Consider the following 141,185-nt stretch of genomic DNA (forward strand, 5'->3'; position numbering starts at 1 on the left):
CAATAAAATCACTTTAATTTTTAGTGTGGTGAAAAAATGAAAACTCCATAAATTTAAGAGTCTTTTACAAAATAACCAAGGATACAAATGGAGAACACAATATATGGAAAAAAAATCGGAGTTCCAAAGTAGGACTCTTAATATGAGACAGAGGGAGTATATATTTCTATTATATAAAATTGCAATTCTGGTTTAGCTTCTTGTGAGAAAATTCGTTGAAGAAAAAGGTCAGATCTTCTTCTAATGATGATGAAGATGGTCCCCATTTAAGGTTCGGATTCATTTAGATGTTCTAATTGTTGATGAGTTTTTTGATGATTCAATGTCACTTTCTCTATCATGAATTAATGATGCACAATTAGCAACATTCTAATAGAGGGGAAGATGACAAAAAAAAAAATCTTGGAAATGATTTAAAAAAGTTTTGAGGTGAGAGCTTGAAAATCCGTGTCAAGGCTTATTTTCAAATAGAAAATTTGACTTTAACGACCTGTCACGATAACGGCAGAAAGGGACTTCTTCATGAGAAGATTAAAAACAATGTGGCACCACGAGGTTCACATCTTCAAAAAACAAGTTAGCGGACATTTTCATAAAGCCCTAGGGAGCGGATCCGTTCAAGAAAATTATTGACGATTTGATAATTACTTCCATCCCGACTCCAACTTGAGGAGAAGGATCCGCCGGCGCAACCCCACTCGGCCAATACACCTATGTATTCCTATATATAGAAACTCATGTACTTTACAATCAATATACAACAAAGAGAATTAATTAATAATTGTCTCTATCTCCCTACTTCTTTAAACTCTCACTCTGACTCTCATCCTCTCTTTCTCTTTTTCTCTCTCTCCCTCCCTCCCTCCCTCCCTCTCCATTCTATCAAGAGGTTCGCCCCTCTTCACACTTTGGAAAGAGTCTTTCGTTTCAATGTCATTTTACCGTCGATTATTGTTTCCCGAGAAGCTGTCTGGTAAAAGGGAGAGAAAAGGGAACACTAAAGGCGCAAAAACCTTTATTTATACAAGTTTCCATTTATTTTCTATCCCTATCTTTTTGAAAATTTAAGATTGATGTTACGGAGAAATAAAGAAATTTTTCGGGGGCAAAGTTTCAAGTGGAAACAAAAGTAATTTTGAACTTTTTGTTTCCTCCAAACACCCAAATCCTTATTCTTTACAGCTTCTTCCTTCTTCTTCCTTTCCCATTACCACCATCAACTCCGATAGCCTCCACCTCAAATTCTGGCGACACTTATTATTCTCTTATCTTCCCTCTTTTTTTCTTCCTTTCTTTCTTTCTTTCTTTCTCTCTCTTCTCTCCCTCTTCTCTCTATCTCTCGCGAATGAGAGGAGCCCCTTCGCCGGAGCAAACATATGGTCTCGTCTGGTTTCAAAACCAATCGAATCTGATTTTGATTCGTTTGCTTTTGAACTAGATCTCTTCTGATTTCAAACCCAAACGAGCTCCAACGAAAGGAGGAACCCCTTCGTCGGAGATAGAGAAGTCAGAGAGTAGAGAGGAGAGAGAGAGAGAGAGATAGAGAGAGAGTGGTAGTGGTCGAAGGAGGAAGATAGTGAAAATTTAAAGGTCGTCTACATAACAATTTGCCAGTAATTATTATTGCATGGAGAAGGAATGGTGGCAGGAGTTGGGGCAAAAAGGAAGTTTTCTCAAAACATTTCGAAGATTAATATATACACACAATAATTATGATAATACATACATTTCAAAGCTAGGGGTGAAAGACCTCATTGAAACGGTAGTAGCACATGATGACATTGGTCATTTGATGACAGATAGAGAGATGGTGGTCAAAGATGGAAAAGATGATGAAGAAGTTTTGTTGGCAATTTTTATAAAATTCAGAAATTTACACTTGAAATTTTATACTCCACACTTCTTTTTATTTTCCCAAAACAACGGCCCCTGGCCCAATTACAATAAACTTCTAAAACAGGCTTCATTCGGCAGGATTTTTGTGTATACAGTTATGAAAAACCCGTCTGAGTCCGCCCAACTATCTTAATAGGGAGAGAGATATTTTGATGTAGAACGCAGCGGAATTAAAAAAAGATAATAAAATAGAACGAAGAACGATAAAATAACTCTAAATAACTGTAAACTTTATTAAACTTCAATGGGTTTTCTCTACAACATGTGAATAAAAGACAGACTGGACCTCTTTTTATAGGATATTAGACTTTCCTAGATTGACTCAAACTAAGATTCCTAAATATTAAAGATACTCAAACATAGAAACTTCCTAACTAATAGAAATACTAACATAAGGTAATTTCCTAAACCTGGATTCATTATGAATCTTGCTAAACTATGACTCTTTCTAAACTACTAGCTTGGCCGATTAGGCCATGGGCGGTGTGTTTGCGGGTCCGACCCGGATGCGCCTGCATCATATTTGTACTCCTCTTTCACCCCTCTTCCCTTTTCCATCCACTTTATAGTTGTAGTTGTAAAGACTCCAAAAGGAGTGGCTATGAAAGAAGAAGAAGAGCAATAAATCAAGAGTTACCTGCTGCTACCAAAAGTATAACTAAATGTGGCATTCAAGTGTTTAATACATCTAATTGCAATAAAACATCAATTAAATTTATACCACAATTAAAATTTCACACATTTTAAATTTGGTGGGTCTAAACATTTGTCAGAGTGCTTATATTAGGATAAATTTCTACAATGAAGTTAGAAGGTAAAGATGATAAGACACCAGTTCTCAAATCGGGTTCCCAAAGAAATGTCCGCTTTCCACGTTTGGAGCCGATTCCCAAATTTATAACCAATCTGTCACCATCGAAAAACATGGGTAGGATACAAGCTATGCGATGTCTCGATGGGTTTATCAATACTTTTCTCTTAATTTTCCAATTGATGTTTTCATAATCATAGAGTATCCAAACTACTATTTCATGTTTTGGAGTAATCACTAAAAGATTAACTACATCTTCTACAAGTCCAAACCAAGTAAAATTCCGATACCTTTTCTTTGCACTTATCATCATTTCAGATACGCTTTTAGGTATTTCAATCAATCTACTTTCTTCTTTATCTAAATTGAAAGCAATAATATCTCCATTCCCATTTAACCAATGTATAATCCCTCGATAGCAAACAGGACTAGATACTTTAGCTGCGAAGTAATAGTTAGAGCCATTACTATAGGGTATCCTCGAACTCTTCTTAGAATCTCTCCATCGCCCTTTCTTCGGATCGAAAATCTTGAATTTAATCATCTTATATCCTACGACCAAGCAAACTACATTGTGGTGATTATAATAATATGGAGAAGAGGAAGTTGGCCCAAAGACCAATCCATAACAACACCTTAGTTGTTTGTAAGGAAGACAAGGAATAAATCGTTTTTTCTTGGTTAAAGGGTTTAAAATGCAAATGCAATTCTCAAGCTTAACCAAAAGAAGGCCATGACAACTAGCTATAATGAATGCTCTACTATTCACAAACTCTTCAGGTACGTCTAGAGGAATGGTGATTCTAGGGACACCGGGTAAAGAGCGATAGCAAGACAACCGGATGATACTTGCAGGAGAAGAAGAGTTTGAAAAGTAACTATAAGCATCTCGATTGGTTTGAAGATTAGTATGTGCATTCACAAAGGAAGGATCAGAGATCAAGGAATACCATCTTTTGTTGATTACTTTCAATCCAGCTACTGTTTTTGCGGGAAGTCGTACTAGAATTTCACTCAGGAGATTGTCGTCAAGGTTGTCCACGACCATTGCTGGCATACATAAGGAATCTGCAGGCAAGAAGGATAGAGAAAGCGGTAAATTCAGAAACCATATAACCAAATACAATAGCGTTAGGAAACAAGAAATTCCTGGCAGACTCTGGGCATAAATAAGATGTGGGTTCCCATGATTAGAGCTTCCAATAATTCGTATCAACTTTTGCTCCAATCACGGATAGTCTAGGGATATTGTTGTTATATATATGTAAAATTAAGAGGCCGAAAACTTAATCACAACAATGGTCTAAATCAACAATCTTAGTGGTTAGAAAGATTGAAGATGGCCATTGGTTTGAGTTTTTCAAATCAGTGTAAACAAACAGACTGACAGATGAAGGTTTTAAGAAACCTATAAAACAACAGTATTAATCATCTTTTTTTTTTTGTTAAAAACAGTATTAATCATCATTATTCAGAAACTAAAAAGAAACCTAATCGGAAGTTCATAATCAAACTACCTAGGGAGAGAGAGAGAGAGAGGATGATTTACCTATTTTGGTTTTTAAAGTCCTGCTGCTTTGGGAATCAGTAATCTTGCGTTTTAAGGTCATTGTTCCGTCCATGGGATTGACTGGTGCCGGTGTTTGCCTCTCGGATATGCGAATGGACTTGTCTTATTTATAAGAGTTTCTGTCCATATTTCTCTCATTGGTCACAAAATATGTCAACTTCTATTTTTTTGTGAATCTCACTACCTTAAAATTCTCAAAAAGTCTATTTGGGCCAAGTGGCATACAAAAAATCGAATTTTAATTAGATTTTGATCTCGGCACAAATTGAAAAAGCTGATTGAATTTTCTTAGAAGTGTGAAGAAAACAACAACAAGAACAAGAAGTTGTCAGTCTGCTTTAGCCTATAAATACAACTACCCATCCATTAAGTTTTCTACATCTTGTTTCTATATTCTCTACATTTTCTTTCTACATTCTTTACATCTTCTCTCTCCCTTCAATGTATGATACTTGCGTTAGCAAATATGATCATTCAACAAGAGTTAGAAGATAGGGAAGATGATGAAATTTTATTTGGATTGTATGTAGAAGAGTTACTGGAAAGGGATCAACGACCACGTTCCCGTCATGTTGGTTCTGTTCAATGGATGATACTTATGAGTTAGCAAATATGATCATTCAACAAGAGTTAGAAGATAGGGAAGATACGAAATTATTATCGTTATTTTACTTTGTTTTCTGTATTTCGATTATGTATTTGTAGGGAGTTATTATGTATTTGGTTTTCAATCAATGAAGTGCTATTTAAAAAAAATCATACGTTTATTGGTTTTTCAATTTTTTAAAAGATTATAAAAAAAAAAACAAGGAACAAAAACAAAAAGGTAATTGGTTGGGAGTTCCAAACTAGCCAACGGCTACAAAAATGGGGCTGGGAGCCCGGGAGCATGGGGCTCCCAGCCCCACCGGGAGCCCAACCCCGGGGCTCCCGGGTTGGACGTGTGGGGATGGGGCTCCCAAATTCAAATTGGGAGCCCCAAGCTCCCCCACATTGGAGTCGCCCTAAGGCTCTTGTTTAGTCTGACGGTACTGCAGCAGATCTTGGTCAGATGTATGAACTCTTCATCCGATTGAGTGTCAATCTCCCTCTTGAATCTCATCGGGGTACTCTACTTTTTTCTCTCACTAAAAGTTTTTTTGGTCTTTTAAAAATTTGAAAATAAAAAGTTTTTTTTTGTTTGCCAACTGGTCTGATTTGATGAGGTGTCATAACACATCATCAAATCGGACCAAAGTCGGATGTAATTCTCGGCCCAAAACCACAACCTCCATTTATCTTTCTTCTCTCTACTCCTTCTCTCTCTTCTGTCTCTACTCTTCCCTCTTCTGTCTCTATTCTCCTCTCTTTATCTAATCCGGCTAAGGGGAAGATTCTTTCGCCGACAAACTGGTTTGGGGATTCTTCCTTTCGCCGGAAAATCTAGACCCCAAAACTAGTTACTAGTTTAGGAAAATCCCAACCAGTTCATACTGGTTGGGATTTCTCTGAACCAATTCAACAACGATTTTTTACGACAGAAAAAACTAGAGAGAGCAGAGAAGAGAGAGAGGAAAATATAGAGAAAGAAAAGAAGATGGGGGAAAAATAATGGTAATAATGGTGGATGGAGAAAAAAATATTATACGCTTTTTAAACTTGAGACGACCCATGCATTGCCAATGAAACAATGCCCACCCCAAAGAACAAACAAGACATCAATATCCATGTACTAGTTCCACCACCAAAAGGCTATTCTGGTGCTTTAGTAAGTAATGATATTGCGTATTAAGGTCCCTGTTCCGTCCATGGGATTGGCCAGTGCCGGTGTTTGCCTCTCGGATAAGCAAATCCACCAGTCTTGTTTATAAGAGTTTCTGTCTAGTTTTTTCTCCCTCTCGGATAAGCATATATCCAAGTTAATCTCCACTAGCAATTAGTCAAGTCAATTATCAGTATAACTACAAAAGCTTCTTAGCATCTAAGTGTTTAATACATCAAACTGCAATAAAACATCAATTAAATTCTTACCAAAATTAAGTTTCATAAATTTCGAATTTGGAGGGTCTAAACCATGGTTAGAGTGCTTATATTAGGATAAATTGTTCTAGGGGAGTTGGAACGTAAAGGTCCTGAAGCACCAGTTCCTATATCGTACTCTTGCATAGTAGAATTCCAAAATCCGTCTTCCTTGCCGTTCATTTTTACATGTAAAACCAATCTCTCACCATCAAAGAACATGGGTCGAAAATTAATCATACTATCAGTCTTCGTTTTTATCACTTCTTTTCTCTTAATTTTCCATTTGTTGTTTTCATAATCATAGAGTACCCAAACTACTATTTCATGTTTTGGAGTAATCACTACAAGATTAATTTCATCTTCTAAAAATCCAAGCCAAGTAAAAATCCCTAAGAATTTGTGTGCAGTACTTATCACCACTTCAGATACGCTTTTAGGTATTTCGATCAATCTACTCTCTTCTTTATGCAAATTGAAAGCAATAATATCTCCATTCCCATTTAACCAATGTATAATCCCTCGAAAGCAAACGGGACTAGATATTTTACCTGCCAACCGATAATTAGAGCCATTACTATAGGGTATCATCGTACTCTTATCGGAATCTCTCCATCGTCCCTTCTTCGAATCGAAAATCTTGAATTTAACCATCTTATATCCTACGACCAAGCAAACTACATTGTAGTGGTTATAGTAATATGGAGAGGAGGAAGTTGGCCCAAAGACCAATCCATAACAACAAGGTAGTTTTGTGTAAGGAAGAAAAGGAATAAGTCGTTTTTTCTTGGTTAAAGGGTTGAAAATGCAAATGCAGTTTTCAAGCTTAATCAAAAGAAGGCCATGACAACTAGCGCAAATGGATGCTCTACTATTCCAAAATTCTTTAGGTAAGCCTAGAGAAATGGTGATGTTAGGGAAGAGATTGAGTGAAAAGCGATCGGAAGATACCCGAAGGATACTTGCAGGAGAAGGAGAGTTTGAGAAGTAACTATAAACATCTTGATTGGTCTGAAGACTAGTATGTGCATTCACAAAGGAAGGATTGGAGATCAAGGAACACCATCTTTTGTTGATTACTATCAATCCAGCTACGGTTTTCCCCGGCAGTCGTATTAGAATTTCACTGAGGAGATTGTCGTCGAGGTCGTCCATGACCGTGGTTGGTATACATGAAGAATCTGCACACAATAAAAGATAGGAAAAGGGAGAAACTCAGAAACCATATAACCAAATACAATAGCGTTAGGGAACAAGAAATTCCAGGCAGACTCGGGCATAAATCAGATGTGGCTTCCCATGATTAGAGCTTCCAATAATTCGTATCAACTTTTGCTCCAATCACCGAAAGCCACATGAAAATTAAGAGGATAGAAAATTAATCACAACAAACCAACAATCTTAGACGCTAGAAAGATTGACGATGGCCATTGGTTTGTGGTTTCTCAAAACAGTTTAGTAACAGAAAGAAAGATGAAGTTTTTAAGAAATCTATAAAACAACAGGATTGATTGACTGACTACTCAGAAACTAGAAAGAAACCCTAATTGGAAGATGATTTACCTATTTTGGTTTTTACAGTCCTGCTGCTTTGGGAAGTAATAATATTGCGTTTTAAGGGCATTGTTCCGTCCATGGCTGGTGCTGGTGTTTGCCTATCCGATGAACAAACAAATCGACCATTCTTATTTATAAGAGTTTCTCTCCAAACTTCTCTCCTTATCCCTCTCATAGTTCAGAACTAAACTTGACCATCCACATGGATCAAAAGGCTTATCAGATAAAAACAAGGCCCAAACCCTATTAAGTATCCCCGGATCGAAAGGTTGGTCTAAGGAGACATGCCCAACCACAAAAGGCAGCTCTGGGCCAGCATACCACCCCCCAAGCCCACTAGAAAGACCAACCCATCTACTGGAGTAGAAAATACACAGGTGTGGTGTAGTCCCCTAAGGCTGAAACTACTTCGCAAATGATCCGTTCTCGGTTATCTACCTCCGACCGGTGTTTGATGTTGACGTCAGAACTGTTTATCTCGACGGCCATCAAGTAATTTTAGTGATAATCAAACATGTAGAGGACATAGGGTTGTTCCATTTTGTATTTCCTAAGAGTCCAGGTAAGAAACAAAAACTAATTGACAAGTTGGATTAACAACAAAATTAGTTAAAGTGAGAGATTAAGAATTTACAAAGGTTAACGGTACATCAATTAAGATTTAGATTAGGAAGTGCAAGAGATTTAGGAGAGTCAGATTTGGACACAGTGGAAAGAAGATACTAAACTAGATTAATATTTATTACAACATACATTACAATGCTTGTGGTGAAAGACCTGCTTGAAACTTGGTAGAACATGATGAGAGAGAGAGAGAGATGGTGCTCCAAGAATTTTTTTATTAAATTTACAAATTTTCATTTAAAATTTTGTACTCCAAACTTATTTTTATTTCCCCCACAAACAACAGCCGATAGCCCAATTACCATAAGCTCAACTTCTGAAACGGGCTTGATTCGACGGTATTTTTGTGTATACAGTTACGAAAAAACCGACCGAGTCCGCGCAACCATTGTAATAGGCAGATAGATATGGCCGCGGCTTTGGGGAATAAAAAAAATTCTCCGGGGAATAAATTCTCGAGGGAATCTAGATTTTTTTGAAAATTCTCCAGGGAATAAATTTTTATGGGGAATACAGAATACATTTTTTTTGAAAGTTCTCCTCCATCTCATCACCTCTCTCTGCCACTTCATCGACACCTCATCATCTTCTCCGGCGAAAGTCGCCGGCCGGCCAAGTTTCCGGCCGGCGACCTTGAAACATAATATTTTTTTTAAAAAAAATTTCTCTCTCCTCTCCCTCTCTCTAATTTTTTTTTCCTTTTTTTCTTTAACTCTCTCTCTCTAGAACTGTTCTAGAGAGAGAGAGGCCTGTTCGTGATGGAACACGAACAGATTCAGTTCGTGATGACACGAACAGACCTCTCTCTCTAGATCTGTTCTAGAGAGAGAGAGAGAGGTAAAAAAAAAAAAAAAAAAGAAGGGAGAGGAGAGAGAAAAACAAAATTATGTTTTGAAGGTCGCCGGCCGGAAAAATTGGCCGGCCGGCGACTTTCGCGGGAGAAGATGATGAGGTGTCGATGAAGTGGCAGAGAGAGGTGATGAGATGGAGGAGCTTTTTTTATAGCATCTTTTAAAATTAGAAGCCCCTTAGCAATAAAAAAAAACATAAAAAGTCAATCTTATTTGACTAGTTTTAAGAAAAGTCTTTATTCCCCGGAGAATTTTCTTTATTCCCCAAAGCCGCGGCCATAGATATTTGTACTACTCTTTCACCCCTCTTACCTGTTTCACTCCAAAAGGAGTACCCATGACAAAAGAAAGAAGAACAATAATTCAAGAGTTACCTGCTGTTAATAAAAGTAAAACTAAAAGCCTCTGATGGATCTAAGTGTTTAATACATCTAATTGCAACAAAACATCAATTACCACAATTACATTTCACATATTTTGAATTTGGTAGGTCTAAACATCTGTCAGAGTGCTTATATTAGGATAAATCTGTAGAATGGAGTTAGAAGGTAAAGATGATGCAAAACCATATCTTATATCGGTTTCTTGCCAAATATATTTCCAATCTCCATATTTGTAGTCGGTTGCAGCGTTTAAAACCAATCTGTCACCATCAAAAAACATGGTTTGGATATAGGCTATGCTATTAGTCCATGTTTTTAACACAACCTCTCTCTTAATTTTCCATTTGTTGTTTTCATAATCATGGAGTACCCAAACTACTACTTCATGTTTTTGAGTAATCACTACAAGATTAACTTCATCTTCTACAAGTCCAAGCCAAGTAAAAGTCTTACGCCTTTTGTCTGCACTTCTCACCATTTCAGATACACTTTTAGGTATTTCAAAAATTCTGCTCTCTTCTTTATCCAAATTGAAAGCAATAATATCTCCATTCTTGTTTAACCAATGTATAATCCCTTGACAACATAAAGGACTAGATACTTCACCATGCAAGTAATAGTTAAAGCCATTACCATAGATTATCCTCGAAGTCTTCTTGGAATCTCTCCATCGTCCTTTCTTCTGATCGAAAATCTTGAATTTAATCATCTTATGTCCCATGACCAAGCAAACTACATTGTAGTGGTTATAGTAATATGGAGAGGTAGAAGTTGGCCCAAAGACCAATCCATAACAACACCTTAGTTGTTTGTAAGGAAGAGAAGGAATAAGTCTTATTTTCTTGGTTAAAGGGTTTAAAATGCAAATGTATATTTGCAGCTCAAGCTTAACCAAAAGAAGGCCATGACAACTAGCTATGATGAATGCTCTACTATTCACAAACTCTTCAGGTAAGCCTAGAGGAATGGTGATTCTAGATGGGTTATCGGGTGAAAAGGGATAGGGAGATAGGCGGATAATACTTGCAGGAGCAGAAGAGTTTGAGAAATAACTATGAACATTTCGATTGGTTTGAAGACTAGTATGTGCATTCACAAAGGAAGGATGGGAGATCAAGGAATACCATCTTTTGTTCATTACTTTCAATCCAGCTACGGCTTTTGCAGGCAGTCGTATTAGAATTTCACTGAGAATATTGTCATCAAGGTCGTCCACGACTGTGGTTGGCATACATGAGGAATCTACACACAAAAAGGATAGAAAAAGCTATAAACTCAAAACCCAATAACCAAATACAATAGTTCTAGGGAACAAGAAATTCTCAAATTCGGCAGAAATCAGATGCAACTTCCCATAATTATTATATGCATAATTAAGAGGCCGAAAAGTAATACACAAGAATGGATTAAACCAAGAATATATCTTAGGCGCGCCTAGAAAGATTGAAGATGGCAATTGGTTTGTGGTTTTCAGATCAGTATATACAAACATAAAGAAAGACAAAGGGTTTCTAAAAACAACTTTTGCTCCAATCACAGAAAGCCACATGAAAATTTTGTCTGGAGTATGCTCAAATTCCTTGTTCCCTAGCGTTTTTCAACAGGATAGTCTAGGGACATACGATATTGTTATATATGTAAAATTAAGAAGCCAAAAAGTTAATCACAACAATGGGCTAAACCAACAATGTTAGGCGCTAGAATGATTGAAGATGGCCATTGGTTTGTGGTTTTCAGAACAGTTTAGTAACAGAAGGAAAGATGAAGTTTTTAAGAATTCTCTAAAACAGCAGGATTGGTTGATTATTCAGAAACCAGAAAGAAACCTAATCGGAAGTTAATCATAATCAAACTACCTAAGGAGAGAGAGAGAGGATGATGATTTACCTAATTTAGCTTTTACAGTCCTGCTGCTTTGGGAAGTAATAATATTGCGTTTTAAGGTCATTGTTCCGTCCATGGCTGGTGCCGGTGTTTGTCTCTCCAATAAGCAAATCAACCAGCCTTATTTATAAGCAGATCTGAACCCCCTCCAACATAACCTGCCCTAAATCCAGTATATTCCGGATAAGTAGCCAACTCCAGACAACTTGTGAATATGGTAATTTGAATTTGTTTAACAACAACGACCAACACAAGATCTCCCAAGTAGGATGAAAAAGGAAATCAAAATTTTCCTCGAACGCTCTGAACTTCCAAAAAAACGAAACCAAAAGGATCCAAAGTTACCCTCCGAACTTCTCTTAGCAGAGAAATAATATCTGACCATTTTCCAGAAGAAAAACAGTCTAATACCTAGTACCTAGGGTTGTCAGCCAAGGCCGAGTTGGAAAACCCAACCGAGTCAGTAATAAGAAGCAGTGAAACTGCAAAAGGCAAAAGGCGGGGGGAGAGATACGTGGTCGGTGCTATTAAAAAACAAGTAAAGAAGTAAGCCCCATTTGTATCATAACGTCACCAGGGAGGAAGGATATTCCACAATTAGTTCAGAACTAAACCTTGACAGATACCTGGATCAAACGGCTTATCAAACAAAAAGAATGCCAAACCCTATTAAGTATCCCGGATCGAAAGGTGGCCCTAAAGAGTCATAGAAACAAGCCCAACCACAAAAGGCAGCTCTGGGCCAGCATACCAACACCAAGCCCACTAGAAAGACCAACCCATCTGCTGGAGCAGAAAATACACACGTGTAGTCCCCTAAGGCTGAAACTACTTCGCAAATGACCCGTTCTCTGTCATCTACCTCCAACCGGTGTTTGGTGTTGACGTCATAACTGTTTATCTTGACGACCATCAAGTAATTGTAGTGATAATCAAACATGTAGAGGACATAGGGTTGTTCCATTTTGTATTTTCTAAGAGTCCAGATACGAAACAAAAACTATTTGACAAGTTGGATTAACAACAAAATTAGTTAAAGTGAGGAATCAATTAAGATTTAGATTAGGAAGTGCAAAAGATTTAGGAGAGTGAGATTTGGACAAACAGTGTAAAGAAGATCTTAAACTAGATTTTGTACTCCAAACTTATTTTTATTTCCCCACAAACAACGGCCCGCAGCCCAATTACAATAAGCCCAACTTCTGAAACGGGCTTGGTTCGACAGGCATTTTTCTGTATACAGTTATGAAAATACTGTCGGAGTCCGCCTATTACTATCCTAATAGGCAGAGAGATACTTGTGCTACTCTTTCACCCCTCTTCTCTGTTTCACTCCAAAAGGACTGCCTATGACAAAAGAAAGAAGGACAATAATTCAAGAGTTACCTGCTGTTAATAAAAGTATAACTACAAAAGCCTCTGATGGATCTAAGTGTTTAATACATCTAATTGCAACAAAACATCAATTACCACAATTACATTCACATATTTCGAATTTGGTGGGTCTAAACATCTGTCAGAGTGCTTATATTAGGATAAATTTGTGCAGTAGTAGAGTTAGAAGGAAAAGATGATGCAAAACCATATCTTATATCGGTTTCTTGCCAAATATATTCCCACTTTCCATCTACGTAGCCAGTTGAGACGTTTAAAACCAATCTGTCACCATCAAAAGACATGGCTTGGATATAGGCTATGCTATTAGTAGTCCATGTTCTTAACACAACCTCTCTCTTAATTTTCCATTTGATGTTTTCATAATCATAGAGTACCCAAACTACTACTTCATGTTTTTGAGTAATCACTACAAGATTAATTTCATCTTCTACAAGTTCCAGCCAAGTAAAAGTCTTATGCCTTTTGTCTGCACTTCTCACCATTTCAGATACGCTTTTAGGTAATTCAAAAATTCTGCTCTCTTCTTTATTCAAATTGAAAGCAATAATATCTCCATTCCCATTTAACCAATGTATAATCCCTTGACAACAAACAGGAGTAGATACTCTACCTGCCTGGTAATATTTATGCCCATTACCATAGATTATCATCGAAGTCTTCTTGGAATCTCTCCATTGTCCTTTCTTCTGATCGAAAATCTTGAATTTAAACATCTTATGTCCTACGACCAAGCAAACTACATTGTAGTTGTTATAGTAATGTGGGGAGGAGGAAGTTGGCCCAAAGACCAATCCATACCAACACCTCAGATTTTTGTAAGAAAGAGAAGGAATAAGTCTTGTTTTCTTGGTTAAAGGGTTTAAAACACAAATGTGCTTTTGAAACTCAAGCTTAACCAAAAGAAGGCCATGACAACTAGCTAAAATGAATGCTCTACCATACTCTTCAGGTAAGCCTAGAGGAATGGTGATTTTAGATGGGATATCGAGTGAAAAGGGATAGGGAGATAGCCGGATGACACTTGCAGCAGGAGCATAAGAGTCTAAGAAATAAGTATAAGCATTTCGATTGGTTTGAAGACTAGTATGTTTGTTTAGAAAGAAAGGGTCAGAGATTAAGGAATACCATCTTTTGTTGATAACTTTCAATCTCCCTAGGGTTTTAGCAGGCAGTCGTATTAGAATTTCACTGAGGATATTGTCATCAAGGTTGTTGTTGTTCACTACGGTCGTCGGCATACATGAGGAATCTACGCACAAAAAGGATAGAAAAAGCGAGAAACTCACAAACCCAATTACCAAATACAATAATGCTAGGGAACAAGAAAATTCTCAAATTCAGCATAATTCGTAGTATCAATTTTTGCTCCAATACCGAAAACCACATGCAAATATATATATGTACAATTAAGATGCCGAAAAATAATACACAAGAATTGATTAAACCAAGATTATATCTTAGACGCGCCAAGAAAGATTGAAGATGGGCATTGGTTTGAGGGTTTTCAGATCAGTATAATATACAAACATAGAGAAAGACCAAGGTTTTCTAAAAACAACAGGATTGATTGATTGATTATTCAAAAACAAGAAAGAGTTCTAACAGGAAGTTCATTATCAAACTACCTAGAGAGAGAGAGAATGATGATGAGTAAGTACCTGTTTTCGTTGTTACAGTCGTGCTGCTTTGGGAAGTAATAATCTTACGTTTTGAGGTCATTTTTCCGGCGAATGCCCCGGTTCCCGTGTATGCCTGTCTGGTGTTCTTGGAGAAGCCCTAAAATTCTCTCCCTCTCCGATTGCTGAAAAGCTTTCAACTTCTTTTTTTTGGAGCCTAAGTGGGGGTTATTCGATCGGAGCTTTCGTGAGATCTTAAGATCTTTGAAGTTTGGTGTTATTGATTTAGACTTTTTTTTTAAGATCTTTGGAGATCGGTGTTATTGGTTCAAGTCTTTTTTTAAGAATTTTGAAGTTTAGCGTTATTGGTTTAGACCTTATTTTGGGAACTTCGAAGTTTAGTGTTATTGGTTTGGATTTTTTTTTAAGAACTTTAAAATTCCGCGTTATTCATTTTTTAGAAAAAAATTTAGAACTTTTAGCAAAAGATCCGACCCAAGCACTTTTGGAGACAAATTTATAGTAATTTTGTCAAATCCAAAGTTTCACCAGTTTAGGTGGATCTTTGAAATTCTTTCTACTTGGGTGTACATGAAAATATTGGGTTAAAATAGACAAAAATAAAAAACTTCTTTCTAATAATTTATATAAATAACGAATAGACCATGTGAAACCCTACTTTTTCTTCTCCTACGGTTGTATTTCCACCACTTTTTCCTTCTTGTCTCCTTCTTGTCTCTCTCCTTGCTAATCTTAAGGTAAGAATTTATTGCTAGAAACTTTTACTATTGAACAACCTTAACTAGTTGTACATTGATTTAAAAACAGAGCAATATTCAATGTGTATGTACGTGTCAAAGCAAAACAAAGAAGAATGATTAGGGTTTATAGGGTTTATAGGCAAAGACCAATGATTAGGGTTATAGGGTTTATAGGGAATTGATTTGACTAGTAACAACATAAGGATACTGTTGAGCAAAAAAAAAAATGTACCCGATGATGTCATCAGCTACTAACTATGATTTTATGGATTTTTTTATAAGACTATTGTTGTAGGGTTAGAAAACAACTACTAGTACATTAATGTTATTAGGCTTGTAGGGTTAGAAAATTATGATGGTTATCTTTAATGTAGTAAGTCTCTTCACTGCATGTACTTTCTTCATGTATACTTAATCAATTAATATTTTTTTTTGTGCCAAAACAAAAAACTACTAGGCTTCCTCAACAGATTCAACAGTTTAGGTTGGTAACTATTAAGCTTCCTCAACAAAAAAACTATTAGGCTAGGTTTTTGTGCCAAAATAAAACTACTAGACTAGCATAGTTAAATAAATCAGAACTCAAGAAAAAAAGTAAGATTTAATCATGAAAACTTCAAGTATAGATCATCCTGAGATTTGGTTGAAAAAATAAGTTAAAAAAAAATATGTAAATCATTATTTGAATTGTAGTATTATCTAGTATTTCGTTGAGTAAGATAATTTAATTTAAATTATTATTTATTTTTGTTAGATGAGTTCACAGACAACAAAAAAGTATATGAAATGGGCTCCAACTGAAAATGAAGTGTTACTTCAACTTATTGTTGAAGCCATGAATAGCGGTAAATACGGAAAAGATGGTGCACTTTCAAAGACGTACTATGACCAAGTAATTATTCCAGCTCTAAATCAAAAGTGTAACGGTAATAAAACATCAGAACATGTAAGTAGTAAAATTAAGAAGTGGAGAGGTAAGTATAAACAAATTAAAGAGTTAATGGCTTCATGCTCTGGATTTGGTTGGGATGCAACCACCTGTAAGATCACCGCTCCGCAAGAAGTTTGAGAAGAATATTTTAAGGTAATTAAACATAAAATTTAATTTAAGTAACTGTAATAAAATTCTTAGTAAAATATTTGATCCAAGTAGTTTATTGCAGAAACACCCTAATGCTAAGGATTACCGGAGTGACAGATATCCAGAATACGAGGATTGGTGCACAATATTTGGAGGGTCTTTAGCTTTTGGAGATAATGCTTGTGAAGCATCAGTCGAGGGGTTACAAGGGATTGATGTCGACAACTTCGAGGTCGACTTAGACCCTTTTCCTAACAGTATTAATTGTGACCAACGCTATGCGCCTCCAAACATTGAGGATAATACTTATAGATCAAATCAACCAAGTAGGAGCAAATTACCTGTCCAACGAAAACGAGCAAGGACACACTATGAAGAAGTTAGTGAAAGAATGGCTCTGAGTCTTGAAGAACTTGTTCAGACTACAAAGAGTCCAAACGATTGGTGTAAAGCACTTTATGAGATTCCTGATTTGGACTACACAATGAAAATGGAAGGAGCAAAACTTCTAAAATCTCCGGAGCAGAAAATGATGTTTTCCATGATGAATCTGGATGAGCGAAAAAATTGGATACTATCGGAGCTTGATAAATGATACTTTGGAGTTTAGGGTTTAAGATTTATTTTAGTTTGTTTTGTTTATGCTTCAAATACTCTATTTTATGCTTTATTTATGTTAGTGGAACGACAATATCGTTTAAAGATATTATTTACTTTATATGGTTTTCTATATGTTTTTTTTTTTATATTGAGCAATCTTAGAAGGGTTATGTTATAATGTTTTTGACGTATTTTATTTCATTGTTTATTTGTTAGGATTTATCAAATGGATTATGAAGATAATGTTGAAGGTGAGGAACATGTTGAAAACATAAATAGTAACAATGACATTATTATTCGTGCAATCGCATTTACTTGCAATTTTTGTCTACATGCACCTAATGCTCAAAGAAAGTCAGTCTCTAGTAAAGGATTCATTTATATCCAACAAAAATTAAGTGATTCCCCTGATGAGTTTCGTGAGATTTATAGGATGTATCCAGATACATTCCTCAAGTTATGTCGAATTTTAAAAGAGAAGTTTCTTTTAATGGGTACTCGTTATGTTAGTGTGGAAGAGATGCTTGGGATGTTTCTTTTAACGGTTGGTCAGAATAATAGTTATTCAGTAACTTGAGAAAGATTTGATAGATCTAAATTTTGTACAAGCATAAACTTCAATAAAGTGTTGAGAGCGTTAACCTTATTAGCTCCGGAATTAATGGTGAAAACTCCAACGACCACCTCAATGAAGATCCTAACAGATGATCGCTTCAATCGTTACTTTCTGGTAATCAAATAAATTTCTTTTGGATTAAAGTTAATTTAATTTTATATTATACTCTTAAGTTAACTTTATCAATCATGTTATGTTTGAAACATAGGATTGTGTTGGAGCGATTGATGGTACACATATTCCGGCCATGGTACCAATAAAAAATTCGGTTGCATATCGTAATAGAAAAGGAATTATATCACAAAATGTTTTGGCGGCGTGCACCTTTGATTTGCAATTCATATATGTTCGTAGTGGATGGGAAGGATCAGCAAATGATGCAAGAGTACTAAAAGATGCTTTAGAGGGAAGCGGTGAATTTAAAGTGCCGCGTGGTAAGATAATTTTTATTTTTACCGAAATTCATTTTAATATATTTTGATTTGATGATATATGAATATATATTTTTTATTTAAATATTTCTGTTGTAGGTAAATATTATTTGGCAGATGCCGGATATCCTAATCGTCCTCAATTTTTGACACCATATCGAGGAGTTCGATACCATTTAAGGGAGTTTGGGAGTAAGACGTCCAGAACCGCGATAGAAAGAATATTCGGTGTATTTAAAGCGAGATTCAAAATTTTCAAAACTGCTCCATCCTTTCCGTTTAAATCACAAGCACAATAGGTTTTAGCATGTGCAGGATTGCATAACTTTATTCGAAGAGAATGCAGTTCAGATGAATTTGCTCCAGATGAAGAAGAAACCGATGAGTGTATCCCGGATGAAGATTATGATGAAGAGATTCAAACTCAAGAACAACAAAGACAACAAGCTGGTGATTGGAGAGATAGTATTGCTGAAAGAATGTGGAATGACAGAGTCATATAGTTATATGCCAAACATTTGACTTTTTTTTATCGTCGAATTTTAGTAGTTATTATCACGTTTTACGGACAAAAAAACTCAAAATATTTCATTTTTTTCTATTACATTTCGTTTTGCGTAACAATAATGAGGAAGAAATAAGTATATAGAATAATATCTTTTGTTTTAATGTTAACCATTTGTTTGAAAGACTTAGATTTAAAATTGATCCTCCAAAATTCTAACAAAATAGGTCTTAGAACTTAAAGTTCTAATAAAAATGTTCCAGAACTTAATGATCCAGGAATTTCAATGTCCCTGATAAAAATGTTATAAAATTTTTTCACAACTTAAAAGTTCCGGGACCTTCAAAATTTTAATAAATTTTTGTCCCGAAACATTTGAGATCTTCGAAGATCCGGACTTTAAGTTTCTAGTAAAAAGATCTTAACGAATACCGGGCCCTAAAATTCTTTACTACTCCAATAGTAAACAATTAGAGGGTGAGGGCTATAAGCAGACGGGCCAAACATTTGAAAACTATATATGCGCCAAACATATTTGTTGGGAGTAATTTTAGTCAACATTTGCTTGCACAAGTGGTTGAAAGTGTTGACATGAACTCTAAAATCCTAGAGGTCCCAGGTTCAATTCCCAACAACGGTGGAATTTATGGTTTATTTAAACATTGCACAAGATGGAAAAAGAGTATGATATGCATATACTTGTGCTATTGTGGATCTGGTGGAAAGCTCGAAATGAGTTTCGCTTTCAATACAAACCAATAGATCTGAGCAGCATCTAGTGGAAAACCACATCGGAACAAACATCTATCTGCTTCTCTTCTTCATGTTTCTGTTTTTTGCAGGTTAATGCTTGGATCCCTCTGACTGAAAGAAGCTTGAAAATCATCGTTGACGGAGCTTACAGAGCAGATAAAGCGGCGGCTGCAGAGGTGGTTAGAGATTCCAATGGTACCATTATGAAGGAAGCTACTCGAACTTTTCTCCCATTTCGGCCATTCATAGCGAGATGAAGGCTTTCTCGTTAAGGTTGGATTTGGCTGAAAGACTCCATTTAACTGATTTGGAAATGGAAGGAGACTCTAAAGTTATAGTATTCATCCTAGCTATCTGATGGGTCATGGCCCCATGGAGAATCCAAGGGGGAAGTGGAAGTTCCTACGTGGAATTAAGTACGACACATGTGCGCCTCGCCCATTGTAGCCAAAACGCCAACGAAGTCTCTCATATGTTAGCATCGGCTTCTTTTAGTCCCTTACCGCTAATAAGAGGATCAACTTGTATTTTGTCGTTCTGATGTAGATTGTTGCGGAAGCGTAAAAGTAATGGAATCCACCATTATAACAATGATAAAATACGTAAATAAACTGATAAAATACGTAATAAACTGATAAAGTAAAGAACAAAACGATAAACTTGATTAATAATAAACGATAAATTGATTAACAATAAACTTGATTCATAATATTCTCTGATCTGCATAACAAGGACAGACCTGACTTCCTTTTATAGGAACTTAGAAACTTCTAGATAGATTCAAATTAGGAATCCTAAATATCAAAGATACTCAAATATAGAAACTTCTAAACCTAGACTTAGTAGGAAATACTAAAACATGGAAACTCCTAAACTCTAACCCTAATGGATTCGGCCATGAGGCCCTCTAACTAGTTCGGCCGTGAGGCCCATCTTGATGGTCTCCATCATACTCCCCGACCGAGAACGAACTTGCCCTCAAGTGAGACTCAACAATGCAATCCTTAATTCCCACTTCGAGCGAACGGTGCAAAGAATCTTGCAAAAATAAATGTAGGAAAGAAACTTCCAACAAATTGCAACATCTCCCGTCATCTTTTAATTTGATGAAGAAGACCACAAACACCACATAATATTTTATTGAAAAATCAACCTTGAATTTCTTCACTTGAACGATCTTCCCACGTTCATCTTCGTGTTGCTTATAAACCAAACTCGAATATGGCTTAATCAAATCTAAACTAGAATGAACTGACCTTTTCAAGCTAAAAGAGGATAATTCACTTTGTTCTTCTTGTTCCTCCGTCATTGAGAAAATTTTATTTTTTTTGTCAAGAACTTCTTCAATACCATTGAACACAGTGACCGAAGTAACATTCGAGAACTGTCTACTGGATTCAATCTTTGTCTCCACATAAGAAAAATATTCATCTAAAGGAAGAAAAACATACCTAAAGATGCTTTTCAATGTAGTCCAATCATCGACGAATTTTTTTCCTTGATCAATGAGTCTCCATTGCATCTTGTTGAATTTTTCATAGACTCTTTTAGACAAGTGTTGTTCGATGACAAAAACCTTATCTTCGTCATGGACTTCTTGGTTTATAAACCAATCTTCCATCTGTTGAATCCAAAAATCTATATGATATTGATAATCAAACATAGGAATTTTGGAATCGAAATTAATTTTGTTTTGATCTTTTCGATCAACATAGAGTTGTTGTGCATCTCTTAAAGGATCCCAACCTAAACGCGGAAGATTATTCCAACATTCAAGATGAGAAGTCTTTGAAAAAAAATTATTTGTTCCCAGATTCTTAAAGCTCTGAATACCAGCTGATGTAGATTGTTGCGGAAGCGTAAAAGTAATGGAATCCACCATTATAACAATGATAAAATACGTAAATAAACTGATAAAATACGTAATAAACTGATAAAGTAAAGAACAAAACGATAAACTTGATTAATAATAAACGATAAACTTGATTAACAATAAACTTGATTCATAATATTCTCTGATCTGCATAACAAGGACAGACCTGACTTCCTTTTATAGGAACTTAGAAACTTCTAGATAGACTCAAATTAGGAATCCTAAATATCAAAGATACTCAAATATAGAAACTTCTAAACCTAGACTTAGTAGGAAATACTAAAACATGGAAACTCCTAAACTCTAACCCTAATGGATTCGGCCATGAGGCCCTCTAACTAGTTCGGCCGTGAGGCCCATCTTGATGGTCTCCATCACGTTCATATGTACTATCCCTCATATTCTACTTTTGTAAGGACCTTAGTTTTGATTTAATGGATCACTCACTCATTCAAAAAAAGAAAAATATATATTTTAGATGGTATAACCATCATTTAAGAAGTTAGCCAGAGAGATCGTAGTCGATTTCTCAAAAAAAGAAAGAAGTTAGCCAGAGAAGTGTAGGAAAAAATGTAAACATCAAACTGTGAGTCCAATGCTATTGGTAGAAGATTAGTCAAGTTGAAAGTGTTAATGGTCCTGAGTACTTAGGTTTGAGAAAAATTCTAGGATGGCAATGTTTCTCCCCCATGATCTTCCTTATAGATGTCGTCCGGTCGTCCCTATGTCAGAAGCAAGGAGCAGTCTGGTCCTAAATCAAACGAATGTTTGAGGCCTTGTGAATACCTCCACCTAGTGATACTTTTAGCCCTTCGATGTATTTAACAAAATGTCACAAATACAAAGAAAATTCCATCGTATTCTTCACCTTCATGCTTCCACATCACTAGAAGCAACCTTATTACAAGGTTGAACCTGCGTCCTGCGAGCAGACTTGTAATAATCGCCACAATTACTCATAAGAAGAAGAACAACAATTACTCAAGAGAAAAACATATATCCAAGTTAATTTTGACTAGCAATTGGTCAAGTCCATGATAAATTTTACAAGAAAAGAGATATCCACTTTTAATAACAGTATAACTAAAAGCTTCTTATGCATCCAAGTGTTCAATACCTCTAATTACAATAAAACTAAAATTAAATTCTTACATTTCCAAAAAAAAAAAAGAAAAAAAATTAAATTTAAACTCTTACCACAATTAAATTTCACAAATTTAAAATTTGGTGGGTCTAAACCTTGGTCAGAGTGCTTATATCAGGATAAATTGGTCCAAGGGAGTCGTAATGTAAAGGTCTTGAAACACTAGTTCTCATATCGTATTCTTGCAATGTAGATTCCAAATTTCCATCCTTGTACTTGATTTGGACATGTAAAACCAATCTTTCGCCATCGAAGAACATGGGCCAAATATTAGTTAGACTATTAGTATTCGTTTTTATCACTTCTTTTCTCTTAAGTTTCCATTTATTGTTTTCATAATCATAGAGTACCCAAACTACTATTTCATGTTTTGGAGTAATCACTACAAGATTAATTTCATCTTCTACAAGTCCAAGCCAAGTAAAAATGTCGAAGAAACTGTATGGAGCACTTCTCACCACTTCAGATACGCTTTTAGGTATTTCAATCAATCTACTCTCTTCTTTATCCAAATTGAAAGCAACAATATCTCCGTTCCCATTTAACCAATGTATAATCCCTCGAAAGCAAACAGGGCTAGATACTTTACCTGCCAAGTAATAGGTAGATCCATTACTATAGAGTATCCTCGAACTCTTCTCAGAATCTCTCCATCGTCCTTCCTTCCGATCGAAAATCTTGAATTTAATCATCTTATATGCTACGACCAAGCAAACTACATTGTATTGGTTATAGTAATATGGAGAGGAGGAAGTTGGCCCAAAGACCAATCCATAACAACACTTTAGTTGTTTGTAAGGAAGACAAGGAATCAGTCGTTGTTTCATGGTTAAAGGGTTGAAAATGTTAATACGGGTTTCAAGCTGAACTAAAAGAAGTCCGTGACAACTACCTATAATGTGTAAACTACTCCCAAACTGTTTAAGTGAGCTTAGATAAAGGGTTAATTTAGGGAAGAGATGGGGAAAAAAACAATCCGAAGATAGCCGGATGATACTTTTAAAGAAACGAGAGTTTGAGAAATAACTAGAAGCATCTCGATTAGTTTGAAGACTAGTATGTGTATTCACAAAGGAAGGATCAGATATCAAGGAATACCATCTTTTGTTTATTACTTTTAATAAGGCTACGGTTTTTGCAGGCAATCGTATTAGAATTTCACTGAGGAGATTGTCGTCAAGGTCGTCCATGACCGTGGTTGGTATACAAGACGTATCTGCACACAAAAAAAGATAGAAAAAGCGAGAAACTCAGAAACCATATAACCAAATATAATAGCATTAGGGAACAAGAAATTCCTGGCAGACTTGGCATAAATAAGATGTGGCTTCCCATGATTAGAGCTTCCAATAATTCGTATCAACTTTTGCTCCAATCACCGAAAGCCACATGAAAATTTTGTCTACAGTATGCTCAAAATCAACAATTTTAGGCGCTAGAAAGATTGAAGATGGCAATTGATTTGTGATTTTCAAGTCAGTGTATACAAACGGAAAGAAAGATGAAGGTTTTAAGAAACCTATAAAACAACAGGATTAATCATCATTATTCAGAAACTAAAAAGAAACCTAATCGGAAATCATAATCAAACTACATAGAGAGAGAGAGAGAGAGAGAGAGAGAGAGAGATGATGATGATTTACCTAATTTGGTTTTTACAATCCTGCTGCTTTGGGAATCAGTAATCTTGCGTTTTAAGGTCATTGTTCCGTCCATGACTAGTGCCGGTGTTTGCTTCTCCGATAAGCAAATCAACCAGTCTTATTTATAAGAGTTCCCGTCCAAATTCCTCTCCCTCTCGGATTGGTCACAAAATATATCAACTTCTATTTTTCGTGAATCTCAATACCTTAAAATTCTTTAATAAGAAATAAGAGATGAAAAAATGATCCTCTGCGGGGCCATTATCCCGGCCGGGTACTTGGACTGGCAAGTTCTAGTTAGAGAACCGGCCAAGTACTCCGGCCGAAATTCGGTCGAGATATTGGCCGAGCGTAGCATCAACGCTGGAAGTGATTATTGTGCTGATACGTAATGTTTTGAAAAACTTAAAGAGTAGATAAGAGATAAAACATGCCATACATAAATTTTATTTTTAAGTTTTTGGATAACACAAAAATATTAATGTGATAGTAGTAAAACAGATGCTAGAGTGCCCAGCTCGGTGGCCACTAAAATGTCCAGTTGATGTGAATTCACTAAAAGACGAGGTTTTTTCAAAATATGACTACGCTGGGGACCGCTTTTATTTCTAAATGAGGAAATTTGGACATTTTAGTGGGCATTCTAGCTGGGCACTCTATCATTTCTCAAACAGAAAAACTACTATTAGTTTCTAGCACATTCAACTTGCCTTCCATCCTGAGAACTATTCCTAGGTTCCTTTTGTCATCTTAAACTACATGAAAGAAGTTCTACTCATTCAACTTCGAGGAAGTTCTGCTCATTCAACTTCTCATTGTTGAGAAGTGAGCGAAAGTTGAAGTTCTCTTTTGTCATCTTAAATTACAAGAAAGAATTGCAAAGTTTTAAAATCGTTATCGTTTTTGGAAAAAAGTCGTTTTCCAACATTATTCAATAAAATCGCCCCTAATTGAATAGCGTGATTCCAAGATCCTAGTTCTTCGAAGTTAAGCGGACTAGAGCCCTGCCCTCAACTCCGTCGTCCTAGGTGAGTGAACTACTTCACTGATCTTATGACTCTTGGTTGATAGATGATATTAATGAATGCCTAATCTATCCTTTTGCCTCGAGTATCCAGAACTCTTTTGCCGATCTCGTTGAGAAAAACCATTTAGACGCGTAGACCCTGCCATGAGGCTAGCCGCATTGTCTCAAGATGGAGGAAGCACTCTGCGAAGGCCCCCCCACCTTCTTTGATTGAGGGCTCAAAGGGTGTCTTAGTCTGGGTATGCATTTTTCTCAAAATTACTTTTAGGGACTTTTACGTTTTGTCTAGTATGCGTTATAGTGAACTATTTAGCCTAACTAACATCCAAGACATAAAACGTAAATAAGTAAATAAAAGCGCGCGAGAAAATAAATCAAGCACATATGAATCCTAGTATGACCTTTAGTCCTAAAAGATCTAATCTTCTTAGGATTTATTCTTGTTTCGCCTAGATCGCCATCTTTGAACCTCCATTGATTTCTCCCACTCGAATCAGGATCCCATCCTTGAGTTACTTCAACGGGCTCATAGACCATAAACTCTAATTACAAGACTCAAACGATACGCGAATCGTGTAAACTTGAAATTAAAATTATTACAACTTGCACCCATCCGTGCTTAAAACAGCAAGAATGAAAGAAATAACTTTGTATGATCATACTAGGTGTCGCATTCACATCACATGCATTCATATAATATTCAAGGCTAATAATTATATATGCTTGATAATCTGGGAGATACTTTTGTCGATATTTCTATGTCAAATTACGGACCTTAAGTATATATTCGAAGAATTCGACTAATTGTGCGTTCCGATTTTATGATTTCTAAAATCAAGTTAAAAAAAACTCAGCTTGGGCTTTTGAAGAGCTCGGTCAATTTAAAAAAAAAAAAAAATTAATTCGAGTCTTAATGATTTCCAAAATAAGTTTTAAGAAAAATCCGTTTCGGGCCTTCGGGTGGTCCGAGACAATTTCGATAAAATTTAGGTAGGACCGGAAGAAAAGTTAGACTTTCGTCAGAAAAACTCCCACTCGGGTCAAGACCCGTAAAATTTCGGTCCACGGATCTAAGTCGAAGTCCGGATGGCCCTGGACAACCATAGGTCAAGGCCCAAGAAATAAAAGTTTTTATTTGAGAATAAAAGTTTCGGTTTATTGTTGTGGGCGCACGATACAATGTCACTTTTTCTCACTGCCGTGGAGGAATCAACGTGGCTGCCCATCTTTTAATCTAGAAATTGACTTCGTCAAACATTGATCCCTAATCTTCATCTTCTCTCTCTCTCGTCCTCTCTCCCTCTCTTCCTCTCTCTCTCTCACCATCTCTTTCACTCTCATTGACTAACTCTTTGTCGTTCACACCCTAGATCTTTCTCTCATTCATTGTAGATCACTCTCATTGTAGACATATCTCTCTGTAGATTAATTTTTTTTGTCGCAGTTTTTATCTCTGTTTCTTGCAGCCTCTATCTTGTTCTTTCTCTCTTGTAGTATGTATAGATCTCTCTGTGGAGATCACAGAGTTCGTGGCCACGAAACGTTTTATAGCCACGAAAGGTTTTGCAGCCACGGAATGGTCAGGGTCACAAAACGTTTTGTGTCCACGAAATATTTCTTGGCCACAAAATACTCGAAGGGTGTCGCCCAAAACCCTCCTCGAGGTCTGGTTCTGGCGAAGGGAACACTTCCCTTCGCCGGAACAATGTCTGTATTCCTTCGCCGGAACAGTGTCTGTATTCCCTTCGCCGGAACAGTGTCTTTATGTGAGAGAGGGGAAAAAAACAATGAGAAATCGATCAAGAAACAATGAAAGATTGAGAGAGAAACAGTGAGAGATCGAGAGACATAGATAGGGAGATCAATAGAGAGAGATAGGGAGAGAGAGGGAGAGACCGAGAAAGAGAGGGTAACAGTAAGTGAGAGAGGAGAAGAAAGGAGAGAGAAGAGGAGGAAATGGTGGACAAAATGGTGGTAGTGAAAAGTTGTGGTGGCGATGGTGATGGAGAGGATGAAGATTAGGGGGCAATGTTTGATCAAGTTAATTTTTGGGTTAAAAAATAATATTCCTCGAGAATGTACAGAAAAACATAGATTCCCTAGAGAATTTTTCCTCGAAGATTATTCTTTATGCCCCAAAGCCGCGGCCAAGATAAAACATGGGATTGAGTTTTTTTTTTTTTTTGAGAATCCGACTACCACTTACGTTAGTCGTTACAAGGCATTGATGGAGACCGACAAAAAAGAGATCTAAAGCCCGAGAAATTACTACATTATTTATAGCTTAAATTACATAGGATAAATCTTGACGGAAACTGCTACTACCGAGACTCCATCCCACGACCTCATGGGTTTAAGAGGAGTGTCCAAGTTACAGTGGACGTGGGATTGAATTGTTGGATAACACAAATATATTAGCAATTCAATGGAGTGGCAGATAAGCTGGCTAAATGGGCTCGAGCGAAAAATAGATCGAAAGTTTGGAAACACGTTCCCTATTTTCTTTGTAAAATGTATTGTAATAGTACTCTCATTTCCTATTAATATAATTTATCCTTTCAACAAAAAAAAAAAAAAAAACACTTACAACTTTATGTGATAGTAGTATACGAGGAATGGACGCGGGATTGAATTGTTGGATAACACAAATATATTAGCATTTTTGTTTATTAAACACTTACAACTTTATGTGATAGTAGTATATGAGGAAAACTACGATTAATCTTTACCCTTCTTAAACTTCAGACACATGCTTTGAGGCGTATGCCTCGATGCACTGTCTCGCCTTCTTAGAACTAACTTCCAGGAGGCATAAGGTCTAATTATAAAACATAGCTGGTAACAAGTTATAGAACTGTGTGGACCATTGTTCATGGGTGCCAACCGTACCGCTTTAAAAAGTTTTAATAAACTTCACAATGAAAATAGTTAAAACCCTTACTGGCAACAACACCCTTTATCCCTAACAGGTATGGAATTGTTTTAGGAACATGTTAATACTTTTTTTCTCGTTAATAGTCAGTTCCCCCAGATATGCCCAACTCGTTATTTTGAACTGTCAAATAGTCCGTCACGAATGAAAATTTAGAAGTAACCTATACGTAATTTACAAGCAACATAACTTGACAATGATGATCTAAAAGAATTTGATGCAGTAATACTAGTACCGGCGTTAGTTCCCTTGTTACGAGTTCTAGTCCTTGGACTCTAGAACACACAGTAACAACTCTATTGATCTCTACATACTGATGTAAGGATTTATGGAGACAATACGAACAACAAAAAGTACAAAAGTTAATTGATCAAGCTTCAGTTACCTTGGCTGCTGCTGGAACCCTCAGGGAGAGTGCTTATCTTAGGATAACACCCAAATCGACCTTAAGAACATAAAGGTCCTGAAACACCAGTTCGGATATTGTGTTCTTGCCTATTATGTGTAAAATCTCTATTATTGGAAGTGGTCAAGACATATAAAAGCAATCTCTCACCAACGAATGACAAGGGGTAAATATCAACTATACGACTAATCTTTGTTTCTATCACATCCTTTCTCTTAAGTTTCCACTTGTTCTCATAATCATTGAGTACCACGTCAAACCTTTGAAATTTTATCAAGAAAGAAATGCTTAAGTTCTAAGAATCTAAGAAGTGGTGAATTTTGTGACGGGTCTTCGTCCCTTTAGAAAAAGAGATACGGCGAGAGAGACAAAGAAAGAGAAAGATCTACTAGAGTGCATAAATTAGGAAAAGACTCTAAGCAAATGTATGTACATAAACGTTCAGAAACAAAAATACGGACTACAAAAGAAATTTTATAATTGAGAATTTCATTGTTTGCATATGCAACTTATAAAACATCTAAAGTGCAATAAAACATAAAATAACTATCCAAACAAGTACTCCAAGTTTCCCAAATTTCATACTAATTTTCTAATCAAGCTTGGTTGTTGCCACCAACCTCAGTTAGAGTGTTCATATGAGGAATACACCTCTCAGGAACATTAGAACATAATAGTTCTGCTCCGGTTTGAATATCGTGTTCTACCCAATAATGTTTCGTCCTCCAATTCTTGCAAGCGATTGTGACATCTAAAACTAATTTCTCACCATCGAAGAACATGGGTCGAATATAAGCTGTACGATGAATCTTCATTTTTATCTCATCATTTCTCTTAATTTTCCACTTATTTTTTTCATAGTCATGGAGTACCCAAATGATTATTTCATGTTCTGGGGTAACCACTACAAGATTAACTTCATCTTTTACAACACCTAGCCAACTCCTAGTGACCATTTTAGATACACTCTTGGGTATTTCAAAAATTCTGCTCTCTTCTTTATCCATATTAAATGCAATAATATTTCCGCTGTTAATTAACCAATGTATAATCCCTTGAAAACAAACAGGATTACGTACTATTACTATATGTGCTAACTCATGGTTAGAGTCATTATCATACATTATCCTCGCAATCTTCTTGGAATCTCTCCAACACCCTTTTTTGGGATTGAAAATCTTGAATCTAATCATTGTCTTTGCTATAACCATGCAAACTACATTGTAGTGGTTATAGTAACACAGAGATGATGAAGTTGGCCCAAAGACTAACCCATAGTAACATCTTAGTCTTTTGTGAGGAGATGGAATAAGTTGTTTTGTCTTGGTTAAAGGGTTAAAAATGCAAATATTGTTTTGGTACAACACAACCAAAAGAAGGCCATGAAAACTAGCTATGCCTCTGACATACCCACACTTATACTCATCAAACTCTTTAGGCAAGCCAAGAGAAACGACAGTTTTCATAAGGATATTAGGTGAAGATGGATCAAAATATAGCCGAATGATATTTGCAGGAGTAGAAGACCTCACCGAGTAACTACAAGCATTTAGATTGGTTTGAAGACTAGTATGTTTGTTTACAAAGAAAGGGTCAGAGACCAAATAATACCATCTTTTGTTGACAACTTTGAATCTCACTAGGGTTTTAGCAGACAGTCGTATTAGAATTTCACAGAGGAGATTATCGTCAAGGTTGTCTACGACGGTCGTTGGCAGAGAGAAGGTATCTGCACAGAAATAAGAGAGAGAAACAAAGTAAAATGGTTTGTTCATAAACTACAAATAATAGTCAGCAAGAGGTATTTAAAATTACTTGATTCTAGAACAAATAAAACATACTCCATTAAACCCTAGACCAACTAAAAGTTAATCAAACTTGTACCCTGAATTGACTAATCACCCACATTCATCTATCCCCAAAAGAGAATGATGAGTACTACCTGTTTTTCTTTTTACTGTCCTGATGCCTTGGGAACTAATAATCTTGCGTTTCACTGTCATTCTGCCGTCAGATTACTGTTTCCGGAGAAGATGACTGGTAAAAGGGAGAGAATAGGGAAATACTAAAGGCGCAAACACCTGCCTGCTTTATTTATAAAGGTCTCCGTTTATTCTATCCTTCTCTTTTTTTTTTAATTCAAACTTTGTTTTTGAGGAAAAACTAGGTTATGTTTTTTTTTTTTTTTTTTTTTTTTTTTTTTTTTTTTTTTCTGAAATTCGACTACGATGTATGATAGTCATCGACCTAAAGGCTAACTAACTACATTATTTATGCCCTAATAATCCCAAATTCAATAAGCCAGAATTTCCACCTCTTCTGGGGATCGAACGCAAGACCTCCAAAAACCTTTGGAATATATGTCAATACTTTAAACCGCTTGCGTATACGCTTTGGTTGTTTACTAGTTTATGACCTCACGACTTTAAACCCCTTTATTTGAAAGGGATGATTAAATCCTAGAGAAAATGACTTTGGGTAAACTGTTATAAATATTAGATTTATGGTGGATGACCACCACCAATTGTAACTCCCACCACCATAGGTTTTCCACCATTACTTTGAATTCAAGCTCCATTATTTTGTGCCTATTGGATGTGTAACTCATCTAGCTAAATGCCTATATAAAGAGGTTACTTGCTAATGAAGAAGATGGACCAAACTAATGTATCTAAGTATCAATTTACCAATGTAGAGAATTCTCTACAAACATATGAATACAAATCAAGTTCTTCTTGTCTCTATCTCTTGCTCTATATTTCTATTATATTTCTTCTTCCCTCTTTTATTTTTCACAACACGTTATCAGCACGAATTGCTTTATGATCAAAGGGAAGGAGAAATTTTCCACTTATTGATCAAGATACAAACAAATGAAACATGGGTAAGTTTGGTCAATTGTAATTGGTAAATTAAAAGGTATATAAGCTCTCTTTGTTAAATTTCCAAACTTCTTATTCTTATTTGTCTCTGACCATTGATTTTGTGATTGTTGAGGCATAGTGAATCATATCAAAAGAATATTAAAATTAAGTAGATGATAATGATGAAAAAGTTGGTATCGGAAAGTTATATGAATAGCAATGCAATTTATTCAATGGTAAGGTCAAGGTAAGTTATGCCTAAAATAAATAAATTGATATTACTCTCATAGCTAATGTTTCATTTTGTATGAATATTTCATAATGATGAAAAGGTTGGTATTAATTTATTAATGAAGATATTTCCGAAGTGGATATTTAACCATCAAAATTTGGTTAAGATCAAATTGAAACATCTATTGGTATTACCAAACCTGAAGTTTGGTGTATACGCTTCTTCAAACCTAGACAATTCTAAAATGATTATTAGAGTAAAAAAAAAAAAAAAAATCTCAAAGGATGAAATGATATATCCCTTATGAGTTGGAAAATTGTCACGGGTAAACCCTTGAGAAAACAAATTTATATGCGCATTCCTGAAGAATGACAAATGCTAATTTTTCAGTAGTGAAATGATTTTCCATTGATTATGAAAGGATTATAATTAGACGATGATAAGAAAAATCCTACACCGACTTCAGATTGGAAATAGAGTGAAAAAAATTGAGAATCTCATTTTACTATACCAACATATAGTTTGATCAAATTTGACAAAACTCTTCATCGATCGTGGAATGTAACCAATTTTTGTGAAACTCATCATATATTAAGTCGAAATCCAGAATATCTATTCAGGTGATGATGATATTTTCTTACGTGTCTGTAGATAGTGATGAGTTGTAAATTCCTGACAAATAAAATTGTTTGATTATCATATTTCATATTACACCTGAAGTTGTAATAACCAAAGAGAAAGTGATGATGGATTCAATAAATAAAATAAAATAAAATCACATGAAGATGATATATCTCACATGTAATTAATCACACCCGAAGTTGTGATATTATAACAAATTGCTCACACCTGAACCTGTGATCAGATAGTAATTTTTTCCTAACGGAAAATATGATATGAAAATAAAAATCAAATTTGCCTAAAGCAATTGATTTTCGTTCGTCTTTGTCACATCCTCGAAGTATGTGCTCATAAATAAGACGGAAATCTATCGACATTAGGGGAGGAAGTGATGTGACACTAAAATGTCACATTTAGAGAGCCTAACTTAGACTAATTAGTCCTTATCGAGTGTTATCAATAATATTTTATGTGTTTTTCTTGTTAGGTATCATTTTTGGAGATAAACATGTAAACCGAAATAAAAGGAACGAATTGTCACTATCATTTCATGTGCCGAAAACGAGAGAAAAGGATTTCAAGAAAATCATATGACAAGTGGAGTCAATGACGAGTCTGACGGTGAAAACGGAATTCAATTCGGAGTTCGGACGGGGAAGATATTAAAGAAAGAAGCCAAAGTCTTTTCTTGAAGGCACTCTCCTTTGTTTCTAGTTGGGAATCAAAGTCAAACCCAAAGAAAAACGAAAAGCCCACAAAGAAAAGGATTAGAGATTTTAGAGGCACCTCTTTACGGTCCAGGGTGAAATGGTCTAAAGACTTAGTCAAACTTTGACTAAGTCTAGGGTTTGACTCAAGTTAGAGTAAGGGGTCAAAGGCTACTATTCATCATCTTCTTGATTGATCATCTTCTAGCTTGGGCAAGAGAGAAGAGAGAGAAAGGGGCTAAAGGTGTTCTAGGGTTCTTGAGTTTGAAAGTTTGAAGAGAGGGAAAGAGAGAGGAGGTGCCGTCCAAGCTAGGCCGGCCAACACTAAGGCCGGCCAAAGCTTGGCCGGCTCGGGCTGGAACAAGCAAGGGATGCAAGCTCGGACCAGCAGCCTAGGACGCGGGACAACACGAGAGCAGCAATAACACGCGAAGGAAGCTGCTGCGGGAAGCTTCCACGGGAGTTCTGCAGCTCGGACGACCAGCTGCTGCAACAGCAGCTCGGGCTGTGTTGCTCATTCACGAGCTCGGACTGCGGCAGGCACAAGGGACGCGGCTGCAAGGCACGGGACAGCAAGGATGCCTTCACGGGACGCATCTGCAAGTCAGACCAGCTCGGGACAGTGCATCTCTTGGCCGGATTTGTTGGTTTGGCCGGATTCTTCACTTTCTTTGGCCAGATTATTTCTAGGGTTCCGGCCACTTTCTTGGCCGGAAACCTTAGGGCTTTTGCTCCCCATCATCTTGACTAGCTTCCCATGTAGTTTGATTTGATTTTGGACAAGAAATTTCTAGAGAGAGAAAGCTAGGGTTAGCTTTACTGGAGGTTGTGTTCTAAATGGAGAAGATGATGGTGGTCACTATGGGGAACCCAGAATTTGCTAAGGGGAGATCGGCTGCACCTTAAAGACTCATATTTTCCGACGATCTTAGCCTCGAACCACATCGAAAAAGGGGGATTCTCTCACCATTTCCTTTCCATTTCTTATTGATGGGCCTAGAGAGGTTACCCTAAATAGGTCACCACCCGCAAGTATACGGGCGTCAAGTGATAATTCCGGTAAGACCGGTTCGTTCCTCAGAGACTAAGTGAAACCTATTCTAAGACTTAGAAGTAAGACGGTTTTTTGTTTTTGAGAATTGTTTTGGTGATAATAAAATATTAAAATGATTAACGAAAATAAAAGAGATGAACTCAAATGGGGGAGAAAGCTAGGGTTTCGAATCCGCCTTGTCATGATACGTTCATAACCTAATCATCAATGACATTACAAAGCTTGATTTCTCGAATGATAATAAGTCAACTAATGAAATACAACTAATAAGCATCGACCATAAAAGAATTTAATCTAATGATGGTGGATCAAATCGGAGGTATAACCATGAAAACTACATTATCAACATCGAACTCATTCACCATATTACGGATACTAACTATTGCTTATCAACTAACAAGTATCAATCATAAAAGAACTTAACCTAATAATGATAGATCAAGTCTAGAAGCATAAACAATGAAAGAAAATCACTAAAATTATGATACGAGTCTAAACAACAATATTTTGATGAAAAGGCTAAATATGTTAAACTTGATCAAGGTTTCATCTAACCCTAGATAGGAATTCTAGCTGAACATGGCCATAAATACAAACATGATGTTCATTATTATCTTGTCACAAATTTCAGAAAAGAATATAAATCAAGACAAGCAAAAGAAGATCACAAAGGAGTAGTAATGCCTTTAGAAGATGCTCCAAGATGTTGAAGATGAATACATGTTTATGTTGATAGCAACTACAACACTCTCTCTGTTTAAGCTCTTTCTCTCACTTTATTTCTACTAACACTCTCTCTTCTCTCTCACAAAGAAAAGAAAATGATGAAGAAAAGTGATGATGAGTGCTCTGCTTTCTCTATAAAGCTCTCTGTCATGTAATCTCTCAACTCTAATAAAACAGTAAAAGAAGAAGAAAAATAAATCTATGAATTCTATCTATCTCTCTCTAAAAATTATGTCCTTGAAGCTCTAGAGAAGATGAAGAAGACAGAGCCTCAAAGATTATTCCGACCCCCTTGTTTTTGTTCTCCCCAAAGATGAGATGCCCGAACCTCTCTGTTTTCTCTTCTTTTATAAGAGAAGAAAATAAATCCATCCCCTTCTCTCCTATCCTCCTCAAATCCGAATCAATCATCTCCTTAAATAAAATTATTTCCATAAAGAAAATCTCCAACTCTGTCTACTGTTAATATCTCTCATTCCTCTTCAATCTTTCTTTCTCTTTATATCTCCAGCTTCCCTCTCTCTGTTTCTTGCTCTTTGGTTAATTATCTTTTTTTTTTTTTTGAAGAGAGAGTAAGATAAGAGATAACAGAGATATCCAATCTTTTCCATCTTTTTTTTTTTTTGAAGAGAGAGTAAGATAAGATAAGGGTTTCCATCTTATGGATTTTCAAAATTTCCAATAGTGAATATATCCTCTGTAAACAACTCAACTTCTCTCTTCTCTAAATAAAACAACTTTTCTTTCCATCTTTTATTCTCAACAGTGAGTATAGATGCTAGAGATGAGAGAAAAGGAAGGATTTATTCACCTAAGAGATTGGCGCCAAGCAGCGTGGATTTGGTGGACGTGAATTGACTGTCAAAGGACTAATTCACTGCATCACGGAGCAGCATAAGCAGGTGAGACGCTCACACTTAATTTGCTGGTGGTATAGACACCGTTTGATCAATGAGGCCGGGGATAAGGAGGGTCAGATCGCATGAAACCACCGTTCTATCTTGCCTCCGTCCGCACTGTATCGAAAATCCTTATAATCCCGTGAACACAGCTGGCGTTAAGGTGACTGATACGGTGTAGCAGAAGCAACATACGCACCGTGTCTCGCGTACTCAAATGGCCGATCTTGCGTATGCATTTTCGGAAACCGTCCGATCTTTAAGGCTACCGTAATAACCTGCTTCCAGTTACACCAGATTTCTAACTGGTTCAAGTTCCCGAAAGCCCAACAAGATACCGAAATTTGAATTCCCTCCTCTAGAGTTGCGCCAAGTGTCACCATAACATTTGTGTGGATATGACTCGTCCCAGTTTTCACATCCGGACTCCGATTTGACTTCCGTTTTCGCCGTTGGATTCGTTTTGAACTCTACTTTCATCTGAGTATTAAAGTCGACCAGGATTAGCATAACCAACAAATGACCAAAATGCCCCTCAATTGTGTCTTTCTCCCGATTTTAGCAATTTTTCGCACCGAACTCCGTAAAAGACACCTGGAAAAGAGAAACAAACAAATCATCAGAGTAACCGCTCGAACTGGACTAACTAACCCGAGTTAAGAGATTCAGATGGGACATTTTCATGTCTCATCACTTATTCAATCACCATGTTTAGCTAACTTTAGTTTGTCGATTATATGAGATGAAATGTAATGAATGCGTGACTATGTTTAATATGATTTGATGTTTTGATTATAAATTGATGTTCATTTATTTCGATTATCGTTTTGATCGTATTTTCATGTGTCTTGTCAAGCACTTCGCATAGTTAATAGACGAAACGAAGTATTCGATATCGATCGTAGTTTAAGTCATAATTTCATGTGTCTTGTCATGCACTTCACATAGTTAGGCGACTAGACGACACTTTCGATGACTCGGGATTAACCGATTTAGACGTTTGTTTGACTAAGTATGATCTCCGGATATACATAGTACTTAGAGACATCTACTTTAGGAGTCGAATATCGATTGTACCTCGATACATCAAATCGGACTACACATAGTCGTAGGTTTATCATTATGGATTCCGGACTTCGACACCTCTCTCACTTATTTGTTGCCCGAATCGAGTCTTACCGTCTCCCGGCTCTTGTTCCTTCGACTCTTCTCTCGAATCTCTCTCGCCCGTTTACATTGATTGTTTAGTTTAGTTTTACTCGTTTTCTTCTCTTATTACTTATTCAATCTAAAACCCCTATTTATATTTGTTTCATTTCCTTTTTAGTCTAAGTTAACTTTTAATATCTAGACCGAGGGATAAGACCCTTCGATATCCAAGCTACCTTCCTATCCTTGGATCGATCCCGGCTTTGCCGGATTACTACTTGATACCTCCGCTTGGGTGTGCAACCTTTTCGGGTGCATCAGGAAGTCCTATATTCAATGTCGTAAAATACTTGAAAATGATCGAGTTTCTCTCATTTGGAATCAATATACGGAAAACTTGCTACCTCGAGATATTAATATTTTTCAGAGCTTAATATGCTTATATCTAGATAAAGGTAATGGAAAATGATCAGAGTGAAGGAGTTGAAGGAGATGTCCTTCGAACAAGATGGCAATGCGAGCAATATGTCGGCTAGGACAATTGATGAAGAAGATCATCAAGTCCGATTGATTTAGGGGTCGTAGTGTTTAGCTAGAAACCAACTACGATCGTCGAATTACGAAGTAATTCGCGGCTAACTTCGATCGGATCTTACATCGGGTTACACATAAGAATGGGTATTTAATCGGATGATATGTCTAGTGGGAGTGTGATATAACATTGGGAATGTCCCATAAACATATCTCACAGGCCTAAATAGAATTTGGGCAAAAGATAACAAAAAGGCCCGAAATAAGGGTTTTGGGCCTAGGCCGATTCGGACACTTTTAGGGCTCGGATTGGGCTGATTTTTGGAGGGACGTTTCCTTATGTTATGAACATAAAATCTGTCAATTTTGGCTGGGTTTGGACGTCATCTCCTTAGGGAATTGAGAAAATATCAACTAGTTGCTATTTTCGACTATTTCCCTAAATCTTATTCTAAAGGGTGTTTTAGGAAACCTAAAAGGAGGTGGATTCTTATTAGGGTTCTATATAAACACTCTTAGGTCAGAGAATAAGGTGTGGAATTTCTCTCTAAGCTTTCTTACTCTACCACATCAAGTAGAGAGGAGAAAGTGAGCTAATTCCCAAGCTATCTTCTAGTCAAGCAAGAAGAAAGTCTTCTTATTATCAAACCACCATTGGAGGGCTAGCGAGCTTTCAAGGAGGGAGATTAAATACACTATTCGGTGTCCCAAGTAGAGGAGTTACGTTTGAAGCTCTTGGTCTTCTTTAATCTTTACAACTAGTTCGAGGGAAATAGCGATTAAGGTAATCTACTATTTTCTTATTGGTTAATTACTAGTTTTGCATGATGATCTTGGGGATACTAGTGTTAGACATTGGATGTCGTTATCCGCTATAAACACTTGTATAAGGGTATAATTCCCTTCAGTGGCGTCAGAGTCTCTTGCAATTAACTAGTTTTTGCGAAGAATCGAACTAATTGATATTTGATAAGCTTGATAGTTTGATAGTTTGAGTTTATTAAGGTTTTAAAAGTGTTTTAAAAGGAATTATAAACTCATAATTTGATTCAATGAATATGATTTAACTAGTTTTCAAATTAAAAATCAAAATTGATGATTGAAAGTGTTTCAAAGCATTGAATTTCATTGATTTTGAATTGGTTTTCAAAATTGTTCTTGAAAAAGTTTCAAAAACCTAGAATTTTGATCCAAAATTGTTTGATTAAAGGAATTGTTTTTGAGTTTTAGGAAACTCCCAAAAACAAAAATTTGGAATTTAGATGTTTTCTAAAAGAATTGTTTTTGAGTTTTTAAGAAACTCCCAAAAACAAAGTTTGGAAATTTTAAAAGTTTCTAAGAGTTTTGAAATTTTAGAAGTGTTCTAAAAGGGATTTCAAAATTTAGAAAGAGTTTAAAATTTGGAAGTAGGCAAATAGAGATTTGCAAAAATCAAAATTTTTTTTTTTGGAAACTAGGGTTTTGGAAACCCTAGTGTCCGGCCAGGAAGCTTCCTGGCCGGACAGAAGCTGCTGGTCGCATCCACTGGACGCGTCCAGAGCAGCTGCTGAGACGCGTCCAGGAGACGCGTCCAGAGCAGCTGCTGAGACGCGTCCAGCAACTGCGACCAGAATGCTACTGGACGCGTCTTAGAGACGCGTCCAGGTCGAGTCTAGGACTCGACCACCAGCTGTGATGGAAGCATCTGGACGCGTCTTGGAGACGCGTCCAGAGCAGCTAGGACGCGTCTAAGACGCGACCAGAAGCTGCACTGGTGGCTTCCTGGACGCGTCTAGGACGCGTCCAGAGCACTCGACCAGACGCGTCTTGGAGAATCGTCTGGGAGGTTCTTGGTGTCTCGGACTAGGTCCGAGACACCTAGTGCTGGTCCGGTCCAGCACCAGACGCGTCTGGTGCTTGGACTAGCGTCCTGGCTCCGGCCAGGACGAGACCAGGCCTTGATAGGCCTCGGCCAGGACATGCCGGCCCTATGGGCCGTGCTATGTCCGGACCTTGTCCGAGCCCTTTTTGTGGGCTTGGGCCGGGACTTGTCTAGGACTTGTCCCGGGTTTTTTCGAGGCTTTTCGGACCACAAATAGGGACCATCATTCGAGTGGGAGTTTTTGCCAAAAATTCTTCCGATTCCAACCAAATAATTCCAAAATTAATCCGGGCCATCCAGAAGGCCAAAACGGATTTCTCTTTGAATTGATTTATGAAATCATTAAGAATCGAACCAATATTTTTCCGAAATAGACCCGGGCTTTCAAAACCCAAAAACGGAGTTTTTCTTAAAGTTGATTTTAGAAATCATAAAAGATAAAACAAGAACGCACCATTAGTCGAATTCTTCGAATTTAGACTTAAGGTCCGTAATGTGACATGGGATGTCGACGAAAGTATCTCCCGGATTATCATGCATATATAATTCTTAGCCTTGATATATTATATGATTGCATGTGATGTGAATGCCGGAAACTAGTATGGCCATAGATTTATTTCTTATTCTTGTTTTAAGCACGGATGGGTGCATGCTTTGTAATTAATTTTAATTTCAAGTTTATACGATATGCGAATCGTTAGAGTCTTGTAATTAGAGTTTAGGGTCAATTAGTCCATTGAAGAAGCTCGAGGAAGGAATCCAAAGGCGAGTGGGAGAAATCAATGGAGGTTCAAAGATGGCGATCTAAGACGAACCAAAAGGGAAAACAAGAAAAAAACCAAAGGAGATTAGATCTTCTAGATTAGGGGCCATACTAGGATCCATGTCTGCTTGATTTATTTTCTCGCACGCATTTACTTACTTATTTATGCTTTATGTCGTGGATGTTAGTTAGGCTAAATAGTGCACTATAACAAACGCCAGACTAGCGTAAAAGTCCCCAAAAATAATCTTGAGTAATCGCCTATCCAGATTAAGACACTCGTTGCGCCCTTGTACAAGGAAGGTGGGTCGGCCTTCGCAGAGTACCTCTTCTACCTTCGGACAATGCGGGTAGGTCTATAGAAGAGGCCTACACGTCTAAATGGTTCTACTCAACGAGATCAGCAAGAGAGTCTTGGATACTCGAGGCAAAAGGATAGATTAGTCATTCATTAATGAAATCTATCAACCAAGAGTCATAAGGTATGCTCAGTGAAGTAGTTCACTCACCTGGAACGACGGAGTCAAAGGGTAGGGCCTTCGTCCGCTTTACTCCGAAGAACTGGGGTCTTGGAATCACTTATTCAATCGGGGACGATTTTTATTGAATAATGTGGGAAAACTAAGTTTTTCAAAAACGATAACGAGTTTTAAAACTTTGCCATTTCTTTATGTAGTTTTAAGATGACACATGAAAACGGTTTCAACATTGAATCACACCTAAGGGAGGTGCTGATCAACTTCCTAGAATGGAAGAATAAATCCGAGAATAGTTCTCAGATTCAAAAGGAAAGCGTCTAGAATACCCAGTCCCAATGTTGACTCATACCAGATAAGGTCAAATGCCATTTGCAAGCAATCATATAACATTCTCTTTAGAAGAGTAATGAATGCTAGACCATCAAGACAAACTGAGGAAGAGGTTCCTACAGAAGTCATAAATAGAGAGGTACGAGACCTCCAAGGCAATCTGAAAGTCGTCCTAAAGGAAGATAACTATCACCCAATTCAATGTCGATTGAACAAAGATAGATAAGACTTTAGATGAGTCACTCAGATTGTTACGAACAACTGAGCAGAACACGCGGGAATAACAAATCTAAGAAAGATTCTTGAGATTTGATGAAAGGAATCTAAGAAAGTGTTTCTTGAGATTCAAAAGGGCAAAAGGTCAGTCAAGTGAGACAAACATTTGATAAAAAAAAAGCAGTTGCCGAGTACATGATCAAGAGTATTCCTCATTACTGTAAATGTTTCCAAATAATGGTTAGACCATTTAAAGGAAACTACCTTTAGCACCTGGAGGACAAAAGGAATGGAATTATGAATTCCGGTTCCGTATCCTTGTTAACAAAGTTAAAAAACAAGTATCGTAAAATTCCTTCATTAGGTATTTTTAAATACCAGATGTGCAGCTCAGTAAAGCTCAAGAAAATCACATACTTGACTAAAAGGAAGTAAAGATTCAAGAGGGAGCAGAAGCAGTAATGCTAAGGATGCTGAAAGGGATCGAAGTCTTCTCTTAGACACTGATCTAGCTTAGAACTTAATAATAATTTATTTGTTCTTCTAGAAACATGTGATGTTTTAAATAAGTGGTAAATTAACTGAAGGTTAACATTGATAATGGCTGATATCAAGAGATTCACACTCATCAACTTCAGCATTGTCGATTAGGTCTTGAGGACTAATTGACAAAGTCACCCTATCAAAAGGGCATAAGACTAGTAATCTACCAGGACTCATACAGTGTTATGCAGACCTATAAGTTTACTTGCAGAAGCTGACGAGAGAAACTTCAAATATGTACTCCGACAACTTCATGAAGTATGGAAACGTACAAATCATAAAGTATAAGTCGGAATGTTTGAAAGGTTCAAACAAAGTACAAACCGAAGTAAAAGAATCATTTTTGACAAAAGAGTTTAAGTCATCCGATTAGATTGGAGTGATAAAAACTTGAGTCAAATACTTAATAACCATCAAAGGAGTTGAGAAACCGTTTCCCAACTCGCTCCATGGAACACATCTGAGGGATGGTGGATTCAGTAGGAGCAATCGAACATTGCTATGCATAATTCGATCAAAGATGGGTTTAAGCCAGTCTTCCGAATATTTTGGGACATATTCTAGAAACGATTGTTTTGACACTTACCAAAGTCCGTCTAACAGCTAAGCTTGTAAAAGCATTACAAAAATTAGCTAAAGTCTGACGCAATTTCTTTAGAAGAAATTTGGGCTTTTTCCACAAGCAATCAAGAGAACAAAGTGTTTGTTGCTCATGATAGTATTCTTGTAGTAATTAGCACACCTAGTAGTCTGGGAGAAAAATACTAATTATTACAAGAATAAGTGGGAGAAAAGTACAAGTCGATTTAATTCGATCATGAGAAAATCATGGAGGGTCATGAAGAACAATCATGAAACTTGTACAAGACGATTAAATTCGACCAAGAGCAACAAACTGCGGCTCCTCGGAAAAGGAAAGGTTAAAGATATGATCTTGTAAACCCACCGCACAAAAGCGAATGTCATTCGCAGGAGAACTCTACAAACAAGCATGAGAGAGAGATTTATGTTCGAATACATAAAGTCAATCATATTGGGTATGATTAGCATTTGAATATCCAAATTCGGATTTGAAAACCGAAATACTACTTAGAAACATCCTAGAAGGCTAAAGGATGAAGTAGTACAAAAGTTGAACATGTCATCATAGCAAACTTCCAGACATGGAAGGAAAGTAGGCTAAAAGTGTTTTAAGCCGGGAACTGTTGCAAATACTACATAAAGAATTAAAAGCCTTAACTCTAGTAAAAGTTACTAGAAATTATCAAGGTTGAAGATAACAGTCTTCAAATTAATTAATAATTAGCAAAGTTTAAACGGATTACATCCGTAGTCAAACTAAACTGTCACCTAAGACAAAGTATGAGAGTCATACACGGGTCTAAGGCATGAGGTATAATTTTAAACCTCGACAAGTAAAACTGAATGGGTAAAAAGAGTTTTACGGAAGAGGCTCAGATTTACAACTCTCGTTATCAGAAATAATAGAGTTATTTCACAAGTCGTCTAAATTTGGTTTAGTGTTTAAACGACAGTCCATTGATGATAAACATTCCGAATAGGTTTGTCAGATACGTGATCTGATGAATGAAACCCTATTAAGTGAACTTGGAATATTTATTATCAAATCCCTGGTCCAAGTCATTGCCTGGACGACAATGACTCACGAAGACTAGCACGGGAGTCGATGGGATAGCGCAGTTTCATGGGCTATAGGAATAGTATATTCTATTCGACTACGTGGGTGTGTAAAAGGTTTATACACTGGATAACCCTCAAATGAGAAGTACATCACTCGTGATGAACGTCAATCCTTCTCATAAAGACAATTAGAGAGATTCCTCAAAACATGAGTGCTCCACTCATCTTATGTAAGGAATGTCCGACTTTGGTTCCGTCAAACGCCGCGCCGTAAAAGGAGGTTATAAAGACGGATACTGGGAAGGACAGGATAGACATGAAGTTAAGTGGGAGCGCAAGAATGGATTGTGTCATTCTAATCACATTAGGTACAACGTGTCTCAAGGCCACTTGATGAGTAGCAACTGAAAATGCGTGGCCACGCTTAAACGGATTAGGAGTTAATCGTTTGTCTTTTACAGTTGTACTCGAAGATCAAGAAAGTCTGAATGACGTGATGTATCAGATGGGATACTAAATTGACACGGGAATCGAGACATTGCACTTGTTCTAAGTCCAAGTGGGAGTCTGAAGGAGTTGAAGGAGATGTCCTTCGACCAAGATGGCAATGCGAGCAATATGTCGGCTAAGAAAATTGATGAAGAAGATCATCAAGTCCGATTGATTTAGGGGTCGTAGTGTTTAGCTAGAAACCAACTACGATCGTCGAATGTCGAAGTAATTCGCGGCTAACTTCGATCGGATCTTACATCGGGTTACACATAAGAATGGGTATTTAATCGGATGATATGACTAGTGGGAGTGTGATATAACATTGGGAATGTCCCATAAACATATCTCACAGGTCTAAATAGAATTTGGGCAAAAGATAGCAAAAAGGCCCGAAATAAGGGTTTTGGGCCTAGGCCGATTCGGGCACTTTTAAGGCTCGGATTGGGCTGATTTTTGGAGGGAAGTTTCCTTATGTTATGAAAATTAAATATGCCAATTTTGGCTAGGTTTGGACGTCATATCCTTAGAGAATTGAGAAAATATCAACTAGTTGCTATTTTCGACTATTTCCCTAAATCTTATTCTAAAGGGTGTTTTAGGAAACCTAAAAGGAGGTGGATTCTTATTAGGGTTCTATATAAACACTCTTAGGACAGAGAATAAGGTGTGGAATTTCTCTCTAAGCTTTCTTACTCTACCACATCAAGTAGAGAGGAGAAAGTGAGCTAATTCCCAAGCTATCTTCTAGTCAAGCAAGAAGAAAGTCTTCTTATTATCAAACCACCATTGGAGTGCTAGCGAGCTTTCAAGGAGGGAGATTAAATACACTATTCGGTGTCCCAAGTAGAGGAGCTACGTTTGAAGCTCTTGATCTTCTTTAATCTATACAACTAGTTCGAGGGAAATAGCGATTAAGGTAATCTACTATCTTCTTATTGGTTAATTACTAGTTTTGCATGATGATCTTGGGGATACTAGTGTTAGACATTAGATGTCGTTATCCGCTATAAACACTAGTATAAGGGTATAATTCCCTTCACAGAGTTGATCAAAGTGACATATACTCTTTGACACTGAAGGAATAATTTTTCCTCCTGAAGAGGCTATCAAATTAGAAATGAATGTGATTCATATTCCTAATAAAATCTCCTGAAGAGGATATGTGTAAAAAGAGACACCGACCTTTTACAAAGGCACATATATGAGATCACTGAACTATGTATGTTGTGAAAATTTGGAAAATCAAATAAATCATTTCAGACGATGTATTTCTGAATATAGTAGTTACTGGGAGCATATTGATCCGAAATTACTCTAAGTAATATTGGTCAACTTTTGATGAAATACTTCATTACTTGTGGATTTTCTTACAAAATAATTAAGTCTTCGGACATGAAGTCGAAGCACCAATGAAGACTTACCCCGAAGGTAATAAAGTAGACATGTTTAAGAAATGCCCTTTGGTCTATAAAGGATTTTATGCCCACTTATAAAATTTCAATATGAATTACAAATCCTCGAATTATATTATGAAGTATTTATAAATCCTATTGCGACTCCTGAAGAGTTTATCAAAGTTTGACAGTAGAGTATTGAAAAAGATTATTCAAGTAAAGAAAATTTTGAAATATTAAAAGGCTCCAAGCTTCAAAACAACTCATGTTGTCTCGAGTTGTAATATGTCAAAGAAAATTAAGGTCCAGAAGTACCTAATGTAGTATAAACAATATATTACATATGTTGTCATATGGTTTCAGAAAATAACCATCATTCATGTACAAAATGTTAATCGCAATGTACTCTTTTTCCTTCGTCAAGATTTTATCCCATAGGGTTTTCCTTGTCAAGGTTTTAATGAGGCAACTATGCGTACATGAAAATTATTTTAATTTTCTTAAAGTTGTAGTCTCTTTTCCTTCGTTCAGGTTTTGTCTCATTGGATTTTCCTGACAAGGTTTTGGCGGTACAACTAGTCATTGAATGATGAGTTTAACACCTCTTATGCGCGTCAAGTGGATTGCACATTGAAATATGATTAGTACACGATTTCACAAAATATTATAATTATCTAATCGATATATATGATACACAGATATGAATCACTAGAGAGTGAGTTCAACTGAAATCCCTGAAGGATTTAACAAACTTCAATCTATAGTGTGCATAAACTTTGAAGCATTATATGAATGCAACTTGAAATGTCGAATGATACTTATTATATTTTTGTGTATATATACCAAAAGGAAGCAAACAATAGAAAGTTGAACAACACCCTCAACCTTCATGACGGGGAGCAAGTTTATGAAGACACTATATACTGCATTTTCAAACTGTACTCTTTTTCCTTCGTTAAGATTTTTTTTCCCACGGGGTTTTTCTTAATAAGGTTTTAATGAGGCAGATTATTTATACATAAAAGATGTACATGAACAAAGAATTTGTACTCTTTTTCCTTCACTATGGTTTTGTCCCATTGGGTTTTCCTAGTAAGGTTTTAATGAGACAATTTCTGATGTGGTGGACATCCAGGGGGAGTGTTATAAATATTAGATTTATGGTGGATGACCACCACCAATTGTAACTCCCACCACCAATTGTAACTCCCACCACCATAGGTTTTCCACCATTACTTTGTATTCAAGCTCCATTATTGTGTGCCTATTGGATGTGTAACTCATCTAGCTAAATGCCTATATAAAGAGGTTACTTGCTAATGAAGAAGATGGACCAAACTAATGTATCTAAGTATCAATTTACCAATGTAGAGAATTCTCTACAAACATATGAATACAAATCAAGTTCTTCTTGTCTCAATCTCTTGCTCTATATTTCTATTATATTTCTTCTTCCCTCTTTTATTTTTCACAACATAAACAAGTTATTAATAATAACTAGAAAAGCAAGTGTTTTTTAAACATCAAAAGAAGAGAAAACGACGACATCAAGAAAAAAAGACAGAGAGAGAGAATAACCGTTTTCTTCTCTAGAGAGAAAAAACAAGATCTTGTTGTTTTCTGGAGGAGGAATCCCTCCTCCAGATTTTTCTCTTTTTTAGTTTGTATTATCTTTTAGATCTAGAATAAGAAAATCTGAAGTAAACCGAGAGGAAGATGAAGACTCCATTAACAACAATTTCATCGTCGGGTGGTTTCGTCACGGCATAAAGACGGTTTTGATGAAGATTCAAAGACGGATTTGATGAGAGTTTCTCACTCTAAAAACGGATTCAAGGACAGTTTTTGAAGTTTTCATAGTCGATCTATACATGGTTGTGATTCGTGGAGAGGAGAAGATGGATTTCGGATATGGTTCGTACATGAACAACAACGAAGATCTGGATTACAAGAATTAAATCAAACGACGGGAATTGACTAAGTAATCTCTTCTTCGGAATGCTATTAATACTAGTATCATCATAGACTCATAGTACTACTCTTAATTTTCAATTTTATTTGTATTATGAACTCTGTATTGTCGACCTATAGGGTCTTTAATTCTCAGATCTTCAGGATCTCCTTTTGTCGACCTTTAGGGTCTTTTCTTTGAGTCAGTGTCGTGTCAATTTCTTTCCCTTCACGAGGCACTTTGCAATCAAAAGTCCTATGAACTTATCTTATGTAACTCTCATGAAGTTCTCTCAGAGGAGAGGAATAACAATTGTCTACCATGTAACTTTGTGATTGTTATCACTTATAAATGAAAGTATGGTTTTGATCAAAAAAAAAAATGCAAGTGTTTTTTCTATTAACTAAAAGTCACCAAAATACTAAGGCCATGTTTGGCGCGGGGATAACACGGGTAATGGTACATTAAGTTCAGAATAAAACATCCAAAAGCAATCAAACATAAAATAACTATCCAAACAAGTTTCCCAAATTTCATACTAATTTTCTAATCAAGCTCGGTTGTTTCCACCAACCTCAATTAGAGTGTTCATATTAGGAATCCACCGCTCAGGAACCTTAGAACATAATAGTTCTGAAACACCAGTTTGAATATCGTGTTCTTGCAAATAATGTATCGACGTCCTGTCCTTGCAAGCGATTCTGACATCTAAAACCATTTTCTCACCATCGAAGAACATGGGTCGAATTGTACGATGGAGCTTCGTTTTTATCACATCATTGCTCTTAATTTTCCACTTATTGTTTTCATAGTCATGGAGTACCCAAATGATTATTTCACGTTCTGGGGTAACCACTACAAGATTAACTTCATCTTTTACAACACCTAGCCAACTACATTTCCACCAAGAAATATATCTAGGTTTAGTGTCCATTTTAGATACACTCTTGGGTATTTCAAAAATTCTGCTCTCTTCCTTATCCAAATTAAATGCAATAAGATCTCCGTTGTCACTTAACCAATGTATAATCCCTTGAAAACAAACAGGATTACATACCATTCTTACATATACCCTTTCTTCACATATTATACTCGCAGTCTTCTTGGAATCTCTCCAACACCCTTTCTTCACATTGAAAATCTTGAATCTAATCATTTTCTTTGCTCTAACCATGCAAACTACATTGCAGTGATTATAGTAATCCGGAGAGGATGAAGTTGGCCCAAAGACTAACCCAAAATAACAAATTAGTCGTTCGTGAGGACATGGAATTAACTTTTTTGTCATGGTTGAAGGGTTAAAAATGCAAATATAGTTTGCAAGCTTAACCAAAAGAAGTCCATGACAACTAGCTACAATTTCACAAAGATACTTATGAAACGTTTTATGTATGCCAAGAGAAACAGCGGTTCGACTAAGGAGATTGGGTGAAGAGCGATCAAAAGATAGCCGAATGATACTTCCTCGAGAAGAAATCCCGTCGAAATAACTACAAGCATTTAGATTGGTTTGAAGACTAGTATGTTTGTTTACAAAGAAAGGGTCAGAGATTAAGGAATACCATCTTTTGTTGATAGCTTTCAATCTCACTAGGGTTTTAGCAGACAGTCGTATTAGAATTTCACAGAGGAGATTATCGTCAAGGTTGTCTACGACGGTCGTTGGCAGAGAGAAGGAATCTACACACAAATAAGAGAGAGAAACAGAGACAGAAATTCAGAAATCATCTAATGGGTTTCTTTCTAGTCAGTCAAAAGAAAATGGTTTGTTCATAAACTATAAATAGTCAGCAATGGGTATCTAAAGATACGTTATTCTAGAACTAATAAAACATAATTAAACCCTATACCAACTAAAATTTCATCACTTTCAACAACAACAAAAAAACTAATAGTTCATCAAACTTGTACCCTGAATTACCTAATCACCCACATTCATCTGTCCCCAAAACCTACTTATAGAGAGAGAGAGAGAGAATGATGAGTACTACCTGTTTTGCTTTTTACTGTCCTGCTGTTTGGGGAACTAATAATCTTGCGTTTCAATGTCATTCTGCCGTCGATTAGGGTTTCCGGAGAAGATGAATGGTAAAAGGGAGAGAAGAGGGAAAAAAATACTAATTGCGCAAATACCCTACGTCCCTACCTGCGTTTCAATGTCATTCTGCCGTTGTTTATTTAAAGTGTGCTGTAACAGGCACTCCGTCAGGTCAAAGTAGAGAGCTTATGGTTTAGTCCTTCATTATACAATAGGTTACATTTGAGTCTGTGGTCCTTTTTTAATCGAAACCGTTGATATGGATCAACGGTCTAGATTAAAAAAAATTCCTCTTAACACTCTAACAGCAAGAACACGTCTGAACCATTCGCTCTACCTATACTGATGATGATGAACTTAAGTTCCGACAAGGATCATTGTGCAGCGACCATAGATGTGTCGGAGGTGAGTTACTTGGTTGAAAAGGAAGGGGAATGCTCAGACGCGCCCTAGATGCATCTGGAGCAGCAATCCGTGCGTGTCTCGGACTGGGAGTCCGAGACGCGTCTGGACTTCTCCAGCCGAGTCCTAGGACGGACCGAGAGTCCCAGACGCGTACGTCTGAGACTCATAGTCCGAGGCGGACCAGGATTACCAGTCCGAGACGGACCAGGACTCCAGTCCGAGACGAACTGGGGCGCGTCCTCATCAGCGTCCGTGTCTGGCTAGACCGAGCTGCTGTTCTTCAAAAAAAAAATTGTTTCTTCCATCTACTGAATTTTGATAATCCAATTATCCAAAATCAATTTTGAAAACGTTTTCAAAAACCCGTTAAAACATTAAGCTTCCCTACCGAAAACTATTTTCAAAAAACCGAAATTTTAACTTTTTAACCCATTGATACTCTTTCAATCTTTATCTTATTAAGCCTAAATCACTCAGAAATGGTTCGCTCGTATGTGTGAGTGTGATCACTAATATAGACTCAACACATAAAAAAAAAGGTGAAGACAATATTTTAGAACGAATGATCTTCGAAAAGGAATATAACCACTAAATGGAATGGGGAAGCTCACTTACCCTTCTCACCCACTCTACCCTCTAATAATGCTTCCTCAAGGTCAACGGATACAAGTGATGAGATGGATGATGATGAGATCCCGAGAATGTCGACGCCTTCAATGCTAGAGAACTTCAAGCAACTTTCATACTTAGCTTTTTTGCTTTGAACATTTATTTTACATAACAAACTAAAGTTCACATGAACTTTTTACACAATCTTTCTGTTTTTTTTCATTTTTCACTTCAATTTCAATTTTTTTGTTTTTTTGAAAACAACTACAAACAATACAAATACCAACACTAGTATTCTCAATAATCAACTTTTCCTTCTTTCACACTTTGCTTTCACATTCTTCTTTCTTTACTTTTCATGCCTTCATTCTCGGGAGTCATATGATGAATGGATGGTGGAGTATCCGTATTCCTAAAGTTCACACTATTATCGAGTTTCATGGACTACAAGAGTAAGGTTTATTCGCTATCCTGATGTTACTCCTAGTGGCTATGGAAGTTGAGCTCACGAGATCAAATGCGCTCTTTTTATTAAAGTTACGAGGTTGAGTAACTCTTCACTCTACTCAGAGTCAGCACAGAAGAGTACGCTCAAAGGTAATAGAAAGGCTCGGAAATCTCACAAGGGTTAAGTCTCCACTAATGATTAATCTAGATCTCTCAAAACTGTCTACCCTTCACTTCCATAATACTCACATGGCTAGCACACAGACGACCTCAAGACTCGAAATTCATGAAGAAACTTTTAACAACAGGATAGTACGATCAACTCGACTCTATAACTATTAACAAGCCAAAAACAACTATTAGACTCACATTCTCGGTCCAAAATTGAAAAAAATTTGAACCCTCTTGAATTTTCGAAATGAAGGACTTAGCAAAAGTTCTTCCCTATCCCCAAACTTAAACCGAACATTGTCCTCAATGTTTTAAAGACTATGCCAAAATAAAAAGATGAGAGGAAAGATATTACCAAACTCCACTGTCCTATATCAGAAGCATGGGTTGCCTCCCAAGTAGCGTTAAGTTTATCGTCTTCAGTCAGACGATGACGAAAGAAAAAGGAAAGAAAAGTTATTGTAAACCTACTGGATTAAGGGTTGATGACTCCCCATATAATAGTAATCGGAAGATTTGAGGGTCAACCCAAAAAATAAAGTATCCAGGAAGGTTCAGTCTCACGTCCATGGAATGATATGGCAGTTTAAGTGAGACTTCCAATGTGAATGAGTTATCCCCAAACTTAAATGAAGCAACAATCATTAAGTTTGGTGATAAACTAAAGTTGAAAGATATTGGATAAAACGGATCCTCATAAACATGACAAATGGATTGAGAGACCATGGTAGAGTTCACAAGCGATTGCAACGGGGTAACTTGAACTTCCGAGGGATATGATGCATAATTATTTAAGAGATTGGACTCATCTAGATCAACACTCAAACTAGGAGGTTCTAAAATGACCTCATTGGCTCGTTGTAAAATCACCTCCAAGTTAGGTACTAGCTCATTTGAGTCTGACTTAGGTAAAGACTCTGAAAAACTTTCTAAAATTTCTCTTATTATGATGTCATCAGTGTCCTTAAAGAATTCTAAGGTTTCACCTAAGTCAAATGAGTCATCACTCTCTTTAGACATTTCTGCAAGCCATAACTCATCATCTTCATCTTCTGTAATACCTCCAATTGGACTCAAAAGGGTATCATCATGACTAAGTGTAGTAAAAGATTGAGAATCAAGAAATAATACAGACTCAGCTTTTGGATCTTCTAAAAGTGGCTCAAGAGTTTGCTCAACAATGGACTCATATGATAATGGAATATTGATGTTGACATGTTTGAACAATTTCACTACCTCATCAGATTGAGGTACTTCATCAACTCTATTAGACGTTGAGGGAATGTAGCTATAGGAACATAAGGTTCAAACGTTGGAGGTGGACTCTCAGACTCACGAGCCTTCTCAGGATTATCACGAGGGTGTAACTTGTTATCCTCAGGAACTCTTACTCTCTTGTCAAGAACTCTACCTCTCCTAAGGGTGGTAACTACATTGGCTTGATCGGGTGGTTGTCTAGCCAATGTACATTCTGATCCTTGCCATGGTTGACTTAGAACCTCACCATTTTTTCTCTGACTAAAGGCTTCTTAAAGTTGACACACCTGGTTTTTTAGACTAATCAATGTCTGAGTGGTCGCTTGCATAAACTCTAGCGTGTTCATGGTGTCCTCTAATGTCGTCTTCTTTTTAGAAGAATGTTGGACACTGGATTGAGCATAAGGATCGCTAGGGGTACCGAACTCAGGATGGTTCATAAAAGTACTAGGTTGACTCTGGTATTGACCTTTAGACCAAGAGAGATTGAGATGATTTCTCCAGCTTGGATTATATGCATTACAGACAAGTTCTCTCGAAGTTCCCCATTGATGAGATTGCACGGCTAGTTTCTCTAAGAAGGTCATACCCTCGTCGGCGGTTTTATTAGAAAACCCGCCATTACAGAATTACTCGACCATGGATATGGTAAGATAGTCTAGTCCTTCATACAATAGTTGGACTAATTTCATTTTTTCGAACCCTTTCGGCAGGTTCACTCATTCATTTTTTAGTTAAAATCATTTTTTTCACTTGACTCAGTTTGAATTGTAATTCGCGTTCAATTTATGTATATTGGGTTTACAAGATCCAGATCTAGACAAATCGTATTCACAGAATGCGAAACATTGTTAACTAAAATACAAGTGAGAGCCTCTTTTGATTTGATTCTTTTGATCTCCTAAGTTTTCGATGACTTCTCCTTTTGTGCAAGTGATGTCTCTTGAGGATTACAGACTTGATCTTTACCAACACCATAAGGTATACAAAAATAAAGAATCATCATATATAGATATAGAATCAGATTTACAGTGCTATTTTTCTTCATCGTCAAACTTATGTAGAATATTTGAACGACAATTTTAACGGACCAAATACAAATTTGCATAGGAGGTCTTCATTATGAATCAATTGCCCTAAAATGATTTTCTCACACAAAATAACTGTGAAGTGAAAAACAAATCAGAAACTGAGTATTAATTGGATAATTTAGGTTTGTCCCACTTCACCTTGTATTGAGAATTTAGAAGCCTCTTTCATTACATTTAGAATCTCAAGTATTCTGACAAGAACATAATCTCTAACTTATTCTTATATTGGCAAATTTGAAGATAGACTATAATTAAGCAAATAACACATCCAAATAGAAATTTTATATTTGAAAATTTTCATAATTTGGTACAGCTAGGTGCAATAAAACATAAATTATTTCCATACTAAAATAAGGTTCCCAAATTTCTAACTAATATTCTAATTAAACTTGGAGGGTCTAAACTTTGGTCAGAGTACTTATATTAGGATAAATCCGTCTAGGGGAGTTAGAATGTAAACGTCCTAAAACACCCGTTCCTATATTGTATTCTTGCCAATTATGTGTCCACCGTGCATTCTCGTGGGCGACAGTGACATCTAAAACCAATCTGTCACCATTGAAAAACATGGGTTGAACATAAAGTGTAGTATTAGGCTCCCTTTCCATCACATCATTTGTCTTAATTTTCCATTTGTTGTTTTCGTAATCGTGGAGTACCCAAATTACTATTTCATGTTTTGAGGTAACCACTACAAGGTTAACCTCATCTTCAACAACGCCAACCCACGTACAACTCCACCAATTTCTCGATGTCGTTAGCACCATTTTAGATACACTCGTTGGTATTTCAAACATCTTACTCTCTTCTTTATCCAAGTTGAATGCAATAACCACTCCCTTTGTAGTCAACCAATGTATAATCCCTCGAAAACAAACAGGTCCGAAACATATACCTACTGAATCAAGGCCATTACCATAGTTTATTGTAGCAGTCTTGGAATCTCTCCAACACGCTTTCTTCGGATTGAAAATCTTGAACCTAATCATCTTATATCCTGTGACCAAGCAAACTACGTTGTAGTGGTTATAGTAATATGGAGAGGCAGAAGTTGGCCCAAAGACTAACCCATAACGACAAGTTAGTCGTTCGTAACGAAGCGACCGTATAAGTTGTTTTTTCTTGGTTAAAGGGTTGAATATGCAAATGTAGTTTCTAACCTGAACCAAAAGAAGGCCATGACAACTAGCTATAATGACTGCTCCACGGCCACGGTTCTCAAACCTCTCAGGTAAGTCTAGAGAAATGGTAGTTTCACCGAGTGAAGAGTGATCAGAAGATAGTCGAATGATACTTGCACTAGGTGAAAAGTAGGAGAAATAACTACAAGCATCTCGATCAATTTGAAGACTAGTATGTTTGCTTACGAAGAAAGGGTCGGAGATTAAGGAATACCATCTTTTGTTGATAACTGTGAATCCAGCTAAAGTTTTAGCAGACAGTCGTATTAGAATTTCAGTGAGGAGATCATCGTCAAGGTTGTGCACACCGGTGTTTGGCATACAGGAGAAATCTGCACACAAATAAGAGAGAGAAAGAGAGAAACTTACAAACTATCTAAAAGGAGACTAAAAACTAATGCAAAACATACAAACTTTGAAATACACTTGTTATACAGAGTGATAGTATCAATGATTTGCCCTAGAAATAGTAGTAGTAATATTAATGGGGAACTCTGATCAGCAAATACAACATAAAACCCTAAATAAATTGAATGTTTATCAAACTTCAAACCTGATCAGCAAGACTCATCTTTCCCTAAAACATATCGAGAGAGAGAGAGAGAGAGAGAGAGAGAGAGAGAGAGAGAGAGAGAGAGAGAGAAAATGATTAGTGCTACCTGTTTTACTTTTTACGATCCTGCTACTTTGGAAACTAATAGTCTTCCGTTTTAATGTCATTATGCCGTCCATCTGTTACTGCTTGATGTTCCCGAACAAGATGATTGGTTAAGCGAAGGGCAGAGGGAAAGGTTAAGCCCTAAGTCATTCTGGCTTACCTATGCGAGTTTATGAAAAGTATGAAAATTAAAAATCTGCATTTAATAGGTTTTCATGGGTGATTAGAAGAAACAAAAATAATTTTGGAGCACACAGTTTATGGATAGGCTCAAAAAGACGGACTATGGATAGGTTGAAAAAGTCGGTTATTGAGATTTACGGAACCCTTTGGATCGGACTATTGATAGGCTCAAAAAGTCGGTTATACAACCGATGTTCACACCTAACTAAAACCAATTACATATTTGTATACCTGGATACAATCACTATACCTTTTAGTTTGACGACTAAAACTAGTTTGAATTTCTGAAAGCTTGCGAACTTTGAAGAAGCAATAAGAACGACAAATGAAATTGACTTCTAGAAATCGTCGACAACGCGGTCAGAAAATGAAAATCATGGACATTCACCGGATGTGATTTATGCCGACGGTGTTATACAGAACTGTCGGCAGAAGATCACTACTGTCGTCGATTACAACAGAAGTGGTCGGCCATATACTTTATGGTTGACGAATTCCAATAAACCGTCGAAAAGTGGCGTCCGCAGTAAACTATTTTTTTGTAGTGCTTTGAATGCTAAAATTTTCGTATTTTATTTGTTGGATTCTTTTTGGTATTTATAGAATTATTGACAACACTTCATATAGGTGTCTAGACAAACGCATGTTTCCCAACAATCATATTTGACTGTTTGCTTTTCGGTGCAATCTTAACCGTCGGATCTCAGCGGATCTATCTTAAGGGGTTCCCAACATCTGACTATTGGATCTTATTTAATTCACTCCTCACATCTCACCGTTGGATCAAATATATGATAGTAAAATGAAAGGCTCTAATCGCTCCTTGTGCGGGGTCTCGAAAGGCCCTGAACGACTACGCGCGCGGTTTGAGTGGTGCACATCACGCGAAAAAGCTTTTCCATTTCAACCAATTTACAATAAATATATATGTAAGAGTCTATGTAAGGAATAATACTTATCATATATCTTAGATGTAGTAGTGTAGTACTAATTCAAAATGTCAGTTTAGAGTTGGTCATTCTCATACCAAACTAATTTATTGGTAATCATTCATTTGAAATCGGATTTGGACAAAATTTATGTCTAAATTGAGCTCGACGAGATGAACTCTACGAAACATTTTTCTCGACATTTTGGTAACCCTAGGTCCTCAAATTGAAAACAATACTGGTCCAGCTGCTTTTAAGCTAAGTACCGAATCCAACAACTTTCTCTCAAGGTTTCTGAATAACACTTATCTAATTTCTTTTTTCTTTTCAAAACACAATTTACTCTGGATATAACAACCCTTCCAGAGATTACACCAATTCATTGTCAGGTTAGAATATGTTTCACTTAACTCGTCTGAATTGCTATTCAAGCTGATTTTGGATACATCTGATTCAAAATATTCAAATTCGCACCAATCATACTAATAAAATTAGAAAGAAAAAACAGATATGTCTGTTAACAAAAGTACAAGTGAATATCTTTCTGATTTGATTATTTTAATCTCTTAAACTTTGGTAACTTCCCCTTTTGTGCTAGTGATATCTTTGGAAAATTAGAGAGACTTGGTTCTCTGCTAACATCATAAGGTATACAAAATAATCATCTTATCTAGAAATAGAACTGATTTTTTTTGGTACACTCATAAACCAATTCTAGTGGACCAATTCAAATTTGCACACAAGGCCTTCATTCCGAATCAATTGCCCTACAAAGATCGGCCACAAAATAACTATGAAATGTAAAAGAACATAAGAAAATTGAGTTGTAAGTGGAAAATATAGGTCTATCCCCACTTCACCATGCATGTATTGAGAATTTAGAAGCCTCTCCTAATTACATTAAAAATCTCAAGTATTCTGAAAAGAACATAATCTCTAACTCATTTCTTATATCCTCAATTTTAGAGATGGACTATAAATAATTAAATAAACACATTCGATAGAAATTTTATATTTGAATACTTCATAATTGGGTTATAGTACATCTAGGTGCAATAAAAACATAAATCATTTTCTTAGCAATATAAGTTTTAACAAATTTTATACAAATATTCTAATTTGGAGGGTTTAACTTCAGTTAGAGCACTTATATTAGGATAAATCCGTTCAGGGGAGTTAGGATGTAAAGGTCCTAAAACACCCGTTCCTATATCATATTCTTGCCAATTATGTGTCCACGGTGCATTCTTGCAGCGGAGTGTGACATCTAAAAACAATCTCTCACCATCGAAAAACATGGGTCGAATAAAACCTTTACTACCATCGGGCTTCCAGCTTAACACATCTTTTCTCTTAATTTTCCATTTGTTATTTTCATAATCATGGAGTGCCCAAATTACTATTTCATCTTCTGGGGTTACCACTACAAGGTTAATTTCATCTTCTACAACGCCAACCCAAGTACAAATCCACCATTCACTCGATGCTTTTACCACCATTTTAGATATACTCGTCGGAATTTCAAACATCCTGCTCTCTTCTTTAGCCAAGTTGAATGCAATAATAACTCCTTGCATAGTTAACCAATGTATAATTCCACGAAAACAAATAGGTCTAGAACATATACCTACATAATTAAGGCCATTATTACCATAGATCATCCTAGCAGTTTTCTTGGAATCTCTCCAACACCCTCTCTTCGGATTGAAAATCTTAAATCTAATATTCGTATATCCTACGACCAAGCAAACTACATTGTAGTGGTTATAGTAATATGGAGAGGAGGAAGTTGGCCCGAAGACTAATCCATAACGACAAGGTAGTCGTTTGTGAGGAAGTGACGGTATAAGTTGTTTTTTCTTGGTTAAAGGGTTGAAAATGCAAATGTAATTTGGAAGCTCAACCAAAAGAAGGCCATGACAACTAGCTCTAATGTTTCCATACGTATTCTCAAATTCTTTAGGTAACCCTAGAGAAATTGAGGTTTTACAAAGGAGATCACCAGTTGAAGAGCGATCAGAAGATAGCTGAGTGATACTTCCTCGAATTAAGAAGACCGAGAAATAACTACAAGCATTTAGATTGGTTTGAAGACTAGTATGTTTGTTTACAAAGAGAGGATCAGATATCAAAGAATACCATCTTTTGTTCATAACTTTGAATCCAACTACGGTTTTAGCTGGTAGTCGTATTAGAATTTCAGTAAGGAGATTGTCGTCAAAGTTGTCCAAACCCATCATTGGCAAAGTGGAGAAATCTGCACACAAATATGAAAGAGTAGTAGAGATATTAATGGGGAACTCTGTAATTTACTTACTAAGGGTGTGGTTTTCAAATCAATATATATATATAAACCCTAAACCAATACAACATAATATAAACCCTAAACCAATACAACATAATATAAACCCTAAACCAATACAACATAATATAAACCCTAAACCAATTGAAAGTTCATCAAACTTCTTCTACCCTCATCAGCAAGAGTCATGTTTCCCTAAAACCTATCTAGAGAGAGAATGACGAGTAATACCTGTTTTACTTTTAACGTTCCTGCTGCTTTAGGAACTAATAATCTCCCGTGTTCCCGGAGAAGATGACTGGTAAAGGGTAGGGCAGCGGGAAAGGTTAAGCCCCGAGTCATTGCCTTATTTATAAGAGTTTATGAAAATTAAAACAATGTTTTTAGTAGGTTTCCTCCCGTGAGTAGGAAAACAAAAGTATTTTTGATAGACAAAATTTCCTTTTCTTTTGTTTCCTCCTACTATGCTACCCCACCCACCACCTCTTCTTCTTTGCTTTTCCCTAGGGTCGTAAACGATTGCTTATCGGATCGCATATATGTATCCGTATCTGATAATTATCCGACGGATATTAATTAGTATTAAAATCCAAACCCGACTCTAATAATATCAACGCATACCAAATAATATTTGATATTTGAAACAAAAAAAAATTCTCTTTGAAGTTTTTTTAAGTTGTTAACCATTAAATTTAAATAATAAATCTCAACCATCCATTTTAGGTATTATTATTAATAAAATTTATAAAAAAATAAAAATATATTCTTATTATTTGTATATGTTGCTTATCAAATACCCATATTTATCGGATGCACTACTTGTATCTGAATTCGTATCTGATAAGCAAAACCTGATAAGGAATATGTATCCGAAATTTCGAAATACATATGAGGATCGGATGTCGAATATTCAAATATCCATTTACAGGTTTTGGTGGAGATGTTACTTCCTCCTTTAAGTTGCTCTCGGTTTGGGATGAGATTTGGTCGTAACCAACTGCTAATACCTCTAATACCTCTAATATATTCCTTTTGATGGCCAACGAGCTCTTGGAACTATAGATGTCAAATGTGAGTGACTTCTCTTAATTGGATTTTTCGTTTATGATGTTGTTCATGATGATATACAAAATGGTCACCAGTTGACTATCGTCAAGAAAAGACCAAAAGCCCAACAGGTCAACCCGTCTCAAGACAATAGGACTGTTGAGCTCGAAGAGGTTTGACACCTAAGCTCAGAATTGGGAGGTCGACAAGATCATTTAAGTAGCTCCAACCCTGTCCTGCCTCACATACAACAAGACCTTCCGTGGGATTCACGAGAAGAGTTGGGGGGGGGGGGGTCCACGTAAGCAAGTGATGGGCCTAAAAGGTTACCCTAAATAGGTCTACACCCGCAAGTGCACGGGTGTCAAGTTGTAATATTTCCGGAAAGACCGGTTCGTTCCTCAAAGACTAGTTAAACTTATTCTAGAAATTAGGAAGTAATAAGATTTTAAAATGATTTGATTTTGGTTTTGAAATGAATAAAATATTAAAATAAAATTACGAAAATAAAATACAAATGATACAAGGAACTCAAATGGGGGGAGGTGAAATGAGAGAGAGACTAAGGTTTCTGAATTCACCACATACAATCAGTTTAACAACCAATAATTAGATAAATTAAATCTCTTTTTTATAACTCAGAATTTCGGATAATGAACTATCCTAATTCCGGGAGATGTTTTCGTTAAAATCCCGATTAAAAAATTGAACATGGTTTCATCCTAGCCCTAGATTAGATGTTCAGTTAATCATAATACGAGATTAAAATAAATACGAAAAGTACGAGAGAAAATAGAACGAAAACAAAACTTTTCTTGTTGATTTCCTGTCTGGCAGCCAAACGCACCCTAAGGAGCAGTTTTCCTTCTGATTTTACTGTTTTACAGCCAAGCAGACCCTTCGGGAAATCAATTTTCTCATCTTCTCGGAAACGATTTCTTTGTGGGAAAATTTTTCCCACGGATTTTCTCGTCTTCCCCACTTGAATTCTTTCTCTATCTTTCTGTAATCTCTCTTTCTAATATAACTCTTCCTTTCTCTCTCTATATCTAATGTAACCGAAAAGAAGGAAACTATATTGATGAAATCAATCGAAAAACAAATTTTATGATCATGAATACATTTCTCTTTGAATCTATCTCTCTGTTTCTTTCTTTCTCTCTCTCTGTTCTCCCTTTCTCTCACTAAAAATACAAGACAAAACCAAAAGAAGAAGAAGAAGATGATGACAAAAAATGTTCTTTGTCTCTCTCTCTCTCTCTCTCTGATCTTCCTGGTTTGGTGAGCTTTTGAGAGATGATCCCCCGGTTAAGAGATGATATCATGTTCTTACCTTCCTGTTTATATATCAAAGAGAAGAATAAGACTCAGCCCCTTTATCAATCTCTCTCTCAAAATCTTCAAATCTCAGCTCCTCTTATTTCTATTTCAAGAATATATCCAGCTATTCTATCTCTGTTCTTTTATCTTCATCAATCAACCAAATCTTTCAATACTTCCTATTTTAACTTAGGGAGATTTTATAGGGCCCCCTCATTTTTGTTAAAAGGCCTCCCCTCAGTGATAATTTAGCAAGTAAAATGGTTCATGGGGAGGCCTTTTCACAAAATTGGGGAGGCCTTATAAAACTTCCCAGCCGAATCCCAACTATTTCTTTCTTCCTCTCGGTTTAATCTCTTTTGAGAAGATTTCAAAAATCTTTCCACCTCTCCAATATATCCATCTCTATTTCAGTTGCTCTTTCTTTTCATCTCTTTCAATGTTTGAAAATCTTCTCACCTCCATCAAATCTCTCTCTCGGTCTGTTTCTTAAAAAGAAAGAAATATCTTTCCAAAAAAAATGGAGAAGATAAGAGAGAAAGATTGAATTTGGTCACGGGTTTGTTGCTTGTTGGCTGTCAAGGGACTAATTTAATGCATCACGGAGCAGCATAAGTAGGTGATCCGCCCACATTAAAATAGCCCGGTGGTACAGTAACCGTCGGATCATGGAGGGCGTGGATTATGGACGGACAGATCATACGGACTCACCGTAGCAACTTAACTCTTCCAACACCGTAGCTGGACTATGTTGAATCCCATGATAACACCCTATCTGCCCGAAATTAGCCCGCATCAGAAAAAGTCGCGGCTCTGATACGCGCCACGTGTTGCTGAATTGGTGTTTGCTGTCGTTAGGTCAATTGACTCCGATTAGACTTCTGTTTTCGTCAACAGGCTCGTCTTCAACTCTACTTTCCAATCGAGTACTAAAATTTCCAGAATACCCTAATCTTTAAATGATCAAAATGCCCTCAAGTGTGTCTTTGTCCCGATTTTATCTGTTTTTCGCGCTGAACTCCGTAGAAGACACCTAGACACAAGAACACACACAATTCATCAGAGTAACATCTCGAATTAGACTAACTAGCCTGAGTTAAGAGATCTAGATGAGACATTTTCATGGCTCATCAGCAAGGTCGAGGCTTAAACAATGAACATGTGAAGGAAGAAAACCCACATGTTTACCGACTAAATTCCGAAGTTTCCCAAAGATCTCAGCCGATCAAGATCTCAAGTATTTAACTAACTTGAGTTTCAAGAGTCTTGAAGGAGGAAGCGTCTCGTACAGAATCTATAAACTCGGCAAGATATCTATTAACATCCCTAAACGTAGGAACTTTTAAATATCCAATATAGGAGGTAAACACAAAGATGAAACTTTAAGTCTCCCAACTATCAAAGAGTAGTTTTAATCCCAAACGGTGGCTCTAACTTAGGGTTCTATATAAGATCTCTTGGGCCATGTTTGGCGTGCGGGAATGGAATGTGATTCATGGGAATCAGATTACTATAGTTTGATGTTTAGTTTGACTAGGAATGAGAATTTCATTCCTCACATATTCCTAATTAGGTATTTGGTTCGTATAGGAATAGGAATGTAAATATTTGTAAAAGTTCACTTTTACCCTTACTTAAACTACATAAAATACACATAAACTTTTTTTTAGCATAAAATATACACATCAACTTTGTAATATATTAAAATAAGCATTATTTTTTCAAATTCATAGATATGAAATAATAACAAGATACATCAAAGTGTTAGAATTTAAAGATAATAAATAAATATCTTAATAAAAATTTATGTAAAATAAAATTTTATTCGTAAGTCCTAAATAGAAATTTATCTAAAATTAAATTTTGTTCATAAAAATAAATAGTACTTATTAATATCAAATCCTACATGAAAAATAAAATTGGTAATTCAACATTTTGTTACGGATATATTTGTCAATAAATATTAATATATGTGATTCCGGGGGAATGGGAATCACAAACCCACCTCCCCTGAGTTTGCTATTACCCCTTTTTTAGGGAATCACATTCCCGGGCCAACACCATTCCCGCACGCCAAACATGGCCTTAGGGACTTGAATAAGGTATGGAATTTCTCAGGAATCTTTCTAACTATACAACATAGAGTAGAGAAAAAAAAGAGAGATAATTCTCAAGCTATCTACCTAGTCAATAAAGAAGAGGGTATTCTTCGTATCAAACCAGCATTGGAGTTCTAGCTAGCTACAAGGTGGGAGATCAAGTTGATCATTCGGGTGTCTTGAGTAGAGGAGCAACATATGGAGCTCTTGGTCTTCGCATTCGATTGGAAAGGTTCGAGGAAAAACTAGCGATTAAGGTAATCCTAAACTCCTAAGGACACATTGCCTTTAACCAAACTAAAGATTGCGTTTAACCAAATTGCCTTATACGAGATTGCCTCTAACGACTCTGGGCATTGCCTATAAAATCTCCCCTCAAGACTATCTTCCATTTTATTTTTTCTGAAATACAGTATATTTATCAAATCTTTGTGAAGAAGAAGCAATTTAGTTCTTCCTTATTTGAAGAGGTCATTTGTGTTTTTTTTCTTTCCAAAATTACATTTATATAGTAAAACTGATTTTCTCTCTGGCGATATCTAGGTTCTTTCTTGTTCTTCTTCGCCTTCATCTTCTTTTTCTCTTCGAGTTTCTGGAAATAGAGAGATTAACAATCTGAGATCGACAATCTTTTTTCATCTCTCCTCATAACGGTCTTCTAATCCTCTTACCCGTAGGACGTGGAAGTTAGATCAAATATGTTTTAGAAACATAGAGGAAGACGAAGAAGCTAAATTTAGGAAAACGAAGTTTCACCAACCTTTGAATTTCTGTAGCTTGTTTACTGCATTAGAGTTTGTAGATACGGTTGAATTTAAATTATGTATGAAAGATACTAGGATTTTATAGGTTCCTACGGCGATCATTTTTCATTGTTGTTTTTCAGTTCAATTATGGATGAAGACTTGGTCAGTCCTATAATGGATGAAGGCTTCGATTTGTTTTCATTTTCCACTAACTCAAGATCATGAAGAAGAAGAGATTATGGATGAAGACTTGGTCAGTCCTATAATGGATGAAGGCTTCGATTTGTTTTCATTTTCCATTAACCCAAGATCATCAAAAAAGAAGAGAAATAGGTTCGTCAAATTTGAAAACAAACAAACTTTCAATTGTTTTTTTTTCCAGATTTGTAAACAGAGTTGCATTCTGAAAATCATGTTTGTGAGATGTACAAATTGCAAACCGAGTATGCAAGATCATCATGGAATCGGTTTGCAAACGAGATTTACAGACCTAAATTGCAAAATTTGGCAACTCAGATTACTAAGTTTGAGAATCCAGTTTTCAAAAAAAAAAATGTAAATTTTCTTGTAAGAATATAAATAATTAAAAACCTTTTCTAAATATATAAGTTTTATCGAATCAAACATCTTATGAAAAAACTATATAGATCATGTGGTGTGACAAGAACATCATCTCTAACTCATTCTTATATTCTCTAACTTAGGTGTGGACTATAAATTGTAAAAAACTGTCTACAATTGAAATTTTATATTTGAAAACTTCATAATTTGCTAATAGTACATCCAGGTGCAATGATAAATTATTTTCCTCCCAAAATATGTTTCACAAATTTCATACTAATATCTATTATATAAAACAGAAGGGAAAATGATGACTGGGACAAACATCCTTATTTAATAAGAGATATTGTCTAGAAGCCCTTCTCAAAATTTAAGATATAGTCCTTCGTAGAAATAAAATAACTTATTTAAAAAAATCTTTCTTAGAAATAAAATATCTAATTTGAGAAAAAAAAAGAAACTAAAGATATTGCAAGGGCTAAAAAAAGAAATTGAAATCTTTCTCATAAATTAACTAATTTAAGAAAAAATGAAATAAAGAAAATACATAATAAGTAGAATACCAAAAAAATTATGGTATCCACTATATAGCAATAATAAATATTGAAAGTCGTCAAATATTATTGATACGACTGTTCGTGCCCTAGGGCACGGGGTATACCCTAGTTTAAATCAAACTTGAAGGGTCTAAACCTCGGTTAGAGTGCTTATATTAGGATAAATCGGTATAGGGGGGTCAGAAAACAAAGGTCCTGAAACACCAGTTCCTATATGGTATTCTTGCCAATTATCTGTCCTCGGTGTATTTGTGCAACCGATTGTGACATTTAAAACCAATCTCTCACCATCGAAAAACATGGGTCGAATATAAGCTATGTTATTAGTCTTCGTTTCTATCACATCATCTCTCTTAATTTTCCATAAGTTTTTCTCATAATCATAGAGTACCCAAATAACCATTTCAAGGTTTGGAGTAACAACTACAACGTTAAGTTCATCATCTACGACGCCAACCCAAGTACAACTCCACCAACCTGTGAACACACTGTCACTTGGCACCATGTTAGATACACCCTCGGGTATTTCAAACACCCTACTCTCGCCTTTATCCAAGTTGAATGCAATAATAAGTCCCTTTCGAGTAAACCAATATATAATCCCTTGAAGACAAACAGGTGCGAAACATATATCTACTGAATCAAGGCCATTACCATAGCTTATCCAAGCAGTTTTCTTAAAATCTTTCCAACACCCTTCCTTCGGATTGAAAATCTTGAATCTAATCATCGTATATCCTATAATCATGCATACTACATTGTAGTTGTTATAGTAATATGGACAGGATGAAGTTGGCCCAAAGGCCAACCCATAACAACAACCTAGTCGTTTGTAAACAAGCGACATGATAAGTTGTTTTTTCTTGGTTAAAGGGTTGAAAATGCAAATGTAGTTTCCAAACTGAATCAAAAGCAGGCCATGACAGCAAGCTGTAATGTATCCAGGCGTACGCTCATATTCTTTAGGTAAGCCTAGAGAAATTGAGGTTTTACAAAGGAGGCCACCGGGTGAAGAGCGATCAGAAGATAGACAGATGATCCTTGAACCAGGTGAATAGTAAGAGAAATAACTACAAACATCTCGATTGGTTTGAAGACTAGTATGTTTGTTTACAAAGAAAGGATCAGAGATTAAGGAATACCATCTTTTGTTGATAACTTTCAATCCAGCTACAGTTTTAGCAGGCAGCTGTAATAGAATTTTAGTGAGGAGATAATCGTCAAAGTTATCCACAACCGTCGTTGTCACACACGAGGAATCTTCACATAAATAAGAGAGAGAGATAAACTTAGAAACCATCTAAAAGGAAATACAAAAACATACGAACTTCGAAACACACTAGTCGTTATATTGTGATAGTATGAATTATTTGCCCTATAATTAGTAGTAGTGATATGAATGGGGAACTCTGCATAATTTATACAAACAGGAAGAAAAAAGAAAAAGATGAGGTTTTAAGAAATCTAAAACAACAGAATTGATTATCTATAAACTAGAAAAATAGAGGTGATTATAAAACAAATACAACATAATATAAACCCTAAACCAATGGAAAGTTCATCAAATTTCTTCTACTACCCTCATTACCAAGAGTCATCAAATTAAAGTAGTACCTGGTTTACTTTTAACGCTCCTGCTGCTGCTGATGCTGCTTTGGGAACTAATAATCTTCCGTTTTAAATTCATTATGCCGTCGAGTAGTATTCCTTGGTGTTCCGGGACAAGATTACTGGGTGAAGGGAAAAGCAGCGGGAATTGGAGAAGACTTAAGTCACCTGCCTTATTTGTACTTAGTATATTTTTTAGGAATTTCTCTCTATCTCTGTTTCTTTATGAAGGTTAACTCTGTTTTTATGGCAGCTTTCAACAAACGGAAAAGAAAAACTCTGTTTTTGGCATGTATCCAGATCCAGGGTGATTAAAGGAAACATAAATATTTTTCGGGACGCAAGTTTTTTGTTTCCTCCAAACACCCACCACCTCTTCTTCTCTTCATGTCGACAAAGTCGTCTGGAGACTTACGTTGTTGTTGACCTTAAAAGTAATCTTCTTCTCCTCCCACCACCATTAGTCGATACAAATGTCACCTTTGATTCCTTATCTCATTCTCTTCCTCTACCTCTCTCTCTCTCTCTCTCTCGTTAGTTTGCCAGCAGAAACCTCGACGAAGCTTCACCTTCGTCTCCGAGGAGTTCAAGACTGGAACATCTCCTTGAGGACGAAGGTTTTCTAGATCTATAACTCCTCCTTGAAGACAAATATAAAGTATTCCACTTCGCCGAGATTCCTGCCGACGAAGGGAACTAGAGAGAGCATCAGAGGTGGTAGTTGTGATGGTGGTGGGTCGTAGTGATGGTGGGAGGAGAGGGAGAAGAATACCAGAAAAAAATCGAGTGAAATCAGATTTTCTCACCGAAAAGGTAATTGGATTTGGCTCGCTGGAGAATGTTGTTGCTTCCCTAAATCACCCACCTATTTTTTTTTATCAAGACCACATCGCAGTAGACTGTACTGCTAATAATTTATAATAGAAACCTGGAGAGTGCAGATCCAGTCCTGGAGTACTATAAATAATATCCGCTTTGAGAGCTTAGGACCTCACAACTTTAAAACGAGTCACTACGAAGAATGTTTAAATAATTAACACCACACTCACGTCTCCAACTTATCCAGAATTGTTTCGCAATACTTTTTAGGGTTAGAACCCGAACCATTGTTTTTCCCTAGCCTAAACAAGATACTTTTCGTTTTCTTATTGGCATTCTATTTTTAGTCGGGTAAGACAGTTTGACAATGACGAAGTTAACCAACTGGTGATAAATCAAAGCAGCAAGATAGTTGCTGACACGACGATCCGACAAGCACACGAGCCTTAGAAAGCCACAAAAAAGAAGAAGGACCGATATCATACAAACAGGAGGTACCTTTTTAGAAGATTTATAGAACCTATAAATTTAGTTCCTACTACAGAAAGTTTGATTTGAATAAGATCTTTCAGTCTAACAGATGTTCACTATGCAAGAAAGTAGCTATAAGAAACCATAAACCACCTCTTCTTTCCCTCCCCATTTACTAACAAAATTTGGCATTTCATTCTTATCAATACTATACTAATTATGATGCTACTTTGTTCTACCAGCTCTAGAAGAATGGAAGATAAAGAAGAAAGACCGAAGAAGCTTCTTGCTGATGTTTATCCTTGCCGCGATCATCTTTTCAATCTGGTCAGAAAGAAACAAGAAAGAGTTAGATGAAGATAACAAGAAAGAACAATTGATAAATAACATGGATGTTCAAGTTATGGTATATAATCATAGGCAGGTAGGGTTGTCAGGAGGTAAATTCACACAAATTTTATTATCCAATCATAGAATTTTATTAGTGGTTGAAGTGTTATGAAATGTCCATTAGAATTTAACATCGTTATGGTATATAATCATAGACAGATAGGATTGTCCTTTTACGTATACACGTCAAGGTTATATATATATATAATCATAGACAGATAGGATTGTCCTTTTACGTATACACGTCAAGGTTATATATATATAATCATAGACAGATAGGATTGTCCTTTTACGTATACACGTCAAGGTTATATATACAGACCTCACAAGGTCTATGCATGTATCAAGCGTGTGCCATGTCATATGGTAAATAAAGACTAGTACGTTCACGCATCTTAATTTGGTTAGAAGCCATATAGATTATGGGTCAATGATATTTGACCCAAATTGACAGATAAGGTTTTCCCAAAATTCGAGCTCGGTTAAAACTCAAGTTAAACCCTAATTCCATCTCCCCCCTCAAGATCAGACTCACCTTAATCTGAACTTGGAGAAACCTGGGAGCCTGAATTCCACAATTAGAGCATCTCTAAGACTCTTAACTCATTCTTACATTCTACAATCTGAAAACAGAATAAAAATACTAGCCCAAATAGAGATTTTATATTTCAAATTCCACAGTTTCATATGCAACTTATAGCGCATGTCACAAAATGCAATAACGCAAAATTCTAATTTATAACAAAAAGTAACTCCTAGGGTTCCAGAATTTCGTACCTGATTTTCTACTCAAGTCTCAGACTCTCAGTTGCTGCAGAAAACCTCAGTTAGAGTGTTTATATGAGGGAAACACCCTACCGTGCTTGTAAAACATACTGGTCCAGTAATACCAGTTTCAATATTGTATTCTTGCCAATGACAATCCCAAATACCAGTCTCGTGGAAGATACTAACGAATAAAACCAATCTAACACCATCGAATATTATGGATCGAAGATCTACGTCCTCATCAGCCTTAAGCTCCGTTCTTATCACATCCTTTCTCTTAAGTTTCCACTTGTTGTTTTCATAATCATCAAGTACCCAAATGACTAGTTCATACGCTGGAGTAACCACTACAAGATTGACTTCATCTTCTATAACTCCAAACCAAGTACGACTACGAATTGGTGAATTGATAACTGACTCCATTTCAGATACACTCTTAGGTACTTCAATCAACCAGCTCTCTTCTTTATCCAAATTAAATGCAATAATAACTCCGGTTTCAGTTAACCAATATATAATCCCTCGAAAGCAAACAGGAGTACACACTTCAGATACTGACTCAAGGCTAAGGCCATTACCATAAACTATCGTTGAGGTCTTCTTGGAATCTCTCCAACACCCTGTTTCGGGATTGAAAACCTTGAACGAAATCATTTCCTCTGCTACGACAAAGCAAACTACATTGTAGTGGTTATAATAATACGGAGAGGAGGAAGTTGGCCCAAAGACTAACCCGTACTTATAAGGGCAAGGTTTGTTAGGAATGCAAGGAAGAGATGGTATGAGTTGTTTTTTCTTAGTCAAAGGGTTGAAAATGCAAATGTTTTTTTTAATCAGAACCAGAAGAAGGCCATGGCAACTTGCTATAATGAATGTAAAAGCATCCTCAAACTCTTCAGGTAAACCTAGAGAAATGGTTGTTTTACCAATGAGATCGGGTAAAGAGTGATCGAAAGATATTGGGATGACGGTACTTCCACGACTTGAATACGAGAAATAACTACAAGCATTTCGACAGGTTTGACGGCTAGTATGATTATTTGTAAAAGAAGGATGAGAGATCAAGGGCTCCCACCCTTTCGTGCAGTGGTTAGACATCTCTCGAGTCTATGAGGTCGTGGGTCGAATCTCAGTGAAAGCAGTTTGCCATCAAGATTTCTTCTATGTGATTTAGGCTATCTATAAGGTAGATCGTAGTCGAATTCTCAAAAAAGAAATTGTTGCAAGACCTTATTAAATTTTCTTCAACAGTTTTTTTATATTAGCTACTACATTTATTTCAAAGATTAAGTAGTGATAACTGTCCAATTTAAACTCATATAGAAACAACCCAAAATACCAACTAAACTACTGGTCTAAAGTTCATCTAACTACTTTATTTTTACTTAAGTTTAAATGCACTCACTTTTTTTTGTTATATTTACTCACATTTAAGGTATTTTTTGTTCATATTAATGGAGATTTAAGTGTAGCAAATACAAATCGTAAGTGTATATAACATTTCCATTTAACAAAGTTTTTTGTCATTTTATTTTCTCTGAGCACCCACCACGTCTTTCATTTCTTAATTTTGCAAGGTCGTTGGAAGACTTCCACTGTTGTCAACCTTAAAGGAATATTTTCTACTTCTCATTGAATACAAAGATTCCAACGAGATTCATTTAGGAGAAGGGAACTAGAGAGCATTAGAGATGGTGGTTGTGATGGTGTTGGTGGGCCCGTGGTGGTGGGAGAAGAAGACCCAAATTTCTTTTAAGAAAACAAATGATGTCACTGAAGTGTTAATGGCTCCCGGAAATGTTTTTGCTTCCTCAAATCACCCTATTTATCATACTAGCCTTCAGAATTGCTAGTATATTACGAGCTTTAGTACATTATGACCTCACGATTTAAAAACACATGTCACTAAGATGGGTGCTTAAACGGGGCACCCCACTTCCTCTCCAACTGGTGTGTACTTGTACCTTCTCCATACCACATTATAATAGACTATGTTGCTAATAATGCATAATGGAATCGTGTGGAACAGCCTTCGGAGCCGCTTTGAGAGTCCTAAGGCGAAGCACTGCGAAGAGTGTTTAAATAACAGAACACCACATTGTGTCTCCAGCTTATGTACAATTGTTTTCCAACACATTAACACTTATTACTTTTATGGGTTGGAAGACAATTCGCATCTACCCATAAACCATCTATCTGTACTTGGAATATTTCGTTTTGTCTGACTCGCCTACATCGAATATTTCGGTTTGTCTGACTCGTCTACATCGCTAACTCAAATTTATTTTGAGTACATTTGATTCAAATGATTCGGACTGGCACAAAAAAAACACCACCTTAATCAACATTGAATCTGATCTTTAAATTCAATTATCCATTAACTACCACTGTTAAAAAAACCACCCGAAAGCCTTAAGAAGATATTCCATTATATTGATCTCTGAAATTATCGTTTTAATTGATTCAGGTAGTACACATAATTTTATTGACGCTTCCATTCCTAAGAAGCTAGGTATAGAACTTGTAATTGACAACTCTTTTGAAGTTATGGTAGCAGATGGATCAAGAATTGTTTGTGAAGGGCTATGTGTTAATCTCGAGTATAAAATTAATCAGTATGCCTTCACGGGAAATTTTTTATATACTGAAGCTTGGTGGTTGTGATATGGTATTGGGAGTAAATTGGCTACAAACACTTGGACCAATGACTTGGAATTTCAAGTACTTAACAATGAAATTCACTATACGAGGTAAAAGAATTAGTTTGGAAGGTGTAAGAGGAAGGACAGTGAAGACCGCTAGCAGCCATGCAATGACTTCTCCAGCAAAGATCATCGGGAGTTTTGTGTCAAATTCTTTCTAACCTTAAGAATCATCTTCATATTACCCAAGATAAGATGACACAATATGCTGACAAAAGGCGGAGGGATGTAATATTTCAATTAGGAGAGTATGTGTATTTAAAGTTACAACCATAACGACGAAGTTCTACAGTAAGAAGGGTGTCTCAGAAGTTATCTCCAAAGTACTATGGTCCATAGAATACTAGAAAGAATCAGTCCAGTAGTGTACCATTTGGAATTGCCAAAGGGAACTAAAATTCATCCAGTTTTTCATGTTTCTGTTTTTAAGAAGACACTTATTCTCAATCCTACGATTGACAATGAAATACCAATTGTCAAAGATGAGGGAGACCCGGTGTTAACTATGATCGAGAACATCTTTGAGGGCAAAGATGTTGTCAGGGGAGGAGGAATGATAGAGAAAGATATTCTCTATATTTGAAATTAGGAGTTTCTATATTTTGGAAGATATTCTATAGTTAGGAGTTTCTATATTTTAGAGTTTCTAAGTAACTTAGGAGTTTCTATATGGGAGAATTATTGAAACCCTCCACTTTTGATAATGCGTTTACTGAAACCCTCCACTTTTATTGGTAATTACTGAAACCCCCCACTTTCGTTAGATTTAACGAAAATTTGGGTTAGTGCTTGCCTATTTACTTAACTGCCCTTAGTGCTTGTGTGAAGTCTAAATTGGAGTTCTAGTTGAAGTCTAAATTGTCTAGTTGTAGCCTATATATATGGGTGAGTTCATAGTAGTTAGGGAGATGAATCTTGAAGTTGTTAATAAAGTTTTATATTAGTATTATGTTTATCTTTGGATGGCCTAGAGAAAGACTTAGGTTCTTATCAAACACACAGTAACAATTCTATTGATCTCTTTACCAGACGTCAAATGCAATAAATAATGAACTTGTTTTTATAGAAGAAAAATAATAACCACTCAGGGTCACTGTGTTCCATACAAATATTTGGTTGAAGCTTCATTTGTTTTGGTTGATGCGGGAAACATCATTTAGAGCGCTTATATGAGGAAAACATTCTACCCCAAATGTAGAACATAAAGGTCTTGAAACACCCGTTTGGATATTGTGTACTTGCCAATGAGATTTCCATATACCAATCTCCTGGACAGCACTAATGAGTAAAATCATTTTCACAACGTCAAAAAATATGGGTCGCATAAATACTATAGGAGGATTTCTATCTCTACTGATCAAATCCTTTTTCTTAAGTTTCCACTTGTTGTTTTCATAATCATCCAGTACCCAAATTACTATTTCATGTACAACCACAACAACATTAACTTCATCTTCTACAACTCCAAGCCAAGTACACCTGCACATTTGTGAACAGATACTTGACTCTATTTCAGTCACACTCTTGGGTACTTCAATTAACCAGCTCTCTTCTTGATCCAAATTGAATCAAATGATAACTCCGTTTTCAGCTAACCAATGTATAGTCCCCCACCCCTCGAAACACAAACAGGAGTAGATACTTCACGTAATGACTCACGGTTAAAGTCATTACAATAGATATTTCTCACAGTTTTCGTGGAATCTCTCCAATGCCCTTTCTTCGGATTGAAAATCTTAAACTTAATCATTGTCTCTGTTATGACCAAGCAAACTACAGTATACTGGTAATAGGGAGAGGACTGAGGAGGAAGTTGGCCCAAAGACTAACCCATATTTACTAGAGTGTGGTTAAGAAGATGGAATAAGTTGTTTTTTCTTGGTTAAAGGGTTGAAAATGCAAATGTAGTTTCCAAGCTTAATCAAGAGAATGCCATGACAACTAGCTTCAATGTATCTTGAAGTAGTCTCAAACTTCTCGGGTAAGCCTGAAAAAATGGGGGTTTCACTAGGAGATTGGGGGAAGAGCAATCGAAAGATAGTTGAGTGATACTTCCCATATTTGAATATTGTGTAAAAAAAACTACAAGCAGCCCGATTGGTTTGAAGACTGTGTAGAAAGAAATAACAATAATCATAGAGAAGAAGGAAGAGGAGAAACAATTGCGGAGGCTATGAATCTCATTCTTATTAAACTAGGGTTACAACTTAACAAATATATACTAATGATAAAAGACTAAAAGGCCCTTAAAGGACAAATTACTAAACGACCCCTAACTATTATATGTATTATTTCTAACACCCTCCCTCAAACTCACGATGCGATTTTGAAAAGTATCGAGAGTTTGCTAACTAAGCAACGAAAGAGTGGAACCGAGTGTGACTTGGTGAACAAGTCACTGCTAAACCAAATACTGCAAAACTGCTAAACCAAAATCCAATATCCGATACTGCCAACCAAAGTCCAATATTGCCCATCAATATCCAATAACCGATACTGCAAACCAAAATCCAATACTGCAAAACTGCTAAACCAAAATCCAATATTGCCAACCAATATCCAATACTGCTAAACCAAAATCCAATATCCAATACTGCTAAACCAAAATCTAGTATCCAATACTGCTAAACCAAAATTCAATATCCAATACTGCAAACCAAAATCCAATACTACAAATTACTTTCAAACTGCAAACGGAGAAGAAGATGCAATTGTTGGAGAGAGGAAGATGCAAATGCAATATTGCCCAAAGAGGAGAAAGAAGATGCAAATGCAATATTGCCCAAAGGAGGAAGAAGATTCAAATGCAATATTGCCCAAAGGAGGAAGAAGATCCAAATGCAATATTGTCCAAAGGAAGAAGAAGAAGAAGAAGAAGAAGAAGAAGAAGAAGCAAATGCAATATTCCCCAAAGTAGAGAAGAAGATGCAAATGCAATATCGCCAACATTCAAATGTAATATTGCCGACAATCCAAATGCAATACTGGCAACATTCAAATGCAGTACTGCCCAAAATTCAAATGCCATACTACCTAGATCGAAAATGCAAATGTTGCTGCCCAATATTCAAATAACAAATCACAACCGCCAACAAATTCAATAACAAATCCAAAACCACTTTCAAATATTTCAATACCACCGCCTCCTCCAAAATCCAAAACCACCTTATCGAAAAACCACTCAAATCAAATCTCAGCTAAAATTACCATTCAATACCTCCTAAACCATTCAATTCAAAATTGTCTTTTAATACCATTCCACCTTCTTTTACGTTCATAAAATCCCGTGAAGAATAACGAAACCAATAACCAAACTAAACCACCTTTTTTTTTACCCCCAAAAATCAAAACAACACCAAACAAACTAGCTAAAGAAATACAAAGTAGAAGTGTAAAGTAACAATACCAGATCTGCAACGAGAAAATAATTTCCCTGCGGAAGCCAAACGGTCCCTTGAAAACAAAATAATTTTCCTGCAAAAAATCAAATCCAAACGCACCCTTCTTCTCCAAAGAAAAGACCAGCCAAACCTCAAGTCGAGTAGTTCAATACCGCCCTTCACCTACCACCAATTCGTTCAAAAACCACTTCACAAATCTAACTGTTGAATCGAACCAAAGCAACAATACCACCCTTCTTCTCCAAACAATGACCCTCCAAATCGAAACTACTCTTCAAAACATCCTACAAATCCTACTCTTCAAAACCACCTACAAATTCAACTCGTCAAAACTGCCAACGATTTCCTCTAAAACCGCCACCAACAATACCACTCAATAAATTCAAATTAAAGAAATCCATACCACGACAACCTACTGAAGCCGCCACTCAAAATCTCCCAAAACCACCACTATCAACCAAACCTTCCTGGTTTCTAACCTCTCACTTACCAGATTACTAAAACCACTTTTTCAAATCCCAAAATATACCATCCAACAAATCAACCATCTTTGAAATCCCAAACAAAATCAAAACTACTACTTTACCAAACCGCCCAAATCACCTTACCATTAACCAGTTTCTTTTAAAATCCCACCAAAAGCTTTACCAAACCGCCTAAATCATCTTACTGACTAACCAGTTCCTTTTAAAACACAAACCAAATTTTCAAAACTACCAACAAATCCAACTAATAAAACCGCCAATATCAAAAACCAAAACCACCTTCATATTCTCCTCTCGTCTAACTTAAACCATAAAAAAGAACTTCAAAAACCATGCTCAGATACCATGTAAAAATAAATAACAATAATCATAGAGAAGAAGGAAGAGGAGAAACATTGCGGAGGCTATGAATCTCATTCTTATTAAACTAGGGTTACAACTTAACAAATATATACTAATGATAAAAGACTAAAAGGCCCTTAAAGGACAAATTACTAAACAACCCCTAACTATTATATGTATTATTACTAACAATGAATACCATCTTTTATTGATAACTTTTGATCTAGCTAAGGTTTTTGCAGGCAGTGGTATTAAAACTTCACTGACGAGATAGTCGTCGAGGTCGTCCATGGTCGTCGTTCTCATATTAGAAGGTATCTGCACACAATGAAGACCGAGAAAAAGAGAAACTTAGAAACCATCTCGCTTACATATAATGGTAAATATACCATAATCACATAGATACTAGTTAGTGAAAAAGGAGTCAAGAAAGTAGATCTGGGTATACTTATTTTACTATATGTCCAGTTACAAACACTTCTTTTACATTATAATATAATCAATGATATACTTCATAAGTAATGAGGACATCGATGTGACTTACAATATGAAACACTTTCAGAGGCGAGTAGGTCGGACCGCTTAGCAGAGTATTTGGGTGGTCTTATAACAACCATTCCAATACGGGTATAAAACCATCGGGCTAAATGACGATTATGATGCTCAAATAACGAAACAATTACCATGTATAGCTAATATTATTGATATTGTTTAGGCTTTTCACATTAGGAAAATGCTAATATACCCAGATGCCCGAAGAATGGTCGACCCAAGTGCTCCATAATGCAAAAATTGCAATTCACCTGCGAGCGTAGATTTAAATTCCCGGATGCTAACAGCTTTTTGGTCTGGTGCCTTTAGAAACACCCTTCTAAAATTTAGCATATAAAAGAAAAAGATTTCAAATTTAAATTGGGATAAACAACCACTACCTAAATTTTGGATTGATTGATTCTAGAAATAAAATTAACATTGCACAAATTGGAAATTCACCAAGAACAAAAACCTAGAGAGAGAGAAAGAACGGGAGTGATGTTCCTCGTGATTTCGTTACAAGTATACACTAAGATCTTGGAGTATGAGAAGATGGACGGGGTCGACCTAATATTTATAGAAGGTGGAGGTTGGGTATAAAAAAGGAGGGTGTGTCGGGAAAACAAAGAAAGTTTCTGCATGAAAAGGTAAAAACACAAAAAACACCCACCAAACACACCCTTCAAGTCGCCGTCAAAAAACCCACAGGGTGGAGGTGGTCGGCAACGACTGACGACGTCTTTCTCTCTCTTTATCTGTCTAAGTTCTAGCTGAGGGGATGCGACAGAGAAAGTCCTTCGCCGAATCTTAGAAACAGAATGAGAGAGGGAAAAAGGAGACAGGGAACGAGGAGAGAGAAAACATAGAGGGGAAAGAAGAAAGAGAGAAGAAAAGAGAGGGAGGGAATAGTCAACCAGATTTGGTGGTGGTGATAGCCAACATTAATGGTGGAGGTCGCCGGAGTTCTAGTGGAGGTGAGAAGAGAAGAAAAAAGTATAAAAAACTGAAAAATAATTAACGGTGATGTTTGGAGGAAAATAAAAAAAAAATTACTTTTCACCCCAAACTTATTGCCCCCAGAAATTTTTCTTATTTCCTTGAAACACTGACAAAAAAAAAGTGTCACAAGAGAATTAAGATTGATTCGGTGGACATATTTACTTTTTACCCAAAATTTTACCTAAGTTGTCTTTCACCCCCCTAATCTTCATTTTCTTATATGCCCCTAATCTTCATCTTCTTTTTTACCCCATCGAAACCCTGTTATCTGCTATTAAAAGCAAACAATACTCTCTCAGTCTCTCGCACATACATCCGCTTCGTTTCCTCTCTCCAGCAAGGGAGCGTCTATAGGCACCCTCGATTTCATTTAGGCCTTTCTTGCTCTGCGTACCATCTGAAGTTAAACACAGTTTCCCTCTCTTCCTCTCTCACACACAATTTTGAACTCACCTCAACTTCAAAACCATAACAGACATTAACATTTGAATTTCCCATTACGAAAATCAACGTTTCTCCACGAGGAAAAATTGATTTTCACGTTCAAATAGTTTCCAACAAACCAAACAGCTCTGCATTCTGAAAAATTGAATTAGTAATACTAGCTCAAATAGAAATTTTATATTCCAAAACTTCTTATGCAACTTAATAGTACATGTCAATGCAATAAAACAGAAATTTACTTTACAAAGAAAAAGCAACTCCCAAGTTTTTTAAATTTCATACAAATGTCTTAATTAGTTTCAGTTGCTGCTCGAAACTTCAGCAAGAGTGCTTACATAAGGGAAACATACTATCTTACCGGCAGAATGTAAAGGTCCTGAAATACCGGTTTGGATATCGTGTTCATGCCTATAAGTTTTAACGAAACGATTCTTTTCGACACTGACGAATAAAACCAAATTCACACCATTGAAGAATAAGGATCGCATAATGATGTTACCATCAACCTCTGTTTGTATCACGTCCTTTCTCTTAAGTTTCCACTTGTTGTTCTCATAATCATCAAGTACCCAGATAACTATTTCATGTTCCAGGGCAACTACTACAAGATTAACTTCATCTTCTATAACTCCAAACCAAGTACGCGTACGCATTGGTGAAAAGAAATCTGATTTCATATCAGGCAAACTCTTGGGTATTTCAATCAACTTGCTCTCTTCTTTATCCAAATCGAATGCAATAATGAGTCCCTTTCTAGTTAACCAGTATATAATCCCTCGAAAGCAAACAGGACTAGATACTTCAGATATTGAGTCCTTCCTAAAGCCATTACCATAGATAATTCTCGAACTCTTCTTGGAATCTCTCCATCGTCCTTTGTTCTGATCGAAAATCTTTAATTTAATCATCTTATAATCTATGACCAAGCAAACTACATTGTAGTGGTTATAGTAATATGGAGAGGAGGAAGTTGGCCCAAAGACTAACCCAAAAAAACAACGTGGGCGAGGAGATCGATAATGAGATCGAATAAGTTGTTTTTTCTTGGTTAGAGGGTTGAAAATGCCAATGCAGTTTCCAATCTTAACCAAAAGAAGGCCATGGCAACTTGCTATAATGGATACCAAATTATACCCAAAGTCTTCAGGTAAGTCAAGAGAAACAGTGGTTTCACTAAGGGGATTGGGTGAAGATGTATCAAAATATAGTCGAACCATACCTTCACAACTCAAATTGTCCAAAAAATAACTACAAGCAACTCGATTGGTTTGAAGACTAGTATGTTTATTGACAAAAGAAGGATCAGAGATCAAGGAATACCATCTTTTGTTGATTACTTTCAATCCAGCTATAGTTTTTGCAGGCAGTCGTAATAAAATTTCACTATGAAGATTGTCATCAAGGTTGTCAATGGTGGTCCTTGTCATACAGGAGGAATCTGCAGGCAAAGAGGATACAAAAGGCGAGAAACTTAGAAACCATCTAACCGAGTACTAGTCGATTAAAAGAGACTTGAAATTATCCTGTGGGTAACCGGAAGCAATGGGGATTTAATCAGGACATACGATATTGTTATAGGTATAACTATGAGGGAATTGATTCAAAAGTTAAACACTTTCGAAATCGACTAGAAGTCGACTGAGTGAATCGAAAATTGGTAAGTAAGCATGGAAATTTGATTCAAAAGTTAATGTTTTTAAGATCTCTAGAACAATGGATTGATTCAAAAGCTAACCCTAGTCTCAAATGAGTTAAACAATAAGCTGTCGTTTTGTATCAAAACTACCACAATTTAACCCTAGACACGAACTCTCTATCCCAAATTACCTGATTCATCTTTCCTAGAAGATATGAGAGTCAAGTCATAAAACAAAACCCTAGAGAGAGAGAGAGAGAGGTGATTACCTGTTTTGCTTTTCACGGTCCTCTTCCCCTGGGTACAAGTCTTGCGCTTCAAGGTCATTCTGCCTGAATATTGATGACGGTGCTTGGTGATCCCGGAGAAGATGACTGACTGGTAAAGGAGAGGCAGAGGGCAAGCCGAGACTGTCAAAGAACCTCTTAACAAAAAAAAAAAATAACGAGTCGACCTGTTTAAGAGGGCGTTTGATTTTTACACTTGTCAACTCATTTGGACCCCAAAAACCATAGGTAGGTGGAGTAGTAAGAGGTATAATCATGGACTTTGGAGGTCAAGGTTTCCCGACACAAATTGAACAATTAAAAAAATAAAATAAAAAATCATTTACACAAGCTCAACAATTACAAAAATAAAATAAAAAATCATTTGAATTTTTCAAAAAAAAAAAAACTCATTCGGATCCTTATTTTACACATTTAGTATAGGAGGGCTAAAAAGAATGTTGCAAATTTTCCCTTAAACAAAGTGTTACCGTCTGATAGACTTAGAGCATCTCCAATGAGACAGTTAATTTCTAAAACTTAGAGTGCCAAATATGACTTTTTAGAGTTTTTGTTAAAAATTCATCTCCAATGGAACACTTTGTCAGACACATTATTATAAGGTGGACACATTTATTATAGAGTCTCTAGAGAGGGAAACTCTAATTTTTGAGTGTCTCTTTGAGACTCTTTAAGTGTCACTTTAAAATTTTAACCAATACATACTTTTTCTTTTCAACTACATTTTCCTTATTCAATTTACGAGTGGCATGTGTATTAAGTAGAGAGATTTTAGAGATCTCCATTGGAGACAAAAGAATTTAGTGTGTCTCTACTATTGACACTTAGGAAATATAATCTTTATTTGATACTTGACAACTAGACTTTTAGAGTGTTTGTTAGAATGCCCCATTGGAGATGCTCTTAGTCAATTAAGATTGACTCAGGGAATATATTTATTTTTACCTAAAATTTTACTAAGTTGTCTTTTGCCCCTAATCTTCATCTTCTTCTTTATCCCATCGAAATCCAGTTATATGTTTTTAAACCTAAACAAAACTCTTTCAGTCTCTCGCACATACATTCGCTTCCTCTCTCCAGCAAGGGTCTGTCTATAGGCGCCCTCAATTTTATTCATGCCTTTCTTGCTCTACGGACTAGGCAAGTCTGAGGGTTCATACTGGGCTAGTCCGAGACTCATAAGAAATGCCAAGAGTGAAGAAAAAGGAGAGGAGCCTTAGAGGCACCTCTCTAGCAAAGCTCTCGCCGTCGGTGGTGTTGGTCTACATCAAGGGGAAATGTGATATACACTTATTGTTTTTACGGTACACTTACAATTATTCACACTCACATTTGAACTTATTTTTACTCTGCCACACTCATTTTTTCCTATACACACATGTTGGTCAAATGCCTCGGTCTGTGTCCGTTGGTAAGATATAATCGATATGTTTCATTACTTATCGGTAGCTTCGTGTCAACCTATAATACAATAAGTCAGAAACATGAAATCGATGTTTAACATTTTTTTAATGAAAGAAATGTTTACATGTCGTAAACAACTCATTGACCAACAATAAAAACAACTCATTGAGAGAGAAAACGAGATTTATTTCTTTATTTTGTTGTGGGTCCCACAAAAATTAATGCGTTGAAATAGAGAATTTGGGGCCCACGTTTTTAACAGTTCTGTTGGTGTGGCCTTTAAAATTCATTATAAAAAGTTTGAGTCCAACACTTTTTTCTTTAGAAAATGAAATTTTAGGGGCCCTTCCAATGTGGGGGCCCCAAGCAAGGCTTTGCCTGCTTTGGCCTCAGGGCCGCCCATGATTGACCAACAAGTATAGGATTTAAGAGGATTCTGATGGAGGATTTCAGTTCCCCTTACCAACGCCAAAGAAGAAGAGAATGCATCAAGAGTGGGAGAATGGATTAAAGAACTAACCATAAAGCCTCCATTGATTACCTTTACAGTTACCGCCACTTCCACTCTTGTATCTTATTACAACGCCCTTCAAAAGTTGATAATTAGTTATTCAAATCTGTACTTAAAAGAACAGCTTGGAATTACTTAAGAAATAAATAGATTCTTTTTTAAGGTGGTTTAAATCATGTCGATTCAATTCAAATTCTTCTCAACTTTGTTCTCAGACTACTTGAAATCAAATCCACCCTACGAGATTAAGGCATGAACTTCCCTGATGGAGCAAAAGTTGTTGCAGAACTTTTGGGATGAAGTTTTAGAAATAACAATTATCATTGTTGTAGATCTGGGAGTTCTTCTCCCAGCTATACTAAAATAAAGAGAGAAAGAGAGGTTAGGGAAAGAGAAAAGAAGGAGAAGAACAAAAAGATAAGGGTAATTATGGAAAGAATAAAATTAAAAGTTAAAGTTAACCGACTGTATTAAAAAAAGGCCAGCGCTTTGGGCAAAGCTAAATAGTTTCCGGGGTGTGAAGACTTTGTCAAAAATTGGTCAATTTTGTTTGACAATTTTATTTAGGGGGAAAGCAACATAGCTTCTCCACCTCAGCTCTCTCTCTCTCCACCTCACCTCACTCTCTCTCCACCTCACCTCACTCTCTCCACCTCACCTCTTTATCTTCTCCGATTAGGTCGCCGGCGGAAAATTTTTCGGTCGGCGACCTAATCGGAGAAGACAAAGAGGTTAGTAGGAGAGAGAGTGAGGTGAGGTGGAGAGAGAGTGAGGTGAGGTGGAGTGTTTTTTATCTCCCCTTAAAATTTATTTTCCCGAAAAATTTCTAAAATTCTACATATTCCCTTTAAAATTTCACACCCCCGAAACTATTTAGCGTTCCCCAAAGCTTTGGCCTAAAAAAAAAAGGTCAATTTTGAATTTGTGAAAAATAAGGGACCATAAAGGAAGTTGGTCACAACTAGGGGGCCAAAAAAGAAATAAAATAAGCGATTTTTTTACAGATGAGAAATACAGGAATGCAAATTTAAAAGCTAACTCTACACCAATATTCGATAGAGCATGCCTTATTGCATTCCCTTTGCCAAAAATATATGGTTCCACTTTAATATTTTATCTACCAACATACAGTCTGTTTCAGAATAGATTCTTTCCTGGCAAGATCCTCCACAAAACAGTTATACCTCTAACAACATACACTTTGTTACTATTATGTGGCATATACGGAAGGCTAGATGTGATCACTGCTTCCAACACACGATAAATACCACCAACACAGTTATAAAACTTATTATGACCTTTCAAAAAGTGAATAGTGTTCAGAGGAAACTTTCGACTGCTAATACGTTAAAATGGCAACCCTTACCTCGCCTTTTATTAAAATAAATGTAGATGCATCTTTTACAAATATTAACAACATTATTGGAACTAGTTTGATAGTTCATAACTCACAATCTAAATTCGTGAAAGCGAAAGTTCATACCACTCGAGCAAGAGAGTGCAAAGAAAGTGAGGCAATAGCAATAATTCAGAGCATCATATGGGCAGAGGATCACAATCATAAAGAAATCATAGTTGAAAGCGATAATAACAACCTGATACAGCATCTGAAAACCCTAAGACATAAAATCCAGTGGAAATCAACGGTTCGCATGCGGATATTAAGAAAATCTGAAACATGCTAAATAACGTCAAATTCAACTACATCAATCGCAATCACAATACTCAAGCGGACAAGCTGGCGAAATGGGCAAGGAGGAAAAATAGGTCAAAACTCTGAAAATATGTTCCTTATTTTCTGTCTAATATGTATTGTAATGCCACTCTTGTGACTTATTGTTATGAATATTTCAACAAAAATAAAAACTCCACACCGCTATGGAAAACTTTGATTGTAGTAAAGGAAACCATTCGCTGGAACACTTGTTGGTAGGTGGGAGATGGTTCTAGAATCAGCATACTAGAGGACCCATGGGTACCTGACTTAGTCCAAGGAATTCCAGAAATCAGTTCAAGTTCGTTGACGAATATAACGATAGTTAATGAATTTATAAACATCAATAACTGGACTTGGAAGGAGGAGATCATAAGAAATACCTTTACACCAGCATCAGCAACAACAATCCTCCAAATACCCTTGTCAAGATCAACGAGGTTGGACAGAATGATATGGACTCCACAAGAGAAAGGTGATTTCACTTCAAAATCCTATTACACCGAAATCACAAAACCAACATCACAACAGAACCAAATCTCTCCTTTTAAATGGTCTAAATTTTGGCAACTAAAATTAATAGAACCGAAAGTAAAGATATTTTTGTGAAGGTTACTTAAAGGAAGGTTACCTGTGCTGGTAAAAATCCAAAGGGGAGTTTCAGATCTGGATGCTTCATGCCGATGTCTCAGACACAGAAACTATTGACCATCTTTTTGGATTTTGTGTCAGATTAAGAGATCTATGGAATAGGGCTCAACAAGTATATGTCGAACCATTTCAGGAAGATATAAGATCAAAGATTAAGGATCTGTTGAACAAAACAAATGAAGGGGAAGGAAAAATAGATCTTTCATTTGTACCTGATTTGGAGCTTTTGGAAAGCAAGAAACGATCTGTAAATCCAGCAAAACTGAATTCATCTCGACTCCCGTTTAATAGTAGTATCAATAGACATAAGATAGCTTTCGGCAATAGAATTCATCAAAATTGAGATGAACGAGTACAAAGCTCTCTCTCTCCTCCCTTCGCTCCATCGAAATCCTCCAACGCCAAGAGATATAAAAACTATTGTAGATCTAAGAAATTAACTTCATCTTTCCGTACTAAAGCTCTCGGATTACTTTTTCAGCGATATGAAATTGATTGGAATGAACAATATACGAGAGAGAAGAAAAAAAAATTAGAGACAGAAAGAGTCACATATGAGAGAGAACTGCTATAGCGGTGGATGAAACCCTACATTTTTTATTTTTTAAGTTGTAATATCTATTATATAAAGCGCAATGGTCTTTTTTTACTTGGTCGTAGATTTATATCTCAGATATGCACGTTCGTTAGATTGTAATCTGAACTTTTCTTATCTAACGGTTAAAATACATTCCACCTCTTTAGACGAGTAGTTACAAACCACCCATTAACATATCCACCCAATAAAATCTCTTTTCTCCCACGATTTCCACTCACTCCCACCATTCTCCCCATTACTTAATCAATTGGAGAAATTTGAATATAACCGATTCAAAAACATGAGAAATATGTGTTAACTATTAACTACCCGTTATCTCTCTTATATATCTACCCGAGAGAGAATGAAAAATACTACAGATAGAAAGAGTTACATATGAGAGAGAACTGCTATAGTGGTGGATGAAACCCTTCTAAGTCCTTAACAAAAAAAAAACCTTCCTAAGAATGGGAAATAACCCCCCCCCCCCCCCCTAGGGTTGGGAAAACGGTCCGAAAATCCGAAACCTGGTCTTAACCGCCCGAATCCGTGGCACCCGACAACCTAGAAGAACCCGGTTTGTGCGGACCCGGCCCGAAATTTCAGTCTGGTGCGGGCGGGACTCGGGTAAGGTGTCTTACTCGAGTTCCGACCCATTAGGTCCGCCCGTTTGAAGCTCGATACCCGCTCGCCCGAACCCCTGCCCCATCCGCCCGTTATTAAACCCTACACCTTTCACGCCCATATTAAACCCTACACCTTTCACGCCCATATAAAGAGTTGAAGGTTCGGCTGATACATTGAAGATCTACCGATTAGATGAAGAGTTTTGAACCCTTTTGAAATCAATTTGTATTCTAGTTTTTAGGGTTTCCCCATCTTAATGTATTAACTTGTTGTATTTTTTTAATCTGTTGTAATAGAAATCAATTTGTAATCTAGGGTTAGGTTTTTTGAGGATTACCCCATCTTGATGTTCAAACGCTATTAGGGTTTTCCCATCTTGATATTTTTTTTAATCTGTTCTAACAGAAATCAATGCATATATGGATCTTGAGTCTTAATGGGTATAGATTTGTTTTGAGGTTGTGAATTTGTGCATTAATTTCTTAATTTTTGTTTTTTCTTTGAAAGTTCTTAATTTAGGTAGGAATATAATTTATAATTGGAATTAAATTTAATTATGATTGGTAATTTTAATTAAGTTGTTTTTCATATTTTTGTTTGTTTATATTATTTTTTTTATTTAAAAAAATCCGAACCGCCCGAGCCCGAGCCCGATCGGGCTCTCGGGTAAAATCGGGTCGCGGGCTCGAAGAGTCTCTTATTTACCCGACCCGAAGTGCCTGAAAGCCCGATCGGGTAGCATACCCTTCAGCCCGAGCCCGAAAATAAACTGCCCGAACCCGCCCGATTACCACCCCTACGGCCCTACCCCCCTCCCAGCCCCATTACAGTTTTATTATCCATTCATACCCGCGAGGCAAACAATTATATGGATTGTCATTCCCAAAAATCACATTCCATTTCTATGTTAAACATGGCCTAACCATTATAAGATTTTGCAGCAAACCAGTTTTAGGATCACAGTCGGCTTTGGTACTTCAAAGTCTCCTGACTTTAAAATGCAATCTCACAAAAAGGGTGTTTTATCCCATATAAGGAGTTTCACATTCTCCCATCGACGTTGGTGTTGCTCTACAAGACTACAACACACTGCCAAGACTCTATCCTGGTGATAACATGTTATAGGATTGTGTTGCCCGAATTGTAATGATATTGACCATTTTGGCACGCCAAATTTCACAACCTTAAAATCTATCCTTAAGAGAGGGTTCTCATGTCAGTACGTTAGTGAGAGAACATTATACCCTGAGGTACTGTGACGACTTAGAAGATTTCTTTCTCATACCATCCTAAATTTTTAGTGAGAAACTTACTACATTTGTTTTGATAGACAGTAAGAATCTGTCTATATTCAAATTATAAAATGGCTAGATTTTAAAAAGGATTAATTGGTATTTAGTACATATTTGTATATCAGATTTCTCTCAATCTTAGTCTTCCATCACCATAAGAAAAGTCTGTTTTAAGAAAACGAGACAAACTGAAGATTGGAAACAAACTGAAGATTGGAAACAAACTGAAGATTGGAAACAAACTGAGGATTGTAAACCAAATGCGTCAAACCATTTTGGGTTGGAGTTTGAAAAGCTTGAGGTGTAAATATTGTGATAGTTCCACGTTGTTCCAGAGAGGATTTGAAGTCTAGGCTATAGACATACATTCGGACTTAATAACTGACAAGACCTTTTGAGTGAGCTCGTTGAATCTTTGTACATAACGAAATCATGTATCTGTTGGGGTTGGGCTTCGATGCGTCACAAAACTTCTCCTTTCATGAAGTTAGACTTCTACGACTTACTTCAGAGGCCAGGCAGATCACTTGAAGTCTCTTCAATACACTCAAATCTAACAATGAATTATGAATATTAGCTCCAATATTTCACAGTGGCATACTACTGTCCAATCCAATAAAATAGAAAAAACTTCTATTAAAAATATATATTTAACACTTCTATTAAAAATATATATATTTAACTACTCAGGGTCTTTAAATTTTACAGAAATTTTCTAATCGAGATTCAGTAGTTTTGGTTGTTTCCGAAAACTTGAGTTAGAGTACATATATGAGGGACACACCATGTCACACTTGTAGGACATAAAGGTCCTGAAACACCAGTTTGAATATTGTGTTCTTGCCAATGGTGTTTCCATTTAATAATATCGTTATAGGCATAGACGTGTAAAACCAATCTCACACCATCGAAGAAAATGGGTTTAGTAGTAACACGACGCCAATCCATCTCTATTTTGATCACATCATTTATCTTAAGTTTCCACTTGTTGTTTTCATAATCATGTTGTACCCAAATTAATTTTTCATTCTTAGAGGTAATTAACACAAGATTAACTTCATCTTCCACAACTCCAAGCCAACAATATTCCCACCAATTGTGAAAACTAGGTTTATGTACCATTTCATACACTCTCTTGGGTATTTCAATCAACCTACTCTCTTCTTTATCCAAGTTGAATGCAATAATATCTCCCTTTTCATTTAACCAATGTATACTCCCTCGAAAGCAAACAGGATTAGATAATAAAAATAGGTTTACATGGTTTAAGTCATTACCATAGCTTATCCATGTGCTCTTCTTAGAATCTCTCCAACACCCCTTCTCGTGATTGAAAATCATAAATTTGAACATTGTCTTGGATGTGATCAAGCAAACGATATCGTAGTGGTTATAATAATACTGAGAGGAGGATGTTGGTCCAAAGACAAACCCGAATCTAAAGGGGGAAAATTCGTTAGTAACACGAGGAGGTTTTGGAATAAGTTGATTTTTCTTGGTTAAAGGGTTGAAAATAAGAAGGTATTTTCCAAACAAAATCAATAGAAGGCCATGACAACTAGCTTCAATGAATACAAAAGAAGTATTCTCAAATTCTTTAGGTAGGTCAAAAGACTCTTCCATGAGTGATGAAGAGTGATCAAAAGATAGCTGGGTGATTCCTCCTGGAGTTAATACGAAATAACTAACATCTCGATTCGTTTGAAGACTAATATGCTTATTTAAAAAGAAAGGGTCAGAGATTAAGGAATTCCATCTTTTGTTGATAACTTTCAATCTCCCTAGGGTTTTTGCAGGCAGACGTATTAGAATTTCACTAAGGAGATTGTCATCAAGGTTGTTCCCTGCCACGACCGCCGTTGGCATATCTGCGCACAAAGAGGATACAAAAAGCGGGAAACCTATTTGGGGTTGGATGGTTCTCTTGCGTTTCAAGGTCATTCTGCCGGCGACTTGGAGAAGATGATTGATTGACTTTTAAAGAGGAGAAGAGAAAAGAGGGGGGCGGAATAGCGGCTCGACCAGTCGACCTCTTATTTATAGTACAATGTTCCTTACAATTTGGTCTATCCCCTCTAAACTTGTTGGTGATTTTCTAGTGGGTCCTAAATTTGAACAATTCTTCCTTTTGGCCCCTTAGAGACCCTCATCAATTCATATGTGGGTGAAAATCCCAATATCTGATACGATCGCCCAAGTATGTTCAAGCCTCTGGACAGTAGACCTGATCTTCTTTCAACAACAAAAAAAAAGTAGACCTGATCTTGGGTGATACCTACCCGACCCATTAGGTTACACTGCGCAAGCTTAGGTCAATTCCCTCTAGCCCGACCTAACTATATTGGTATATCCACTCGATAAAGCAACCCCGAAGTAACCTAGATATGTTGAAGTATGTAAGTCGTTAGAAAAGTAATTGTTGGTGCTAATTAATTAACTATATATAGTCATGAAATTTAGGACTTTCATCTACACGACTACACCAAATATACAATCTAAAACCTAAAAATACACGCATTAGTCAATAACTTTTGGTTGGAGTAGTCATCTTGTCTCCTTTCACTTGAAAATTATTTTTATTTAAAAATTTCACAAATTGTGGTCTAGGTTACTAATAACTTCGATATACGCACGAACTTGAGTGGGTTTAAGCATCAAACAATTATGGCCCCTTCCCCGGCATGCTGACATATGTATCTATGAGTGACTGTATCCGCTTGTTTACCACTACTACTCTCCACACCGAGTTTGGCCCCCTAAACAAAATTTTAGGAGTGCACACAAATCTTACTCAATTTCACTACGGAGCAGTGATAATCCAAGAAGTATAAACTATGTCTTTTCTATATGAAAGTAAAAAAAACTATGTCTTAACATTTTTCAATAAAAAAGAAAATCTTAACATTGCTAAATAGCATCTATACATATTTTCAAATAAACGGTTTACTCTGGAACTAGTACCCCTATTACACCCTTTTTGTTCTAAAATACCTGATTACACCCCTCTTTGGATGCAACCCCTCGTCGGCTCAACCCACTTTTAATGCAGTGTGCCCCGACACCTACTATGACCAAAATAACCTTCCTACCAAGTTTGTTTACTTTATTCTCACCCTTCTTCCGTGCTCCCTCCACTTTAAACTATCACCGTTCCAGGTAGTGACCATGGAAGAAGAAAAAGAATGACAGTCACTTTGGAGACTAAGAGAGTAACAACAAAAACTAGCTTGTTTAACAACATCAGTGAGTAATAAGTATGCAAAAAAAAAAAAAAAAAACTCATCCTATCTAGACATAAAACGGTTTAAATTTCTACATCGGGAATTTAATAGGAGCATTTCTAACGACAATCTTGAAGAAGCAATTCAAATCTAAAAACGGTTATGTAGTATTCAAGCAGTCTCCCCCTTGTGTGACTGTGGATCAAATCTAGTAAGCGGTTATGGAGTTTACTTACAATATTTATTTCTCATACCATCCTCGTTTTTTGTGTTTTTTTAGTTTAGTTTAAAGCAAGTTGCAGGCAGTATATGTTTCTTACGATAAACAACAAGGATTTCTAGAACTTAACTTATAAATCGGTCAGATTTTAATAGGCATAATTGGTGTTCAGTACATATATGTATGTCAGGTTTCACTACATCACCATATCGAAGTAGTTATTTCTTCGAAAAGAAACAAACTAGGGACTGGAAATAACAAAAACTCAAATTAGTCACACCAATTTGGGTTGGAGTTCGCATATGCCACTTATACTACATGTCCATACCAGAAAGTAAACAAGAGATGGAATTTAAAATGGAACAAACGATCGACCTAAAATAAGACCAAAACGAAATTCCTAATGCAATAAAATAGAAAAAAAACTTTTATAAGAAAAAAATAACTAGTACCAGTCCTTAAATTTCATAGAAATTTTCTAATCAAGCTTCAGTTACTACGGTTGTTGCCAGAAACTTCAGTTAAAGTGCATATGCGAGGGAAACAGACATCCTCATTTGTCACACATAAAGGTCCTGAGACGCCAGTTTGGATATTGTGTTCTTGCCAATAAGATTCCCACGTACGTTTCATGCTGACAAGTAAAACCAATCTCACACCATCGAAGAAAATGGGTTTAGTACGAACACTATCCTTATCCATCTCTATTTTTATCACATCCTTTTTCTTAAGTTTCCACTTGTTGTTTTCGTAATCATCGAGTGCCCAAATTAATATTTCATGTTCCGAGGTAACGTGTACAAGATTAACTTCATCTTCTACAACTCCAAACCAACTACGCCAATTTATTGGTGACAAAGTACTCAACTCCATTGCGAATACACTATTGGGTACTTCAATAAACCTGATATCTTCTTTAACCAAATTGAATGCAATAATTACTCTTCTAGTTAACCAATATATAATCCCTCGAAAGCTAGCAGGATTAGTTGCTAAACATACGGGCTCATAGTTAAAGCCATCTGCATAGATTGTCCTCGAATCCCTCTTGGAATCTCTCCAACACCCTGTCTCCGAATTATAAATCTTGATCTCAGTCATTGATTGTGTTGTAACCAGACAAACAACAGTGTAGTGGTGATCTGGAGAGGACTGAGTTGGGCTGAAGACCAACCCGGGCAAAAATTGTGGGCATGGAGATGGAATAAATTGTTTTTTCTTGGTTAAAGGGTTGAAAATGCAAATGCAACTTTTAAGGTTAATCAAAAGAAGACCATTACAACTAACTTCAATGAATCCAAAAACATCCTCAAATTCTTTAGGTAGGCCAAGAGAAATAGTGGTTTCACTAAGGAGATTGGGTGGAGAGCGATCGAAAGATAGCTGGGTGATACGTCCACAATTTGCAAAACACGAGAAATAACTAACAACATTTTGATTGGTTTGAAGACTAATATGCTTATTCAAAAAGAAAGGATCAGAGGCCAACGAGTACCATCTTTTGTTGACAACTTTCAATCTCCCTATAGTTTTAGCAGGCAGTCGTATTAGAATTTCACTAAGGAGATGATCATCAAGGTTGTTGTCCACGACGGTCGTTGCCATACATGAGGAATCTGCGCATACAAAAAGCTACAAACTTTAGAAACCATCTAACCGAATACTCGTCGACCAAAGGGAGACCAGAAACTAGCTAGCTGTTTTGGTCGACGAAACTAGCTAGCTGTGGGTAATTCGAAACAACGGGGAATTTCGGTATAACCCGATATTGTTTAACCAACAAACTTCGAAAGAAAAAAAAAAACACTACCTTGACCTTGTGAATGATGGTGAACTATGTTTAATTACTCAGAGAGTAAGTAGCTAAACACTTCCAAAATCTACTAGTAGTCGACTGGGTGAATCGACAATAGTTAGGGGTATTTGATATGATAATGAGGCATCAATAAGATGACAATAATGATGATGGTGGGGAGGAAATTTAAAATAACTAGTACTATGGATAGTCAATACAACTGGAATTGGTCCCAGAAAAATGTCCCAATTGATATGAAATACACGTGATTTGATAACAACTCCAACACAATCTAACCCTAGATTCATCAAATCCTTAAAAACCTGATTAGCAGATTCATCAAATCTTTAAAAACCTGATTAGCAGATTCATCATTCCACAGTTACACAGTATATATATATATATATATATATATATATAGAGAGAGAGAGAGAGAGAGAGAGTCAGGATTACCTATTTTACATTTGACGGTTCTGTTGTGTTTCAAGGTCATTCTGCCGTCGAATACTGATCCCGGCGATTTGGAGAAGATGACTGACTGGTAAAGGAGAGTGAATACAACTTCTTATTTATACAATGTTCCAAGCAATTTGGTTGATGCCCTCTAATCTGTAGCTGATTTTCTAGTCAGTCCTCATTGTGACCAATTCTTCCTCTTGGCCCCTCAGAGACCCTAACAGGTAAAAGAAAAGTCACGGCCACCTGAGTCCGTTGAAGTACCTGGACGCAAGACTTGATCTCGTGTTACTCCTACCCGACCCATTAGATTTCACTGGCCAAGCTCGAGTCCTGACTTTTCGTCGATCCTGAGCCATGCACAGGCCTAGTTATAGTGTTTTACCCACCCAACAGAACAACCCTTACAGTGTAATACCCACCTGATGAAGTAATCCAAACGTCATGAAGAATGTAAGTTGTGAGATAATAATTGTTCGTGTTGATTAACAATAACTACGATATGAAATTTAGGTCTTTCATCTACATGACTACACATAATATATAATATAAAAATTAAGAGTGTGCTCATTAGGCAGCAATCCTCGGTTGGAATGGTTACCAAATTAGTGTCCACTTTATAGGTCTCGGGTTCGAAATACAGATACTATACTATGTGTTCTCTGAAAAAAAAGTGCACTCGTTATCTTGTTCAATTCATCTGTGTTCTTTCTCAATGGGATTATTCTGTGTAGAAATTTAATCTTAAATTCTTTAGAAATCCAAGTCGAGGTCTTGGTTATCGGTAAGCGCAATTTACAGATGGGCTTTAGCGGGTCTTAAGGATTAGACAATCAAGAAAACCCTCCGGCCCGCTGACGCCCGTTTCCCGCCACTTGTGTGGACAAGGATTGTGGCCCCCAAACAAAATTTTGTGAAGAACACAAATTTTACTCAGTTATATTGGGCATTAATAATCTAAAAAGACTAAGTAAAAATTATGTCTTTAACATTTTTCACAAAAGAAGTACAAAATTTTAAAGATAAGTTGTGAGTTTTGTCAAGTTTTCACCAAAAAGGTAACCCCTTCGCCGGAATATTTAGAGAGAGAGATGAATTTTATATTTTTTGAAGGTCGTCGGCCGGACAATTTTCCGGCTGGCGACCTTCGTCGGAAAAGACATAATGAGGTGGAGAGAGAGGTTAGGTGGAGAGAGAGAGGTGAGGTGGAGAGAGAGAGAGGTGAGGTGGAGATAGAGAGGTGAGGTGGAAATAATTTTTTTAATATTTTATTTTGAAATTAGGAAGGGTAGTTACGCTATTTACATTAAAATAGGGAAGTCAAATTTGAAATTATGAAAAATAGGGGGCCAAAAAAGAAGTTGGTCACAAAGTAGGGGCCAAATAGGAAATAACTCTATTAGTTTCTTAGTTTGTCTTATAGGTTTATACTTGGATACTGTTACACAACTAACAGTTATAGGAATCGATAAATGAATTTTTTTCTCTTTTGGTTGTATAATTTCGGGTTTTCTACTTCCGTTTACTGTTCATGCATCTATCCAAGGGCGGAGCCAGGAATTGAAACTATACAGGACTAGCCTAAAATTTCTACAATTAAATTTTCTTTTACGGGAAATATATAATCGTCGAAAGTAACATGTAAAGACAGTTTTTGGTGTCAAAGTAAACTTTTGCATCATTACTGTCCCAAACTACATATGCAATTAGCTAAATCAAAGTTTAATGGTGCTTAACCCCACATTGCTTAGGGTGACCTCCAAAACTTAGCAACGACACCCTTGTCTTACATATAGGCTAGGCCTTTTGGGTGGATTTAGCTCCTAGATTGCTCTTGTGGTGAACCCTACGGTGGTCTAATAAAGGACCGTGCCAAGGAAAACCTTGCCTTCATAAGCCTGTGGGGTGCATAAACAAGAACCCATATGGGACGGGTACTATTACATCACGAATCCTTCTCTCCTGGACACGGATGGAGCGCAAACAAAATACAATTCAAGTTATCAGTTTGTGCTCATAAATGTGCTTATTTTATGAAAACGAAACAGGATTGGGTGTTCCAAGATGTGAAATGGCAGGTCTAGCAAACAAGGGTATTGAAGATTTGAACTCCAGTTAGCAGTTCTAAGGTCTCAGAGTGCAATTTGAAGTAGTATACTAGGTTATTTTAAGTATTCAAATGAGTTCCTAAGTAAACAACAAAATCAAGCAATAACAGATCAAAATTGAAGTAAAAAACCAAAGATAATGAGACTAAAGAACACATACGCTTTGGTTCCAGCAGAAACATGATCGAACTAAACCACACAACTTAGTAGTCGATCCCCATGAAATCACAACCAGGATCGACACTTCCGTAGTATCAAATTTGAGTTCAAATAATTACTCTGGAACAGGAAAGATTGAAGAATTTGGTGCTCTCGGTTCCTATATTACTGGTTATTTGAATTCCAAAAGAGGAATTCTTGTAGCTACTGATGTTTATGGTAAATACCCAACTTAGATTTCTTGTCTCATTCACTGATTTATGGTACTAACTTGGTTCTTTCAAACTGTACACAATTATTAGGGCAAAAGAACAAATTGACAAGTTCAAGAACAAATTGTACACAATTATTAGAGAAAAATGAACAAATTAACAAGTACAAGAACAAATTGTACACAATTATTAGGGCAAAATGACCAAATTGACAAGTATAAGAAAAAATTGTTCACAATTATTAGGGAAAATGAAAATTATAGGCATAATAATGCTTAAAGAAACACTACTTATTTTAGTTACCTAGACTGTGACGCCCCGTGTCCCAAAATAGACACGACCACGCCCCGACAATTCACAGACGAGACTAAAATCCGATAGAGTCTCCTCTATAAATCGAACCGGTCGCACCTGTAAACCTGTCATGCAAACCATACATTTGCATATACAAGAATAAACTATAAAGCAGAAGCTAAACAAACTAAACTCAGTTTCGAGTCGAAACCCGAACCATAAAAAGAACTATAAAAACCTCTTACACATCGATACAACTTATAAACAGATCTAAGTGTTATATATATACATATTAGAGTTCAGTTCTGGAATAACTTCATAACTTTAAAATAATGGAAAGCCAATAAACGAAAACCAAAGAAAACGACGCGACACCTCTAGCCTCGTTAGACAAGATCATCGGTTGGAATACAACTCCGCCTCGAGGCTACGACAAAGCACCTGCACACTAACAACTTGTAGGGGGTCAGAATACTCACCGACACGAGTTATTCTGATAGAAGACCAATCCAAAACCCATCACGTTTTCAAAGGTTCATTTAATAAGTTGTAAACATCATGACAAAACGAGTTATCAAACCAGTTACTGTATATACTATATACAAAACGTTTTCCTTAATCTAGCAAGCAATAGCAGTGATTAGCTGCCCACCCATGGTGCACTCCCAATAAGAGGAGAGTTCCTCAGGAGAACCTAGAGTGCGTTAGATAGTACCAGCCCATTTAGGCACTAGCTAATGCACTACGTCTCTTCGAGAAAGAGACTTACCCTAGCCGGTAAGCCCCTCTCCCACTAAGGGACTCCAAAATCATTGAAGAGTTTACCTCATGATACATATATACCTTAAGTATCTAAATACGTTTTTGATCACCGAGTTCAAATAAGAGAGTCGTCCCCCAATACCCATGGAAGGACCTGAACCTCATTCTCTTCGGTACCCTGTCATGCATCTAATGCAATCTTTCAAAATCAGTTACGTTCATATCTCAAAATCAATATTCTCATTCAATCTCGAAACCCATTTTCTCATTCAAATCATTATGTTATCAAACACGGAAGTGAAACAACCAAGAGTCATATCGCCACAAAGCAGAGGGATTCCCAATCAATGTCACCTCTCAGGCGAGCGGTCAGGGTGTACGGCCCTGAGCCTCGAGCTGGAGGCACGAGCACCAATGGCCAGCAAGTGAAGCACTCTACTCCCACAGGTCTCATGACTAGTGTCGCCCACCGTGTCCACATGTCTAACTACCCTCAATGGCTACGTGCCCGTAGGTTGACATAATCCGCAGTCGGGTACATACAAGAAAATCCCAGTAGTTCACAATGATCGTAAAATCAGTTCGAAACCATTTCTCATATCGCATCAATATTTCAAGCATATTTCAGTTCATCACATAAATCGAGTTTCATGCTACCTAAACTCTTGTTATAATGGCGCATATATTACTGTAGAACCTAACACATTTCATTATCTATAAAACCATGTTGGATAAAGGATTCAGAGCCCCTACCTCAGTCCTTACTCACCAAAGACCTCCCGCCTACCAGACGAACTAATTCCTCCTCATTCGCATACTCTGGGATAAGGAAGAATAACCAAAAATCGAATAGAAAGATTAGGTTCTAAACGAAGAACCTTCCACGACAAAAACAATAAATAAAAGAAAACAACGAAAACTTGAAACATAAAAACAATCCGTAGTTGGAAGACTTCAAATAATTGATTCGATCTCTAACTTTCATAGGCATGTCCACTGGATACCTGAAATGCATACAACCCGACTAACCGACTTCCCATAAACTCTATTTTCATTTTAGAGTCTTCATAAGCTGACAAATCACATAATGAACTCCATACTATAAATCTATAGCTGAAAGTGTCCATTCACGTGAAATATGACAAAATTCGGATAACTATTTCTATTCCAATTCATTCTCAAAACTAGTCCAAATATGAAATTCGAGCCGTAAAAAATTCGGCAGCACCCCGTCTATATATGGTCACCCCAAAATAGTCCATAACATTCTAAACATGATCTTGAACATAAACCATTAGAAGAAATCGAATAATAATCGTCTAAATAGCTCCAAATTTCGATCCCAAATGAAACTAGTACAACTATACAGTATTCGAATTAGCTATCCTAAAACCATCAAATTTGGACGAAATTGAAAATTCTAAACGGATAGATATGTAGAACAAGTCGAATGGGATTACCTGGAACAAGTTTCACGGAATTCCAACCAACCATCGCGAGGAAATCGACGAAGGAAAATTGGATCACTTCACGACCAATTTGTTCTCTCGGCTGAATAACTTTCAATTTGATTTTGGGATAAATGGAAATATATATACAAGGTGGGGTCCACGTTTAATATAATAAAGAGGGGTTGGGCCATTGGTCCAAAAAGGGGGCCAAAATGAAAATTCCACCCAAAGTTGCCTAAAAATGAAAGGGAGGTCCAATGTGTCAGTTTGGGGGGTCAAAATTACGTAAAGGGCCCTTAGAAAATAAAGTATTTACCGTTCATGCCATCGGAAATTACAAAATTGCCATCGAAAATTCTCGGGAAACGATTTTTTTTTTCAGAAAAATAATCTGACAACCCGTCCATCAGAATCTGTACTGTTCAGAAAATTACAGAACAACCACCGAAAAATTCCCGATAAACGAAATTTTTTTCGGGAAATTATTTTATTTACTGGAAATTTTTTTCTGTACTAGACATTTTTGCTGGGCGGGAATTTGAAATTTCGTAAAAAAATTTGAAAATTTGGGCGGGAATTTGAAATTTCGTTTGAAAATTTCAAAACTTCGAAAAAAAAAATTTGTGACCGGGAAATTATTTTATTTACTGGAAATTTTTTTCTGTAGTAGACACTTTTGCTGGGCGGGAATTTAAAATTTTCAAAAAAATTTGAAAATTTGCCCGGGAATTTAAATTTTCGTTTGAAAATTTCGAAAATTTCAAAATTTTGGAATAAAGATTTCGTTTGAAAATTTCAAAAAAAGTTTGAAAATTGGAATTTTTGGTGTACGGGAAATTATTTTATTTACCGGGAAGAGATGGTTTGCTGAGCGGGAATTTGAAATTTCGTTTCAAATTTTCAAAAAATTTTGAAACTTTGAATTTTTCGTGTACTGGTAAATTATTTTATTTACCAGACATTTTTTTTTGGGTTAATTCCGTTTTGGCCCCTGATTTGTGACCAACTGGCCGTTTTGGCCCCTATAAGTGTCCGGCAGTTCGTTTTAGCCCCAAGGGCTAAATTTTTGACGAAATTATCCTCGGGGGCCAAAACAGAATTATTTGTGAAAAAGGTTAAAAACAAAAAAAAAAACCACATCACACCTTTCTTTATCATCCACCTCATCTTATCACTCCTCCACCACACCACCTCCTCTCCACCTCACCCTTCTTCTCCGGCGGAGTGTTGCCGGCCGGAATAAAAAATTCCGGCCGGCCACTTTATTAAAAAAAAAAAAAAAATTCTCTCTCTTCTTCTTCCTTTCTCTCTCTTCTTCCTCCTTTCTCTCTCTCTCTTCTTCCTCCTTTCTCTCTCTCCTCTTCTCTCTCCCTCCTCTCTTTATATCTCCCAATTTCCGGCGAAGGTTTACCTTCGCCGGAATAGAGAGATATAAAGAGAGGAGGGAGAGAGAAGAGGAGGGAGAGAGAAGAGGAGAGAGAGAAAGGAGGAAGAAGAGAGAGAGAGAGAAAGGAGGAAGAAGAGAGAGAAAGGAAGAAGAAGAGAGAGAAATTTTTTTTTTTTAAAAAGTGGCCGGCCGGAATTTTTTATTCCGGCCGGCAACATCCTGCCGGAGAAGAAGGGTGAGGTGGAGAGGAGGTGGTGTGGTGGAGGAGAGATTAGATGAGGTGGACAAAACAAAAAGAAAAAATAAAAATTACAGAAATGCCACCGGGGTAGAATTGGGAGGTTGGATAAAATTTGGGGCCAAATAGGAAATTTTTGGGGCCAAAACGAACTGCCGGACACTTATGGGGGCTAAAACGGCCAGTTGGTCACAAATCGGGGGCCAAAACGGAATTAACCCTTTTTTTTTTCCAGGAAAACGTCAGCATGTCCCGTCCAAGGGCAAGAGGGGAATAAAAAAAAACTGACATTTGAACCTGCAACTAATTTTTGGGCAAGAGTGGATTTTTTTTTGTTTACCCCCCAGATTTTGGACTGTTGACTCAAAAATCCTATAATAAAACCCATTCATTCCCTAAATCACACGTCACAAACGCATGCACGGTGAAAGGATGAAAGCAGATGGTACGCCACGTGTCATTTTTCTAAATGCCATGTGAACTAATTTGCTTTAAGTCCTACATTAACATATATCTCATAAATAAGTCCTTCCATATTCATCTCCAACTTAATCCAACTCCCAAAAGTTGCACTGGTTGCTAATTTAACCCCTCTTTTGACTTGACCCAACTGTCTAATAGTCCTTCAATTAACCTTGAAAACATGGGATATTACATAGACAGTAGATATCCAAGCATAAATCCCTTGATTAGTTGATTAGTTGTTTTTGTTTACGAGGAACCCTAGATTTCACTTTGAAGTGTGAATCTTCAATTTATATATGCACTAGAAAGAGATGATGATGTTAGAAAAGCTGAGAAGGAGAAACTAATGAAGATCTCTAATTATTCATGGTTTCATCTCTCTCTTGAATTCCTCCCGGTTGTAGTCCAGGCTCTTTCTCTCTCTAGTTCTTCGGTTCTTCCTTGTCAAAGTAAAAGAAAAGGAAAGACCCCTCGCTGTTCTTACTGAAATAACCCTACCCAAGTGAAAATATTTCAGAACTACCCCTGACTGTAGCCAGGGATAGTCTGCTCGTGCCTCCGCCCTTGCATCTATCTATACGATTTGAAACAAGGCCGAAGTTATCATTTCTTTTAATTGAGAAAGTTAAAGACGAATTTCAAAAAAAAAAAAAAAGTTAAAGACAAAGGTTTGTTTTGTTTGATAGTGTGTTTGGAGCGTAGAATTAGAAATTTCTATAGAGCAAGACTGGTTTATTTTAGGAAATTTTAAATGTTACAAATTATCATATTCATTTCATGTATCATCAAACCTTTGTGTAGTTAGACATTCAAACATGTTTATTTGGAGTAACATGTACTAATGTACCTTTTGGCGATTTCTATTTGTCCATGTTCCATAAGTTTAATCAACCTTACGAGGTTAAAACTTTAGGTGACAATTATAATTTTTAGCGATAATCATTATTGTTGCTACTATCTCATTATGTGATAAGTTTTGCAAATACGATGTGTTCACAAATGATGTCTTTGTAGTTAAGAACTGATGTAATAATCTTACATACCCATGGCTTGGGTTTAGTAATCCCAGTGGCACAAACTGTTACATTGTGCCCTTATTTGGTTCCAAGCAGTGATCCAACTTGGCTTAGTTTTTAGTATAAAGTTTCTTTTTCTTTTGGAAGTCAACTACGATCTACGTATGTCGTTACATTTGGCATTGATACGTCAAAGATGTGATACGCTCAATAACTGCCCACTCAAACTGAAACAAGACCGGGCCTGTAGCCCAACAAGACAATGGCCTAAAACCCAACTACATTATTTACACCTTAATAATCCCAAATCAAATAACCAAAGATTCCACCTTCTGGGATTCGAACCTGAGACCTCCAGGGTTTTCTGGAGTTTATGTCAACACCTTGGAACCCTTGGGCTACCAACGGTTGACGTTTTTAGTATAAAGTTGCTTCAGGTTCTGGAGAGTGTTTTTGTTGTTGCTGCTATAGAGCTTACAACTGTTGGAAAAGATGAAGCTACTATGAGGGCGTTGACAACGTTTTGGTAACTGACGAGACCTTTTGAGTGAGCTCGTTGAGTCTGTACAGAACAACATCATGTACCTGTTGGGTTTGGGCGTCAGTGCGTCACAAACACGACTTACTTTAGAGGCCCGCAGATCACTTGAAGCCTCTTTTAGAAAAAGAAAAAAAACCTTTCAATACACTCAAATCTAACAATGAATTATAAATATTAGCTCCAATATTTTACAGTGGCGTATGCCACTTATACTGCTGCCCAATCCAATAAAATAGAAAAACACTTCTATTAAAAAAAAGTTTATAACTACTCAGGGTCCTTCATTGAAAATTTCTAATCAAGTTCAGTGCTGTGGTTGTTGCTGAAAACTTCAGTTAGAGTGCATATATGAGGGAAACATGATATCGCTCCTGTAGGGCATAAAGGTCCTGAAGCACCAGTTTGGATATCGTGTTCTTGCCAATAAGATTTCCATTCATTACCCTTGTCGCTGTCATAGACGTGTAAAATCAATCTCGCACCATCGAAGAAAATGGGTTTATTATCAAGCTGATCCTTCTCTCTTTTTATCACATCCTTTTTCTTAAGTTTCCACTTGTTGTTTTCATAATCATGTTGTACCCAAATTAATATTTCTTTTTCATCGGTAACCAGTACAAGATTAACTTCATCTTCCACAACTTCAAACCGATAACTTCCCCACCAACAATAATAATTAGGTTCACTTACCATTTCATATATTCTCTTGGGTACTTCAATCAACCTACTCTCTTCTTTATCCAAATTAAATGCAATAATATCTCCCTTGCGATTTAACCAATGTATAATACCTCGAAAGTGAACAGGATTAGATAATAAAAATAGGTCTAAGCCATTATCATAGCTTATCCATGTGTTCTTCTTAGAATCTCTCCAACACCCCTTTTCCTGATTGAAAATCTTAAATTTAATCGTTGTCTCGGACTTGAACAAGCAAACGACATTGTAGTGGTTATAGTAATACGGAGAGGAGGATGTTGGCCCAAAGACTAACCCAAACCAACCACGAAACAGTTCGGAAGGAATTTGAATAACCTGTTTTTTCTTGGTTAAAGGGTTGAAAATGCAAATGCAAGTACTAAACTGAACCAAAAGAAGACCGTGACAACTAGCTTCAATGATTTCCCAAGTATTCCGAAACTTTTGAGATGGGTCAATAAAAATGGTGGTTTCACTAAGGAGACCTGGTGAAGATCTATCAAAAGATAGTAGATTGATACTTCCACCAATTAAGCGCCAGATAAAACTAGAAGCATTTCGATTGGTTTGAAGACTAGTATGTTTGTTAACAAAAAAAGGGTCAGAGATTAAGGAATACCATCTTTTGTTGATAACTTTCAATCTCCCTAGGGTTTTAGCAGGCAGTCGTATTAGAATTTCACTGAGGATATTGTCATCAAGGTTGTCGTTCACTACGGTCGTCGGCATATCTGCACACAAAGAGGATACGAAAAGCGGGAAATTTAGAAACCATCTAATCGGATACTAGTCGATCATTAGGAGACCAGAAACTAGCTAGCTCTGGGTAATCAGAAGCCATGTGGGATTAAATTAATAAACTTTAACTAAAATAAATACTACCTTTACCTTGTCAATAATGGAGGTTAATTAATTACTCAGGGCTTCCCAAATCGACAATTAGCAAGTAATTAGGGGGTATTTAATATGATTATTAATAAGATTGAGGATAACAATTGGCTTGACGAGATGATACGAAACAAACGTGATTTTATAAGAAATTTAACCCTAAACAAATTCTAATTTATCAAATATATTTAAAACTTGGTTCCGGATTCATCATTCCGCAAAACCTAGATAGAGAGTCGGGATTACCTATTTTGGGCTTGACGGTTGTTTTGTGTTTCGAGGTCAGTCCGCCGTCGAATACTGATCCCGGCGACTTGGAGATATTACTGACTGGTAAAGGAGATACCGGAGGAGACGGAAAAGGAAGGTCAACCTCTTTTTTATAGTACAAAGCTTTAAACCCCTCTAACCTGTTGGCGATTTTCTTGGCGGTCCTATAATGGGCCAATTCTTCGTTTTGGCCCCTAAGAGGTGGGTCTGTCATCCAAGTGGGTAAAAACCCGACATCCAATACGGTCACCCCGAGACCCGAGTCTTTTCAATCTCTGGACGCGAAACCTGGTATCGGGTGAGACCTACCCATCCGTTAGATTGCACTGGGTCAGCTCGGTCAATTTCTTTACCTGACATTTTGCCAAGTCCTAGCCCTATTATAGAGGACTCAATGGGTTGCTCGTGTACCTGTCTAGTTAGTGTTATACCTGTCCGACAGAGCAACCCGAAGTAACCCGAACATGTTAGAAGTATCAAGTATGGAAGCAGTGGGTTGCTCGTATACCTGCCTAGTTAGTGTTATACATGCACGACAGAACAACCCGAAGTAACCCAAACATGTTAGAAGTGTCAAGTATGTAAGCAGTCGTAAAAGAAACTGCTAGGTCTAATTAACAATAGACATAAAACCCCAACAGTTGATAGCCCAAGTGGTCCCAAGGTGTTGACATAAACTCCAGAAAGTCCTGGAGGTCCCCGATTTGAATCCCATAGAAGGTGGAATCTTTAGTTTATTTGAATTGTGATTATTAGGGTAAAAATAATGTAGTTGGGCTTTAGGTCATTGTCTTGTTGGGCTATAGGCCTGGTCTTGTTAAAATTTGAGTGGGTAGTTATCGACCTTAGCACATCTTTGGTGTATTAATGTCAAATGTAACGACTAACGTAGATCGTAGTCGACTTCCAAAAAAAAACAATAAGACATGAAATTCAGAGCGCTCATCTACACCCAATACAAAAAGTGTAATCTCAAAAGTACACCCATTTTCATTTTCACTTAGAAATTTAAGTAGGACGAGAAGAGAGGGAGGCTACCTATCTTTCTTGTTCATTTCTATCTTACTTTCGTTTTCCCTATTAACTAATAGAGGGCTAGTTCAACAACAAAAAAAAAACTAATATATAGAGGGCATAAAAAAGGGGAGAGATTTATATTCTTGTTCATCATCTTGCCTTCTTGTCTATGAAGTAACTTTTATTTCGAAATCTCGCTACAATATTTTAAAAAATTTGGATTTTGGTTTCGATAAGCCCGATTTATAGACATGCTTGAGTGAGATTTAAGCATTAAACAATAAAGAAAAACCCTTGGCCCGCTGACATATGTATTTGTCCGTATTTGTATCCACTCGCCATTGGTATGGACTTTGGACTCCGATTTTGGTCCCAAACAAAAATTTGTGACTGAGACACAAGTTTTACTCGGTTTTACTATTGGGGGCATTAATATCCTAAAAATTAACTCAAATGTAAAAAAAAAACTATGTCTGACGTTTTTTCAAATCAGTAGATATGTAGTTTTCAGCTATTTCTCCATCTTATATGATCGAGTCTCCTCTCTAGTAATCGATTATGGAGTCTCTCTCTCTCTCTCTCTCTCTCTCTTCCGTCAGTGTGTTAGTGGGAGAACATTACACGCTTTGAGGTTTCGTAACAAATTTGTGACCGAGACAACCTAAGGATTGGAAATAACAAAAACTACATCAACGTATAACAAAGGAGTCGTACCATTGTGGTTGGAGTTTGAAATGCTTTCCATTCTGCACGAATATAACTTCCCGATATCATGAAGTTAGACAACTGTGGGTACCTGATTTTCGAGATGGTCACAAATTGGGAACCAAACTGGAATTAACCTTACTTTAAAAGCCATAGAAATCTTTTATAAGGGCAGTTTGGATATAAGATGCCCCTTAAACACATTAAAAAACATATGTATTCTGATTAAAAAACGCAATGGATTATAAATATTAGCTCAAAAATTAACAGTTGCATACGCCACTAATACTACCTGTCAAATGCAATATAATAGAAAATTATTTTTCTAATAAAGAATAATGACCAAAGGTCCCTAAATTTCACATAAAATTTTCTAATCAAGCTTCAGTTGTTGTCAGAAACTTCAGTTAGAGTGCATATTTGAGGGAAACACAATGTCACATTTGAAGAACATAAAGGTCCTGAAACACCAGTTTGGATATTGTGTTCTTGCCAGTAAGATCCCCATGTATCAATCTTGTTGAAGCTATGGACATTTAAAACCGATCTCACACCATCGAAGAAAATGGGTTTAGCATAAACTATACGCCTATCCATCTCTCTTTTTACCACACTCTTTCTCTTGAATTTCCACTTGTTGTTTTCATAATCATGGAGTACCCAAATTTCCATTTCAAGTTCTTCGTTAGTCACTACAATATTAAGTTCATCTTCGACAACTCCAAACCAAGTACGCCAAAGTATTGGTGTAAACCATCTTGACTCCATTTCAAATATACTCTTGGGTATTTCAATAAACCTGATCTCTTCTTTATCCAAATTGAATGCAATAATAATTCCCTCTCTAGTTAACCAATGTATAATTCCTCGAACACAAACAGGATTAGATACTTTTAGTTCCGAGTCCTTGCTGAATTCATTATCAGAGGTTGTAATCGTAGCCTTCTTGGAATCTCTCCAAAACCCTGTCTCCGGATTGAAAACCTTGAACTCAACCATTTCCTTTGATCCAAGCAAGCATACTACATTGTAGTGATTGTAGTTATACGGGGAGGAGGAAGTTGGCCTGAAGACTAATCCATAGTTATGAGAGAAACTTGTGCAAGAAACACAAAAAAGAGACGAAATAAGTTGTTTTTTCTTGGTTAAAGGGTTGAAAATGCAAATGTAGCTTCCAAGCCTAACCAAAAGAAGACCATGACAACTAGCTTCAATTAATCCAGAACTATTGTCAAATTTTTTGGGTAGGTCAAGAGAAATGGTGGTTTCACTGAGGAGATTGCTTGAAGAGTTATCAAAAGATAGTAGATAGATACTTCCACGAGTTGACAAGCGCGAGAAATAACTACAAGCATTTCGATCGGTTTGACGACTAATGTGTTCATTTACAAATAACGGATCAGAGATGAACGAGTACCATCTTTTGTTGATAGCTTTCAATCTCGCTACTGTTTTTGCAGGCAGTCGTATTAGAATTTCACCAAAAATATTGTTATCAAGGTTGTTGTTCACAACGGTCGGTGGCATACAAGAGGAATCTGCAGACAAATAAGATACAAAAAGCGAGAAACTTACAAACGATCAAACCAAACTAGTCAATCAAAAGGAGACCAGAAACTAGCTAGCTTAGGGCAATCGAAAGTAATGGGAATCAATCGGAACATCGATGGTGTTACAGTATATAAGAAAAACATAAAGATAAAGTTTTTTAAGATCATCTCTTGAAACAAAGGATTGCCCCAGAACCTAAAAACAAACCCTAATTGAGTATTACTCTAACAAATGTTATTTCAGAACAATTCCAATAGGAGTATAATTTAACCCTAAATCAGTTGAGAATTTATCAAATCTCTAACCTAAATGACCCTATTCGTTCTAAAACAAAATCTAGAGAGAGTTATAATTACCTGTTTTGCTTTTCATGGTCGTCCTGCTTTCGTAACCAGTCCTGCGTTTCAAGATTATTCTGCCGTCGAACACTTACGAAGGTGATTGGTGATACCGGAGAAGATGAAGGGCGTCAAGATGAAGGCGGGCAAAAGAGAAGGATATCAGAGAGGAGGGTAAAAGGGCAAGTTGATTTCAAATTCTGTTTTCAGTAAAACCTAGGTTTAATTCCTATCTCACCTCACTCCTTGTTTATAATCAATATCCATCGTCGGTCCCCAACTGTTTTTTCAATTTTGGCCTCTGTACTGATGGTTGTGTTCAAGTTGTATTAGAGCAAAATTTGGGAGCCCCCAGCCCACGGAGTCCAACCCGGGAGCCCCGGGGCTGGGCTCCCGGTGGGGCTGGGAGCTCCATGCTCCCTGGCTCCCAAATGGGAGCCCGGGTTGGGGGAATCCCAGCCCCAAATATGACGTTGGGGTTTTAGGGGATCCACGCCACTTCTTTTTAGTTTTTTAATTTTTCTTTTAAACTAATTTTTTTTCAAAAAATATAAATTGTTTTAAATTTGTTTTCCAATCATTTTTCTAATTTTTTTTTTTAATTTTTTTTCATCTTTTCAAAATTCCTTCTCTCTCTAACATAATATTAAATTTCAATTTTATATTTGAAATTAATAATTTATAGTTGAAATTTGAAATTAAAAGTCCGCACAACGTACATTACACACGTACACAATTTAGATTTGGGAGCCCCTGTTAGGAGCCCGACGTTGGAATTGAAAAAAATCCCGGGGCTCGCAAAATTGGGAGCTCGAGTCACACATTGGACTTGCCCTTAGGACTTACTTTTTCATTCTGAAAATGGCCTTTTTGTTCATCTCTAACTCATTGAAATTGGTTTTATAACTTGAGTTGTGGATAGCAAAGAGGGTCAACCTTCATAAAAAAAAAAGAGGGTCAAACTCATGTGTTCACGCAATATGATTTTGTTTTAGCCCTCCGCGAGATACATTTCAGAGTTACCCTTCTTTCTCCTATCTCATATCTATCTTAATCACCTCTATCACGATAGAGCTTCCGTCTGTAAAGATGGATTTCCCTCTAGTTGGAGACAAAAGGATCCACCCCTTCATTAGTGACAAAAAGGGGAAAATGCACTTTATTGATAATACCATCTATTGTTGGTCTAGGAGATACAAGTGAAAATAAGCGAAAAATGGTGGTGGGTCGTGGTAATGAAGAAGATGGGTCTGTTTAGAGTTTAACACGTTATAGAAAATCACGGGGATCAATTGAATTAAGCTAAACTTTTGTATAATTACAACGTTAAAAAGTACATAATTTCTTCCTATAATTTTGGTCATGTTTTAAATTTATCACTAAAATCCTTCTGATCTAAAGAGAACGAGCGTTCCTTCCCAGGGACAAGAGAGGAGTATGAAATTGATAGTGGTGGTGGTTGGGTGGGTAGTGGTGGCGATAAACCAAAAAAGAGGGCGATGGTGGTGAAGAATGAAGATTAGAGTAGAGACAAGTTAATTAGTACTTGATTTTTTGACTCCAAATCAAGTTGTTTAAATCAATTAAGATCATATGGCATCTACGCCCTAAAGTCTGAAACAAACAAAGACTTCTTCCTTCCTTCCCTCCAAATTCTCCCGCCAAAATGAGAATCGCTGAGATTTCAGCCGATTTCCAACCAGGAGGACTCCATGAAATTCAACCAGATTTACTCGAAGAACTCAACTCTCTGATCAAGAAAGCCGAAGCAATCTCTCCTGAAAATTCAAAAGAACCGGCGAATCTTTGTTCGGAACTTCAGAAATGCTTATCTCGCCTCAACTCCATTACTCCATTATCGAAATCTTCAAAGCTTCAGATATGGAAACACAGTTATCGTCTGTGGAACGCATGTGTAGATCTATCAAACGCCACAAGTGGAAATCGATCGCCAGATGAAGATCAGGCGAAACTCCGGCAGATCTCCGCCGAACTCATATTCTTAGCAGGTGATGTTCCTGAAATTCCATCTCCGGCTTTTAAATGTGCTTCATTCTTCTATAAAACTGGTTTGATTTGGCACGATCTAAAGAAATTTGATCTTGCTGCAAATTGTTTCGAGAAAGCTACTGATCTTACGTCTAAGATTGAGGTAAATGAAATTTCAGATCCTGGAGAGAGAAAACTTATTTTAGATATTAACCTAGCTAGATCTAGATCTGCTTGGGAAGTTTCAGAGAGGAATCTTGCTCTTACTTTACTTAATAGATCTAAAACCTTGTTATTTGGATGTCCACAAAATTATAAAGCATTAGCGAATCAATATTTAATCTTTGGGAAGATTTTCTTATCTAAAAGTAATCAGACATCTTCCATTAACGAAGCTTTGAAGCTAATGACAGAAGGTTTAGACTTATGTGAGAAAGGATTGAGGAACTGTAAAAGGGCAGATGAGAAGTTAGAGTTAAGAACTTTGAGGTCTAAGTCGCTTAGGTTTATGGCAGCTGCTCATTTGCAGTGTGAAGAGTTTGAAAGTGTACTGAAGTGTATTAGGGTTTTGAGGGAGGGTGGTAGCGGTGGAGATCAGCACCCGTGTTTGCCAGTTTTGGCGATGAAGTCATGGTTGGGGTTAGGAAAGCACCGAGAAGCAGAGAAGGAATTGAGGGGTATGGTTGTAAATAAAGGGATTCCGGAAGGGGTTTGGTTGTCGTCGGTGGAGATTTATTTTCAAGCTACTGGAATGGCTGGAGCAGATACCACTAAAGGAGTATTTCTTGGGCTATTGGAGAGGTGTCATGTCAGTCCCGGAGCTGCTGTTAGGGTGGCTCATGTAGTGATTGGAAATAGTAGCGGCGAGGGTTCTAAATTAAGAGCGAAAGTGGCAGCTGAGTTAGTTTCAGACGAGAGAGTGGTGGCGCTTTTCAGTGAAGAAGCAGCTGCAAAAGAGAGGACATCGATGCATACTGTATTGTGGAACTGGTACGTTTCTTCTCGTAATCTTCAATGGCATTTGTTTAGTTTTTTCACCTCTATCAATTTATAGCAAGAGTAGATTTCAATTGTCAAAGAGCAAACAAGCTTGAAATTTGGTGTAGTTGTAAAAAGTGTAGCATAGATTAGTTTCCTTTACAACCTTTTCTAAACATCAAACTATTATCTCATTAACAAGTTTAAAGAGCAATGTTTGAAGATGGTGTTAGACCACACTCTGTAGTTTAATGAGTGGGGGCTTAGAATCTTAAATTGCATGTTGCAGAAAGCAAAATTAGAGAAAGGGTAAGATTAATCATGATATGCTGTTATTGATGTTCGATAAGTAGTTGGGTTTGGGTAACTTCCCAGTTTGATTTATTCGGAGCTGGGTGGTAAATGGGAGAAATAATGGACTTGTAAAATCCTCATTAGCCTCTGCAGATGGGAACTGGAGTGTATAGTAAAGACATTACCTGTCAAGTGTTCAGAGTCAGATGGTTTTGTCTAAAAAAAAAATCTTTGAATGGTGAGTTTGTTTTACCATACTGTTTTGGAAGAGGGAAAGCTGTCACTGGCCTTGTAGAACAGCATTATCTGTGTTTATTTTTTTGTATATCCCTGTCTAAATCCTGAAGTCTCTAATGTCATAGCTTCATCTCCTCATGTTAGAATTCATATTTTTAGTTGTGCCATGAGATTAATGTCTCAATGGGATATCATGTAGTACTCATCTTCTTGATGTATCGGTTGCCTTGTAAAGTGTTATCAGACAATGAACATTACAAATAAGCGAGTCAAAAGGCCATCAATTATCACTTTCTACTTCTCTTTGAACCATCAATTATACCCTTCTACTTCTCTTTGAATCATCAATTAGTGTGTTCTTAATTTTGCAATAATATATCTGTACAACAGAAGTCCATTTTATGGCATAACAAGCTTATAAGTGCACTTTAAACTTCTTGTATGTCTCATCTGGGAGATTATTATTTAAGAACCAAGCTACTTAATTTTGATTGTGCTATCATTGTTGGCGTTGGCAGTGGAGCAGATCATTTCAGGTTAAAAGATTACGGGACTGCTGCACAAATGTTTGAGAAATCCATGCTTTATGTACCCCACAATGTTGAGAATAGGATTCTTCGAGCTAAATGTTTTAGAGTCTTGTGTCTCTGTCACCTAGGCCTCTCACAGTTTGATAGAGCTCAAGAATTCATCGATGAAAGCGAAAACGTAGGTCAGGTTTTTAGCTTTCGTTTTCACTTCAGCTGATAACATGTTATACAGATCTCTCAACTTTTAACTGAAAAGCAAAAATGTCATAGCTAAGAAAAAAAACTTACAAATTTCTCTTATTTTTATCTCCTTCTGCAGCTTCAGCCCAACATAGCCTGTGCGTTCCTCAAGGTATTGTGTCGTTCTCTTTCTAGTCTATTCCCCTCGTCATAAGTTTTTTCAGTAATATGAATTGTACTGTCGTTTAATGCCAAGTGATTCTATAACTATGGCAGTCATCTGAAACGTTCTCCTTCAAACAAGTGAAATATATTGTTCTGACAGTATTATTTGCCTATATAAAAATTGTTGTTCAATATCTTGTATTAAAGTTCTTTTAGCAATACTATAAGTCTTATAAGTTTGCTTTTTCCGACATATGCAGTTCAAGGTCTACCTTCAAAAGAAAGAGGAAAAAGGAGCAATTTCACAGATTCAAGCCATGCCATCATGCCTTGACTTCAACCCTGACTTCTACTCCCTTGCAGCACATGAAGCCATTGCTTGCCAAGCTATCCCTGTTGCTGTTGCTTCCCTATCCAGTATCCTTCACTTCTACTCCCTTGGCAAACCAATGTCCACGCCAGAAGTGGTAGTTCTCCGAACCCTACTCACACTCCTCTCCCAAGACATGGATGGTGAAACAGAAGTTCTCAAATTCATGAAGCAAGCTCTTACCCGAATGAAAGAGCTAGGTCCTGAGAATTTCTTCGGCAAAGGAGAGGTTGGAAGGCGAGAAGTGAAGTGGTTTGCTGTAAATTCATGGAATCATGGAACCAAAATGGGGAAGGAAAAGAAATACAAATTATGTGCCGAATTTTTGGAGTTGGCATCCGAATTTTATGACGTTACGATTGATGTCGATGAAATAGAGGGAAATCGTGCCATGGTTTGCAAGTCATTAATCTTAAGTGTCTCAGCTACTATTGCAGTTGAGAAGCAAACTGGCGTCGAGTTAACAGATTCTGATGTAAAGAGAGCTTCCCAAATGCTGGATAAAGTTGGGAAGGTATGGATTTCTCCTGCGTTATTTTCTTACTGCATCTACTTCATTATTGGGCTTTATGCGGCCTAGTTAGGCATCAAAGACAAAAAATTACGTGCACAGGCTGCTCCTGCCCATCTAGCGGGTGGGCCATTTACAGGTTTAGGGTTATTGCATATTTTGGTGTACATTTATATTTTTCGCTCATCTATGTCAACCCATGTACTGATTCCATTGCATACACAGATGTTATCTGGGACAAAGCTCAAGGATGACGATAAATCCATCGATCCAGGCCTCTTTTTCATATACACCCTCAATGCTTATGATCTACAAGGCAGATTTGACACCTCAAAATCTCAACAGCTTCTTCTGGTTAAGAACTTTGCATCTTCAAAAATGTGCAGTCCTCAGTATCTCCTCCAGATTGGTCTCAACGCACTAGAAAGCGGTCGAAACTCCAACCTCGAGGTTTCCGATTATGCCCTCAACACTTGCTTATCATCTCTCCTCAACTCACCTTCTCCAGACTATCAAACAGTTGCTCTTGTTGTCCGAAAACTAATTGGACTTGCTGGATTCCAGAAAGGAAATGCAGATGAGGATGTATATTCTGTATATAGACAGGCATATCGGATTATGATAGGTTTGAAAGAAGGTGAGTATCCTACCGAAGAGGGGAAGTGGTTAGCTACGACAGCATGGAATCGTGCCGACTTACCTGTTCGACTAGGTCAGATTGGTCTTGCAAGAAGATGGATGAGTTTAGGGTTGGATCTAGCTGAACATGTTCCAGGGATGGTGGGATATAAGAGTTCTATGAATGAGTTCTTTACTGAGTTTGAAAAGAAATTCAATGGCCTTGACTTAGATGATAGCAGATCTTAACTTGCCTTGTGATTTCTGTATTTGTCTTTCATGTACATATAAATCATGAGTTTATAGTTTTAGTTAGTACAAGGAACTAGTACAAAAATTAGATGATACTACTTAAAATGATCAATTCAAGACTGAGTAATAGACAATGGTACTCTGTTAGTGGTCTCTCTTCTCTTTCTCAAAAAAGTTGGTTTTTCATATCATTATATACTGGGAAATGTAGATCAGGCTACAAAAGTTGACGTATTCTAGATGTAAGTAAGAATCAATTATCCATCAAAAGAGTAAACAAATTCATCAAGAGACAGAGAGAGTTGACTAGGAAATAAGAGCAAGCCCAATGGTACTTAGGGGCTGGGCTCATGAAATTTGGGAGCTCTAGACTTTTTCAATTCACTTCCAACAGGACCTCTCAATCCAAATTCAATATGTTATTACAAGTGTGGTGTACGGGTACGAGATTTTGATTTCCATACTTTGGGTGTTGCTCTAACGATAGTTGATTTTGTTCAAGCCTCGAATGAACTTGACTTTTGGCCTCAATTCTATGAGATCATTGAATATTAGAATTCTATTTTCAGGAAACTGAGAGAAATTATAAGATAGATCATAAACATCATTTTCCCGTATTAAACTTCGTATATATAAAGTGAACAATGCAAACAAAACAATCTAACAGAAAAGCCAAAAATAATATTTTGTTGCATTATATATGCATTTGTCTTCCTTGCAAAGAATTCTAAAGAAAGGCAAAGCATTTTATGATTTCCCAAACAAAGAATTTTTCCTTTTTCTTGTCGTGGATCCGAAGATTAAGTGTCCATCTGGTGGATGAATATAAATCTTTATTTATGTTGTGCTTCAGTTGTTTCAGCTTTTTCCTTTGCACCTGCTAATCTGACTATGTCTTCAACAAGAATCTTTCCTTCTGTTGAAATCAACGAAAATCGACCAGTGTTATAGTCCAAAAGATAATATAGTTCAAAGTAAACTTATTCTAAGTACAGAAAAAAGGAGTCGAAATTATTTGATATGAAAGTGGAAGTGAAAGGGAAATCGAATTTTACTCATGCAGCTTGAAAGGGTTCAGAGGATTTGAGAGACAATAAGATATAACAAAACTGATTGGAGATTTAAAGAATCAACCAGGAAAATGGGCTTGGAAATGAAGAGGTAAAGGCGGAACTTGGATTTTGACTGACCTGTATCTTTGGAAAGGTTGCTGATAAGTTCTTGGACACCGTCTTTGCCTATGGTGTCCTTGAGGTACATAGCTGCACCTGCTACCTCCTCAGGGGTCACCTTCCCATCATAGTCCCTGCAAATGATTCATACTACCCGAGTCAATCTTCACGAGGTTACTCGTACGATGCATAAATACATACATGTATATGTATATATATATATACATATATATCAATATTGTTGTGTGGTTATGTTGCATTAAAATGAGTACTAGTTAAGAAACCCTAACAATGGGTTCCGGGTTTCACCAAAAACCGAAATGGTAAGGGTGGTTCTATATATCGACATCTCAAGATGCTAGTCACACGGACATGGTAGAACAATTAAAATCAGAAGCAAATCGTAAGCAATTTATGTACCTATCAAGTAGTCGCCAACGGTCACCGATTTTGGCATCGACGTCATCAATCTCCTTTTCAAGCTTTTGGAGCATAGCATCAACCTGGGGTATAAGGTAACCCATTTTAATATTAGGTTTTATTAAGTGAATTATGTATTAAGTATCGACCGAAGTAAGCAAGAGAAAATGGTTTTGATTATTTCTTACCCTATTTATTAGCGCTGAAGAAACCTTGTCACCTATAGCCGCCTCGGCCGCATGGTCACTTTCCTCTCTCGAAGCTTTGTATGCTTTCTTAGCCTCTTCTTCTCCTTCTGTACCCTCTTTCTCGACCATGCTGTTATACAATTCTATCTGAAAAAACAAATAACGATGTTCAAAATATAAAGATCAATTATGAATTCCCATCTGGCTTTAACTTCCCACCATGATGCTGGCCAGCTCTATTGGGCATAATTACATTGACTATATAGGGTTGGGGTGTGCGGCTCTCTTGGCCTCTTGGCCAAGGTTTAAACTTTAAAGTATATTACAGCGGGTAGTCGTGTAGTCTGTCGAGTAGCTTCAGCCCGGGCAGACTGCCAAGTGATCATTTTTGGCGGAGGCAGACCCACCAATTCTAGCGGGCACTATCCATCTTTGGGATTCAGCCATCCACAAGCTCATGAAGACTCGGGTAAACGTGACGAGTGTTGGGCCTCAAAATTTTATTCCCACCCCTATGCAGGGCTACTGTGGATCTATTTCTGGTAGCGAGTTTTTTTCTCTAGAAAATTAAATTAAAGAGTTTTCTTTTACTTCACAGTTCATATACCTCCTTATTGACAAGCCTCAGAAACTCCTCACGCTCCATACTCACTGACTGGAACAAGTAAAAGAAAACCATATGTAAGAATCGAGTAGATTGCACCATCTTAAAGTGTTCAATATTTGATAGATGTCTTAAAAGAAAAGCAAAGTTTATGAACAGAAATTCTTACAGATGCTGAAGCTAAAACAGCCAATGCACGGCTTAGTTCACAGAGTTGCTCGTGTTTCTCTAATGTTATTGGTGTTGCTTGCTCTTGTGCTTCTCTGGCTGTTGGAACGGTCATCTCTTTCAATGCGATATCTTCCTGGTTAATTTTAGATTTAGCTTTCTCCTCTTCCTCGTCCTCTTCCTCCTCCTATAACATAGATAGCATACCACTATTTAGAACGTGATAGGATGGACAACAAAGATGACTAGAGAAACTGAACTTAAAGAGAATAAACCAATCAAAAAGAAAAGAAAAGGTACGAGTTCAAGGATCAAGAATACGGAATTCATAACTTTTACAGCTTCTCTTGAAGTTCGAAGTTAGAAGGGCCTATAAAGGGTCATTATGAATCTTGAAAATAAAATGAACATAAAGCATTAAGGCATAATGAAATAATCAATAAATAGCCAGAAACATTGTCTTAGAGGTATATCAGAAGATGGCAGTACTTTGGGTGTATACGAGATGGTACAAAGTTCAAGAGATAGAAAGAGGAGCTTACCCAAGCATTCAATCAAAGTATAAATAAACTGAAGTACATTGAGAAACATAGAAGAAACAAGATACATGAATATTTTTCTTGTACCTTAATAAGCTCTTCTTGCATTTCTAGGTATTCAAGTTTCCTTCTCCTCTCTGAAACAGAATCTTCAGACGGCAAAGCTGTTACTCCAACAGTATCCACCACCTCATCCGGTAAAGAAGACAGTGTCGCTTGAACAGCCTCTTCCGGCCTCAGCTTCCCAGAAACAGTGAACGCTCTAAATATTAGATAAACCAGAACGAAACATGTCAAATCCATGAAAAAATTATATTCTGCTACAGCATAATTATAGATGAGGACTTAAATACCTCGAAAGGATCAAAAGGGAGGATGGCACAGAGTGATTCAGAGATAAATCCAACCAATCACGAAGCTGCAAAAAGAATACCATCAACCAAGTCACAGTCACACACCAAAATTCCATTTATATGATCCCAATGATTTTACTGTAAAGATAGATTAAATGAAAGCTTTTAGTTAAAACAAAATTTTAGCTTCTTTGCCACGAAGGTTGATAATTTGACTCCATATAGTCCCGAGTGATTGATTGTCGAGTAATCATAGTACACAAATTCCTTTCTTATCTATATTTGCCGTTAACGAATTTGAATGTGGAGAATTAGTGCAACCATGATAAATGCTTGATTTGTCAACACTAAAAGAAAATGAACTTGATATACGAAAAAAAAAGTTGAGACTTGAGAATATACCTGCTGCCTCATCTCCTCTACTGAAAGTAATCCAAGTAAGCCTCGATCTCTACAATCTTCACGAAGTTCAGCTTCTGAAAGTGATTCCACACCTTCTGCCTGAATCATCTTGTCGTCATTCTTGATCCTATCCAAATTGTACAAAATAAAAACTTAACACAACGATCAGCATTACGCCATACAACAATATTTCGGCTCATCCAAGGAATCAAGGATAACAATAAAAGTGGAAACCCAGAAACAAAACAAACTAAGGATCGGGTGGCATGTTTAGACTATCTATGTGATGAAACTGGTAGTTTCTCTTATATGTGAAAAAAATAAGATAAACGAATTGGGATTATGATATTTTGAAGTATTGAAATATGATAAAGGCATATAAGTTACCATTGGAGTCTTTGTCGGAGCATGAAACGTAGATATGCATCTGTTCCATAAGGGGAGACTCCCATATATTTGCACATATTTACTAATCGGGGCCTGTAATTGACAAAATAATGCAAAAATTACATGCAATTCTGTAAAAGAATGCATGACCTCTCAAGTACGAGTTGAACATAAACCTAAACTACCACAAATATGCTAACCTGTTGATATTGTCAAGAGTAAGCTCATCATTGAATAACTTCGCAAAACCTAAAATTTCTTCATTGGAAACTCGAGCTCCGGTCCTGACCTATTTGAACAAAAGCATACTTAATTGCGATTCAGAAAGCAAAAATATTCAACAAGATAATCAAATCTCGGGAGGCAGTAGAACTTCGAGACCAGAAAACGACTCACTTTGTTCAAAAATTCATCAAGATCTTCTGCTGTTTTCTTAGTTTCTCCACTTCGTGAGTTTTGAACTTCCTTCGCCATTTCTTTGACAGTGTCTTGTAAAAACTTTGCATACTCCATTCTAGCATTGAGCTTCCGTTTCAATGCTTCCTACAGGTTACACGTCCGGAAATAGTTGATATTTTCTATAAAGAAACTAAATTTCAAGAGAATAAAAAAAAAAAGAACAAGCAATTATGCGTCACTATATCTATATCAATTTGAGGATGGAAAGAATATTATATGCCTGATCTAACATTTTATACTCACTCCGAAGCTGATCGTTAGAGCATCTTCAACGGAACACTCAAACTCTAACACTTAGAGTGTCACTTAGGATTTGTGGAGATTTTGTTAAAAAACCTTTTCCAATGGGACACTCAATATCTATATCAATTTGAGGATGGAAAGAATATTATGTGCCAGACCTAACATTTTATACTCACTCCGGAGCTGATCGTTAGAGCATCTCCAACGGAACACTCAAACTCTAACACTTAGAGTATCACTTAGGATTTGTAGAGAGTTTGTTAAAAAACCTTTCCGAATGGGACACTCAACTAGACACTTTATGATAATGTGGAGCATTTATTAATAGAGACACTCTAAAATTAGAGTGTCTCTTTGATACTCTTTAAGTGTCATTTAAAATTCTAACCAATAGAAACTTTGCTTTTTAACTACTTTTTATTTATTGAATTGAAGAGTAATATGTTCAGTACGTAGAAGTATTTTAGAGATCTCCATTGAAGACAATTTTTTTTTTAAAGTGTCTCTATATTGACACTTATGAAAGAGAATCTTCATTGACACTTGACAACTAGACTTTTAGAGTGTTTGTTAGAGTGTCCCATAGGAGATGCTCTTAGTATCACAGAGGATCTAAGTCTCCTTTTACCACCTATGTTACAACTAGTTGAATAACCCACAAAGTACGAGATCTACGATAGCTTCACAAAAATCATAAAAGAACCACTAGAAACCCAATTTCTTCAAGAATAAAGGAAAGATAACTAAATGATTTGGAGGCTATGCTGCATTTCTAACTTTTAGTTTGTTCCTTATTTAAAATTTCTATCTGTGCCTCAGAAGTCAGAACCCCTAGATTTGAAACCGAAGTAATTTTGCACAGCAGAAACGGTGAAAACAGTTTGCCTCCATACAAAATATCCAGGCTAGGGTCTCGGAAGGAAGATAATCTGTAGTTGGGTAAGCATGTTCTTACATACATATTTACTTACATGAGTTCGAGTCAAACAATAAGAATCCTATTTCTCTTTTTTCTCTAATTTTCCGAAGAGAAAGCTAAAAAAAAAGTAATATAACAAGCTAATCCCGCTAGCACATGATGCAATTTCCAAGAAAAACTAACTTTTAAAGACAATGACCAAATTAGTACCTGTTCCTTCATCTTGTCCTGGAATGTTGATGGCAACATGTTGGGAAACAATTTAAGGAATACCGGCAGCAAGAACTCCATGAAAGGGACTAAAAGAAATACTGCAAACGGAACGAGCCTGAATATGTCAACTGTCGTGCGTGTTAGTTGTTGTCTTTCCCGTCTAGAAAGACTCTTTCCACCAGCAAGTTTTAGAAGTAGTCTCGAGCTGATTCTAACATCAGCCCAGAGTAACTTTAAACCCAACCAATAATGCTGCATAGTTGCTTTAAATTCTTCCTTCCAATGAACAAGCTTTTTGGCCCAATCTTCCCTAAGGGAACAAAAAAGAGAGAAACGAGGAAATAAATAAACAGAGACATTCAACAATCGGATTTTGTATTTGCGAAGACAAATGTGCGAAACAATGAGCTATAACCTGCTCATAGAGGCAACGGCTCTCAAAGCAGGCCCAATCCCCAAAAGTATAGCCTGGATTTTCTGCATGATAGATGTGGCACTCTTTTGAGATCCTTGTAGCTGTTTCAGTTTAGCTTTCGCTTTAACAGCACTCAAACCTTCAACAGCCTGATCACACTCCTCTGGGGATGCCTCCTTTTTCTGTTTGGCTGCTTGTTTTTCATTTTCATCGCCACTCTTTTCAGATTCAGGTTGAGGAACTGTAGATGTCGAAGCATTATGTAAAGATTGTGACAGCCATCTGCCTCCAAAAGATGGTCGAAACTCTGATCTTCCGTTCCCATATGAACTATGCTTCAAAAACTGCACTCTTGAATAGCTTAACAATTCATCTTTTGCAACTAAAATAGGAGATCTGCTACTATTATGATTATCAAAATGTTTTGAAGGGTCATTTGAGGCAACCCCACTCAAATCCCGTAAAGTCAAATGTTGATATGGTTCATCATAACCAAAACTCGAAGTTCTTTGAGCTAAGCAAGTTCGTCCATTCAGGAAATCATAGACGAATCTCTTCCTTCTTAAAAGTGCTCTAGAACCCATTATTGAAGCTTTCTCTATCGAAAATAAAATCTACGCTCATATCCTTCACACTCGCCTGTGAGATATGCTAATAAGTATAACTGTTAATAGAAAATCACAATCACATCAAAGAAAGACAATGATAAGTACCATATATTATAATGCACAGATTCAACACTCTCTTCATCAAAAAAAAAACACTCAAATAAGTATTTGATTAAATGACATTTGTTTGTAAAGAAGAAAAAACAATCAACAACATAAGCAGAAGCAAATTGCAAGATTTTCACTAATAGAGAAATAAGAACAAAAAAAAACACCATAAATTTCCCAAACAAAATAAAATTATGTTTTAGATCATGAACCAACCTCCTACCATTTTTCATACAAATAGTGCAATTCCAATTTCTAGAAACACCCACTCACCAAAATTGCAAAAATATGATCACAATACTTAACATGATTAATCAAAATATAGAATATCTATCTTTAACATGTATAAGTAATCATACCCTTAACCTAATTTTAGACATTTGAACCCACTAATGGATCAACTAATAGACTGAAAAAGGTAATAACTTTCTCATGCTTAGTTAGGCTTAAAGCGAATTAGAAGCTCAAGAGTATATACCCTTGAAAGAAATGAAAGAATTTTTTTACTGGGTATTGTTGCAGACATTGATAATACAAAGTTTAGAGAGAGAGAGAGAGAATTACCAAGAACTCTGGATGATTACTAGTAAAGAGGAAGATGGTAAATACCCAAGAAGGGTTTTGATTGAAATCGAATTGGGTTATTGAAATCTTTCTCTTTCCATCTCCGATTTGCTTTGATTCACCATTTTCCGTCGCATTGACGTGTTATAATTTTGGCTGAAATGATACGCTCTTTCCTTCTTGACTTTTCTTATTCTTTGACTTAATGGAGTTTTGACTTTGGCCAGATGGTCAGGTTTAGAGCAAGTCCAACCCCAGCCGGGCTGAGGCCAATAATTCAAATTATTGGCCTCAGCCCCCCGCTCCAAGCCCAGCCGCTTGGAGCGGAGGCTGGGGTCGGCCATTCAGTCGCCCCTAACATTAGGGGCGACTGAATGGAAGCCCCAAGTGACCGTTGGGGCCTCCAACGGTCACTTGGGGATCCCCCCTAGCCGTTGGATTTGCTCCAACGGCTAGATCTAGCCGTTGGAGCAAATCCAACGGCTAGAAATCGATCCAACCCCTATAAATAGGGGTTGGATCAATTTCATCTCTCACCCTCTTCATCACTTTCTTTCTCTCCATCTCTTGCAACTTCCTCTCCATTTCTATCTCTCTTTCTTTCAATTTTTTTTTTCATCTTTTCATTTGTTCACCCATGGATCCATTAGACATCAACGAATTCGATAACCAAAGTTATATGGAAATGTTGTCCCCTAATTCTACTTACCCGTCGGCTCAATTAGGAGTTGATGATTATGAAGTATGTGAGGATTCTTGTGTGCAAGGAGGGACGTCTTCGACAAAGACTAAACGGGAACCGTATAAGCCGGATGAAGATATTTTACTTACTAATTGTTATTTGAAAATAACATTTGATGCGGTTGTCGGAAATAGCCAAAAATATAAAGTATTTTGGCAAAAAATATCGGATGAATATAATGCGAGTGCAAAGTTTCAACGCACACTTAGAAGTTGTAAATCTCGTTTCAGTGAGATAAGCTCGGAATGTCAAAGTTTTATATCGACTTTGAGGATAGTAAATAAAGTTCCAAAAAGCGGAGAAAACGATTATGACCGGGTAATTGTTTCTAACTTTTTAATTTCTTTTTTCTATCTTTTCACTTCATTCATAATATATACTTATATATATATTTTGTTTATTTTAGTTACAAAGAGCTATCGAAATGTATAAAAAAAATCATCAAGGTAAAGGGTTTAGGTTCCTACATGTTTACAAAATTTTGATGACACACAACAAGTGGATGGCAGACATGCCAGGAGAGTCAACATCCGGTAAAAGAGATTCTAATACCAATCCATCGGAAGAAAGACCAATTGGCCGTAAACAAGCCAAAGCAAATGCAAGAGTTGGCGAACCATCCACACATTCTACCGCTTCAAAAACTCCCAGTGAGGGATATTGGGAAAAAAGAGAAGAAGATTCCCAACAAAGAACAGTAACTTTGAGTGAAGCAGTACGGGTTCAACAAGAGACCCTAAAGGTGCAACAAGATTTTCTACGGGTGCAAACGGAGGTGGCGAACCGACAATATGCGATGGAATTAATGAAGATTGATATTAGGTCTCTCGACGAACATGCTCAACAAATGCTTTTAGCGGCGCGAGAGGCTTTGAACGGTGCACCAAGAGACCCAAGAAACCCCTTCTAGTTATTTTTAATTAATTTTTCTAGTGTTGTTTAGTCGTATTTAAGTAGTTTTAAATTTTTAATCAATTATTAGTTGTAATCGATGTTTGTTTAATTGAATTTTATTAGTAAATTGGGAAATTCCAAATTCAAATTTTCGGCCTCAAGAGAGGCTGGGGTTGGAGCTGAATTTTAGAGGCTGAGCTGAGGCCAATAATTTTAGGTGAAAAAGTGGTTTTTTCGGCCTAAGACAGGCTGGGGTTGGACTTGCTCTTAGAGTTAGGGTTATCCAGGTTGAACCCTTGATGATTAGCGCAAATTCCTGTTGGGCTCCTTAGTTTATGACCAATTTTCTGTTTGCCCTTATGTTTTCCTAAATTTTAGTTGACAACCTTTGACAAAGAGAACACTTATCTCTGGACGAGCTATCGGTTAGCTCCGTGTAAGTCATCTAACAAGAAAAACAAATAAATTACTAGATTAACACCCGAAACAGACTAATTAGTCTAAGTTAGACGCTTCAAATGTGACATTTTCATTTTACATGATTATGCTCCTCCTTAGGTAAAATGATAAACTATAACAAATTCAACATCTTTTTCTCCAACAATTCTCATCCCAAATTTAAAAGGATGATCATGAGAAACTTGAAAGTTCATAATGCCTCCTTATCGGACTAATACCTCTGGTGTTTGATTAATATTGTATACTCAATAGGATGAGAAGAATCAGATTGGTTTTCTTGGTACAAACACCGATGACAGTACTAAGATTTATGATGAGGTTCCACCATTAAAGGTCATAACTTTGAGTTTTACTAACACGACAAGAGCAAGGATTGAAAATGCAGGTGGAAAATACCTAATGGCGTAAAATATCGACATCATTTTCAAATCCCAACTTCACCTTGTATGTTCCTTTATTCTCTACTTCAATTATTTCTTATTTCAATGCGTCATAAAAATAGCAAAATTGTTTAGGTTGCAGCTTTAGGGGAATAAAAGAAAATCTCCGCCACATAAAGACTTATCAATTAACAGGATCATATTCTTTTTTTAACCCAAAAATTAACTTAATCAAACGTTGCCCCCTAATCTTGATCTTCTATCTCCACTCTCTCTTATGTTTCTTTCGTATGTCTCTCTCTCGTTCTCTTGCTATCACTCTCACTATCTCTTTCGTGCTCTTACTTTCTCTCTCTATCTCTCACTCTCATGATTTCCTTCTTGTCCTCTTACTCTCAGGATCCCTCAGTAGGATCAAATTTTCCTTGATTCCTTGTTGAGGTGGTTCATAAATAAAATTTAACATAACTTCACCTTCATCTGATACATTTCATACATACATCCACCTCTTTCAACGGGAAAACCCAAAGATTCGTTAACATAATGTTGAAAAAGCATTAGCAACATCTTGATTGAATGAAACCGATTCACAATGTGGTTTAGTTTGTTTCGCAATTAAATCATCCATAGTCATCTTTCTAGTAAAAGATCCAGCAGTATTAACAGGTGGACCAACAACATATATTTCACCGTCATAAGATAAATATATCATCGAACCATGAGAAATACCAAGTGAAGAAATGAGGGTATTTGGATTTGATAAACCTGTGAAAAAATTCTTATCATCTCGGGTTTTTGCTAGTAACAAGTTCTAATTTTGGTATAATGTTGCTTGATGAATTGGAAGGTTCCGGCGAAGGGACCATTCCCTTCCCAGAATTCAAAGAGAGAAAAGAGGGAAGATAGAGATAGGTGGAAGAGAGAGAGAGAAAGAGATGAAGAGATAGAGAGAGAGGGTCGCCGACGTTAATGGTCGAAGACGTCGGGATCCGGTGGAGGTCGTCGGATTTCTAGTTGGGGTACAAGAGACGAAAAAAAATAAAAAGTTGAAAGGATGATGTTTTGGACGAAACAAAAAAAAGTTTGTTTCCACCCAAAATTTATTGCCAGGGAAACTACGCTAATTTCCCCAAAACACTTGGCCTTAAAAAACAAGAGTTTTTTCACTTTACCCCCCGAGTGGATAATCGAAACTAAGAACCCCCCCCCCCCCCCCCCCCCCCCCCCCCATCTATAATTGAAACTATGATACCCCCCCAAACCGTGAAGTCTACAGTTAAGTCAGTCAACCATTGTCACAGTTTTAAAAAATGTCGAAACAGGCCATATCAAATCTACATTCCTTCCTTAGAAAACCCTAAATGGAGGTACCTATTCCATCTTCAAGTTCTTCAAAGAAAACGACAGTATTTTCGATTTACAAAGATGTTGCATCCTAAAGGTATGTGTTTTTTTAAGATTCCTTTTTATAACAGTTGTGCTTTAAGGCTTCAGGGGTTGTGTTTAGTTGGACTTATGTACTTTGAAACTAAAGTACCTCAATACATCATGGAACTTGGAAGTCTATGAATGTGATTATCTGAAGTTGTGAACCATATAACTTGAGGCTTAAATTGGATGACGCCAAATCCATTATTCAATTGATTGGTTAAAATATCCAGTAAGGCATGAGAGGAATGAGGTATAGTTTTTTTAATTGGATTAACAGGGTTCCAAGTTGATTGTAGTTCAAAAACTAGAACTTGGCCAATAATTCTAAAAAACTAGATAAATCAATGTTCATTGTGTTATGTGACATATGAGAAAAGAGATGCATATGAGTTATCAACACGAGACAACACCTTTTGACAAAACTAAGTTCACTGTATTCTTAGTTTCTTAAAGATATTCATGTGTATTAATACTTGATATGATAAACCCTACAAAAGCACCACCATATTTGATAATTGATATTCATGTTATTGATACTTGATAATCAGTTTTGATCGTTTGGTGGCCTTTTTTATGTGTTGATTATATATCGTTGCAACTGTAGATCTCATTAGGGCATTTTCGACATTTTTCTGAAAAATGACTATCTTTGGTTGACTTAACGGTCAAACTGACGGACAAGTTAAATTTAGGGGGGTTTCTTAGTTTTGATTAACAATAGGGGGGTTTCTTAGTTTCAGTTATCTATTGGGGGGGTAAATTGAAAAACCTCAAAAAACAATTGCCTTTTCAAAATGCAACCTCTCTCTCTTTCTCTCTCACTCTTCTCTCTTTCTTCTCTGTCTCTTCTCTCTCTCGCTCCTCTTCCCTCCTTAAATTCTGTTCTGAAATTCTTCTCTCTGTCGCTCAAAAAAATCAATGTTTCCTCTCTTCTCCATAAAACCATTGGCAGGTAGAAGTAACAGATACTATTCGTCTTCTTTTTTATCAGGAAGAACCATCTAGAGGGGGTTTTGAGCAATCAAACAAGGATCGATCCAATGCTGAGAACTTCTATTTCCAGATTGATAACCTCCGTGAAGGAACGGGTAAAATTAAATCTAATTTCTTCCCACTTTACTTGTTGCTCTAATAATAATTTCCTGATTATGATTAATTTGGTGTGTTTGATTATTAATCCCTACTTACTCAATAATAGGACAAGGGGGATCATATAATTTATTTTGGTACAGTCATCGATGATGATGACACTACTACTACTACTACTACTACTAGGGTTTATGATGATGATGAAGTAATTCCACCAATAAAGGTCATGGCTTTGAGTTTCACTGACGCCGCAAGAGCAAGGATCGAAAATGCAGGTGGAAAATGCCTAAGTGTTCATCAGGCTCCTCTCGGCCTCCAGAAGCTGTTTTTTTCTGACTTCCCCACACACCATGATACAATGCTCATCTTCAACTTCAACAACAACAACAACAACAACAACAATATTAGGATTACTAGTAACCAAACAACCATGAGGAATGTGAGGAGGAGAATACAAGAAGGACAAGGTACTAGCAGCAGTTTTTTTATTTGAATTGTTCGGCGTGTCTCGAACCCTTGACCTTTAGGTGGAAGAGTATACGGTTGTTGACTTAGCTAGGGTTTATTATCCTATTCAATAATACATACTTTATTCTTCTCCCATCCCACGATTAATTTATTATCTATAACTAGTTTTTGAAGTTTTTCTCTCTTTATCTTTGTTTACAGATTACTACTGTATCCCAACAGTGACAAGAGCGTTCATGGACAACCTAAACGATGACCTCCTCTATGAAATCCTGATAAGACTGCCTGCAAAAACATTAGGACAATTAAAAGTTATCAACAAAAGATGGTACTCTTTCATCTCTGATCCTTCCTTTGTCACCAAACACACTAGCCTTCAAGTAGCTCGAGGTCATTCTACTTTTATTTCCCAATCATTTGAACGTCTTTGCACTCTGTTATCTCTTGATTGCCCTTCACCCAATCTCTTTACTGAAACCACCTTAACCCTAAGCTTACCAGCTGAAAGCTACGGTCCACCAGTCATGATGCCTCTACCATCATTTTATGCTAGTGGTCGTGGCCTTCTTCTTGTTAAGACTGGATACAACAGTTACATTTACAACCCTTTAACCAAGAAAAATAGACCTATTCCATTTCCCTACAAAAAGTTATCTCCTAATTATGGAATAATCTTTGGTGGGTCAACTTCCTCCAGCCAGAATGACTCTAATCACTACACTCTGGTTTGTTTGCTTCAAGCATACAAGGCTTTTAAATTCATGATCCTTTTGCCAAAGAAAAGCCGTTGGAGAGACGCCAAAAAGTCTTCGAGCATAAGCTATGGTATTGACGGATTGAAAAGATATTCTATATGTAGAGAAATTCTTCCTGTTTGTAATGGACGGATTATACATTGGTTAACTTGTGAGGGATATATGTTGCATTCGATTTGGATAAAGAAGAGAGTAGGATGATTGAAATACCAAGGAGCGTAATGGCGCTTGAAGTGGACGCAGATTGGTGGGATTGTACTTGGTTTGGAGTTTTAGAAGATGAAGTTATTCTTGTCATTGCTACCCCTGAACTTGAAATAGTAACTTGGGTACTCCATGATTATGAAAACAACAAGTGGAAAATCAAGAGAAAAGATGTGATAATTAATCCTTGGAAATTTTCGGTAGTTTATATTAGACCATTGTTCTTTGATGGTCAGAGATTTTTGGTAAGCATGACAACCAACATCTGCTACAAGTCTGGGTGCAGGGCACGGATACGGATAGAACATGATGTCCAAACTGGTGTTTCAAAACCTTTACGTTCCAAAGGTAGTTCATGTTTTGCAGGCTCTTTGCTGTGTGTTCCTATTACAAGCGCTCTTACTGAGGTTTAGAGGCGCAATCGAAATTTGGTTAGGAACTTATCATGAAATTTAGGTATTTACTTTTGGTTAAAAATCTAATTTATATTTATATAAATGTACTAGGCTACTGTATTTATTATGAATTGCACAATGGTTTCCTTTTTTTGAATTCGTCGTGGAACTGTACTCGGTTTATTTATGTATTCCTTGGATATTGAATTAGTGGCTAGTGCATGACCAAAACAAACATTATACTCAGTTTGAAGTTTTTTGGATTATTATCAATTATATATATAAGCAACACAGTCACAGAGGTGTTACAAATTATCGAAGAACTAGCTGCAGGAATATGCTTCAGATATTAGCTCATTTCAAAAGTTTGAGGGAAATGATTTTGAAAAACTAGTATTGATTGATTCACCTCTCACTTATTTCAAAATCTATATGTATCTTGAACTACACACTGTTCTAATTTACTTCAATGTGTTGTTAGGTCTACTTCTGTATCCTTTTTCAGTCTCATTTGATAGATCTGAAATGGGGAGGTCTCTAGGCCATTAGTTAGGGTTTAATTAGGGTAGCTATTCTTTTCCAAATTCAATATTTATACCATCTTATTTCCATGCAACATTGAAGCTATTTGGAAGACGGTCAAGTCCTTTTGTTTACAGAGTTATTTGAGTTTTGAAACTCAAAGGTGTAAAATATGAACACATAGAGGAAGAGAGGGTGGAAAAGAGAAACATAGAGAGTGCCAAAGTTGGAATAAGAGAGATGGAAGAAAGGAGGAAGAGGGAGTGGGACTTAATATGTTATATTAGTTTGATTTGTTTCCTGATTCATCATTGAAGAGCTTGAAAGGAGAAGTTTTCAGCTCTTCTCAAAAGTTCGAAGGAGAAGGTTTTGGAAAATTAGTATGGATTGGTCCACCACCTCTTACTTATTTCTTGCTCTACATGTATTTTGTCAAGAAACACCTTGAGACGTCGACCTCGTCATGTCTATCATATCATTAAACCAGGATATAACCTGTGTCCGCTGGACATAAACAGTTTTATCATGTGCATTAAGTGAAATGCGTATGAGTACTTTTGCAGGAGGTCTTTTCTTTGATATATCCATTCAGTAATCGTTTGAACTAAATCCAAGTTGAGTTGCTGAGTAAGGGAACCTGATCACAAAAGCACGATTCAGTAAGTAAAGGGGTTTATTTAAGGTTTGTTTTACAAACCTTAAGCTTAGATTGCTTCGAACAAAACGTAAGCTTAAGGTTTGTCCAAACAACACCTAATCACAAATCCAGAAAACCCTAAGAAAGAAAATGCAAGATTTCGTGAGCATAATCTAAAGAGCATGATAGACGACAACAAACATTAAACAGGATCAACATCCAATAGATTACAACAATTCTTTCAAGCACATTTCACATCGATTACAAAATATTATTATCTTCGCTCTCAATTGATCAACTCAAGCTCATTTAATTCAAACAAATAAATAGAGTATGAAAAGCTATTCTAAATGGAACTACAAAATTTGGAGGAAGATTTTTTTTTTTTTAACTTCAAACACTTTAAGCACCTTTAGCTTCAACGCAGATATCAACTTCGCAAGTTTTAGCATGGGGGATGTCCCATAGGCTTTATAGATAGTTGCATTGCATTAAAACGGACAAAAGATTTCTTATATATTGTTTCTATTGCGTTTAATTTATAGGTATTACGAAGATAAAACTACATTGAGCAAACTTCGACATATATTCAGTTTCATTGAGCAGAAGTTAAAGTAAAAGATAAAACTACAATGAGCAAATTACTGTGAACAAACTTTGAGACAGATTAGGAAATGATAAATGATTGAGCTAGTAAAGGGGACTTACTTGAGCTATGGGTTCGACTCTGGTTGTTCTTCGTCTTCGACGTTTTTGATTCTTGAAAGAACTGAGACATCAAAAAAATACCGAACTTTGGAGATCTTTGCATAGTTTCTGTAATAAAAAAGATTATTAGCCGACATTATTGAGGCATTTAATTTATGGTTGGGAACGACTGGGTCCAATTATGATTCAAAGACCAACCGACATGAATATTAAAATCTTAGATAAAGAAATGAAAGAGGAAAACTAACCTTGGTTGAAGCTTTGCGAAGAAATTCGATTCCTATGTCTCGAAGAAGAATGAAGACCTAAAGAGGGTCCATCAAGGACGAGTTTTTTTTGTTGAACTAGGATGAGTTTTAGTTAAACGAATAATCCTAATATCCAAGTAAACGTAATAGCAAAAATTAACAATAACATAAACAATAATCTGACGAAACTAACTTGATTAATAAAATAAACGTTAGATATAAGAGCAATTCTAAATCTTTAACTACTGTTGATTATAGATACACACAATTAATACACATCTACTACCAAATCAAAGCAGATAAAAAGGTCCACAGTCCTGTGGAGAAAAGCCATTTGTAAAAGAAAAAAAATTAGAGGTAGACATCACCAAATGGGTTCTTGACGCGAACAACTCCTGAAGATCAGTTTTGCACTCAAACTTTTCTTCTCCATTATCCTAATCAAAGGAAAATGAAGATAAAAAATTACTGAGAATTACCGAAAGAGAATGAATATGAAGATTATAGATACATACAATTAAGATTCTATTTGTACAAAAAACAACTGAGACAAACTAAAGAAAAAAAACAGATTGAGAGTAAATCAAAGTCCCAAATCGTCATTGATCATCATCAAGCATCAACCTAATTAACATAATAAAAAACATATAACCTAAATAGCATATCAAACCTGCGATGAGATAAGAGAGAGGGTGGGTACCTACGTGAGAGATTGAGAAAAATTGTGCATGAGATATCGACAGGGGTGAGGGGGTGGTTCTACTCACCTTGGATAGAGTTTCAAGATTGTTTTTCAGCAAGGAGTATTCATGATATATTTGGTGAAGACACTTCAAACACCGAAACCACAATTCTCTGTCTCAATCTAAGAACATAATCAGACTTTCATGTTTAACCTAAAACTTTATGTACAAATTAAATAGAAATTAAGCAATTTCTAAAGCTAACATAAATATTCTTAACTCTATTTACACATATATTGTAAACCAAAAAAAAATATCAATTATAATTATCAAAATTTACATTTTACAAACTTAAAAATATATTCTTAGCCAAAATTTTATAAAATTGTCTTAAATAAAAACCTTTGTACAGATCAAACCAACATATTTAACTTAAAAAACATAGAGTTATTTTTTTTTGGTCCCCTAGTTTGTGACCAGCTTCTTTCTTTGCCCCATGTTTTCTGTAAATTCAAAAGTGACCCCTATTTCCTAACTTCGTCCACATACTGTTAAAGTTAATAAATTTTTTACTGAAATACCCTTATGTGTGAGCATGCATCAATCCTTCCCTTTTTTTCTCTTGCTTTCACTAACTTGTGTGCACGCCACTCTGAAGTTGAATGTGATTGAATGAAAAAAAATTAAATTAAGCCCAAACCTTCAACACATTCAATTTATACATATCTTTCTCTCTCTAACAAATTATTCTTTTTATCTACAAAACTGGTCTCTTTCTCTCACTAAGTTTTACAAGTATATTTTGCCTTTAACAATTAAAATAAAATGAAGGGTCCTCCCTTCGCCGGATTTCTTTTTTTTGTTCTAATAAAAGGTTATTATCTCTCCATTAACAAATTTCTAGGGTTTCACAGATCCAGTTTATGTTGGGTATGGCGGTGGCGGTTTGACTTGCTGCATATAGTACGTGGCGGCGGTGGTTTGAACGAAGAGATGGTGGTGGGTTGCGTTTGTGGTTTTGGTGGTTCTCTAGTGGTTCTTCAATGATGATGGTGCTAGTATGTTTCGTGGCCTGATATGGTGGTTCTCTAGTGGGTAAGGACGGCGGTTTCCTCAAAGTGGCAACGGTCTTTCAGGGGTGGTGGGGATCTTATAGTGATGGCGGCAGTGGAAATCTGGTTTGGAGGGATTTATGTTCTAGTATAATAAATTTGTTAATGTCTATATTGCCGGCCTTTAAGGTCTTTTCATTCTCGATCTTAAGGAACTCTTTTTTCGGCCTTTGGGGTCTTTTTTTTGAGTCAGTGTCTTGTCAATTCCTTTCCCTTCATGAGTCAATTTACATTCGGTGAACTTTACTTATGTAACTCTCATGTAGTTCTCAGAGTAGTAAGAATTATCTTCCATGTAATCTTGTGATCGTTATTCACTTATGAATGAAACTATGGATTTACTCAAACAAAAGTGTGATGGTTGAAGAAGAATTTCTTGTTGGATTGACTCAGAAGATGGTTCGTTCAACTCTTCAACAAGTTTTTTAGAGAGAGAATTTCCATCAGTATACAATGATTGAAGTAAACCTTTCTTTGTAACTTCAGGGTGTTTTTCTTCCTCTTTTTTTTTTGCATTCTTGGGACCAATTTTGACCTAATGAGGCAGATTTAAAATTTTTGCTATTCCATGTACATTATCACTCTACTTTCTCTCTATAGCTAAGGTGCCTTTCAAACTTTCCAATCGGCTTCCACCTGATCACCGAACCAGAAAATGTTCCTCATAAGAGAAACAAGATTATAACCGCAGAGAGAACACAAAGATCACTATTCATACTCATATCCTCGTAATAATTCAAAGTGGAGGAAGAAGATGAAGAAATAATTGGTTCATTTTCACTTTCTCAATTATCTCTAGCAAATTTTGACTCTAATTTTCTCCATAGCCTTTGCATTTTCTATGTTCATCTTCTCATCTGTCCTATTGTTAAACTTTTTTTCCATAGCCTTTGCATTTTCTATGTTCATCTTCTCATCTGTCCTATTGTTAAACTTTTTTTTAGATTTTGATGATGGACCAATTGCTTTTCAAACAATGAATCTGATTTCGTGTCTATGTGATTCTAATGATCAATCTGTTTTTAATGAGATTTTTGAGATTTTTGCGAGGATTGCTGATGAGATCTATTTTAGCTCATTAACTTGGAGTGGGCGTCAAATCTAACGACTTCATTCCCATTCTTCCTTTTCTAGCCTCCGCAAAGTGAGGATTCTACAAATTCGTTTATATTCTTGACTAAGCCTGTCAATGGATATCCGAAAATTCGACATCCGATCTGCAACCGTATTCGAATATTGATTTCTAATATCCGTCGGATAATTATCGGATACGGATATACTCATATTCGATCCGATAAATATCTGTATCCGATAAGTAATATAAAAAATTAATAAAAATTAAATTTATTCATAATAATATATAAAATGTATGGTTGAGGCAAAATTTAAAGGAAAAATTTGAAATTTTGTTAAAGTTTCGGATATCGGATATTCTCCGATATCCGTTAATATTATCGGATTCGAATATTGATTTCTAATATCCGTCAGATAATTATCGGATTCAGATTGCTTATCGGATTCGGATACGGATATGCCTATATCCGACCCGATAAACTACCGTTTACAGGCCTATTCTTGACTAAGGTTCAAGACGAGATTTAAGGTTTTACCGTCTCCGGATGTTGTTCGGATTCAACAAACTGCCATTGATGAATCTTCTATGAAACTCGAAAATTTTACTTGAAGGAATACAAAGATCAGTGAGCAATATCAAACTCTTAACATTAATGAAGTTTCTTGACCACCAAATTACTCCATTAATGTACCTTCGTCATTGTTAGTTTCTTCTACTACTAGTGTTGATTGTGAGTTGATTTGATTGTTATAGTTGTGGTGGTGATTGTTGGAGTGGTGGAAGGCGTTGGTGGTGGGGTTTAAGAATGAAGGTGATAAAATATATTCTACTCTATAATCAATATTTTTTTTTAGTTTAATCCTTTTCAAAATTTGATTTTAGTCCCTAAAATAGTAAAAGTAGCTTTGTAAATAGTTTTGGCCACTAACTCTCGGGTTGGATTCTCCGTCCAACATGGCGCGCCCTCTCTCTCTATATATCTCTCTCTTCTAGCTCTCTTCTCTCTCTTCTCTCTCTCTCTTCTCTCTCTTCTCTCTCTCTCTTCTCTCTCTCTATATATATACACCCTCTTCCTTTTATCAGGAAGGAAGGAGCATCTATAGGTATTTTGAGCAAAGCAAAGAAGGATCGATCCAATTCCAATGACAACAACTTCTATTTCAAGATTGATAACCTACGTGAAGGAACAGGTAATATAAATCTTATTTTTTCTCACTTCACTTTTTACGATGCCTTAAGAATTCGCCCCCTCTCTCTCTCTCTCTCTCTCTCTTTATATCTCTAATATTATAAGTTGCTGATTAGTTGTTTGTTAATTTGGTGTTTATTGATCAATTATTAATCCCTAGTTACTCAATAACAGGACAAGGGGGATCATATAATTTATTTTGGTACAGTCACCGATGATGATGATGACAGTACTAGTACTACTACTAGTAGGGGGGTTAATGTTGATGATGAGGTAATTCCACCATTAAAGGTCATGGCTTTGAGTTTCACTAATGCCGCAAGAGCAAGGATCGAAAACGCAGGTGGAAAATGCCTAAGCTTTCATCAGGTTCCTCTAGCCTTCCGGATAAAGTTTTTATCTGACTTCCCAAAACTCCATGATACAATGCTCATCTTCAAACCCAACAAAAACAACAACAAACGTAGTAGTAGTAGTAACCAAACAACCATGAGGAATGTAAGAAGGAGAATACAAGGAGGAGGAGGTACTAGCAGCTAGCTAGGGTTTATTATCCTCCTATTCTATAATACATACTTTATTCTTCTCCCATGATTGATTTATAATCCATAACTAGTTTTTGAAGTTTTTCTCTCTTTTCTCTTTTTTTTTTTGCAGAATATTACTACTCTATCACTACAGCTAGTAGAGCGGTCATGGACAACGACGACCTCCTTTCTGAAATCTTGATAAGACTACCTGCAAAAACATTAGGTGGATTAAAAGTTATCAACAAAAGATGGTACTCTTTCATCTCTCATCCTTCCTTTGTCGCCAAACACACTACTAGTCTTGTTCAAACACCAGCTCGAGGAGGTCATTCTACTTTTATTTCTGTATCATATCAACGTCTTACCACTCTGTTATCTTTTGATTGCCCTTCACCCAATCTCTTTAGTGAAACCACTTTTACCCTAAGCTTACTTGATAACTACGGTAGACCAACCGTTGTTACTCTGCCACATTTTTATGCTAGTGGTCGTGGCCTTCTTATTGTTCACTATGGATACAACGCTTGCATCTGCAACCCTTTAACCAAGAAATATAAATGTATTCCATCTCCCTACAAAATGTTAGCTTCTTATTATGGAATAATCTTTGGTGGGTCATCTTCATCTGGCCAGTTTGACTGTAATCACTACACTCTGGTTTGTTTGGTTGAAACATACAAAGCTTTTAAATTCATGATTTTTTTGCCAAAGAAAAGTCGTTGGAGAGACTGCAACAAGTCTTCGAGGATAAACTATGGTATTAACGGGTTGAAAAAATTTAATGTATGTAGAGAAATTCTTTCTGTTTGTAATCGAGGGATTATACATTGGTTAACTCGCGAGGGATATATTGTTGCATTCGATGTGGATAAAGAAGAGAGTAGGATGATTGAAATACCGAAGAGCGTAACGGCGTTTGAAGTGAACAGAGATTGGTGTAATTGGACTTGGCTTGGAGTTTTAGAAGATGAAGTTATTCTTGTCGTAGTTACCTCTAAACATGAAGTAGTAACTTGGGTACTCCATGATTATGAAAACAACAAGTGGAAAATTAAGAGAAAAGATGTGATAAATACTGGGAATGATCCCGTAGTTTATATTAGACCATTGTTCTTTGATGGTCAGAGATTTTTGTTAAACATATTTTTCGACATCCCCTACAAGTCTGGGTCCTATTTACGTCTGCGGATAGAACATGATGTCCGAACTGGTGTTTCAAAACCTTTACTTTCCGAAGGTACATTCTGTGCAGGTTCTTTACTGTGTATTCCTATTACAAGCACTCTTTCTGAGGTTTAGAGGGGCTACCGAAATTTGGTTTGGAACTTATCATGAAAATTAGGTATTTACTTTTGGTTAGAAAACAATTTTATTTTTATATAAATGGACTAGGCTTCTGTATTTATTATGAATTGCACAATGGTTTCCTTTTTTTGAATTCCTTGTGGAACTGTACTCGTTTATTTACGTATTCCTTGGATATTGAATTAGTGCATGATCAAAACAAACATTATACTCAGTTTGAAGTTTTTTGGATTATTAATATCAATTGTATATAAGCAACATAGAAGTGTTACAAAATCCAAGAATTAGCTGCAGTAATAAGCCTCATATATTAGCTCATTTCATGAGGGAAATGTTTCGGAAACTAGTATTGTCACTTATTTCAAAATCTATATGCATCTTGAACTATACACTTTTCTAATTTACGTTAATGTGTTGTTAGGTCTACTTCTATATCGTTTTTCAGTCTCATTTGATGATATAAAATGGGAAGGTCTCTAGGCCATTAGTTAGGGTTTAATTAGGGTAGCTATTATTTTCCAAATTCAATATTTAAACCATCATATTTCCATGTAACATGGAAACTATTTGGAAGATGGTCAAGTCCTTCTTTAGAGAGTTATTTGGGTTTTGCAACTCAAATGTGTAAAATATGAATACATAGTTACCCACTGTCTCCTAGCACAGATAGAGAGGAAGAGAGGGTGGAAAAAGAGAAACATAGAGAGTGCCAGAGTTGGAATACGAGAGATGGAAGAAGGAAGAAGAAAGGAGGAAGAGGGAGTGGGACTTAGTAATGTTATATTAGTTTGATTTGTTTCCTGATTCACCATTGAAGCTTGAAAGGAGAAGTCTTCAGCTCTTCTCCAAAGTTTGAGGGAGAAGGTTTTGGAAAATTAGTATGGATCGATCCACCACCTCTTACTTATTTCTAGCTCTATATGTATTTCGTCAAGAAATATCTGATACGACGACCTCGTGGTGTCTATCATATCATTAAACCAGGATATAACATGTGCCTGCCCGGCATAGACAGTTTATCATGTGCGTTAAGTGAAGTGCGTATGAATACTTTTGCTGGAAATGTTTTTTTCGATATATATCCATTCAGTAATCGTTCGAACTAAACCCAAGTTGAGTTGCTGAATAAGGGAACCTGATCACAAAAACAAGATTCAGTAAGTTAAGGGATTTATCCAGGGTTTGTTTAACAAACCTTAAGGTTATGATTTCTTCGAACAAAACGTAAGCTTAAGGTTTGTCCAAACAACACCTAATCACAATATCAGAAAATCCTAAGAAAGAAAATGCAAGATACTGTGAGCATAATCTAATGAGCATGGTGGACAACAACAAATATTAAGCAAGATCAACATCCAATAGATTACAACAATTCTTTCAAGCACATTTCACACCGGTTAAAAAATATTATTATCTTAGCTCTCCATTGATCAACTTAAGCTCATTTAATTTAAACAAATAAATGAAGTATGAAAAGCTATTCTAAATTGTACTACAAAACTTGGAGGAAGTGAAACTTTTTTAACTTAAAACACCTTTAGCTTCAATGCAGACATCAACTTCGCAAGTTTTAGCGTGGGGGATGTTCCATGAAGTCATAAACATGAAGTCGTATAGGCTTATAAGTTGTTGCATTACATTAAACAGACATAAGATTTCCTATATATTGTTTCCGTTGTTGCATTTAACCTATAGGTATTACGAAGATAAAACTATAGTGTGCAAACTTTGACTTATATTCAGTTTCATTGGGCAGAAGTTAAAGTAAAAGATAAAATTCATAAAGTAGAAGATAAAACTATTAAAGTGGGAAAATAAAACTACATGAGCAAATTACAGTGAACAAACTTCCAGACAAATCAGGAAATGATAAATAATTGAGCTAGTAGAGAGTACTTACTTGAGCTCTGGCTTCGACTTTGTTTGCTCTTCGTTTTCGACGATTTTGAAAGCACCCACTTTGGAGATCTTTGCATAGTTTCAGTAAGAAAAAAGAAAATTAGATTAAGGCATTTAGATTATAGGTGGGAACGACTAGGTCCAATTATGTTTCAAAGACCAACCGACATGAACATTAAAATTTTAGATAAAGAAATCAAAGAGAAAAACTAACTTTGGTTGAAGCTTTGAAGCAAATTATGGACTATCTTCTGGCGAAGAAATTCAATTTCTATGTCTCCAAGAAGAATGAATACCTAAAGAGGGTCCATCAAGGATGAGTTTTAGTTAAACGAATAATCCTAATATCCGTAAACGTAATAGCAAAAATCAACAATAACCTAAACAAAAACCTGGCGGAACTAACTTGATTAATAGAACAAATGTTAGATATAAGAACTATTCTAAATCTTTAACTATTGTTGATTATAGATACACACAATTAATACACATCTACTACCAAATCAACGCTGATTAAAAGGTCCACTCGTGGGGAAAAGTCAATTGTAAAAGAAAATAAAAAAAGATGAGAGAGAGAATGAAAATGAAAATGAAGATCGAAAATTACTGAAAATTACCGAAAGAGAATGAATATAAAGATTATAGATACACACAATTAAGATTCGATTTGTACCAAAAACAACTGAGACAAACATAATCAAAACCTAAATGTATTGCCCTAAAATAGAAGAATCGGATTGAGAGTAAATCAAAGTTCTTAATCACCATTGATCATCATCAAAAATCAACCTAAGTAACATAATAATAAGTTATAACCTAAATAACATATCAAACCCGCGATGAGATAAGAAAGAGGGGAGATACCTACATGAGAGATTGAGAGAAACTGTGTGTGAGATATCGAGAGGGGGGATAACATATCAAACCCTGTTCTACTGACCTTCGATAGAGTTATTGGCGTATCAAGAGAAAGAGAAGGAAATCTCCGACGGATCGAGAAATAGGAAATAAATCCTAAATAGATTTCCTATACATAAATTCTTTCTATGTTTGTAATATATACAAAACCCTAATGTAATACTATATATACAACTTATGAATAATACAATAGCACCTTTTTCAACTACAATTGCTCTGTGTTCTTGTTCCAATATTCACTGCAGGACATCTAATTTCACATGGTATCACGAGCCTCGGTCTTCTTTTTCGAACGATATTATTATCTCCGGCAACTTATTGGTTCTTATTTCATCCCTTGACTCATTGTGTTGATCAGTCATGAACCCTGACACTACAATTCTCTCAGACACTAACGTCTCTGATGACTCTTCAACGATGGAAACAAACGTCTTGGCCTTGGTCAATTCTGAGGCTTACTCTATTCATCCATTTGATAACCCAACTTCAGTGTTTTACTCACCAGCACTTTCTGGAGATGATTATGCCCAATGGGCTCACGGCATGACCATGGCCTTAGCTGCTAAGAATAAAGAAGGTTTTATCGATGGGTCTCTTCCAAAGCCCAGACCCTACTGCAGCTACTTTATGGACACGTTGTGATGTTATGGTTAGAAACTGGATTCTGAATTCTGTGTGCCCTGAAATTCGGAAGAGTTGTATGCGATGCCCTACTGCTCTCTTGATTTGGAAATTTTTGAAGGAACACTATTCCCAATCGAATAACCCACACATGTTCCAAATTCGTAAGAACATTGCTACACTTCGCCAAGGTAACTTGACTGTTACCTCTTACTTTTCCATAATGAAGTCTCTCTGGGATGAACATGACACAGTAATGCCTCCACACCCCTGTGTTTGTGGTGATGGTAAGGGTATGCTTGAATATGTTAACAAAATTCGCATCATGGAATTTCTCGAAGGCCTTCATGATCGTTTTTCTGTTGTTCGAAGTAGTATTTTACTTCTAGACCCTTTACCCCCTTTTGGTAGGGTGTATAATTTGATTAAGCAAGAAGAGCAACAACAACACATAACTGCTGGTGCTCCCTTTGACTATTCGGCTCTCGCTGCCAAGGTGACTGCTTCTCAGTCACAACAGTCAGATCCTTCCAACCGAGGTAAGAAACCTCGCCCTTACTGCGAGGCTTGTGAACGACACAGACATACTATTGACCGTTGCCACAAAAATGTTGTTTGTGACCACTGTAAGAAAACTGGTCACCCCGTTGAACGGTGTTTCATTCTCCATGGTCGAGCTGATCGTTCTCAAGGTACTAAGCGATCTTTGGCGGTTTCTGGCGCGTCTACTTCGGGCTCTTCTCCTGCTCCGACTATCTCCAGAGAAGACTATGATAAAATCATGTCTCTTATTCATGGACCTTCTCCACCTCCTGCAACTACTCTCCTGACAGGTAAAATTAATTTAACAATTTCTAGTTCATGGATTGTTGATAGTGGTGCTTCTAACCACGTTTGTCCCTCATTGAGTGTTTTTTACTTCTTATCAAATGCTCCCCCTTCCCTTTATGTTCAAATACCCGATGGGAGCACCCTTTTAGTTCAACATGTGGGTAAAGTTGTTTTCTCTGACTCTATCTACATCGACAATGTCTACCACATTCCAAGTTTTCAATTTAACTTGATTTCTGTTAGCCAATTAAGTAAATCTCTTAATTGTTCAGTCACTTTTAACCCCACTCGTTGTGTTTTTCAGACACTTTCGACGAAACGGCTGATTGGTCAGGCTGATGAAGATGGGGGTCTTTATTACTTACGTAATAATTTTCTAGCACTTGCATTCAATAAGTCGCTCGAAGTTTGGCACCGTCGCCTTGGACATCCTAGTTTAGGTCGTTTACGTTTTCTTTCCAAACGTTTTAATTATATTTCTATTCCTCATTCGGATAATTGTATTGTTTGCCCTATGGCAAAACAATCTAAATTACCTTTTAATAAAAGTAATTCTATTAGTACTTTTCCTTTTCAATTAGTACATGCTGATATTTGGGGACCTTTTCCTGTCCTATCACTTTCAAATAAAAGTTATTTTCTCACTTTAGTTGATGATTATTCTCGTTACACTTGGACCTTCTTAATGCAATCTAAGTCTGAAACAAAGTCTTATTTAGATTTTTTCTTCAACTTCACAATTAAACAATATCAGAAATCTATCAAATCGATTTCTTCTGATTTGGGTCTCCCTAGCACGTGCCCTATTCAGACCTTTCGTTCTGATAATGGAATTGAATTTCTTACAAAGGACCTTCAATCCTGGTTCCAATCAAATGGCATTATTCATCAACGCAGTTGTGTCTACACTCTTGAACAAAATGGTGTGGTCGAGCGCAAACATCGCCACTTACTCGATGTCACTCGTGCCTTGCGTTTTCAAGCTAATCTCCCCCTTTCTTTTTGGGGTGAATGTCTCAAGACGGCTACGTATCTTATTAACAAGATGCCTACCCCGCTTCTTTCTCACAAATCTCCTCATGAGCTCTTATACGGTGCCCCGCCGGACTATCAACTTCTTCGGATGTTTGGTTGCTTATGTTTTGCCCACAACGTTCATGCTACAAACAAATTTGACCAACGAGCGAAACCAGACATCTTTGTAGGCTATCCTGTCGGCAAAAAGGGCTACACAATTTATGATCTCGAGAGTAAGACTCTCTATGAATCACGACATGTTCGCTTCTTTGAGGATAAATGTCCCTATTCCACAGTCTTCCCTTGATTCTTCTGAATCCCAGACATATACTCAATTCAATCTTCATATTGTTGATGATCACATTGAATATCCCCCTCCGACTTCTGCTTCTCCTAACCCAGTCGTGCTTTCTTCGCCTTCTCCTGCGGGTTCCCCTGCAACTTCCCCTTCTAGCAGTGAAGCCCCAGATACACCCCCCTCGCCTACATCAGTTTCAGTTGATTCTCCCACCCCTTCTAGGCAGGTGGATAATCTAGGCGATGATCCTGATCTGCACTCTTCTACTTACCAGCAGTCTGACGCCTCACTTCCTTCCACGCAGACTGATGACTCGCTTCCTCCCGAGCTACTCCCTTCTCGTCCTGTTCGGGATCGACACCCGCCGAGTTACTTGGCTGATTACATCCTTGCAAGTTCTGAATCTCACCCTTCACGGACTCCCTATTCATTAGTTGATTATCTCACTTTTGAGACCTTCAGCACCCCTCATCGGGCCTTCCTAACCTCCGTCATCACGACGGATGAACCTAAGTCTTACAAAATCGCTTCTGCTTCCCCTATCTGGCGTAACGCCATGTCTAAAGAAATCTCCGCACTCGAGACCAATAATACTTGGACTCTGACTCCCTTGGCTTCTGGCAAGAGACGTATTGGCTACAAATGGGTCTACAAAATCAAGTATCATTCTGACGGTTCTATCGAACGTCACAAAGCACGCCTCGTTGCAAAAGGTTTTACCCAAATAGAAGGCGTTGACTATCATGACACATTTGCCCCTGTAGCCAAAATGGTCACAGTCCGTGTCTTACTATCCCTTGCTTCCATTCAGGGATGGCCCCTGCTTCAATTAGACGTGAATAACGCTTTCTTACAGGGTGACTTAGACGAGGAGGTTTATATGACCATTCCCCCTGGTTTCAGTAAAAGCGGTGATAATTGCGTTTGTCGCTTGAACAAATCCCTTTATGGTCTGAAACAAGCCTCTCGTCAATGGTTCGCCAAATTCTCATCTGGCTTAGAAGCAGAGGGCTTTGTTCC

At 36.6% G+C, this 141,185-nt stretch overlaps 16 protein-coding genes across 23 annotated transcripts; 4 read left to right on the forward strand and 12 right to left on the reverse strand.

The window, feature by feature from the left end:
- Positions 1-2,561: 2,561 nt before the first annotated feature.
- LOC147550824 (F-box protein At1g20360-like) lies at positions 2,562-4,351 on the reverse strand. Its single transcript, XM_086671753.1, has 2 exons — positions 4,257-4,351; positions 2,562-3,775 (listed from the first exon to the last, which is right to left on the reverse strand). The coding sequence occupies exons 1-2, from the start codon at positions 4,327-4,329 to the stop codon at positions 2,655-2,657; spliced, it is 1,194 nt and encodes a 397-aa protein (XP_086527879.1). The 5' UTR covers positions 4,330-4,351; the 3' UTR covers positions 2,562-2,654.
- A 1,854-nt stretch (positions 4,352-6,205) lies between these two features.
- Positions 6,206-8,053, reverse strand: LOC147550825 (F-box protein At1g20360-like). Its single transcript, XM_086670732.1, has 2 exons — positions 7,839-8,053; positions 6,206-7,456 (listed from the first exon to the last, which is right to left on the reverse strand). The coding sequence occupies exons 1-2, from the start codon at positions 8,005-8,007 to the stop codon at positions 6,324-6,326; spliced, it is 1,302 nt and encodes a 433-aa protein (XP_086526858.1). The 5' UTR covers positions 8,008-8,053; the 3' UTR covers positions 6,206-6,323.
- A 1,613-nt stretch (positions 8,054-9,666) lies between these two features.
- LOC147550826 (F-box protein At1g20360-like) lies at positions 9,667-14,961 on the reverse strand. 4 transcript variants are annotated; one of them, XM_086670733.1, is made up of 3 exons: positions 14,631-14,961; positions 11,578-14,221; positions 9,667-10,932 (listed from the first exon to the last, which is right to left on the reverse strand). In XM_086670733.1, the coding sequence occupies exons 2-3, from the start codon at positions 11,648-11,650 to the stop codon at positions 9,800-9,802; spliced, it is 1,206 nt and encodes a 401-aa protein (XP_086526859.1). In that variant the 5' UTR covers positions 11,651-14,221; positions 14,631-14,961; the 3' UTR covers positions 9,667-9,799. The 4 variants fall into 4 exon arrangements, with proteins under 4 accessions (XP_086526859.1, XP_086526860.1, XP_086526861.1 ...); XM_086670734.1 differs by having other exon boundaries at positions 11,578-11,737; positions 14,631-14,873; XM_086670735.1 differs by having other exon boundaries at positions 11,578-12,921; positions 14,631-14,873.
- A 1,142-nt stretch (positions 14,962-16,103) lies between these two features.
- On the forward strand, positions 16,104-17,025 carry LOC147550827 (uncharacterized protein At2g29880-like). The gene is made up of 2 exons (XM_086668504.1): positions 16,104-16,295; positions 16,513-17,025. The coding sequence occupies exons 1-2, from the start codon at positions 16,104-16,106 to the stop codon at positions 17,023-17,025; spliced, it is 705 nt and encodes a 234-aa protein (XP_086524630.1).
- Positions 17,026-22,217: 5,192 nt separating this feature from the next.
- Positions 22,218-24,196, reverse strand: LOC147550828 (F-box protein At1g20360-like). Its single transcript, XM_086670737.1, has 2 exons — positions 23,996-24,196; positions 22,218-23,568 (listed from the first exon to the last, which is right to left on the reverse strand). Exons 1-2 carry the CDS (start codon positions 24,066-24,068, stop codon positions 22,442-22,444), a joined length of 1,200 nt encoding a protein of 399 aa, XP_086526863.1. The 5' UTR covers positions 24,069-24,196; the 3' UTR covers positions 22,218-22,441.
- Positions 24,197-28,762: 4,566 nt separating this feature from the next.
- On the reverse strand, positions 28,763-30,468 carry LOC147550829 (F-box protein At1g20360-like). Its single transcript, XM_086665185.1, has 2 exons — positions 30,303-30,468; positions 28,763-30,089 (listed from the first exon to the last, which is right to left on the reverse strand). The coding sequence occupies exons 1-2, from the start codon at positions 30,361-30,363 to the stop codon at positions 28,957-28,959; spliced, it is 1,194 nt and encodes a 397-aa protein (XP_086521311.1). The 5' UTR covers positions 30,364-30,468; the 3' UTR covers positions 28,763-28,956.
- A 16,708-nt stretch (positions 30,469-47,176) lies between these two features.
- LOC147550830 (F-box protein At1g20360-like) lies at positions 47,177-48,974 on the reverse strand. The gene is made up of 2 exons (XM_086672156.1): positions 48,805-48,974; positions 47,177-48,493 (listed from the first exon to the last, which is right to left on the reverse strand). The coding sequence occupies exons 1-2, from the start codon at positions 48,863-48,865 to the stop codon at positions 47,364-47,366; spliced, it is 1,191 nt and encodes a 396-aa protein (XP_086528282.1). The 5' UTR covers positions 48,866-48,974; the 3' UTR covers positions 47,177-47,363.
- A 4,119-nt stretch (positions 48,975-53,093) lies between these two features.
- On the reverse strand, positions 53,094-54,813 carry LOC147550831 (F-box protein At1g20360-like). Its single transcript, XM_086665278.1, has 2 exons — positions 54,672-54,813; positions 53,094-54,344 (listed from the first exon to the last, which is right to left on the reverse strand). The coding sequence occupies exons 1-2, from the start codon at positions 54,742-54,744 to the stop codon at positions 53,230-53,232; spliced, it is 1,188 nt and encodes a 395-aa protein (XP_086521404.1). The 5' UTR covers positions 54,745-54,813; the 3' UTR covers positions 53,094-53,229.
- A 9,520-nt stretch (positions 54,814-64,333) lies between these two features.
- LOC147550832 (F-box protein At1g20360-like) lies at positions 64,334-66,166 on the reverse strand. The gene is made up of 2 exons (XM_086666321.1): positions 66,029-66,166; positions 64,334-65,674 (listed from the first exon to the last, which is right to left on the reverse strand). Exons 1-2 carry the CDS (start codon positions 66,099-66,101, stop codon positions 64,545-64,547), a joined length of 1,203 nt encoding a protein of 400 aa, XP_086522447.1. The 5' UTR covers positions 66,102-66,166; the 3' UTR covers positions 64,334-64,544.
- Positions 66,167-77,535: 11,369 nt separating this feature from the next.
- Positions 77,536-79,429, reverse strand: LOC147550833 (F-box protein At1g20360-like). The gene is made up of 2 exons (XM_086670875.1): positions 79,283-79,429; positions 77,536-78,815 (listed from the first exon to the last, which is right to left on the reverse strand). The coding sequence occupies exons 1-2, from the start codon at positions 79,338-79,340 to the stop codon at positions 77,677-77,679; spliced, it is 1,197 nt and encodes a 398-aa protein (XP_086527001.1). The 5' UTR covers positions 79,341-79,429; the 3' UTR covers positions 77,536-77,676.
- A 10,240-nt stretch (positions 79,430-89,669) lies between these two features.
- Positions 89,670-91,849, reverse strand: LOC147550834 (F-box protein At1g20360-like). 2 transcript variants are annotated; one of them, XM_086671005.1, is made up of 2 exons: positions 91,766-91,849; positions 89,670-91,133 (listed from the first exon to the last, which is right to left on the reverse strand). In XM_086671005.1, exons 1-2 carry the CDS (start codon positions 91,803-91,805, stop codon positions 90,007-90,009), a joined length of 1,167 nt encoding a protein of 388 aa, XP_086527131.1. In that variant the 5' UTR covers positions 91,806-91,849; the 3' UTR covers positions 89,670-90,006. The 2 variants fall into 2 exon arrangements, with proteins under 2 accessions (XP_086527131.1, XP_086527132.1); XM_086671006.1 differs by lacking the exon at positions 91,766-91,849 and adding an exon at positions 91,328-91,692.
- Positions 91,850-100,544: 8,695 nt separating this feature from the next.
- LOC147550835 (uncharacterized) lies at positions 100,545-106,145 on the reverse strand. Its single transcript, XM_086668505.1, has 4 exons — positions 105,888-106,145; positions 104,367-105,518; positions 102,235-102,465; positions 100,545-101,831 (listed from the first exon to the last, which is right to left on the reverse strand). The coding sequence occupies exons 1-4, from the start codon at positions 105,901-105,903 to the stop codon at positions 100,696-100,698; spliced, it is 2,535 nt and encodes an 844-aa protein (XP_086524631.1). The 5' UTR covers positions 105,904-106,145; the 3' UTR covers positions 100,545-100,695.
- A 638-nt stretch (positions 106,146-106,783) lies between these two features.
- ATSPO22 (Tetratricopeptide repeat (TPR)-like superfamily protein) lies at positions 106,784-112,282 on the forward strand. 2 transcript variants are annotated; one of them, XR_015236826.1, is made up of 6 exons: positions 107,228-108,848; positions 109,886-110,075; positions 110,217-110,249; positions 110,503-111,126; positions 111,349-112,046; positions 112,142-112,282. XR_015236826.1 is itself a non-coding variant. In XM_086665757.1 (5 exons), the coding sequence occupies exons 1-5, from the start codon at positions 107,536-107,538 to the stop codon at positions 111,988-111,990; spliced, it is 2,802 nt and encodes a 933-aa protein (XP_086521883.1). In that variant the 5' UTR covers positions 106,784-107,535; the 3' UTR covers positions 111,991-112,146. The 2 variants fall into 2 exon arrangements, 1 of the variants encoding a protein (XP_086521883.1); XM_086665757.1 differs by having other exon boundaries at positions 106,784-108,848; positions 111,349-112,146.
- A 304-nt stretch (positions 112,283-112,586) lies between these two features.
- On the reverse strand, positions 112,587-120,099 carry LOC147550837 (uncharacterized). Of its 3 annotated transcripts, none has more exons than XM_086665758.1 (15): positions 119,756-120,099; positions 118,476-119,139; positions 118,058-118,370; positions 116,623-116,769; positions 116,427-116,515; positions 116,227-116,319; positions 115,840-115,966; positions 115,438-115,502; positions 115,172-115,346; positions 114,547-114,732; positions 114,381-114,428; positions 113,774-113,920; positions 113,586-113,668; positions 113,184-113,299; positions 112,587-112,909 (listed from the first exon to the last, which is right to left on the reverse strand). In XM_086665758.1, exons 2-15 carry the CDS (start codon positions 119,057-119,059, stop codon positions 112,827-112,829), a joined length of 2,256 nt encoding a protein of 751 aa, XP_086521884.1. In that variant the 5' UTR covers positions 119,060-119,139; positions 119,756-120,099; the 3' UTR covers positions 112,587-112,826. The 3 variants fall into 3 exon arrangements, with proteins under 3 accessions (XP_086521884.1, XP_086521885.1, XP_086521886.1); XM_086665759.1 differs by having other exon boundaries at positions 118,476-119,114; positions 119,756-120,011; XM_086665760.1 differs by having other exon boundaries at positions 118,476-119,126; positions 119,756-119,976.
- Positions 120,100-124,481: 4,382 nt separating this feature from the next.
- LOC147550838 (uncharacterized) lies at positions 124,482-126,818 on the forward strand. The gene is made up of 3 exons (XM_086670336.1): positions 124,482-124,749; positions 124,860-125,217; positions 125,420-126,818. Exons 1-3 carry the CDS (start codon positions 124,702-124,704, stop codon positions 126,172-126,174), a joined length of 1,161 nt encoding a protein of 386 aa, XP_086526462.1. The 5' UTR covers positions 124,482-124,701; the 3' UTR covers positions 126,175-126,818.
- Positions 126,819-132,587: 5,769 nt separating this feature from the next.
- LOC147550839 (F-box protein At1g30790-like) lies at positions 132,588-134,714 on the forward strand. Its single transcript, XM_086664789.1, has 3 exons — positions 132,588-132,747; positions 132,921-133,272; positions 133,404-134,714. Exons 1-3 carry the CDS (start codon positions 132,700-132,702, stop codon positions 134,573-134,575), a joined length of 1,572 nt encoding a protein of 523 aa, XP_086520915.1. The 5' UTR covers positions 132,588-132,699; the 3' UTR covers positions 134,576-134,714.
- Positions 134,715-141,185: the final 6,471 nt, after the last annotated feature.

This window comes from Eschscholzia californica, unplaced genomic scaffold (assembly GCF_041429995.1).
Source record: "Eschscholzia californica isolate CP2 unplaced genomic scaffold, dmEscCali1.0.p SCAF_3, whole genome shotgun sequence".
NCBI lineage: Eukaryota > Viridiplantae > Streptophyta > Magnoliopsida > Ranunculales > Papaveraceae > Eschscholzia > Eschscholzia californica.

Bases quoted from the DNA above. Each gene is read 5' to 3' on its own strand.
- LOC147550837 (XM_086665758.1), bottom strand. From the start codon at position 119,059: ATGGGTTCTAGAGCACTTTTAAGAAGGAAGAGATTCGTCTATGATTTC. The intron at 118,371-118,475 runs GTTATAGCTCAT...TTGTTCCCTTAG, and splicing joins GCCGTTGCCTCTATGAGCAG to GGAAGATTGGGCCAAAAAGC. The intron at 113,300-113,585 runs GTACATAAATTG...AATCATTTGCAG, and splicing joins CGTTGGCGACTACTTGATAG to GGACTATGATGGGAAGGTGA.
- LOC147550824 (XM_086671753.1), bottom strand. From the start codon at position 4,329: ATGGACGGAACAATGACCTTAAAACGCAAGATTACTGATTCCCAAAGC. The intron at 3,776-4,256 runs GTAAATCATCCT...TCTTGCCTGCAG, and splicing joins GACTTTAAAAACCAAAATAG to ATTCCTTATGTATGCCAGCA.
- LOC147550833 (XM_086670875.1), bottom strand. From the start codon at position 79,340: ATGACCTTGAAGCGCAAGACTTGTACCCAGGGGAAGAGGACCGTGAAA. The intron at 78,816-79,282 runs GTAATCACCTCT...CTTTGCCTGCAG, and splicing joins GACCGTGAAAAGCAAAACAG to ATTCCTCCTGTATGACAAGG.
- ATSPO22 (XM_086665757.1), top strand. From the start codon at position 107,536: ATGAGAATCGCTGAGATTTCAGCCGATTTCCAACCAGGAGGACTCCAT. The intron at 108,849-109,885 runs GTACGTTTCTTC...TGGCGTTGGCAG, and splicing joins CATACTGTATTGTGGAACTG to TGGAGCAGATCATTTCAGGT. The intron at 111,127-111,348 runs GTATGGATTTCT...TTGCATACACAG, and splicing joins TGCTGGATAAAGTTGGGAAG to ATGTTATCTGGGACAAAGCT.
- LOC147550835 (XM_086668505.1), bottom strand. The intron at 102,466-104,366 runs GAAGCTTGATTA...CTTGGATGACAG, and splicing joins TGAAGTTTCTGACAACAACT to ACCCACCTCTTAGGGGCCAA. The intron at 101,832-102,234 runs GTAATCCCGACT...CTTTGTGTGCAG, and splicing joins AACCGTCAAGCCCAAAATAG to ATATGCCGACGACCGTAGTG.
- LOC147550839 (XM_086664789.1), top strand. From the start codon at position 132,700: ATGACAACAACTTCTATTTCAAGATTGATAACCTACGTGAAGGAACAG. The intron at 132,748-132,920 runs GTAATATAAATC...ACTCAATAACAG, and splicing joins TAACCTACGTGAAGGAACAG to GACAAGGGGGATCATATAAT. The intron at 133,273-133,403 runs GTACTAGCAGCT...TTTTTTTTGCAG, and splicing joins GAGAATACAAGGAGGAGGAG to AATATTACTACTCTATCACT.
- LOC147550832 (XM_086666321.1), bottom strand. From the start codon at position 66,101: ATGAATTTAAAACGGAAGATTATTAGTTCCCAAAGCAGCATCAGCAGC. The intron at 65,675-66,028 runs GTACTACTTTAA...ATTTATGTGAAG, and splicing joins GAGCGTTAAAAGTAAACCAG to ATTCCTCGTGTGTGACAACG.
- LOC147550830 (XM_086672156.1), bottom strand. From the start codon at position 48,865: ATGACATTGAAACGCAAGATTATTAGTTCCCCAAACAGCAGGACAGTA. The intron at 48,494-48,804 runs GTAGTACTCATC...ATTTGTGTGTAG, and splicing joins GACAGTAAAAAGCAAAACAG to ATTCCTTCTCTCTGCCAACG.
- LOC147550831 (XM_086665278.1), bottom strand. From the start codon at position 54,744: ATGGACGGCATAATGACATTAAAACGGAAGACTATTAGTTTCCAAAGT. The intron at 54,345-54,671 runs GTAGCACTAATC...ATTTGTGTGCAG, and splicing joins GATCGTAAAAAGTAAAACAG to ATTTCTCCTGTATGCCAAAC.
- LOC147550834 (XM_086671005.1), bottom strand. From the start codon at position 91,805: ATGACCTTGAAACACAACAGAACCGTCAAATGTAAAATAG. The intron at 91,134-91,765 runs GTAATCCTGACT...TTGTATGCGCAG, and splicing joins AACCGTCAAATGTAAAATAG to ATTCCTCATGTATGGCAACG.
- LOC147550826 (XM_086670733.1), bottom strand. From the start codon at position 11,650: ATGGACGGAACAATGACCTTAAAACGCAATATTATTACTTCCCAAAGC. The intron at 10,933-11,577 runs GTAAATCATCAT...TTTTGTGTGTAG, and splicing joins GACTGTAAAAGCTAAATTAG to ATTCCTCATGTATGCCAACC.
- LOC147550829 (XM_086665185.1), bottom strand. From the start codon at position 30,363: ATGACAGTGAAACGCAAGATTATTAGTTCCCAAGGCATCAGGACAGTA. The intron at 30,090-30,302 runs GTAGTACTCATC...ATTTCTGTGCAG, and splicing joins GACAGTAAAAAGAAAAACAG to ATACCTTCTCTCTGCCAACG.
- LOC147550828 (XM_086670737.1), bottom strand. From the start codon at position 24,068: ATGGACGGAACAATGACCTTAAAACGCAAGATTACTGATTCCCAAAGC. The intron at 23,569-23,995 runs GTAAATCATCAT...TTTTGTGTGCAG, and splicing joins GATTGTAAAAACCAAATTAG to ATACGTCTTGTATACCAACC.
- LOC147550838 (XM_086670336.1), top strand. From the start codon at position 124,702: ATGCTGAGAACTTCTATTTCCAGATTGATAACCTCCGTGAAGGAACGG. The intron at 124,750-124,859 runs GTAAAATTAAAT...ACTCAATAATAG, and splicing joins TAACCTCCGTGAAGGAACGG to GACAAGGGGGATCATATAAT. The intron at 125,218-125,419 runs GTACTAGCAGCA...CTTTGTTTACAG, and splicing joins GAGAATACAAGAAGGACAAG to ATTACTACTGTATCCCAACA.
- LOC147550827 (XM_086668504.1), top strand. From the start codon at position 16,104: ATGAGTTCACAGACAACAAAAAAGTATATGAAATGGGCTCCAACTGAA. The intron at 16,296-16,512 runs GTAAGTAGTAAA...AGTTTATTGCAG, and splicing joins GTAATAAAACATCAGAACAT to AAACACCCTAATGCTAAGGA.
- LOC147550825 (XM_086670732.1), bottom strand. From the start codon at position 8,007: ATGAGAGGGATAAGGAGAGAAGTTTGGAGAGAAACTCTTATAAATAAG. The intron at 7,457-7,838 runs GTAAATCATCTT...TATTGTGTGCAG, and splicing joins GACTGTAAAAACCAAAATAG to ATTCTTCATGTATACCAACC.